Source organism: Poecilia reticulata, chromosome 20 (assembly GCF_904066995.2).
Source record: "Poecilia reticulata chromosome 20, P_reticulata-male-v2, whole genome shotgun sequence".
NCBI lineage: Eukaryota > Metazoa > Chordata > Actinopteri > Cyprinodontiformes > Poeciliidae > Poecilia > Poecilia reticulata.
In genome coordinates, this window is record NC_088849.1 from 22,472,345 (window position 1) to 22,615,184 (window position 142,840).

At 37.7% G+C, this 142,840-nt stretch overlaps 6 protein-coding genes, 6 long non-coding RNA genes and 1 pseudogene across 16 annotated transcripts; 3 read left to right on the top strand and 10 right to left on the bottom strand.

The window, feature by feature from the left end:
• Positions 1-12,933: 12,933 nt before the first annotated feature.
• Positions 12,934-16,046, bottom strand: LOC145549476 (uncharacterized). 2 transcript variants are annotated; one of them, XR_014085469.1, is made up of 5 exons: positions 15,662-16,046; positions 14,726-14,871; positions 13,894-14,014; positions 13,553-13,613; positions 12,934-13,243 (listed from the first exon to the last, which is right to left on the bottom strand). XR_014085469.1 is itself a non-coding variant. In XM_081601995.1 (5 exons), exons 1-5 carry the CDS (start codon positions 15,433-15,435, stop codon positions 13,163-13,165), a joined length of 429 nt encoding a protein of 142 aa, XP_081458121.1. In that variant the 5' UTR covers positions 15,436-15,450; the 3' UTR covers positions 12,934-13,162. The 2 variants fall into 2 exon arrangements, 1 of the variants encoding a protein (XP_081458121.1); XM_081601995.1 differs by lacking the exon at positions 15,662-16,046 and adding an exon at positions 15,416-15,450.
• Positions 16,047-16,956: 910 nt separating this feature from the next.
• LOC103456724 (uncharacterized) lies at positions 16,957-24,737 on the bottom strand. Of its 2 annotated transcripts, XR_532308.2 has the most exons (7): positions 24,357-24,737; positions 22,993-23,107; positions 22,612-22,684; positions 20,269-22,173; positions 18,912-18,974; positions 18,320-18,440; positions 17,911-17,983 (listed from the first exon to the last, which is right to left on the bottom strand). XR_532308.2 is itself a non-coding variant. In XM_081601400.1 (5 exons), the coding sequence occupies exons 1-5, from the start codon at positions 20,315-20,317 to the stop codon at positions 17,473-17,475; spliced, it is 336 nt and encodes a 111-aa protein (XP_081457526.1). In that variant the 5' UTR covers positions 20,318-20,458; the 3' UTR covers positions 16,957-17,472. The 2 variants fall into 2 exon arrangements, 1 of the variants encoding a protein (XP_081457526.1); XM_081601400.1 differs by lacking the exons at positions 22,612-22,684; positions 22,993-23,107; positions 24,357-24,737 and adding an exon at positions 16,957-17,502 and having other exon boundaries at positions 20,269-20,458.
• A 3,556-nt stretch (positions 24,738-28,293) lies between these two features.
• Positions 28,294-32,258, bottom strand: LOC145549333 (uncharacterized). Its single transcript, XR_014085260.1, has 4 exons — positions 30,794-32,258; positions 30,022-30,154; positions 29,327-29,399; positions 28,294-28,713 (listed from the first exon to the last, which is right to left on the bottom strand). It is a non-coding gene; the product is annotated as an uncharacterized LOC145549333 (long non-coding RNA).
• Positions 32,259-32,594: 336 nt separating this feature from the next.
• LOC145549332 (uncharacterized) lies at positions 32,595-36,914 on the bottom strand. Its single transcript, XR_014085259.1, has 4 exons — positions 35,925-36,914; positions 33,827-33,956; positions 33,295-33,364; positions 32,595-32,896 (listed from the first exon to the last, which is right to left on the bottom strand). It is a non-coding gene; the product is annotated as an uncharacterized LOC145549332 (long non-coding RNA).
• Positions 36,915-39,007: 2,093 nt separating this feature from the next.
• Positions 39,008-59,816, top strand: LOC103456726 (uncharacterized). Its single transcript, XR_532309.3, has 5 exons — positions 39,008-39,891; positions 56,892-56,970; positions 57,500-57,623; positions 57,743-57,877; positions 59,619-59,816. It is a non-coding gene; the product is annotated as an uncharacterized LOC103456726 (long non-coding RNA).
• LOC103456725 (E3 ubiquitin/ISG15 ligase TRIM25-like) lies at positions 54,182-56,885 on the bottom strand (annotated as a pseudogene).
• Positions 57,129-97,236, bottom strand: LOC103456932 (NACHT, LRR and PYD domains-containing protein 12-like). Its single transcript, XM_081601401.1, has 15 exons — positions 97,045-97,236; positions 94,269-94,415; positions 93,518-93,631; positions 90,967-91,202; positions 84,457-86,230; positions 79,389-79,571; positions 76,912-77,082; positions 75,201-75,371; positions 67,105-67,257; positions 63,689-66,372; positions 60,565-60,690; positions 59,613-59,693; positions 57,916-58,027; positions 57,479-57,551; positions 57,129-57,278 (listed from the first exon to the last, which is right to left on the bottom strand). Exons 2-10 carry the CDS (start codon positions 94,394-94,396, stop codon positions 66,366-66,368), a joined length of 2,937 nt encoding a protein of 978 aa, XP_081457527.1. The 5' UTR covers positions 94,397-94,415; positions 97,045-97,236; the 3' UTR covers positions 57,129-57,278; positions 57,479-57,551; positions 57,916-58,027; positions 59,613-59,693; positions 60,565-60,690; positions 63,689-66,365.
• A 5,256-nt stretch (positions 97,237-102,492) lies between these two features.
• LOC103456723 (uncharacterized) lies at positions 102,493-111,881 on the top strand. Its single transcript, XR_532307.2, has 3 exons — positions 102,493-103,266; positions 105,923-106,224; positions 111,618-111,881. It is a non-coding gene; the product is annotated as an uncharacterized LOC103456723 (long non-coding RNA).
• Positions 103,526-113,667, bottom strand: LOC145549478 (uncharacterized). Of its 2 annotated transcripts, none has more exons than XM_081601997.1 (4): positions 112,937-113,667; positions 105,265-105,379; positions 105,105-105,177; positions 103,526-103,791 (listed from the first exon to the last, which is right to left on the bottom strand). In XM_081601997.1, the coding sequence occupies exons 1-4, from the start codon at positions 113,010-113,012 to the stop codon at positions 103,750-103,752; spliced, it is 306 nt and encodes a 101-aa protein (XP_081458123.1). In that variant the 5' UTR covers positions 113,013-113,667; the 3' UTR covers positions 103,526-103,749. The 2 variants fall into 2 exon arrangements, with proteins under 2 accessions (XP_081458123.1, XP_081458122.1); XM_081601996.1 differs by lacking the exon at positions 112,937-113,667 and adding an exon at positions 105,917-106,035.
• On the bottom strand, positions 110,524-111,887 carry LOC145549479 (uncharacterized). The gene is made up of 3 exons (XR_014085471.1): positions 111,774-111,887; positions 111,633-111,705; positions 110,524-110,803 (listed from the first exon to the last, which is right to left on the bottom strand). It is a non-coding gene; the product is annotated as an uncharacterized LOC145549479 (long non-coding RNA).
• A 5,345-nt stretch (positions 113,668-119,012) lies between the features above and the next one.
• LOC103456721 (uncharacterized) lies at positions 119,013-124,063 on the bottom strand. The gene is made up of 2 exons (XR_001775994.2): positions 123,975-124,063; positions 119,013-119,211 (listed from the first exon to the last, which is right to left on the bottom strand). It is a non-coding gene; the product is annotated as an uncharacterized LOC103456721 (long non-coding RNA).
• On the top strand, positions 121,109-129,093 carry msl2b (MSL complex subunit 2b). The gene is made up of 3 exons (XM_008396433.3): positions 121,109-122,391; positions 125,226-126,484; positions 127,175-129,093. Exons 1-3 carry the CDS (start codon positions 122,250-122,252, stop codon positions 127,472-127,474), a joined length of 1,701 nt encoding a protein of 566 aa, XP_008394655.1. The 5' UTR covers positions 121,109-122,249; the 3' UTR covers positions 127,475-129,093.
• Positions 129,094-131,073: 1,980 nt separating this feature from the next.
• On the bottom strand, positions 131,074-142,701 carry tnfsf10 (TNF superfamily member 10). 2 transcript variants are annotated; one of them, XM_008396431.3, is made up of 6 exons: positions 142,461-142,701; positions 141,784-141,909; positions 139,424-139,469; positions 138,211-138,327; positions 137,077-137,318; positions 131,074-133,701 (listed from the first exon to the last, which is right to left on the bottom strand). In XM_008396431.3, the coding sequence occupies exons 1-6, from the start codon at positions 142,566-142,568 to the stop codon at positions 133,492-133,494; spliced, it is 849 nt and encodes a 282-aa protein (XP_008394653.1). In that variant the 5' UTR covers positions 142,569-142,701; the 3' UTR covers positions 131,074-133,491. The 2 variants fall into 2 exon arrangements, with proteins under 2 accessions (XP_008394653.1, XP_008394654.1); XM_008396432.3 differs by having other exon boundaries at positions 137,077-137,312; positions 142,461-142,700.
• Positions 142,702-142,840: the final 139 nt, after the last annotated feature.

Here is a 142,840-nt window from a genome sequence, read left to right on the forward strand (position 1 = left end):
TTCAACTTTTCACAATCGTCAAGCTGGAAACAGACAGAGTTGAGCATTTCTAGTATTTAGTGAAATGTTCATATCATTAAAACAACCTGATCATTTTTTATGATTAATCATTAATGACTGAGACAAAATGTTGAATATTTAACATAAAACGTTTGATTCCCAGACACTAAAACACAGTTTGTTCTAATTTCTGATCCGTCTTACAGAGTAAAATTATGTTCCTTCATCAGAGTCCATCTTTTTGCAGGCTTTAAAACGTAAAACACTTTATATTTCTTCACTATGCAAACATATATTTATCCTCAACATTGCAGTATTTAAATTCAGCTCATTTTTAATGCATCGATTCACAACAAGTGTCTGAATGCAGTTTACAAAACAGACACATTCAGTTTATATGCAGAATTTTTTTTAATTCAAAGTCAGTTACATGGTTTTAAAGTTCAGTTTATTATTGCAGTTGACAAAAAGTTTATGTAAAAAGCATAAAAATTGGGGTGAGCTGCTTTTCATCTGCTCAAACGTTGATTTCTTTTAAAACAAAACTTTAAATTTCAGGAGTATTTCCCTGGACGTGTCAGTTTAGATAATATTAGAACCTGATCTGCTGCGTTTGGGAAAAAACAGAAGACCGGAAAGAAAAACAAAAGCAGAAGCAGAAGAAACAAGCTGTCGGCTTTCTTGTTAAGTTTTCTAAGTTTCTGTCTGGAGAACTTAACTTTAAAAAGTGTTTTTTAATGGAAAAGAACAGATTGAGGATTTAAAGACAGTTGGATTCAATGCAAAGCGAAGCAGACAGAAAACCTAAGATCAAACTCAACTCTAGCTTCAAGTTGATCTGCACTGGATTAAAATAACTGGAGCTTCCTGTCTGACTTTCTCGTTGACCATTTTTTATTCTCGGTCGCAACACGAGATGTTTCTCCCAGCTATAAACGCAGAATGGACTTTTTATCTGGAGAATTTCCCTTTTTAAAACTGAATATTTTGGAAATTAGCATTTGAGTAGGCACAAAATACTTTCTCAAACCTAAAAAAACCCATAAAACTGCTTGTTAATCTGCTTGTATTAAACATCAATGCAGGTTTTAGAGCTTTTGTTTAAATACGACACTTTCACTGGATGTTTGTTTTGAACTATTGGCTGTTATTCTGCTCCAGGAAGCATTTCTGAACAGAATATCCAGCTGCAGGATTCCAAACAGGGACGATTCACTCAAACTCTGACAAACTGTGATTTAAATGAACCTTCTTCTCTCCAGTGAGGCCCTGCAAGAAATAATAACAAGTTTTCAGGAAACTACATACAAGTAAATAATGTGAGAAATTCATGAAAACTTCAAGAAAGAGAAAAATGAATTTTCTGCCTTGCACCAAACATTTTAAGCCTCCTCGTTTAGATCAGCTCAGTTCTTTCAAGCATTTTAACACTTTGACCTGCAAACCAAGACTCTAAAGTTTTTACCGTAAAATAGAAAAAAGAAAACTAAATTTACTGCTTCTGTTTGAATGTGCAAACGGGAAACATGAGAAAGTTCATGCTGCTAAAGGCCTGTAACCATAGCGATGGGAATCAGCTAAAAACTGACATGACACCTCACTCATTTCTGACACTCCAACATTCATTTTGCAACACTGTGCATGAAACCTTCCTTATCTGAATTCATTCTTCTTAGAATAATAAAAAAAAGATTATTTTTCAGATGTACGTGTCGCACACAGGCGAGACGTTTTCCTTTTCCTGTCGCATAGTTCACTTCTGTCGCTTGTGGTTGACTACACATGCAAAGAGCTGATGCAACAGAAATGCCAAGCTTGGTTAACTGAAGGACTGTGCTGAACGAGGGTCAATTATGAATGCAATAAACCTGAAGTTGTGCGAATCTGAAAGAGTTTTTGTCTCAGCTAAAAGTTTCTGTTTTTTCTCAGTGGACGATCCAACCTGCATCTTGAGCCCAAAGATCTTCAAATACTTGTTTGCTGTAATGATCATAATTTGGTGACTTCAGGTTTGGTTTTGCATGTTTCAGCCGAGCTCGGCGTTTCATTGATGCAGACATTGATGTGAGATGTGGGAACCATAAATCAGAGGAACTGCCTGTGGTAACTGCTGCTCTCTTTCAGTTTCAAAGTGAATACTAGAATTAAGAATGTAATAATACAAATTTTAATCCAAAACCTTTAATAAATCACTTTATTTATTCCTTCTTTTGGATTATATTGCTAAATATTAACTTTTTGCAAGCTTAATAGGTCTAGAAGTTATAAAAAAACATTCTGGTTTAGTATGAAACGACTAGAATGGATTGTTTGCGTCATAATTGCAAAACACTCCCAGTGAGAGGACAGACGGGCAAACGGGAAAACTGGTGCTTCTGGAAATGATGTCATGCTTTTAAAAGTGTTTGGAAATGAAACTGTTTAAAAATGAAAATAAAAACAGTTTGGAGTGAAGAAGAACTCATCAATCTGCTGTGTGAGGTTAGAACCGGCTGAAGGGCCGACGCTACATCCAACCTGCATGCAGCCATCATCACGTTTAGGCTGCAAGATTCAGTTACAATAGGAATATTCCAAAGAGCACCAGGATGTTTCTACCTGAGAGTGGCCTAGTCAAATCACACTACCACCAGTGAGGCTGCTGAGCCTTAAGAGCAGGTGGTTGTGGTGCCTCTGCACACAGAGATAAAGAAAAACATCAGTGATAGTCAGATATTCTGCAGGAAACACAGATGGATAAAAACCTCACCTTATTTTTTATCTAGTCTCCAGTGCAGATATCTTGAGCAGCTGCATTAGGGGAAGCAAAAGAGTAAAAACTCCCCGTGTCTTTTAACGGATTCAGAAGCAGACCACACACATTCTGGACACAAACTGTTCAGACTTTTACCTTCCTGTCGGCGCTGCAGACAGTCAGCTAATCGACTCTAAGACCTAAAAACATGTTTGAACTTTTCTAACGTCACATTAAAAACACGTTTCCACTTAAACAGACGAACACGTCGCTCTTTCACTTTTATTTCCTCTAAAGTTTACATATTTATGCTGGACTGTCGAAACCCATTTTTATTCTGTTTCAGTTTGAGAATCTTTTATTATGAAAGTTTATAGAGTTTATTAGTATTTTGTTTTTACCTTACATTTAAGTGTCTATTTCTTGTTCTTATTGTTTTATTATTATCTTATTATGTATTATTTCATTTATTATTATTATTATTATTGTTGTTGTTGTTGTTGTTGTTGTTGTTGTTGTTGTTGTTGTTGTTGTTGTTGTTGTTGTTGTTGTTGTTGTTGTTGTTATTATTATTATTATTATTATTATTATTATTATTATTATCTTATTATGTTTTATTATTATCTTTTTATCTTTTTCTTGCTTCACTTTATTGAATTGTACGACAGTTTGTTCAACATCTGTGGTTTTTATGACATATAAATAAATTGACCTGCTTAATGTTTGAATTTGTGCAGCAAGCAAATAAAACTGATTCAGATTCTGAACTGCAGTGACATAAAATCATTTGTTTTGGTTTCTCTTTTAAAATAAATGAATGCAGACCCAAATCTTGAGTTAAAAGGTGAATATGAACTGTTTTCAAATTTACAAAAAGACAAAAATGTCTTAAAAACTGACGCTAAGCATAGGAAATGAGTCGTGCAGTGAGCAACAGACAGTAGCGTTACATCGAACCAATACCAAGAATACCCACAGACATGAACAGAAACCGTAACCAAGACAAAAACGTCACTCCCATCACACAACTACAACCTTTCTTGTGGTGTCAAAGGTGAAAGCAGCAGCGCTGTGTGACTATTTGACCTCGTTTGTCTGAAATGTCTCAGATCATCAACTACTTTTAATGTCAGATAAAACTTTAATGAAGTAATTCCCCAGTAAACATAACAGTTTGTGATGCCATTGGCTACAACTGAAATAAACTGTTTTACATCTTATGAATTAAGTATGAAATGCGGCTTTATTTCAGTAAAGCCATGTAATGTGGAGATAATTAAGTCTATTTCATGTTGTCAAACAGGGGATCTATTATGTAAAATTCACTTTGTGCACATTTTGATAATTCAGTTTGGGTCTCAACTGCGTCTAAAAGGCGCTTAAAACCATCCAGATGTTTTTTGGTGTCTGGAAAATGAGCCTTTTCAAAAACCTCCCAATGGTTGAGTCACACGTCAGTGTTACCTAGCAACTACAGCCCGTTACCTAGCAACTTAAGCTAAGCTGCAGGGCAGTGGGTCAGCTGCAATGGCTGCTGGAAAAGATAAGCAGTAACTGATGAATGATTTCTACAAAAACTTTAAACCAAAAAATGTTAAATTCATCATTTAACAAAGGTAACACTTACAGTTATTTTTCTTTACTTTAATATATAAAACAGTTTTTTTGTACTTGCATGGGTTGTTCTGGTTTAACAGTAAACTTCTTTAATGAGCTAAACTTTGTTCTGTCTTCTGAAAAGTGCTTTTCTCCACCAACTGAATTTTATGTTTTGCTTTAACTCTAACTGCAGTGAGTCTTCCGATATTTTTGAGTAGCTCTTTTTGACGGTGGAAAATTGGTGTCATGCATTCATGTAACAGGAAAGACGACATTTCCTTGAAACCCCTCAATGACTTCCTTCACACACTTTATGTGTTGTGACTTTAACTTAAATCTGCTGAGAAAGAGGAAGAAGCTTCAGTGAGTTTTAGCTTCGGACGGATCAAACGGTCATGTGCCAATTAATCATCAACTGTTGGCGTCTTTCAGCTGAACTGACTTCATTACTCAAAGGAAGCGCCGCCACTCCCATCATGCCTCAGTTTGTGATCAATTTAAATGAGTCAGATCAGTTAATACATATTCAGCAGTAATGAGAAATAAAGTCTGTAAGTTTAACTTGAATATTTGCTTCTGCATGTTTTCTGTGGAGGAACTGCGCTGAATAAATTAGCACCTTTTGCATTATGACCGTATTTCTGCTTAAATACATTACTGAAAAAACTACTGCTAAATGTAAGCATTAAAAAACCATTAGTTTGGACAAGATGTCAAAATAAATATCTTAAAAGTGGCACAAATGCGTAAAAAGCCAAACATCGGTGGCATCTTTTACCCATGAACTGAAATGTAAAGAGTATGACACAAGTTTCATAACAGCATCATATTTGCATTGTGTTAAAGAAAGAAAAAATTTATTATAAAAATAGACACCAGGAAATGAAAAAGTAACTAATACATGTAAGTGTGTAAAAAGAATTGGTTGCACAACCACAGGCTGAGTGCCAGTCTTTAATACCGTGAGACTCACGCTGATGTGAGCTCAGATAGCACTCACTTTATTTTGCAACACGTCTTTATCTACAATCAAACTTCAGTTTTATTATCTACTGTGCGGCTTTAGGTAAGGCAAGGTAATTATATTTATAGAGCACATTTTCAGCAACAAGGCAATTCAAAGTACTTCACATGATTTAAAAAGAAATACAAACAAAATAACAAACCAAAGGAAAGAAAAAAAAGAGGAAAGAAAACTAATCTAATGTTCTAAAGTATGAAAACTAGGTACTCCTGTTCAAGGTTGCTAAGTATCTACTACCATTTCTAAATAGTGAGAACTCTACAGTTTCTGATAAAATAAGCTAAAGAGTGACTGATCTAATTCCTTTTCTGGGTTAAAGTGAGAACTCCACAATTCTAACTGGTGGTTAGGTGGATTTTAAAGATCGCTAATCCTGCAGCAATTATACCAACGCTTAAAATGAAAAAAAAAAATTACAGTGAGAAAAGTATGAATATATGTAAAAAAAACTAAAAAAAACTGTTCTGCACAGAGAGCGATTTATTCAACTAATCAAACTGTCACATGTTTTTATAACTTAAGTTAGCAAAGCTTACAGAGAATCTATATAATGTAACTAAGTCAAGTGTCATTTTAATAGAATCATCTGTGAACTCAAGAGTCTTAAAATATGATCATCGCATTTAGACGTACCAGCAGAAATACATCTAAATATATTTATTCTTATTAAAACTGATGCAACATTCAGACTCTTCACATGAGGCCTTAGATCAGCGTTTGTCAAGCTTTTACAGGCCAAGGCTCATTTACCCGTTTAACAAACCCTCACCGTCCAAATAACTTAAAACTGCACCACAATAACAACATCCTAATATATACAACCTGAAATTAAAATATTAGGCTCTTAACTCATTTGTCTTTGTTCCGCCTAATGTGAAAGGTGGCGCTGTTTTGTAAACGTGACTGGCCACAATAAAACCTTGAGTTATTTACAGATTCTGAAAGTATGGATTCTAAGCTTTAGTACAAGTTTTGTGTGAACAAATAACATTTTAGGGCTTTGTAATTTAGACGCATAATAAAAGAAAAAAATAAAGACAAACATTTTCTTTCAGTCAGTTGATAGCCCAACGTAAATAGTTGTATTCTAGGTGTTAAGATGCAGTTAGTCAGCGTGGGGCACAGCGCCTAGTTACGAACACATCGCACTCAAAAACTAAAGCTCTAAATCTCTTCCTGAGAAACTTTCTCTGGTATCTTCAGATTTTCTTTTTAGTAACTTGGTCTTAAGCCATTTATCCTTTATTATTTTAAACACAATCCTTTGGTAAGTTAGCTGTAGCGTTGCACTTTGAGCCGAGGTCACGACCGATAAACAGCTGTTTAAATGCAGTACCTTGCAGACCACTAGGGGGCACCAACAGTCCACAGATTGATAAAAACTGCCTTAGACTGAGAGGACGAGGCAGAGTCAGGTCAGCCAATGACTATCAACAAATTAATTTATTATTTAGGTGATAGTTTTCTACAAAATATCCTGAAAGCATCATAATCCAAACAGGCGAACATGTTGATTGCCTCCGTCTCTGGGTTTGCAGGTTTGTCCGTCCCAACGTGTGTGTATGGAAAGTCTGTAGGTTGGGAGGAAACAGCGTAGATGTGATGAGCGAGGTGGTGTTACTGTGACCGGATAGTGATGAAAACAGTAGGGAAAACCCTCAAAGCTGACGCCAACAGTGTAGTAAATGTTCATGCTACCACTCACCTAGCAACAACCTGGAAAATAAAACACATTTAGAAAAAACTGATAAAAAAAAAGCCAAAATAAAACAAAACAAAAACAAAGGTATGTATAGATGGAGGTTTTGCAGATTCACCAAATAACTTCAATCCTTCCTTCTGTCTCAAATCTGTTTGGTTTTCTAGTCATCCAGAAAGTGGATATTTTCACACCACATTGTCATGAGACCAGTCATTCATCAAGGAGCAGGTCGGTCTGCGTCTGCATATTTTACAGAGCCGTCGTGCAAAAAATGTGGTTGTAGTCAGGAAGTGGAGAATTTATAGGTCAGGGCTGAGTACAACATGTTGGCATAAAGTTACCTTTTAACCCAGAGTTATGTAAAAACTCATAAGTACTTGAAAAATTGTATGTATTGATAATATGGATTAATTCATTAGCAGTTACACACGAGATATCAGCTAAAATATTAACTAGAGCTAACGCCGTTAGCTGGAGCTAACATGACAGTAAAACAAGCTAATGAATGTATGTTTAAAGTAATGACAATGCAACAAACCGCAACAAACCGTATATATTTGAGATATTTTCACCCTCATGCTTACCGTAAACAGAGTTAGAAAGTCAAGCTCTTTGCAGGTAAGCCACCTAACCAGGGGCGGAGCTATAGGGAGGGCTGGGGGGGCGGCTGCCCCCCGAACCGGGCCGGATGGGGGCCCGGGTCTGGAGGTAAAAATCAAAAGACAAACGCGGCACAAAATTAGTGCTCGGCTGGACGGAGTTAGCAAATGGAAACTGGCATTCATGTGCCCATAATGCATTGCAACGTAAACAATATGGCGACCTCCATGTGACAATATTTTATATACAGTAAATGTATAAAAACTAAACAACCTACAGTAAACTATACTGCATTGTTTTTACAACTGAAAGAAATGTTTATTATTACAACTAATCGTGTATCTCTTGAAAACTTGGGCCTTTTACTGCTGATGAACAGCCAGTAATGTTAAAAACTGACATACTTTTGTCTTGACCTGTTTTATTAGCTTTCTAATCATTTCTGTGACCCTCCTTTCCAGAGGGACTGAGAAATGTTTCATTAGTTCTTGAATTTATTTAGATTGTGGCATGATGTGATGTGTGCTACAGATGCATTAAAAAAAAAAACAAACAAACTCAAAAACATCTTATTCCCAAAAGCAATTAACACCCTGAGCGCTCACATGCACTAATTATATGGAGGTTATCTGTGTATGAATATTTAAATATAACTGATTAATATTGTAAATAATGTTAAAATCACCATATTTATGGTTATATTGTATAATTTTCCAACATTGTTTGCACTGTTGGAGCTGACTTTTAATTTCATATGTGTGCAGTGACAAACAATAAATTGAATTGAATTGAATGTGCTACATTGTGAGATTCTTTAGCCGACTTCCTGTTGTCAGAAACATTTTAAGTGGTTAATTGGTTTTACAGTACTAGCCGCTGTCAATTTAGTCTTTAAAATGTGATTAATTTCAAATAATTTATGATTTTCCAAGTGGGTGACTCTGTTTTTAATCTGGGGGAGTAAAGTTTTTAGTGTTTGCAGAGAACAGAAGCAGGCGCAACTTGTGTTCTTTAACATCAATGCCTCAGTTTGCAGCAAAAGGTAAGAACGATAGTGAAACCACTTTAACCACAAGTTTTCTTGGTGTTGGTGCTGATGTTTATCTGATAGTTCTGTGGGATTTCTGTGTAAAATGTCGAAACTGATTTACTCATTAGACTAAATTAATCACAGGCCTGTTAGAAGTAGTGTGCCCTAATGTTGTCCTTAGCTAGAAAAATCATGCTTATTTATAAAAGTAGCTAAAAGATGGTGTGCATTTCATGAAAATGTATTCTTAGATTACCAGCTCCAACCAGATGTTTACATATCTGCACTGCATAAAAACATTTAGCTTCTGGGAGGAATAACAGAAATATTTCTAGTACCAAATAAAATAAAATATATTTTTCCAGCTATTTTCTTGAACTTTTTCTACATGAAGGAGTAAAATCATTGGAAATTGTACAACTTTTACAACCGTTTGAATGCTTCGAAGAAGTTAGCAATTGAAACTGACACCAGATTCTGTTTCATTTGTACGTACGTTATAGATAAAATCTCTCCTGAGAGTAGTGTTATGAAATTCAGATGGAAGAAAAACAGCTTCTGAATCTTTCTATGATTATAAAAGCAAACCTAATGTGGCTGGTTATACGGAGCAGGCAGAGTAGAAAGTCGTTTATTTAAAAAAGCTGAACTGCGGTCTCTTTTGAAGCATACATTTTGCTACCACAACAGTTAAATTTTAGCTATTCTCAATTTTAGTATATTTGTTCTAATAGAGAAACCTGTTAAATATACTTTTAGTTCTTGTCATTTTTAACCTGGTATCTCCGAGATCATCATGACTCTTTGTCTCCCCCTGAAGGTGAAGACCGGATTGCTTTTAAGTTGATCAAATGTCCTGATTTTTATTTGTATTTAATATCATGTAATAAAAACTGAGACGCTCTGGTGATAAAAACCTGAAGCGACAGCATCACCAGTCCTCAGAAACCCTGCAGTCATGGATGAGCCTCAGTTTATCGATATCAAGTGGAGAAAATATACTCTGAGAAACATGCCAAAACAAAAAAACAGTACCATTTAAATCAACTAAAATACATAAAATGTTAAAGTTGATATCTTCTTTTAGTGAAACAAAAATGACAAAATTGTTTTTCCTTAAACATTTCTCATTAATCTGGTTGGGAAGATTTGTCCTGACAGATTAATCTAAACAATATATTTAGCTGTGACCTATGATTATTCCTTGAACAGGTTAGGATAGATCTATGAGCTACACAAAACATGTTAATTACATTTATTTTGCTCTTAATTATTCTTAGAAAATGAGATTTTAGTTAGAATCCGCTCTTTTAGGGCCTCTGTCATTTTAAATCCAAATAAGCTGCTGCCGGCCACGCCCGCCGAGAAAATGGCTGCAGAAAGGTGCACAATTATACAAGTGTACATCTTTGAAAAGCAGAAGTGGAGCCTCCTGCCCAACTAACAAGAATGCAGCAAGTGGTTTCTGGATGGCACGCCAACAACTAAACACTTGTCTTTTCCAGCAGCCATTGTACAGCACATGCAGCGGTAAAACCAGCGCTGACCAAACGCGCTGGAGCTCTGCTGGCGTTGCTAGGTAACAGGCTGGGTTCCGTTGGGGTTGCTAGGTGATTTGTGATGTTACATATGGAGTTGTTTTTTGAAACAGCTCATTTTCTAGACACCAAAAGACATGAACGTATTGCCGTAAAGCAGTTGGGGTTTGTTTTTAAGCACTTGGGTTGTTTTTAGAAGCAGTAGAGACTCAAATGGAAGTACAAAAATATGCAAAATGTGAATTTTGCATAATAGGTCTCCTTTGAGTCTAAATCTCCTGGAAGTATGAGCAGAGCATTTCTGGGCTTGGATGTCTGATAGTTATAGTTAAAAGAAAATCATCACAAATGAACTATTCACAGTTCACTTGTAGTTGATCAGTCACCCCGGATAAAAGTGAAACGAGGTCGAAGTACTTTTAAAAAAAAAAAGTTTAATCTTTAAAGACAGGAAAAGAGAATGAGTAAAAACAGGAAGAATCTGATGAAAATCTGCTTTCTAAGAAGATTCATCTCAAACCAACATCACATCATTGACATCATCATCTGGTCGGCAGAATCGTCCAATCTGCTGCGGTTATGAGCCGAGTCAGTTCACATGATGGAGGAGGCAGCGTTGATCACAAGAGTTAAAAAGTTTTCCTCGACTCCTTTGGATATCTGGCTTCTAAATATATAAAAGCCCTAAAAAAATAAAACAAACTTCTTTAATGATTTTAGTGACTTTCTATCTGTTGTTATGACTTCATGTTGACAGAGGAGCAAAAGTTTTTAAAGTGTTGCTTTGACTCAAACAGCCAACGCTCATCGGGGACAGACTCTCATCAGTAATGGTGTGAATATTTCCTGATGTCGCCTGTCTGTTCATTTTCTGTTATCTTTGGAAACGTCATCGTTTCTGCTGACCCACACAGCCAAAGAGACGCTTTCTCAGGGGACGGCTCAGCTGAAAACTTTAATCAGATGAGCTCTTCAGTCACTCCGTTAATAAACTGTTGGTAACCTTTCAGATTTTATTTCCTTTAAAGTGAAGGCCGTCTCTTGCACGACATGCAGTTTGCTAACTTCTCTAATTATAGGCCTGATCTGTACATCAATATTAAGTCCTGTAGGAACTGCAAAAAACTAAAAACATGAAATCTTATCAAGTATTTCAGGTCTAATTTCTACTGCAAATATCTTAGTACACGTGAAATAAGACAAAACCAACTCAAAAGTAACTTTTGAACAAGAGAAATAAGGTTACTTTTAGAAAATAATTCTTGAATATACATTAAAAAGTAAAGTAGTTCCATTGGGACATTGACAATGTCTTGCTATAGTATTATTAAGAAGTTATTGACTTTACACAAGTTCATATCTGATTAAAAGTTACTTGTAAATTAGTTTTGTCTTATTTAAATTGTTCTAAGATATTAGAACTAGAACCTAGAAGTAATATTTTGTGTTTCTGCAGCGTTTGCAGGATTTTGTTTTCCATTTTAACTCCTGCCTCTGAACCTCAGAGTCTCAGACAGTCAGCAGTGTTTTCACTGCCGTTTCTTCTGTGTCTGCGGTTTTGCTCCTCCTGCCCTGGTAGATGTCAGATTATTCTAATCCTGGTTCTGTTGCATTTCTTCTCGTAAACCCAGGTAATCTCTCCTCAATGCCACCTCTTGCGTGTGTTATAATTTGGTACCAGATAACAACTTATACAAACACACTGTGTGTTTTTGTGTACACAAACACACTTTTGCAGCAACTCACACAGTTTCAAGGCATCATGGTGACCAAGATAACAGATCAGGTTTCTCACTAATAACTGAAATAATTAAAGTCTTTATCAGCGTCTGCTTTATGGCTGGATCAATGGAAAAGACCAGAAAATACTGAGGTTTCTATCATCAGCATAGATCAGATCAGATGTTCAAGTCTCACAATAACTCATGAACACAGAAAACACCACAAAACACAAGATTATACCAAATATTTGTGTCTAGTATTTAGTGCAAATACGTTAATACTTAAATTAAGACAAAACTAACCTACATGTAACTTTTCAGCAACATATAGGAGCCTGTGTCAGGTAAAAAATACCTTAATATATTTTAAAGACATATTATTTCAACTGGCAGATCATTTCACTGATAACAGCAAAATGTTGTTATAAGTGAAATAATCTGCTACTTTTTCATCACTTTTAAGAATTTATTGATATAAAACAAACTCTTATAAAATGGAAAAAATTGAAAAGTTGCTTGTAAGTTGAGTTTGTCTTAATTTAAGTGTATTAAGATGTTTTCTCTAGAAACTAGAACAAAAATACTTGGTAATATTTTGTGTTTTTGCAGTGTATTTGTTATGGATGTAGAATCAAACACAAAATCTAACATAATATTTCATCACACCTTCAGCTGCAGACATTTATTCCCAAATGTATCAAGCAGAAACTGTAGAAATTAATTTTTTTTGTGCTTCAGCATTTGTGTCATAGTGGAAATGTTTCTAAATTCAAATGTTTTTAATAACCTTTAAACTCATTAATGCAAATTTAGATCTAATTCAAGAAATACACGTAATAAAGATTGAGGATAAAAGGTAAAGATCTGATCTTTATGTTCCTTCAGAGACGCAGCAGGTTAAAGATTAAATCTGTTTCTGAGTCAACCCAGGATGCTTCTGCCCAGAACTTTATCACGTTTTTATTAAACTCAAAACAAGCTGCACTGAAGAACAAACTGTTTATTGACACAGGAAGGAGGAAAACATGTCAGTTTTGATACATTTAATAAAGAAGGAAAACAATCAGATTTTGAATCGTTTGGCTTTTTGAGCAGAGCAGGTCGGAGCTGATTGATAACTTTGGAGGAGCAAAGTTATCGATGCATTGATTATTTTTATAAGCAGAGGATTATGAGCTTCAGCTTTTCCTGTAGCAGTCAGTAGAACGGGGAGGTCAGTGCTTCTTTTTTGGCCTTGCTACAACATGTGGTTTCTGCTGATGATGCCCGTCAGCCGGATTGCACGTTAAGTTTTTCTGTAAAGAAAAAGAAAAAAAAACAATGGAAATGTGTAAGTTTCCTGTTTTAAGGTAAAATAATGTAAACAAGTCTCCATTATTGGCAGATTCCTAATTGAGACAAATCAATCAGTTAAACATCTAAAACAAAAGTGTGCTCTGTTGACTCTGCTTATGATTTTTTTTTTATATGAAACTTTTCAGTTTGACCAACAAAAAAAAATCTAATAAATAAAAAATAACAAATCTAATTTTACAGCTCAATAAATAAGCAAAGTTAGATTTAATTAAATTGTTTTTGATGTTTTTTTTATAGTCTAGACTCACCTCTTTTAACCACTGGGAATCTGGATTGATGCAACGTTTTTTACCTCCTTCGACCACAACGCTACAAAGAGGGAAATTCAAAAGTTAGACAATTTCATTATTACTATATGAAGTGCAAAAATAAAGATTTAAAATGACCAAAATATAACTTACATTATATAAACATAGAGTGGCTACTTAATTCAGTCAAATGTTCTTACATATATCATATATTATCTGGTAAATAAAATGCTGAATGTAAAATCAGAAGAGATAAATAAGTGCTGCAATATTTCAGTAATTCTCTTCAGGTGTTACAGCCGATGTGAAATTACACCTCTTGTTTTAGCTGCAGTTCTTACATGAAGAAATGTTTAGCACAGGCAGGTCCTTGTTTTTGTTCAAAACAGTGTAAGATTTCCCCGCTGATCTCGTTTGTCCCTTTATCACAGCATTCTGGCGTCGCATTGTGCTGACCTGAGACTGCAACAGAAACACAACGACAGAAACACAGTGAACAAAAATACAAGGAACATTTTCACAAACTGTTCAAATAATTTCCCTTTCTTTCAATCAGGGATTAATTAAAAAGTAAAACAAATTTAACAGCAAATCTTCATACATTTAGTGACAGAAGGCTTATTAAATTATTGGTTTTGCATATTTTTATTAGAGTTATTGATGTTTCTGGCGGTCAGATAATGTTTCAAAAATGTATTTCAATAATATCCAACATTTCCAGTCTCCTCCTGACTGAAACATGGTGGAGGGGCAGATTGGATGTCAGATTAAAAAAAATACACTTGTGATAAAAGCAATGTGAGTTTTATTAAATGTTACTTCTAAAGTAGTTTTATCTTGAAAGTATCAGTAGTAACTCGTTTTCACTGCAGAGGATGTGAGAACAGATTCGAATAAAACCCGTTTTGTTTTGAATAAAGTCCTAAAATGACCTTTAAGTTGCGATCTCATCTGTTTAAACACGTTAAAATGAATTCAAGTGTTTTTGTGCAATAGATCACTCTGTTGAAATTACTCCTTTTAATCAAAAATAGTCTTTTACACCAAATTATTACATTTTACAAACCAACTCAAACTACGGCGTCCTGCTTGCAGTCAAAAATGTAAAATATTGACTAATTTGATGACTAATATCTAGATAAACAAACGTTAGTCTTTGTAAATGTACATTACCACCGGCCACAGCGAGGCAGATCCAAACGGCCATGATGGGCAGAAACATTTTGCTCCTGGTGCTGAAAGTTGTCTGGCTCTGGATCTCTGGTCTGAAGCGCTTTGTTACCAGCTGAGAAATGCAGCCGCCTCCGACCTTCAGCGCTCTTAAATGAATAATCATGGCAGGAACTGGGCAGAGATATCTGATTGAGAAGCATTCAAAGCCTCTACATCACATGTGTCAAACTCAAGGCCCGCGGGCCACATGTGGCCCGCCATGTCATTTTATGTGGCCCCCCAGCGTTTTATAGGATCATGATTGACTTAAAATAGGTTTTCAGCACGAATTGACTACAAACTACATCTCCCATAATGCATTCCGATTGTTACCAGCCAACATTACGGCTTCTCGCCACTAGAGAGCAGCAGAGTCACCTCAAGCTGCTTATTGATTTTCCCAGCGAATAAAACTGAGACGTCGACAAGCTAACATCAAAATGTCCAAGAAAAGAAACATCGATTTACAAGACTGTGAATGAAGATGTGTGAGTTGGTGTCAGGGCGGCAGCTAGAACTTTTTTTTGTTATCCGTTATCTTGACCGACAACATAAAAAAAAATCGTTCATGTACTATTTTTATCCGTGAAATTACAACCATATTAACATCGGCTATTAAGTCGCATTTTATGCGGTTTAGTTGATATTCACCGTGAATCCAGATCCCACATTTTTCTCCGTAGTGACAAAAACTTCTGACTGAGGCCTCAGTAACTTTTAATAAAATAAATTAAGCGACTTCACTTAGCATCACTTCACCCGCTGGGGTCTGAACGCATTTCCTCCTCTGCAGAAAAATCTGCGCTAATTCATCAGTCAGTTGGATCTGTCTGGTCCAAACAGATCAACTGAACTCTGAGTGTTTTGCCCTGTGCGCGGTCCGGTTTGCGCTTTTACCAGGATTTTTTGTTGTTGTTTTGCGTGTTTTCGCTTCTCCGAAACGGACAGATGTTCCGTCTGCAGCTCCTCCAGAACGCCGCTCTCCTGGGTAATGTGCACCAAGAAGGCTCCATTTGTTAAATCTTCTGGATGAGTTACTTCCAGCGGTTTTTAATTCTTCGCAGCCGCGTCCGCAGTGGTTGAGCAGCGGACTGCGCATGTTACGTCTAACTAACTTCCGCGTCGTCATTTATTTCCTCAAGATAAACTCCCGGCTCCTCAAATGGATTAACACAACGTTGCATTCTCTTTAGTTTTATCTAGTCTGTAATGGAGACTTGAATTTAACGCGCCATTTCAACCAAAGGTTTTGAATGCGCTTCCTAACCAGACGCTCCAAAGCTTATTTAACAATATGAGGTGTTTAATCTATTTTTAACATTGTATTTTCATACATTTATGCTAGGGCTGCCCAAGTCTAGTTTTCCAGAGCTACCATCTGCAACTTTAGATGCGTTCTTTCTCCATCACACCTGGATCATTGACTCATTATAAGCCTCTAGAACTGAGTTGCTGCTGATGAGGGAAGTCAACCTTTTGTCTGGGGTGTTTTAGCAGGGATGCATGTAAAAGTTGCAGTTTGGAGAACTGGACCTGGGCACTCCTGATTTGTACCGTCAATGTGGCCCATTGAGGGAGGCCAATATGCTGAAGTGACCCTCGGTGAAATTGAGTTTGACACCCCTGCTCTACATGAACTAGGTTCTCCATAAAGGGTGTAGAGTCTGATCACACTGAGGCCTCTGGGGTTTTTTAATCATATTAGAACATATGTTGTTACTCTGATACTCATCTATCCTCTTGTATTCCACATGATTCATGTTTTTATGTTTATCAATGTTGCTTTTCATGTGCAGAAATTTTATTTTATTTTTTCACACAGCGCCTTGCTGCAGCATCAGGCTGCAGGTCTTATGTTGTTTGTCTTTTGTTGTTGTTGTGACAGAAACTTTTGATCATTTTAACGTTACCATTTAGGAAAGTTGGAGCTCAGATTGTGAAAGATGTTCTAGTTGCAAAGTAGGAGGAGGAAGTGACCACAAACCAAATCCTTTGTTGCACCTCTCACTTTCAAAAAGGTGTAAATAAAAAAAGAAAAATGTGTTTTTAGTTTTGATATGTTCAATGAACAAGAAAGAATCAGATTTTTGACTATTTGGGTTTTTGATAAAAGCATTTCAGAGCTGATCGAAGGAAAAACCATGATAATGTTATTTATTTATTTTACATTTTATTGAATATTGAAGAATTGAAAAAAACAACGACTTACAACAAGTCTATTAAAATCAGAAAATATAACATTTTTTGAATACTAATAATCTGGGTAACAGAGCATCAAAGTACAAAATGAAAAGAAAACATGGGATAAAATTGACATTAACTTGTAAAATGTTGACATCTTTTGAACAGAGTTCATTTATAAGAGGAAGCATTTAGCAAATCAATATTAATGAATATGATATTTAGTTACAATGAATTCTACTTTTTTTTCTTTGATAAATAAACCAAGCTGAACATTTTGAAGTGAGAATAATTTTATATTTATGGATCTGGTGGACAGAAAGTTGTGGAACAATTTCCATAAATGTTATGCTTCTCTACACTCATAAAACAAATGTTTGTTTCCAACTGAGATCTACAAAAACACTGCTGATGTTTGTTAAGCAGAGGTTTTTAAGCTTCTGTTTGTCCTGTAGCAGTCAGTGACGCAGGGAGGTCAAATGCTTCTTTTTTGTTTTTGCTGTAACATGTCATTTGTGTCCATGATGCTACACAGCAGGACCGCAGTGAAGGTTTTTCTGTGATGAAACAGGAAAAGAGAAAATCAAATACTTACTTTTTAAAATCATTTCTACATTTTTACTGCAGTTATAATTTAAACACAAACAGTGAATGTTTTTTAAAAGTTTTATGTCATAATTATACAACTGTACCCATTTTATTTTGGACTAATTGAGATCAATCAATCAATCAATCAATCAATCAATCAATCAATCAATCAATCAATCAAACAGCTAAAACAAGAGTGTGTTGTTCTGACTCTGTTTGTTTTTATTATGATTTATATAATGAAATAAAACTTTTCATATAGCCTACCAGAAAAAAAGTGAAGCAAATAAATAATATTTTTTACAGCACAACAAAATTAGCAGAATTAAATGTAATTAAATAGTTTGATTGACTCAGTGTTTATAGTTCAGGCTCACCTGTTTTTTCTTGTCATCAAACCATTTGGAATTTGGGTTGATGCAGAAACGTTTACCACCTTTGACCTCAACGCTACAAAGAGTGAAACACAAATTAGACAATATAATTATTACTATATAAACATTTGAAATGATAAAAATGTTTAGATGATGCACCAAACGTGAGTGATCATTTAGTTCATTTCAATGATGTGATCAAGATCATAAATTAGCTGGTAAATAAAATGCTTAATGCTGAAAATGTAATATTTTTGTAATTTTTTTGAATATTAATTTCTCCAGGTGTTACTGCTAATATAAAATTACACCACTAGATGGCGCTCATATTACATTTAAAGGAAAACTGATCAGAGCTCAAAGCTGAAAGAGAAGGAAAGAAGATGAGAGGATGAATCTGTTTTCTACTCACATATAGAAATGTCTAGCACAGGCTGGTCCTGGTTTCTGTTCATAACACTTTACGAATTCCCATTCGACCTCATTTGTCCCTTTATCACAGCAGGTTGGGCAAACCAAACATCTACTTGCAACTGAAAAGCACGACAAAAAAAAAAAAAAGCAAAATATAAAAGGAATATTTTTACAAAGTTTTCAAATAATTTCTTGCTGTTTTAATCAAGCATTAATTAAAAACTCAATTTGACAGTAAATCTTCATATATCTACTGACAGAAGTTAATTTAAATTATTTGCTATGAGACTGAATGAGGCACATTTTCTAACGTGAGTTTTACAAACAGGAACATCTGACAGTCAGCCAAGATTTCAAAAAGATATTCCAGTAATATCCAACATTTTCAGACTCCTGGTGGACCTTAAACGGATGGCTGTGCAGATTGAATATTTAAATTTAATTAAGAATCAAACTCAGGATGATCGCAAACCTAACTGTTAATTCTATTAAATCTTTAGATTTCTTTGTTCATTGTGATGAAAGAAATGTGGCAATTATGTAAAATTTTACCTGTAAAGAAAGTTTTATCTCTAATAACTCGTTCTTACCATGGGCGGAAATCCCGTGGGATCCGATCCTCCCCATATTGGAAAAGTCTCCAATTGTCCCCCCTAAAAAAATCATAAAAGAAATCTTTATATTATTATTATTATTGTATCGTACAATATCAAGATGAAAAGGCTAAAGAAATAAAGAACGAAATAAATCCGCCATTTTAAATAACAATGACTTTTTAGCCCTCTCCCCTCCCCCCGCCATTATTAGAACAATGGTTCAGTCCAACGTGTGGGAGGAGCAACAGCAGCGCTGCGGAACGGCGCAGCTTCCGTTAGAGCCGCAGCACAAACCAATGTAAGTAAATTCTTAAAGCAGAATACATGAAACACTTTGATAAACCTAACGTTTTTTCTGTCGAAGGTAGCAAATATTTCAGTTATATTTGGCTCTAATGTAACTCTTCCGTTAATGAGAAGAGTTTGAAACAGGGAGGGGCTGAGCGTTAGCGCTAGCCTACAGCTGGGTGTGTGAGAACCGAGAGCAGAGGGGCGATTACAGAGCAGCTGACAGTAAAAAATTAAGAAAGTATGACTTTATTTATTTTAAAACCACAAAATAAAATCTTAATATTATTCTGTAGAAACCCTGGTGCTTTGAGCCTTAAGTTGAAGTTATGATACTTCTCTGATATTCATTATTTCTACCTAACTATTTTCTCAGCCATCCAGGACATGGAAAAACAAAAAAGCAGTAAAAAATAACAACATATAATTTAAATAACACATAACTTGTATTAAGAGCCACTACAATAAATCAATACTTATGAGGATTTTTATCAAGTAGTGACTCATTAAAACTTTTTATTTAAGAGCCTTAAATAAAAGAGATTAGATCAGTGACACTGAACCAAACTCAACATTTAAATATTAGTTTGGCTTCTATGGGTCTCAACAGTTTGTTTACTGAGAAAAAGACACATTACATGTACATTACAACTTACTAGTAATTTTTGGACCTTCAGCTAGAAGACATTAAAAACTTTTCAAACCACATTTGCTGTTACATTTCACTGTAACTTTGCAGATTCCCCCAAAATTGTTCTTAAAAAGTCCCCTCTTTATTGAAACCCAGCCCCAATCATGAAATGGGATTTCCTCCCTTGGTTCTCACTGCAGAGGATGTGAGAACAGATCCGAATCAAACCCGTTTGCTTTTCTGAATAATGTCCTAAAATAACCTTTAAGTTGCACTTTTTTGAAAAGTCAACAAATCAAAAATAGTCTTTTAGACCAAATTATTACATTTTTGTAACTATGGCGTCCTGCTTGCAGTCAAAAATGTAAAATATTGACTCATTTCATGACTAATATCTAGATAAACAAACTAGTTTTTGTAAATGTACATTACCGTCGGCCACAGCGAGGCAGATCCAAACGGCCATGATGGGCAGAAACATTTTGCTCCTGGTGCTGAAAGTTGTCCGGCTCTGCTGTGCAGCGGGACCAACTGGATCTCTTGTCTGAAGCGCTTCGTTACCTGTTGAGAAATAGAAATGCAGCCACCTCCAATCTTCAGCGCTCTTAAATGAATAATCATGACAGAAACCAGCAGGAACTGAGCAGAGATATCTGATCAGGAAATGTCTGAGATCGTGACAGAGAACACGATCTGAAAGACGTGAAAACCACTTTCTCATGAAACAGTCTGAACCAGAGTCCCATCTGTTTGTAAAACTTCTGCTAGATTATTCATTGATAGTTTAATGAACCCACAGAAGGTCACCGCATAAAGAAAAGTCTTTCTCACCATAAGAGCAAAACTGCTGCAACCACAATTAACATAAACATCTGAAGTAGATTTAATTTTCAATAAAAGATGTAGAGTCTGATGGCACAGAGGCCTCTGGGTGTTTTTACAACATTTTGTAAAATTTTACCCTGGGATTGATCAGAATAGAAAAGATATAAGACCAGAAATGGAAAGTCTGCATGTGGAAAAAAAAACTCTGCTGAAGCAGGTCAAGGCAAAGCAACTTTATTTGCACATCACCTTTCAACTAAAGGCAACTCAAAGTGCTTGTATTGAAATTAACAACATACATTAAATAAAACACATCAAAAACATTTACATTAAACAGATTTAAACATAAATTAAAAATTAGGTTAATAGGGTCAAAAAAAGGCTTTAACCTCATTTTAAAAGAACTCAGCTGAAGAAAATGATACATCCAACTATTAATCTGTCCTTTGCATTTAGGCATTTATTGAGAATTTGCACAATATTTGTGATACTCTATCTTGTTATTGTGTAATATTTAATGAGTAAAAGCATGTAAGGGGACTGAGGACAGGACCTTGATGAACTCCACAGATAATTTGATTCAGCTTAGTTTTATCGTTGCTTCTTGACACGAAAAGGTTCTACTGGATTTAATTAGGAGCTACAGGTTACAGGAATGCCAAATATGGTCGTGTATAATGTTGAGGTTTTATTTTGGCTCTTTGCATTATTTAGCCTCTTCAGAGCCTTCATATGTTATCAGTCTGTTAAAGATAGTATTACCAATAGCAGTACAATTTTCAGAATGCCTGTCTTGTTTAGTTTTCTTCTTGGAAAAAGTTATTAAAAACAAGTTTTTGTCTAAAACCCCATAAAGAGTCTGTGTACAAAGTTTACTAACGTTGGGCCAAGATTTCGTCAAAATTCTGATATTCTGATGCAACTTGTAACTTACAACAACATACAGTAATATAAATAAATAAATAATAATAATAATATATTTAATAATATACAATGTATATTTGAATTTTTATTGACTACTGCATAGTTTCCCTGTAGTCGTTCAAACTGACCTGCTGGTTCAGATGAACATTTGACAGCAGTCATACAAAATGTCACAATAATTAGCATGCTAATATGCTACCTTTAGCTAGCTTACTCGCATATTTTTGATCATTTTAGCATCACACCAGCTGCAAAGCTGAAAAGTGGAATGATCACAAACCGAAGATTATGCTTCTCAGCTGGAACAATAATCCCAAATGTAAAAAAAACAAACAAAAAAAGATGCGTTTAATTACCAAGAAAAACAATCAGATTTTCTACTGCTTCGCGTTTTGACCAGAGTTGACCAAAACAAATGGATGATTTTGATCAACAAACAAAATATTTCTGCTTTGTTAATGTTTCTTAAGCAGAAGTTTATATGATTGTATTAATAAAGGAAAGTCAATGTTTCTTCCCTTTTGTTTTTGCTCCAACATCTAATTTGTGCCGATGATGCTCGTCAGCTGAGCTGCAGCTTAATCCTTCCTGTGATGAGAAAAAGAAAAAGCAAATATTTACATATTGTTTTGCAAAACAGAAAACTTACACATTTTTAGCCCCCATAGTTGTATATATTGTTTCCAGTAATTGATGCACAGATAGTCATTTGTAAATGTTTGCACCATCAAAAGTTATAATTTAATCAAGAACAGTGGGTGTTTTCTAGAAGCTGCATTGATAGAATAACAGCATATTTTTACATCTTGGCCTCATCTATTACTTCTCTGGACTGATTCAGTTAAAAACCTCCAATCACTTAAATATGGAGTTAACTCAAATGTTATATGTAGAGCAAAATATAATTGGAAATTGGTCTAAACCTTTTTCATCCTGACGTTGTTTATATGTCGAAGCAGTGGAGAAACTAAAATTGAATTTAAGTACTTTTTGACTGACTTAACGGTGTTTTTAGCTGAGACTCACCTGGTCTCTCTTGTTTTTCAGCCATTGAGATTTCGGGTTGATGCAAAATTTTCTATCACCTTTGTCCACAACACTGCAGATAGAAACAAAACAGTTGGACAATTTAATTATTCCTGTATGAAGCGCAAAAATAAACATTTCAAATTAGATGATGCAACAAACAGACTGAGCATTTAGTTCAGTTCTATGTTCTTATGAATTAGCTGGTAAATAAAGGTCCTGGAATATTTTTGTAATTTTATGTTCATTTCTCCAGGTGTTACAGCTGTTATGAAATTACACCACCAGGTGGTGCTCGTGTTAACATCAACAGGAAAACTGATCAGAGCTCAAAGCTGAAGAAGGGATGAATATGGAAGGATGAATCTGTTTTCTGCTCACATATAGAAATGTTTAGCACAGGCTGGTCCTGGTTTCTGTTCATAGCACTTTACGATTTCCCCTTTGACCTTTTCTGTCCCCTTATCACAGCAGGTTGGGCAAACCAAACATCTACCTGCAACAGAAAAGCACAACAACAAACAGTGAAAAAACATGAAGGGAATAATGATAATAAGTTTCAAATAATTTCCTGTCATTCCAATCAAGTCCACTGTAAAAACACAAACTCTTACCAAGAATTCTTAGTCCAGTTTCTAGTGCAAATATCTTATTATAAGACTATCTAATTTTAAAGTAACTTTTCAGCAAGATATAGAGGCTTGTTATGTTTTAAGTAGATAATTCCTTAATATTGATATAAATTTACTTGTTCTATCGGCAGATAAATTAACTTATAACATGAGAACAATGTCTTGTTATAAGTTAAATAATCTGCTACGAAACAGTTCAGGAGCCAGAAAACAGGTTATTTAAATAATCACAAAAAACTAAAAATATTAAGAAAATGTATTACAAATGTTCACAGTTAGCAAAAAGCTTATAACTCAGCTTTGTTATTAACCTCATTAAACTAAGGCGTTGAAAAAGCTGAGTTATAAGCTTTTTGCTAACTGTGAACATTTGTAATAAATTTTCAGATGTTTTTTATTAGTGCATTGTAAATTAAACCAAATTAGCATAAGCAGAACTGTCAGTATTTTTGAAATTCTTTCCTTATTTCTTTATATTTTAAATCCAAACACTCAGACTTTCTATTCATCTTTAAAAGCTGCATTTTGTTCTTTAACTGCCAGAATTTGAGATTTAAATTTAATAAGCTGTCTAAATTTTTCAAATGCAATAAATCCTGAGGCACCAGTAAAATAAATCGGCAAAATATGACAAAACTATCACGATATAATTATGAATCTATGTGAACTTTGTTATATTTTCACTTTAAAAGTAATTTTATCTGTAAAAGTAATTAACTTACTGGAAACGATCTGAACAGATCTGAATCAAACCTCTTTGCTTTCCTGTCAATTTGAGGTTTTTGTTGTGATCTCACCAGTAAAACTCATTAAAATGAATTAAAATGTTTTTGTGTACAAAGCGTAATGTGCCATAGATCCTGTTTCTTCAAATACCAGTTATTGAAATAAATTTTGTGGAATTGAACAAATATCTTCGTTCCTAAAGAACATTATGCTGCTATAATTTCAGAAAATAAACTATAATCTCCTCACAGTGAACTGTCAGTTTGACCCCAATTAGATACCAACTCCATCTGCAGCATGTTTCCACTCAAAAACGCCAGAAGTTGACTCATCAAGTATTTTTGAGTAAAACGTTAAATCACCCCAAAGCTTTAAAATCTACTTTACCCGCAGCAAGAGAGAGGAAGATCCAGACGGCCATGATGGTCAGCAACATTTTGCTCCTGATGGTGAAACTCGTCGACATGTCTGACAGATCTGAATGAAGCCGTTTATTATATACGAAATGCAGCCGCCCCCACTAACCTACATTATTAAAGATAGTGAGCAGAAAGGAGCTAACAGGAACTGATGTGTGCAGAAATATCTGAAGGGAAAACGTTTGAGATAATGACCTAGAACATGACCTGCAAGACTTGAAAACCACATTCTGACGCAGCCTGAACCACTTCTTACTACTAGTTTCCCATCTGCTGGTGAAATTTCTCGGTTAGATTCTTCATTGATAGATTTAATGAACACACAGGTGGCTGAACACTCCTCTAGCATGGGAGCGAAACTGGAAAGGTTGCAGATAACATGACCTGAGTAGCTGCAATTTACATAACGCAAACGGCTGAAATAGATTGTAAGAGTCAAGTCATAACTTTAGAAGATCAGCGATCAGTTTGACTTCAGAATCAGCCGCTTCGCCATCCGCTGCACAACCAGGTCAGCTGCAAAGGCTTCAGGGAATCCTGTGATGCAGTCAGGGACTCCTGTGATGCATTCAGGGACTCCTGTGATGCACTCAGGGACTCTTTTTTGCAGTTAAGCAATTATTTTTCCTAAACCAAAGCAAATAGTTGTTCTGCAGTGATGTACATGAAGTGAATCAGTAATCTGTAAAATGGTGACATCATTTTAAAAAACAAACACAACAAAAACACCCAATTAATGTGTTGATGAATAACTCTACCACCAGAGGGAGCTCACTGTCCTGTTTTTATATTCACTGTTCTGACAGGGCCGTCATGCTTTTTGCTGAAAACGCTCCATGAGCTCATTAACCCAACTTGACATTAAATTATTTGTAAAACATGTAATTAAGCTCAAAATGATCAAATCGATGCACCGACTGGTTATTAAAAATAGCTCAGCCTCAGTTCTTGCTTATTGTTACATGATAAGATGTATGCATTAAAATAACAATAGATGAAGGAATTGATCCAGCACTGGAGTGTTTTGAACAGCAAAATACACAAATATAGATAAACAAAGACAACTTCTCACCTCTATGCAAGAGTTAATTAGTTCAAGACTAGTAACAGCTAAATTACTAAATAAAAGATCAGAGAATATTTTTTTCTGGGCTTTGTGAATAAAAGAACATGAGAAGGATCCAAACAGCCAAGATGGACAGAAACATTTTGCTCCTGATGGTTGAAGTCGTCCGTGTTTTTCATCTGTTCTGCAGTGAAACAGTTTGTTACCTGCTGCTGAATGTTGGTGTTTCAAACCTTTATAGGTCTGAAATAAGAGAGTAAAAAAAACAAACAAAGCAGGAAATGATTTCTTGTTTCCGACATAATGACCAATGATGCCGTTTTAGAGAATCAACAAACCCCATGCAGCCTGACCCAGTTCTTAACATGAGTTTTATTTTGGTTTTCCAACAGAGGAACATACGTTTGATTACTCTGAGATAAAGTTGCAGGACAGGCAGGAAGTTAGCATATAAAAAAAAAAATTAAGAATTTTTTTGTCATGAGAATGAAACTTGAGATGCTGCTGATAAGTCGAAACGAGCGACCGCAATGAACCTTTGCACAAATGCAAGAAACGGGTTGCATTGCAATGACAGGCGTTTCAAACGTCAACTAAAGCAAGTCGGAGCTCAGTGAAATCAACCACTTAGTTAGAGATCTGTTAAATGTTTGCTAACAACACACACATCCAAACACACTAAAGTGAACCATCACACTGGTTTTCAACTACGAATTTAACACGGATCAAGTCCAGACTCATTCATGGTGTCAAACTGTGTTACAAGGTTTTATTTTAACAATAATTATTGATGTGAAGTTTGTCAACATTTATTTATTCTTTGAATTTATTTTGTTTAGTCAACAAGTTGTTCCTTCAGACATACATTTTTGGTGTTTTAAGTTCCGTCGCGTGGGATCACAGTATTTATTATATTTTATTTAATGTAGAGGAGCAGAAGCTGCAGGACTGACGTTAATCACCAAATTGATTTCCTCTTTCCTTGTGTCTGTTGTCAGAATCAGAAGAATTTTACTGTCATTGTCAGACAGACAACGAAATTGCAGTTTCAGTACAACCATCCATTGTGGGGATAGTTGGCTGAGGCCGACAGGCGCCGCCTTAAATTATGAAGACAACCTGAGACGAGCACGTGTAAATCAAGTTAGGTCAGTTAGGTTTATTTGTGTAGCTCCTTTCAGCAACAAGGCAGTTCAGTTCTAAGTGCTTTACATGGAAAAAAAGTCATTAAAACATCATACAGTCGCCAATTAATAAACTAGTGAGTGTCATCATCAAAATAATCAAATCTGCTGGTCAATGTTCCTGTGATAATGAGTCAAAGGGCAATTCTAGACAGCTTTAGGTTGAAGGAACTCTGTTTCGACTGTTTTTCAGTTTTTAAATGAGTGTTTAGTGAAAGTTCAGACTGTAAAAACCATGTGCAATGGCTTTACACAGACAAAACAAAAACTCCAATGTGGATAAAAGCTGATTGTGGCTCCATCAATACAGAAGAAGATTCAAAACCTGCTACATTCACAGACGTGGTTCTGACAAATGAGACCTGAATCATTTCAATGCAGCACCACTAAAACCAGGCTGGTCTGTAAATGAGTTAATAAAATATTGTGGTCTTGAATATTCATCCATCCATTCTCTTCCGCTTATCCGGGGTCGGGTCGCGACATTAATGTCATTACACTGTAAAACATTTGAGCTGCATTTAGTTGTGTCTACTGTCTTCTACTCTTTAAGTCAAATAAATTTAGCGAGTTTTAGATTTTGAACCTCAATGTGTGAGTATGTGAAAGATAAACTTACTAAATTAAAAAACAAATTTTGCCAATAAACTTTAGGTTTTAGACACTTAGAAAAACTGAAAGAAGAAAAAGACAGGAGTGGAAAACTGAACAATATATGATGGTAAAGGTTAGAAAACCCTCTTTCTGCGTTGTAGAGCAGCTTCCTCTCCGTATGAAGACGCCACAATCTGGGTGAATGATGACTCAGAACTGTACTTAGTTTAAGTGGGTGTCGACATGGTGGTTTGTCTTTGGTGTCTTTATGTTGGTGTGATGATGATGATGACCTCTTCAGGCTTACCCTTCCTTTTGCCCATTGACAGCTGGAAATCCCCCATTCCAGCAGTCAGCGTTAGGTCACACTGTAAAAAATCCCGTCTAACTTACGGTAACATACCAGCAGCTGGGGTTGCCAGAATCTTAACGTGTGAATACGGTAAAACTCTGGCAACCGCAGCTTGAGGTGAACCAGATAATTTAGTCCTTTGGTTCAGGCGTCGAGAACCGAAGTTTAAATTAAAGCTTTTGGATTGTCATCGTTTCTCTTTTCTGAATCTTTTCAATCAATCAATCAAATTTTATTTGTATAGCACATTTCAGCAGCAAGGCATTTCAAAGTGCTTTACATGATTAAAATAAAAACAGCATATGACATTGAATAAACAGTGAGAAAGAGAAAGAGATTTAAAGATAAAAACATTAAAACCCGCACCCCTTTTAGGACTTCAGTCAAACGTCGTTTAACTGGGCTAAAACCTCAGAGTTTTAGTTAAAACGCTGTTTAACAAGGGTAACTTTAGTTAAACGACTTTTAACTGGGACGTTTTCCAGGGGGCTTTACATCATTAAAACGTAGAAAAGAAATAAAAAGAAATTAAAAACATTACATTGAATAAACGGTGAGAAAGAGATAAAGAGATTTGTTTCAGGGACAAAAACAACCAAAATGGTGGAAGGTGAAATATCCAGACAATATACAAAACAAAGGTAAAAAAAGAATACGGTTAATCGTATTTATATGTAAACAGTTAAAAAAGCAGAAAAAACAAGAGTAAGATTATTTATACTCATTTATTTTGCTCAAAGGTTAAATGTTTTTGCTGATTTCAGACTTTATTTGTGTGAACTTTTAATAAAGTGATTAAATGAAACAAACATCAATTATAAAGGGAAGAAAATGTTGCAGGTTCTTTAACAAAGGCTGTAGGCTGGAAATGACTTCACTTTTAATACATTTAATATCCAGGATAATTATGTATTTTTCAGTATTTGGCGTTAAAATCACCATTCAGAGCAGATCTAAGGAAAGCAGAGAGTTTCTGTCATTGAGTAGCGAAACATTAAAAAGCTCTTCTTTATATTGTTGCAGCTGAAAAAGCAGGGATGTTTATTCTATCTTTTGTTGTTGCAGCAGCGCCTCGGCCTCGTAATCATTTTCCTCAGTACTTGTAGGTCGGAGGACACTTCAAGTATTCCTGAAATGAGAAAAAAACGTTTACAGGATATTTTATGAGAACCTGAAGTGAAAAATATTGTATAAAAATATTTATATTTGTGGTGGTAACTGGACAGAAAACCGTTTCTGACCATTTACACCATAAACTGTAAGAGAAGTGTGCGGTTTAAGAGAAATATTTACAGAATAATTTCTTTGGATGTGATTTTTTTTTTTTTTTTGAGACGAGTCACAAACATTCCCAATTATGTCAATTTCTATTTACTATAACAACAGAACAGTTGATTAAACCAACATGTAAAATACTTGCAATCTGGTACATTTTGTATTTATTTGTTTAGATTTATTAACCAAATTAAAGCAATAGAACAGCAGTAAAAGAAAGTAGCTTCTCCTGTTTGTACCTTGATGCCATGTCTGATATTTGCTTTGTGAATTAGATACTGAAACTGAGAAACTTAAATCTCAGACAATGAGGACTACCACATCTAACATATTTCACCCAAATCTTCAGCAGTTACGGAAGGAGGTAATACATATTACACAAATATGCATTATTTTACACAAACCGTTATTGACACAGAGATGATTGGCTGAATTAAGCGGATCTGCTTTCCACTGTTGACGCTCACCTGGTGGATTTTGTGTTGGAGCCATGTGGAGTCAGGTCTGACGCAGAGCGGTGGTTTTCCTTCAGTTTCAACTCTACAACGAGACAAACGTCACAGTTGGACAATTTCATTTTTGGACAATTTCATTTCTGTGCCTCTGGTAAGGCGCACAGCCACCAGAGGATGAGAAAGTTCGGCAAAGCTCTCAGCTATTTTGGAAAAACCAAAACCACTCGAAGCAAAACAAAATGGAAATTGAGGAAATTGTTTTGAATTTTGCCAAAATGGCTGCAGCTACTTTTATTTACTGTTCATTGTTGATTTTACTCGGATTTCTCAGTTTTGTTCAAAGTATCATTTAATTCCCGTTTATTCAAATTTGTCTTAAATCAGAGGCTGTTGATTTATTTGTAACATAATTTTTTGCATGATTGCAAAGTCTTAAAATGGTCCTACCATGTAAACATTTGTTTTGAAATAAAACCAAATGAAACACAAAAGTGTGGTGTTGTGTCATAATGAAATGCATCAATAATCTTCTAAATTTGTTCACAATGAACCAGAAAAATATAATAATTCTAAATGTAGATTTAAAACTGCGCCACTAGAGGGAGCTCAAATCTCCTGGGTTTCATAAAAGAGAATCGGTGATGTCTTTTGAGAGGAAGTTGGATGTTGGTGGAAGGATGAACGTATTTCATGTTTTCTGTGCTTACAAGTAGAAATGTCTCCTGCAGAGCGGTGTCCTTCTTTGTTCGAAACACCCGATGATCTTCCCTTCAACCTTCTCCATCCCATTAAAACAGCAGGGCAGGCTTATTTGACCCTGGGCCATAGCAGACGGACACCCTAGAAAAACAGAGTAAAAGTTTATTTTTAGACATTTTGATCTCTTAAATCTACACTCTCATGTCCATATGGTCAAATAAATTAAATAAAAAACTGAATTTCAATGAAAATACCCTGTTAAAGGTAGTTTTAGCTCAATTTAAATTTATTTATGTTCTAAGATACTAAAGAGGAGGTCATGGATTTTGGCTTTTGTTTTCGTCTTTGTCTTTTTTTTTTAATACCTTTTACTTTAATCTGTGTTACACAATTAATGCACCATGTTGGTTTTCCTCTTGGTTGAGATGCTGATTGGTAAAATGAATATTTGAGAACCGAATTAAAACCCTACACTTCATCTTCAAGAACCTTATGCCGCGAATGTTTAGACAGAAAAATAGACGTTCATACACACTGCTTAATTAGTTTTAAACTTCATTTTTTAGTAAAAAATGTCATACTCGCAGCATTTATTATTTAAAAACAATCAATCTTTGCTTGTTTGAACTGTTTTCAGTTTGAATTGAAAAAGATCAAATTTTGACTCATTAAATCTCAAATATCTGAACTCTGCGGATAAAAGATGAGATCAGACTAAGATAAGATAGTACTTAATTTATTCCATGGGCAATTCAAACAAATCCCAAGTACATTACCGACCGACAGATATGGTGAGGAGGATTGAAACGGCCAAGATGGACAGAAACATTTTGCTCCTGATGGTTGGAGTCGTCCAGACGTTTGGTCTCTGCTCTGCAGCGAAGGCGACTGGATCGGCTGTGAAACGGTTTGCTGCTAAATGCAGCTCCGTCAACCTTTAAAGCTCTTAAATAGGTGAAAGAGACAACAGGAAATGCTGTTTTATGCAATGATACTTCAGAGGAACGTTTCTGAGGTAACCGCTATGCAAGAGAGAAGGGGTCGCAGCCAAAAAACAGGAAAACCACATTTTCTCACACCAGCCTGAACCAATTCTTTATTCTTAATCTGTCTGTAAAATCAAAAGAGATCATCAGATAACAAAATGAATGTCTTGTTCCAGTGTGAAAACAAAACTTAGGGGGCCACATTGAATATGTTCACCGCTACATGAAATGGGTCATGGTTCCACTGACATACTTTCCAAACTGTAATCAAACCAACCGGCATAAATTTACAAAGAGTCCAGTTAAAGTCTTTATTTAAACGAATGCCAGAGCAACACATTTTCATCAGCTCCCTCTGCGACACAGACCAAGTCAACCCAACAACTGTACCACCTTGGACAGCAAGTCTACAGTCGTTGAGTGATGGGTGAGTTTTCTTTGGTTCCCTCTTCGTCCCTGAACACACATCTCCAATATTCTTCCCCTGATGTTTATTCTACTTTCATCCTACAGTCCTCCTTGCAGTTTCTACATACTCCTCAATAACTCTCTGTATTGTCCTGTTTATATTGTCAGTCACATGCTCTGTCATTGCACTGAGGTCATTTCCATGTGGCTGGCAAAGAGCACCCCAATCAGTGGCCTCAAAAACTCCCAGCAGGGTTTGTTCAGCTTCCTGTGACCAATTTCCCACACTTTTCTTTACAGGTTGTCTCTGAATGTCATACACTTACGACCCACGCTTCAGTTTTACTGTAATTGTTACGTTCCCGCTGCTCATTTACGAGACACCAGTGACTGGAGTCTCTCTCACCGGCACTTTTAGAAAGGAAAAAAAAAGATGTATATACAAAAATTGAGACCAGTGAGAAATGATCAATTTCTCTGATTTTACTTTTGAGTAAAATGAACATTGTTCTTTTTATTTTATGAGCTACTGACAACATGTCTACAAAACTCCATGTTGTATTTATTTGCACTTGCAGAAAATGAGAAATGGACAAAATAACCAAAAAGATGCAGAGCTTTCAGACCTCAAATAATGCAAAGAAAACAAGTTCATATTCAATTAGAATAGAAACAACAATAGTAATGTTTTAACTCATTACTAACTCATTAAGTGTTCAGAAATCAATATTTGGTGGAATAACGACAGTCTTCAAAGGGGTTCAGTGCAGTGGGCTCTTCACTTATTCCATTGTGTGTATATATATGTGTATGTATGTATGTATACACACACACAAATATATATAAATACACACACACACACACATATATATATATATATATATATATATATATATATATATACACTGCTCAAAAAAATAAAGGGAACACTTAAGTATTCACTTAAGTGTTTAAGTGTTCCCTTTATTTTTTTGAGCAGTATATATATATATATATATATATATATATATATATATATATATATATATATATATATATACTAAGTAAATGACAGTTTATGTGTGTAAACTTAGTTTTATTAAAGTGATTAAATGATAACACTTTCATCACATAGAGAAAAAAAGTTCTTCATGTTTCTGATGGGGGTTAAAGTTTGAAATTTGACAAAAAATATGTTGAGAAAACTATTTACAATCCAATAAAATATGACCTTTCATCTTTAATGTATTTAATTTCCAGAAAAAATATATTTTTCAGTATTTGACCAAAAGGTCACTTAAAGTTGACCTAAGAAAAACAGAGGGCTTCTATCATTAACTGATTAGTAAACCACAAACTTTTATAAACCACTTTCTTCTTCTGTTGTTTTATATTGTTGCAGATAGAAAAGCATTATTTTTTGTTTTTTTCTTTGCAGCAACATCTCAATCCTGGAATATTGGAGTCAGGTTCCTCGATGCATCTTGGGCAGAGGACACTTCAGGTTTCCCTGTGATGAGAAAATTAAAAGAGAAAAGAGAGTAGAAAAATGTTTACTGAATGTTTATTTTAGTATTGATTTTTTCCCAGTGCATTCCCCCGCCCCACCGGTGGGTTTGTTCGCCCAGGGCGCCAAACAAGCTAGGACCACCTCTGAGTGTCGTACAAATGATCAAAGTAGAATTAATTAAAGCAACATAATAATTTCACAATCAGGTAAATTCTTTGGGACTAATTGAGTTCAAGCAATAAATGTATTTATATTTCACCCACATGTGAGAAAACAAAGCTTCTTTTTTAGACACAGACATATTAAACCTTACAGGTTCTTTATATTCAGATCATTCTCCGTTTTAACTGGACCTGCTTTGTGTAGCTCCTCTCACTGTAAACTCTGATATTTCTCACCTTCTTCATCTTCTGTTGGAGCCATTTTGAAACTGGGTTGATGCAATATATTCCTTTCTCAGTAACGACCCTATAAAGACAGAAACATCACAGATTATCACTGCGTTTTACCTTTTAAGTTAAGGTGGATACTGTTTTGAATCTTCACCATTACACTATGTAAGATGCAGTAAAATGGCTGATTTTAAGATATTTGGAGAACTTCTTGAATCACTAACCAGACTCATAAACTGATATAATTTTTCCCTTTAACACCTCCAAATGCTCTTAGGGTCTTACAATGATGGTCGATCTCACAGGGCCAAAGTCAATATCTGTGATTTAAACAGGGCAGACCTCATTTTGTAATGATAAATAAAGATGTTTTTTTAAAAGAAACAAATGAAGCACTAGAACAGCAGACATAAAATTCTACCACTAGGGGGAGCCCACAAACTTCCAGCATTATGTCAAGAAGAAAAAGAAACATATCACAGCTGGAAATGAAAGAGGGATGTAAAGGGAAGGATTGTTCTATATTTGCTGTTCTTACACATAGAAGTGTTTCAGACAGTCTCCTTTCAGTTGTTTTTGTTCGAAACACTCAGTGATGTTCCCTGGAACCTTATTTGATCCCTCATGACAGCAGGGCAGGACAATCACACCTGCAGCAGACGAACGGCCTAGAAACAAATAAAACATAAAGAGAAAAGTTTTAGCAAAGTTATTTCCTGTTTTCCTCTTCTTTCAATAAGGTATTGATTTAAAATCAACATGGTTACCACACAAAATGTTTCAAAAATAGATGAACACCATCTACATCTTAACATATTCAACTACTGAATACATGATTATGACTGAAGTTCGTTATATATTTATATGCTGAGCTGTATAAAAATAAACAGAAGCTACATTAAAAACTGTCAGTTCCGGGTATTTTACTGTTAATTATATTTTTTTATTATAAAAATTGAAGCTTATTAAATTTTTTTTAACCAATTTAAGTAAAACCAACTCTAAAATTTTACTGAATGTATTCCGTTAAATACTAAACAGGAGAAATTAAATGTTAGAGAGAAATACAAAAATTGCCATTTTTTTCTTATTTTTTTATACACATTTACTCCATTTGCTGTGACTTTACTGTCCCATAAAAGATATTTTGTTTTCTTTATCTTGAAGCAGAATCAACTATTTTTGTTTTTTCTTTAAGCCTCAGGCTTTAAATCTTTAACGGTACAATGTAATGTTTCTATTAAACTAAACTCAGATTCCAAGTTGCCCTGCAAGGATGAACATGGATGTGGTGGTGCTGGTTTTGAGTGGAAAAATGTATTTTTGGCTCCATATTTGTACATTTACCTGCTGCAACATTATGTAAATTTGAGCCTTTCTTGAGGATTTTTAAATAAATGTTGATGCTTTATAAAAAATAAAAAAATTAAGATGATGGACAACCCTGACCATCTTCTTCATGAGACTGTCTTGGGAAAATAGTATTTAGTCAGAGGCTTCTTCGAATTCACTGTAATACAGACCGCTACAAAAGATCTTCCAACCCCAACAATAACTCTGAAGAATTTGAATCAACAGAAGTTAAAACACTTAATTTCCCTTTGGGATCAATAAAAAATATTTTGGAATTTGAAAGATATTGGTACAAAGACGTTGCCGCCCCTTATTTGACATTTAAATGTCTAAAATATTTCCAGATATCTGTGTAATTTCTTGTTTTTAGCTTTAGTTTAACATCTTCCAGCTCTATTTTGTTGCTTATTGTAGCTGCAGGCTGAGCCAAATGCAGATCTGGGATGTGTAGCTGATGAGCAGGGTCATTTCTTACATTCACACTCTGACATCTGTTTGTTCAGTGAGATTAACCCTCTGCGGTCTGAGCGCAGCAGATGTCACGGTCAGACAGCCGTGAAACTAAGGCGTTGTCCTGTCAGACCGTCAGTTCCAGAAACCACACAAAAATCTTTTGTAAAAAGCGACCCTGTCGGGTAAAAATCTAGTCCCATTAACCCTGTCTCTTAAGAATGAAGGAGGGTTGAAGAAAATTGCAAATTTCACTTAAAATTTTCCATTTAAAGTTAAATGGAAACTCACAAAGTAACTGCAGTATTTCTGTTAAAGATCCTAAAGAGGAATTAGATCTTTGCTTTTGTTTTTTTCTCTTTTAAAGATGACCTGTGCTGTGATCAGCACATTGAAATGAATTAATTTTAATACATCAGACATTATGTTGGTTTTCCTCTTGAAAATTGATATTTGAGGAGCAAATCAAAGCCGCTAAAGAACCTCATGCTGCAAAGAATAGACAGAAAATATGTCTTCATGAAGGCTGGTTAATGTGGTTTAAACTTATTTTTTAGTTTAGTACAGTTTTTATGAATGTAGTGTAATAAAAAAAATAAACAAAGTTATATACAAAGAAAATACATTTGAAACAGAAGCAAAAAGTACATTTACACATTCAGATATTTATTTTGTTATTATATTTATGACTTACAAAGCAATGATCAATCATTGTTTGTTGAACTGTTTTCTGTTTGAATTGTAAAATACCAAAATTTGAAAAGAATCGTATTAAACTTATATTTTCAAGGTCATTTCAAGCAAAACCCAAAATTGTCTGAAAGTTACGTTACCAGCAGAAACGGTGAGGAGGATCCAAACGGCCACGATGGACAGAAACATTTTGCCCCCGATGGTTGAAGTCGTCCACGTCTGGTCTCTGCTCTGCAGCGAAGCCGTCTGGAACGGTTTGCTACCTGCTGCTAAATGCAGCTCCGTCAGCCTTTAAAGCTCTTAAATAGATGAGCATGATGGGCATAACAGGAAATTATGTTTTAACCAATATTTCAGAGGTAATGGCTGCAGGCGTACATAAAAGACCACAAGCAAAAGAAAACATGAAACCATATTCTTCTACACCGCAGCCTGAGGCAGCTTGAACCGGTTCTTGCTATTAAACTCTCTAATGGTTAGATGATTATTAGATAATGTTGCACAGTGCAAAAGATCAGCAGATAGCAAAGTAGAGCTACTTTTAATGTGAAAATGAAACTTCAGCCAGCCACAGTGAGCATGTTCACAGATACATGAAACCAGTTGCATTTGCAAAAACCAACTTTTAAAGCTCTAAACAAACCAACTGTTATAACTTTACAAGTTAAAATTATAACTACATAATATTCCTATAAACAAAAGTCAATCACATCCACCCTGACCAGTTAAAGTCCCTGTTATTTAAACAAAACACAGATCAAGTCTAGCTGTATATGTAAATAGGCATTTAGGAGTGGCCTAGTCAAAGTCTGAACTTAAATTCTACTGAGAATGCAGATGAGTAATCTTCATCAGTCCAAGTACGCTCAGAAACGCTCTGGTGTTGCTGAATTAAAGCAATTCTGTAAAGAAAAGGCGACTAAAGTTCCTCCACAGCGACGAAAAAAACTAATCGTTGATCCAAAAGCTTGACGGACGTTGAGTGAAATAAAACCGTTTTTAAACTGTAACCACTGACTAGAAAACTGACTGGTTCAAAAATGTATTAGCCTATATTAACACCAAATACTTCAAGTAGTAAAACAGTCATATTTAATAACTGAGAAATGAAAATTAATTTCTTTAACTCACTTTACAGAGTTTTATTACACACACATTTTCAAATCTGTATTTCAATTAATTGTGATCATCTTCCATTTATAGCTAATCAAAATTCAACATTCACACTACAAAAAAGTAAAATATTTTTAAAACGTGTTTTAATCTGACAATAGACCCTCATTGGATCTCAAATCCTAATTTACTGAATGTCTGACCATCATCTATTTAAATTGAAGTACTTTTCCCAGCTTGTTTCTGATGACTGACAGTAACATCAATGTTCTGCTCAGATTTTGTGGAAGAGGTTAAAGATTAGGGTGATGGCATGGAGACTCGGATCTTATCAGGAAAAAATAAATCATCAAAACATCGAAAACATTCAAAAGCTGCTCAGCAGTTAAAAATTGACAAATATTTTCCTTTGGTATTATAGTGAATGTGTTTATTAATGTATTTACTGTTTGAACTGTTAAAATAGGCAGCTATAGTCGTTTTTACAGGGAGTTTCAGATATTTGAGGATTTTATGTGTGTGGGCAGTTTAGTTCCTAACTCCCCATCAACTCTCAGTCTTCATGGGAGATGAGGCTGAGAAGTTGCTGAGTAGATCAACTTGTTGCTTTTTTTTTTTTTTAGATCATTGGGGCTTCCCTAGCTGAGGTCGGGGTACTTCCTGTTCATTCCTTGTTGCTCATTTTAAGACAGAAGAAAAACACTGCACTTCACGAACTCTCTGGTTTTTAGTCTCCACTCTGCAGACCAGACCCACAAAAGTATCCAGTTAGAGATCTGTAATCTGGTTCAGAACCAGAGGCTTCACAGTCTGGGACCGCAGGAAGAGGATTTATGGTAATAAACTAACTAAATAAGCCCAAATCAGCTGTTCCTCTGACTCCCTGCTTCTTAGACCAGATTTCAGTCAGCATTAAAATGTCATTAATAGATTTACCAAAACAAACTGTTTAACATAACCAAATGATCTAAATTTCCCATACCCTCAGATAGGCACCAGCAACCCTCCCGACCCCATTAAGGGACAAGGGTGCAAAGAGAATTAATGGATGGATGGATTTTCCCCTGAAGGTGAACGTTGTTCACTTTTTAAATCTGCTGTTTCCAGCTGCTAAATGTGATTCAGATTCTGCCAAACCTTTAAGGCTCTTAAGCTACTCAGAAAGAACAAAACAGGAAATAGTGTTTTAAGTAACAATATCTCAAAGGAAAATTTCTGAGGTTAAACTGCTAATAGATGGGAATCAGAAAAACTTTGCACACATAAAACCACAATCTCAAACACCACGGTGTGATGCAACCAGTTCTGATTGCTGGTTTAAGATAAATGTTTGCTATATTTATAAATGTTCCACTGCTTAGATTGTTCTGAGATAGTGTTGCAGAGAAAAAAAGCTAAATATTACCAAATATTTTGGCCTAGTGTATCATCCAAATATCTTCGTACACTGCAAATAAGGCAAAAGTAACATGCAAGTAGTAACTTTTCAGAAAGATATAGAATCCTGTCCTATTTTAAGTAAATAATTTCTCAATATTGATGGGAAAGTATTTGTTCCAATGGCAGATTATTTCATTTGTAACATGGAAAATGTCTTTTTATAAGTGGAATAATCTGCCAGTGGACCTAGTACCCATCAAAAGATGAGGCGGTTTTATGCTTCATAGACTCTGTTCACAATCAGCCATGATTTAAATGAGAGTTCATGTTTTCATGGAGTTTGATCCAGAGCTGAAACTCTCTGATGAGCTCTCTGATGACCTCCATCTGGCCTCGGGGCAGCAGTACTTTATCCAGACTCCATAAAAGTTTACCATTATTAAAGGGGATTCAAAAAACATGTTAAAGATAGTTTATAAATAATACGTGCCTGTGTAACGGGTGCAATCAATGAGTCTCCAGAAGTAATTCGACCAGGTTTCAATTAAATCTGTTATTCTGGGGGAGAAGAGTAAAAAACAAATCAACCTCCTCTTCAACGCTCTCCCCGCACTGCAGCCTAAATGTGAGGATAAAAACAATGTTCAATCGAACTCTTCTGGATTAGCACCGGTTGTTCGCGCCAAAAATAAAAAATTAAATTATAATGAAACTGGTTATAAAAATCCACAATGATTGTTAAAACTGCAAATTAACACATTAACAAACAACAATAAACATCATATGGTAAAACTTCAACATAAACAACATCCATACAGAAAACAAACAAAGCCCAGGAGACACAAACGAGGCAGAGTGCAGAAAGGCGACCCCCGCAGGCAAAAACAACAAATAAAAATAACTGAATAAGATAAAATTCACAAATTGTCAATATAAAATGAATTAGAAATGATATATGTTTAAAATATATACACATCTCTGTTACATCTGTAATATATTTACGCCAAAGCTGAATTACAGAAGTGACTCCCGTATAATGGTGTGCGTGTGATTGATCCAGGCATCACGTCTCTTGTGGTCATGAGTTAAAATCTCGAAGAAACAACTGACTAATATTTCGCTATTTTATACAACTTATTACTCTGCCTAACGTACTGTGGGCCGGCGAGCGCGCGTTGTTTGTTCACCGGAAATACGTAATCGCGACTTTGTTAATTTTCTACTTACAATACTGAACTAAATTATGACAATTATGATAACATTGTCTAAAAACGATGCCCTCCTACAGCAAGTAGTATTAATTAAAATAATTAATTATTTTTTATGTATATTGTAAGAATAAACCGGAAATATTCCTCAGCGCATGCGCATTCGAGCTGCTTATATGTTTCGTACTTCCGGTTTACACGTGGCACGGGTAGCATCTTGTCGGAATCTCACGCAGATGACCACTTCCAGGAGAAGAGAAGCAACCAAAACTTACAAAAACATTAAAGAAGAAGGAGAAGGAGCAGTCATCCATCTGAGATTCAAAGCCAAGAGACGCAGTTTCACCGAGCTTGACCGAACGTTGCCGATGCTACTCGAACGAAGCTCCACTGCTAGCCACTAACGGTAAACAAGCCACCCATCACAGGACCTAAAGCACCAGGCAGTTTATCATAGTTAATCGTTCCACGTTGGCGTATAAAATCAAACTAATAGCTTAACAGCTACAGACTGCCTACAGGTGTTTACTCACTGTTCCCGACAACCGGCAGTTCACTTCGTCCTCTAGCGCAGTGTTTTTCAACCACTGTTCCGCGATCGTCAGGTGTGCCGTGGAAATTATTCAATTTCACCTACAGTACCGTATTTTCCGGACTATAAGCTGCTACTTTTTTTCTAAGTTTTGAACCATGCGGATTGTAGCCCAATGTGGCTTTGCTGTGTATTTTTCTTCAACCACCAGGGGGCTCTCTAGCAGAAAGTGAATCATTAGAAGTCCAAATTGTAAATCAAAAGAAGAACGTGCTAATTTTCAACCACATGCTAGCAGCAGGCACGACAGTGAAATGTTTTCAAACTCATATCATGCAGCTTTTAAGTTGAGGGCTGTCGATCTGGCACTACAGGAGGGTTTCGTATGAACGAAACCATGGTTCGGCTTTGGAGACGGAGTGCAGCGTCCTTAATATATTAAGATTGTAGCTTCCAGTTTTTTATTTAATTTTATTTTATTTTAAAAATGAAGGTGCTAGTATGGTGCGCTCTATAGTCCGAAAAATACGGAAATTGATTTTAAAAGATTTTTTGAAAATGAATTATCTGCAAATAATGCCATCTTAGAGTGTCTGCTGTAGCAGTGACTAGCGGCGTAATCATGTAATGTTCTTACCACTAGATGGCAGTAGGTACACAGCATTTTACATTACAACAAGAGAATTAGTGATGCATGAATGTAACAGCATCGTACGTGAGAGCATCGTATCTAGCAAGACTGTGATGACAGTGATGGAAAAGACAGAAGCTCAACAGTAGTTGGGTTGGAAAGAACATGGGTCCATTTCCCACAACATATCTGTGTGAAATCGAGCTTCTCTAGTCTGGCTACTATAAAAACTAAAACCAGAGAGAGACTGAGATGTTGAGGAAGAGCTTTGTCTTTCTTCAATTTCTGCCAGGAAATCATCTGTTTTCATCCAAACATGCACAGGTTTCACACTAGGTGGGTAAAATATACAGATATTGACATGTTGTACATGCAGCTCTTCATATTGTAACAGTGAATAGGAAGTGAAATGTTTCCCAAATATTATTGCTTCTTTCAGAATAATAATTATTTTCTGTATTCTGGCTAAAAGAATGCTGGTGGATTAGTTTGTAAAACAGTTTGAAGTTTTCTACAACTTCTTTAAATTTAACACCACAGTGTTGTTCAGGGGTATTTTTTAAGTGGACATGTTGAGTGTAATTTGAAATAAGAAATGTAAAATGTGATAAAAATGCATTTTTGTGTTTATTTGATTCCTATTCAAGAGACTTTGATAAGAATGATTCGATGGCGAGCACAAAGAGGGCAGGACTAACTGGATCTCCCCGTCTGTTGCCTCTATACAGCCAGAATGAATCAGAGGTGATCCCATTGGTGACAACTCTAGCTAGAGGAGATCTATAAAGAGATTGTATCAAATTGACAAAGACAACACCAAGCCCAAATTTCCTTTAGAAATTGGGGCCTTAAGAAATGTTGCCTAACAACCATATCGAAAGCCTTTTTGGCATCAAATGATGCAGCTATACTTGGTATCTTTGTTTGTCAGCAATATGTGTCATGTTAAACAATCGTCTCAAATTATTAGAGGAAAATGTATTTAGAATAAACCCAGTTTGATCGGGGTTGATCAGTAAGGGTAGATACCTTTCCAATTCTTTTGCTATCATTTTTGTAACTAATCTATAATCGGTATTGAGGAGTGAGATTGGTCTATAAGAAGAACATTTTAGAGGATCGTTCCCCTTGTTATAGATGACTGTTATAGCAGCTTGAGCAAAGGAGTCTGGAAAACCCCCTTCTCTTCTACCTTGCTCGAGAACATCCATCAAAAGTGCTAGAAGGTCTAGGAATTCTTTGTAAAACTCGGATGGAAAACTATCCTCACCAGGGGATTTATTTCCTGGGAGTGACTTAATAACATGGAGTAATTCTGCCCTAAAGGTTTTGTCTAAGTTATCCTGCCCTCCTCTGATAAGCAAGGCAAACCAACGCAGGATAAAAAGGACTTGATTTCATATAAATCCCCCTGAGATTGTGATGTATAAAGATCTGAATAGTACTTTTTAAAGGCCTCATTGATTCCTCCGGGATTAAACGTAACTTTTTGGGGGTTTTCAGTAGCGTTAATTGTTTGGTTTCCTCAGTTTTAAGTTGCCATGCCAATACTTTCTGCCTTTTCTCCAGGTTCATAAAATTGTTGTTTGGACCTGATTATTGCTCTCCCTGCTTGATATGTATTCATAGTGTTGTGTTTTATTTTCAGATTCACCAGTTCTCTGTTCATGTCCTTAGTTGGGGCAATTTGGTTTGTTTTCTCCAGGTCAGAAATTTGTCTTTCTAAAGTATTAAGCTCAAAGTTATACTTATTCTTTATTCTGTTAGTATATGATATAATTTGGTCCCTCAGAAATGCTTTTAATGTTTCCTAAGAAATAAAAATATTTGGAGTGGATGGTCTATTTGTTAAAATGAGAAAATGAATTTGTTCCCTAATAAGTACAGAATTCAGTTTGTATTAAGAGGGTAAGATTGAGCCTCCACCTATACTTTTCTTCTACCCTGTCAGGGACGGACAAAACTGAGTTATTTAAAAAGTTTTAAATTACCCAGGAAAATAAGTATCTCTAGGTGTTTTGACTAAAGACCTGGGATTAATTATTCATTTCTGTAGAAGAAGAATTGATCTATTTTTCCTGATGTGAGGTGCGTATCTGGATCTATAACAGAGATAATTGCACATGTAGCACGACAACTATTATAAACCTTTAGTTCATTTATTAAACTGCTTATTTAAAACTAGAGGACAAAATAACTCAGTATTTTACCAAACACATTATAAAATATGTAAAATACAAAGCTTTAATGAAGTACTTGGCTAAAGGTTGTCAATAAATGTAGCCTGATAAAAGAAAAAGGGATGCAGTGCTTTGCTACTCTGACAACTAGATGAACAGGTCAGGAAAAAAGTTAATTCAGAAAAATATCAAGGGAAAGGAAAACAGTTCAGTTATGCTTTGACAACCTTAACATGTAGATATGGTGAGAAATTCTGTGTTTCAGTTCCGTCAGAAAATAAAAAAGGCGACTTAAACACCAACTCTGACTGATCATCAGCTGAGCAGGTGTGTGATTATCTAATAGCAGCGGTAGCTAAGCTACCACAGCGATCACTTATTAATAATCGCAAAATAAACATCAAGCCATGAAAACGGGAAACTTTAACATACTGAATATTCTGTTTTCTGTGTAGGAAAATTATTATTAAACAATCACAACAATAATATTAAATTATAATAAATGTATGTTATATTACAACTATTGTTATCAATAGTAATAATTATAATTATCAACATAAATAATCCATCCATCCATTTTCTAACACCAGGAGGGGTGCTGGTGCCCATCTCCAGCAAACGTTTATTAATTAATTATTATTGTTAATAATTAGTGTGATTAATTATAATCATTTTAGTATTATAAAATGATCATAATTTTATAATACTATAAAATATTATAATACTACAGTATTATAGTATTATGCTATAGTATAATACTGTACTATAGTATTATTTACTATATTATCACAATATATTATATATTATATTGTGACTATATATATAGTATATTATATTTGTATTAATATAATATACTAATTATATTAGTAAATTATTACTAATATAATTATATAATTATTAATAATTATATAATTATATTAGTAAATTATTACTAATATAATTATATAATTATTAATAATTATATTACTATAATTAACATAGTAATATAATTACTATATCACTAAGTATCATATTAGTGTATAATTCATTGTGTATTGATTAATATGCTAATATATTATTATTATTTTTATTGCTATTATTGCAAATTCCATCCATTCCATTTTCTTCCGCTTATCCGGGGTCGGAAGAAAATGGATGGATGGAATTTGTAATAATAATAGCAATAATAATAATAATGAATATTTATATACAAATTATTATGTTAATTATTATGATTTTATAATAATTGTTATATTATTATAAAATTATAACATTTTCTTCCATCATCTATCTATTATCTAATGTGCACAAAATCGTTTTGCACTGTGGGAGGAAGCCGGAGCACCCGGAGAGAACCCACTCATGCTCATGGAGAACATGCAAACCCCATGCTTAAAGAACCCAGGCCGGCCGGGATTCAAACCCAAGACAACAGACTGGACTGGAGACGCAACAGTGAAGCGTCTATAAGAAGGGACAGAGCAGACAGAAGCTAAGATCCTTCAAGGTTTGCAGCAAGATGCTGCAGATCTGTTGTTTAGAGCGCCATCTTTTCTGCTGTCATCTGTTGGGGCAGCAGCATCAGAGCCAGGGACCTAAAAATAGATAGAGAAGGCTGGTTCTGTTCTGGAAACGACTGTGCAACTGCTGGAGATGTTAATGCAAAGAAGGATTCTTCGTAGGATCTAGAAAATTAGGGACAGTCCTGACCATCCTCTTTGACGAGACTGTCTTGGGATGGCTCTTCAATGGCTCTTTGAAGAATCTTGATGAGTGACAGCATGTAATTTCCCTTTGGGATTAACAAAGTATTTTTGAAGTGAATTGAAACAGAAAATGTAATTACCACTGGTAATACATTTTACCAGTGGTAATTACTTCTGCCATTCTAAATATTAGGAGAAAAAAAAAAAATATATATATATATATATATATATATATATATATAATTTATTTGCATTAACATCTGTCTCTTAAAATGGCCAAAAAAAATATTTTCTAGCTTTGGGTCTCTTTTTAGGTTCATGAACTGTTAGCAAGCATCTTGCCTCGTATGTCCAATCTTCTAATTGTGCTTTTGGTAGGTTAATAATTTCGCCTTTAAATTCAGCTGTATTATTTTCACATTCAAATTCATTATCCAGGGTAGAGTGTTCTTGGCGATCATGGCTGTTGTCGTCATGGCTGCTGTCGTCCATTGTCTCTTTTGTCACTGCAGGGGCAAAAAAGTCTTCATCATCTTCATCATACTCAACTCCTGCCCACGTTAGCATTGGCCGAGAACGTTTACCACAAACTTTCCCAGCCGGGGAAGTTTGTTCTTTTAGATCAGAGATCTTGTCCTCTAGGATGGATGTTTCATCATGGGTAAACTGTTCTGATGCCTTGTTTGTCGGGGCAGGAGTTGAGTCTTCATGCCCTTCGTCATTCTTGACTCCTGCCCAAGAGAACATTGGGGGAGAACGTTTTCTGCAAACTTCCCCAGCCGGGGAAGTTTGTGCTCCGAGATCAGAGACCTTGTTCTCTTGGACAGATTTATTTTCAGGGGTCCAGTCTTCTGATGTCTTTTCCATCTGAGCAGGAGTTGAGTCTTCATCAGACTCAACTCCTGCCCAAGAGAATATTGGGGGAGAACATTTTCCGCAAACTTCCCCAGCCGGGGAAGTTTGTTCTCTGAAATCAGAGACCTTGTTCTCTTGGAGAGATGTTTCTTCAGGGGTCCAGTCTTCTGATGTCTTTTCCATCTGAGCAGGAGTTGAGTCTTCATCAGACTCAACTCCTGCCCAAGAGAATATTGGGGGAGAACATTTTCCGCAAACTTCCCCAGCCGGGGAAGTTTGTTCTCCGAGATCAGAGATCTTGTTTTCTAGGACAGATGTTTCCTCAGGGGTAAAGTCTTCCGATGCCTTTTTCATCTGAGCAGGAGTTGAGTCTTCATGCTCGTCATGATACTCAACTCCTGCACAAGAGAACATTGGGGGAGAAGAACGTTTACAGCAAACTTCCCCAGCCGGGGAAGTTTGTTCTCTGAGATCAGAGACATCATTCCTTTGGTCAGATCTTTCTTCCTGGCTCCCGTCTTCAGATGTCGCTTTTTCCCCGCTCGAGGATGTTTGTTCTTCGGCAGGGGAACCATTGGATAAATCGTTGTCTGATGCAACTGTCTCTTCAACTGTATTGTCTTCCCCAGCCAGTGATTTTTCCTTCTCAGCTGGGGAAGGCTTGAAGAGATAGGCATCAATCACATCATATTCGCAGTCGGTGTAAACGTCCTGTGAGCAAATTTTTTTCTCAGGGAAAACTTCTTCCCCAGCCGGGGAAGGATTGAAAAGGTATGAATCAAATATATCGTACTCTGTGTCGTCCTGAGAAGTACTTCTTTCAAATTTGATATTGGGAAGCAGTTTGTTAAAGACCTTCCTTACTCCCGTTGTTACCATATATCCAACGCCGAAACTGATGGGAAAAAACATTGTGACTAATGCCTGTTCCATTTTAGAAATCCTGATATAACAGTGGTGAAGTCAAAGAGTTGTTTGTTTGTAACCTGATGTTTTGAGTTGCAAGCATTCATAACCTCCAACATTCTTTGATCTATGACATAGATCTATGTCATAGAAGAGGTCATGAGCTGTAGTTCTAGGGGAATGTCTTGCTTCTGATCGTTGCCATGGAAACGGTCAGATCAGTTCTGCATGACTCAAGCTATTAACCCTTTGCAACTGCGTCACTTAATCCAGTGTTTTTCAGCTACTGTGCCGTGAGTGATCGTCAGGTGTGCCGTGGAAATGATTCAATTTCACCTACAGTACCGTATTTTTCGGACTATAAGCTGCTACTGTTTTTCTAAGCTTTGAACCATGCGGATTGTAGCCCGATGTGGCTTTGCTGTGTATTTTTCTTCAACCACCAGGGGGCTCTCTAGCAGGAAGTGAATCATTAGAAGTCCAAATTGTAAATCAAAAGAAGAACGTGCTAATTTTCAACCACATGCTAGCAGCAGGCACGACAGTGAAATGTTTTCAAACTCATATCATGCAGCTTTTAAGTTGAGGGCTGTCGATCTGGCACTACAGGAGGGAAATAGAGCCGCTGCATGTCAGCTCAGTGTGAACGAAACCATGGTTCGACTTTGAAGACGGAGTGCAGCGTCCTTAATGTATGCAGATCTATTAGGACGCCGCCCTCTGCTTGGTCCTTATGGAAAACCGAGAGCAGCTTCCAGTTTTTTTTTTTAATTAATTTATTTTTTTTAAATTGAAGGTGCTAGTATGGTGCGCTCTATAGTTCGAATATTTTTTGAAAATGAATTATCTGCAAATAATGCCATCTTCGAGTGTCTGCTGTAGCAGTGACTAGCGGCGTAATCATGTAATTTTCTTACCACTAGATGGCAGTAGGTACACAGCATTTTACATTACAACAAGAGAATTAGTGATGCATGAATGTAACAGGTAGCGGTGAGCATAGACATTAATGGGTAGACGCCTCATGGAGCGGGCCAGCACGTTGCTGCGATACGTAATAGCGTGCGCCATATTGAATGTGGAATATGTGCCAGTAAGCTAATACAAGTGAATGGACCGAACTTCACAAAGTGCCGTTTCATGAGAATGAATCCCGTTTGTTCCGTAAAACGGTTAAAACACACAGCACAGGACTTGAGGAGCTCCGATTGCCCTGCTGCCACATAGAAAACGGCGGATGCTTTTACGTACGACCCAGCGCTCCATGAGGCGTCTACATATTGATGTCTATGCTCACCGCCATAGATATTAATACTTCATAGAGCGCTGAGTCGTACGTAAAACCGTCCGCCATCTTCTATGTGGCAGCAGGGCGATCGGAGCTCCTTAAGTCCTGTGCTGTGTGGACTTGTTTCAACTGTTTTACAAAACAAACTGGATTCATTAGGATTACCTTCCCCAGGTAAGGACGAAAGATCAGAATTACTTTACTTTGCAGCCAGAAATTTGCTTCTAAACAACCGGAAAATATTTCCTAAGTAGCTAAATTGGCCCGAAATAACCGCTGATTGTTAGCATAGCAGCTAACGTTTCAAACTGTTTTCTAATGAGAGGGAGCTGATGAGAAATCGCTGTTAGAGGAGAAGTTCATTTAAAACCAGAGGATTTAGTGAGTCAGGATCAGAGCTGGAGCTGCTGTTCTTCAGTCTGTGCTACGAGTCACAGCCCAACATGCTGAAAATGTCTTTTTCTGAATATGAAGGAAACATATACGAAACATAGATCGTATGTATTTTCTATTACACTTTTGGAAAATTTCTCTTTTATTCTTGGCTTTAGCCTGTGAACCGGCACGTCTGAGAAGTCATTGGAGTTCTCCCAGTGTGACCAGCAGACTGAAGCCTGTGACCAGTGTTCCCAGTATAATGAATACATGTTTTATTCTTTCACTTTTTGTGTATTTTTAAATATCTCAATCTGAAGTATTAGTGTAATAATGTAGCTTTTGTAATGAAATAAACATAATTTATTCTGTTAGAATTATTTTCATTCTTTGCTGTCAATAGCAGAGTTGACGTACTGTAATAAATATTTTTACTCTGGAAAAGGTAAGAAAAATATGTAGTTTAATGTTTTATAATGACTGATTTATAAATCAAAAGTCATTTCTCAATAACGTATAAAAATAAATACAGGAAAATTATTTGTTGTCTTGAAATGTTAAATGAACATTAAATTATGTAAATATATTCTTTAATAATGTCAGGGGGGTCGTCCTGCCTCAAGTGGAGGAGTTTAAGTATCTGGGGATCTTGTTCACGAATGAGGGAAGAAGGGAGCGGGAGATCGACAGGCGGATTGGGGCAGCGTCTACTGTGAAGCGGGCGCTGTACCGGTCCGTCGTGGTGAAGAGAGAGCTGAGCCAAAAAGCGAAGCTCTCGATTTACCGGTCGATCTACGTTCCCACCCTCATCTATGGTCATGAGCTTTGGGTCATGACCGAAAGAACGAGATCACGGGTACAAGCGGCCGAAATGGGTTTCCTCCGCAGGGTGGCTGGGCTCTCCCTTAGAGATGGGGTGAGAAGCTCGGTCATCTGGGAGGGACTCAGAGTAGAGCCGCTGCTCCTCCACGTCGAGAGGAGCCTGTTGAGGTGGCTCGGGCATCTGGTCAGGATGCCTCCTGGACGCCTCCCTGGTGAGGTGTTCCGGGCACGTCCCACCGGGAGGAGGCCTCGGGGAAGACCCAGGACACGCTGGAGGGATTACGTCTCTCGGCTGGCCTGGGAACGCCTTGGGATTCCCCCGGAGGAGCTGGAAGAAGTGGCTGGGGAGAGGGAAGTCTGGGCCTCCCTTCTGAAGCTGCTGCCCCCACGACCCGACCCCGGATAAGTGGAAGAAAATGGATGGATGGATGGATGGATGGATGGATGGATGGATATTCTTTAATAAAACACTGTAAAAGTGTCTGTTCATCAATTTCAATATAAAAATTATCAATCATTTCTATCAAGTAAAACATTGTGCTCTTTATTCAGAAATGCCCCAAAACAATTAAATAATCACATCAAAAGAAACTCTGTCTTTACTAATTTCTTTGATTGCCAAATATATTAATGTGTGTGAGAAAATGTGTCAATGGCAGGTATTAACTTAAAATACTTTGTAAAACGGCACTTTGTGAAGTTCGGTCTATTCACTTGTATTAGCTTACTGGCACATATTCCACATTCAATATGGCGGACGCTGTTGCGTATCGCAGCAACGGGCTGGCCTGCTCCATGAGGCGTCTACGTATTAATGTCTATGGCGGTGAGAGCATCGTATCTAGCAAGACTGACGACAGTGATGGAAAAGACAGAGAAGCTCAACAGTAGTTGGGTTGGAAAGAACATGGGTCCATTTCCCACAACATATCTGTGTGAATTGAGCTTCTCTAGTCTGGCTACTATAAAAACTAAAACCAGAGAGAGACTGAGTTGTTGAGGAAGAGCTTTGTCTTTCTTCAATTTCTGCCAGGAAATCAGCTGTTTTAATCCAAACATACACAGGTTTCACACTAGGTGGGTAAAATATACAGATATTGACATTTTGTACATGCAGCTCTTCATATTGTAACAGTGAATATGAAGTGAAATGTTTCCCAAATATTATTGCTTCTTTCAGAATAAGAATTATTTTCTGTATTCTGGCTATAAGAATGCTGGTGGATTAGTTTGTTCTGCCATCTTGTGATTGGCATAATGGTAGATTTTGTTTGTCAGAATAATAAAACATCACTAAAACCCTTATTTCTTCGGAATGAGGGTTTTTGTGTAGGAAATTTGAGGTGTTGCTGTGTGACAAAAAACGGTGTACTGTGTTACATGAACCTATAAGGCCCCGTTTACACGACAACGATTTCGGGGGAAAACGGAAGAGTTTTGTTGCGTTTGTAGTGCGCATTTACACGAAACCACCGAATGTTTTCTCTAACAACGGCACAGATTGAAAACGGGTTCCAGAGTGCGATATTTCTGTGTAAACCTAGAAAACGGATCTTTTCTTCCAGAGAATCCCCAGCTCATGCATAGTATGACGCAAAACATAGCTGCTTCCTACAATCCACAGAAGAAGAAACTACTCACAATGCTGGTGTTACTGTTTCCCCATCAGATACGGTTCTCTCAGCGTCTCTTCACCGCTCCGCACCGCCCAGGTGGCAAAATACACGGCTGCTTTTTCAGCGCTCTTATGTAGAGAACTACGGACCAGGACCAGCCCGGCTCCAGACAAGTTTAACAGGGGGGCATCGACTTATTTTGGGGGCTATGAGTTTACGTAGCTGAACATAGACAACAACACCAGCAGCCTACAGGCTACTTGTTAACAAGCTTAACGTGCTGTATTGATATTAGCTAGTCATCTTTTAGCTATCATCACCTGCATCCAACAGCTTTACTCAACTCAGTCGGTTAGTTCGGGGGAAAAACTGTGCCAAGTTATTTACGTTTTGCTGGGTTGCTGCCATGATTCTAACACACACCTGCGCAGCAGCATCAGGTCTCCTTCGCTGCCTCACAGGTGTAAACCCAGCGCAAGCGTCTCAGCGTTCATGTTGCGTTTGAAGGCGGCTCGGAAAAACGGGTTACTACTTGTTAGCGACAGATAAAACTGTTTTAACTGCTGAAAAAGGTAACAGAGGACACGGATATTGGACGTGCGGGAACTCCTATTTTATCAAATTGATATAGGAATAACAGACTGCTGGCCATTCCAAGGTAAAAACAATAACAGCTTCCAGTCCGGGGCTCGCTACAGACAGCGTGAAAGCTCATACAAGGTGTTTCAGCAAAGTTATCCCACTTTTTCCAACTGCATGCGCCCTAATCAGACGCACACAATGCGTGTTCTCTCACGGAAATCCACATGCCTTCAAGTACAACTTTTTTTTAAACACATGCGCACTTTCAAAGTTTCAGCAAGAGCATTACACGTTTTCGATGTGTACCGTTACTGTGTAAACACAGATCGTAATCAGAACATTATCGTGTAAACGATCCAACAAAAACGGAACAAAAGTTTTTGTTGGATCGTTGTCGTGTAAACGCCCCCTTAGTTAAAACCAATTTACACATTCCATTTTCCTCATAAAATAAACTTTACTCATTAGCTTAGTGAATTGGTTGATTAAAATATTTTAACTGTAAAGTTCATTTCATATTGTTAAGCTCTTGTATATTTGAAATTAGCATTGTTTATTCCTTACACGTTAGCATCCTGTTAAAGAGAATGCCAGACCTGAACAACTGTAGAAGAGTTTGCTTTTAAATCTGAAATCTTTGTAAGCAGAAAGTTTTATTTAAAGTTAAATTTATCCTGTAACCCTTTAAGGGGAAACGGAGGAAGTTTTCCTCAGCAAACCTCAACTTATCAGTGTTTATAATGTGTGTGCTCTGCTGGCGCATACACACACGCGAACACACACACACACACACACACACACATACTCCTGGAGCTGAACCGAGGTGTCACACGGTCGCAGAGTCTTTCCTTAGCCCACCGGCTTCCGTCACTTTTTTATATATATGTGGCTTAATAAAATCAATAGTATTTGACCACAATCCTCTCTGCACTACAAACCTGTATTTTTCATAATCTAAACCATGAAAACAAAATGATCTACTGTAGAACAGTTATCAATAACTAGACTTTGCTGCAAATATTGGACTTTGCTGCATTATGCAGTGTTTAATATAGTCTCCAGAAATCATAATTATAAAATTTATTTTGACTGCTTGTAGTTCATATTTCAGCTTTGAAGAAAAAGTAATTTCAGCAAAATGACCATTTCCTGATTTGTCTCTACAAACACCCCAACTGTGTCGGAAATGGATTTAAAAATTCAAAATAAAAGAATAAAGAATATTTTCTCATTAATTTGAGTAGATATTCTTACATTGTTGTGAGCAGGTCCAGAGTTGAGCTGCAGGAGTTAATGCCCAGCTTTCTTCTTCTTCTGCTCCTCTGGCTCTGCAGGCGTCGCCAGGTTTTCTGCCGATGGTAGTTGGCATGCCAACCGCAGCGGAGGTCCGTCGACGACTGCTACAGGACTGCTGCAGGACTGTGTTTGACCACCAGACCTTTTTCTCTGTCCTGGAATCTCTGCTGAATTTTTTTCATCTCACTTGGAGCTTCTACTTCCTCTTAGTTATTTCTGCTGCAGCTGACAGTTTCTCACAGTAACAGACCAGGCAGACCCAACAGTACTTGCTGGCTTACAGTTTTCCTCCAGATCTTCAGGTCCAGCATAGCAGTGGTCAGCAGGCGCAGCTTGGAGTCCAGTTGTCTTCATCTGCTTCACTAAAGCTGCAAACATGGTGTTTTTCTTCCAAACTGGCATTGGTATGAACGTCCCCCTGCACTGAGGACAGCTGTGGATTCTCCTCTTCATCCCAATGGATTTTTGACAATTATATGCCTTGAACTTTAACTAATCTGAGGGATTTTGAGCTTATTTGGCTTGATCTTTGGTGAATATGCATTTTGGGCCAATTGGCATACACGATACGAAATGCTATACTTTCACATAGACGGACCGATTTGCACCAAACTTGGCATGAGTAATCTGTGTTGAAAGCCCCAGAACAGGAAATAACATTTCTTTTCTTGGAAAGCTCTATCTCCAAACCCCTTGTCCTAATCAAGATTCTCTTGTGTCAGAAGACACTCTCTGCTTTAAAGCACAAAGAGGTTTTACTGGAACACAAAGTCAGCTGTCACGCCCTCGCTCTACGTATGTTTGCAACGTCCAAATTTTCCAGCAGAGCTGCATCTAACTCACCATGATTTAGTCCGGTACACCACAAACAGGAACGCAGTCGAATATTTAGTAGGCGTGGCCTAAATTTCCCACAGTGCCCCCTAAAAGTCTTTTAAAAAATCCAGCCCCAAGCTGTGCTTTGACCAAGAATCATGTAATTCACTAGACATGTCATCTCAGGTCCAATCAAAACGTTTTTTTTAGCCAACAAAAAGTCAGTCATTTTGGATCATTTAGTCTGTTCTACACATGTTGTATCCTACAGCTTTTGACCTAGGACTTCATTATCAAAGTCTTGAAACATTAGAGATCAAAAGTTATCAAAAATGATTTGCTGCATCAAAGCATGTGGGCTTGGCCTCAAAATCTATTTGCCATAAAACATCAGGTTGGCATAACTTCAATAAACAATAATATAGCTGCATGAGACTTTGTGTGTCATAACAAACCAGCAATGATCACATTCACCTGGTGAATTGGTGACATCACCTGGCCACGCCCCCTTTGAATAGGAAGTCACCTGCTGCTGGTTTTTTTTCATTTTACTATTTGCTTTATACAGGTTTAAACCTGTGTTTGATATTGAACAACATAATCATTCTCCTTGAAACTGTACCCACCGGCCCTTGATAATCACATACGGGTTCAAAAGCCTACAGGAAGTACTTGCCAATCATTCACCACAAAGCAGGAAGTGACAATAACTCCTGTTTACAAGGTCAGTTCTCAGCCAAACTTTAAAAACTTACTGCTGGACTCGTATTGAGCTAGACTGAAGGCGAATGGGGAGATTTGCCAAATGCGCCACCTGGTGGACTAGTGTGGGAGTGACGTGAGGACAGACGGGGTTACGTGCCAAACCACCTACAGTTGCAACAAATGTTAAATGGATGGTGAGTTGTGAGAGCCGCCGACGTATGCAGCTATGTAGTTAGTCTGACTTTTAATATCTTTAAAATAAACAACCAATTATCTAAAGATAAAAATCGGCGATTGATTTGATATTTATTTTATTGACAGGTTAACTGATCAGTGCCTGTAATCTCTGCAGCAGTGGTGGAAGCAGAGAGTTCTTGGTACATGAAGGTGAAACCAAACATCTGATTTTCTCCAGCATCACGAGACACTGAAGGAAATTATTCTACATTTTAGGTGGCAAAACTCGCAATTTATTGCAATAATGAAGAGAAAACGTTCCACATTTCTCTGCAATCAAATTGTTTTATTGAAGAATGTCAGAGACGGAACAGAAGACATTAATTTTTCTGAATTAAAACAAAAAAAAATTGGAAAGAAAGTACATAAATTTTGAGTTGTTTGTTCTAGCCTCTTCTTTGGATTCCAATAAAGAAACTGAATCAATTCAGTTCACATCAAAATAATCAGCTCTGCAGAACATTGGAAGAGAAACCAGAATATCTAAATACATCAATACAAATAATGTAACACTACTAGAGTTCATAGTAATTCAGATTTTTATGTGGAGAAATATTTCTGTCATATAAAAATGAAAGAAAACATCAGCAGTGATTTCCTTTATGGCTCCCGAACACAAAAAACTACATTTTAAAAATAAAATATAAAGAACAGTAGATCAATGAACCCTGATCAACAATCAGAGAAAATCTATTTAAGTTTACGAACTCTGCAGATCCTATTCCAACCCAAACTCCAGCCAGCAGCGGCTGAGTAAATGTGGTCTGTACTCTGTGGATCAGAGTCATGGTTTCTGAGACGCTGTAGGACAGAAGACCTGCTCTGTGGTCCAGATACACCCCCAGTCTGGAGGAAACTGGACCTGAGATGGAGGTCCTGGTTCTGTTGTGGACAAATTGAAAATCTGTTTGGAAACGCACTAAAGCCCAAGATCTGTCATTATATCCAAATCTACATTCATTCCCATCTCCCACTCTGCTGATATCCTTGTATGTGACTGCTGTAGAAACACAGAACCCTCTCCACTTCACCTCCCAGTAACATCGTCCAGTCAGAGTCTCTCTGCCAGAACCTGAAGCGTTTTAGTGAATCTGTCTGGGTGACTAGAAAAAGACTGAGGTTGATTCATCGCTGTCACCTTCCTGTTCCCTTCTGAGAGAACCAGCTGTGTGTGAGCTGTGTTTGGATCCAGAGTGATTTCACATGAATACTTTAAGAATCCAGCTCTGCTCTTTGGTTCTGGTTCTGACAGTAGAACATCCACCTGAGTGACCATCAGTGAGATGTTTGTCCACAAGTCCCTCTTGATGTCTTGTAGTTTGTCTCTGAGCTCTAACACAGCTGCTGTCACGTCCTCAAAGTGTCTCAGAGGACGGATGTTGATGCTGGATGAGTGTTTAGACTCCCTGAGTGCTGGCAGTGAGGGGAAGTTGAGGAGAAACTGGTTGTGATCCTCTGTGTGTGAGAGCTGCCCCAGCTCAGCGTCTTTCCTCTTCAGCTCACTGATCTCCTGCTCCAGCTTCTCCTGAACATCTTTGACTCGACTCACTTCAGTTTCCTGCTGGGATCTGATCTGCTGCTTCTCCTCAGAGCTTCTTTTCTGGAGGAGACGGATCATGTCAGTGAAGATCTTCTCACTGTCCTCCACTGTTTTATCAGCAGAGCGATTGATGGCCTCCACTTCCTGTTGAAGCAGCTTCACATCTTCCTCTCTGTCCTGGATTCTCTGCTGGATGTTTCCTCGTCTCTCCTCCAGCTCTCTCTGCCTCTCAGTCCTTCCTGCTTCAGCGGAGACTGTCTCATGGCCTTTATGTTCATCCAAGGTGCAGAGATAACAGATACACTTCTAATCAGTGCAGCAGAAGATCTCCAACAACTTATCATGCTTAGAGCAGATGTTCTCCTGGAGGTTGTTGGACGGCTCCACCAGCTTGTGTTTCTGAAAAGCAGCTGAATCATAATGAGGCTGAAGGTGTTTCTCACAGAAAGAGGCCAACCAGACCAAGCAGGACTTCCTGGCTTTCAGTTTTCTTCCAGTGCAGGAACCACAAGCCACATCTTCAGGTCCAGCATAGCAGTGGTCAGCAGGAGCAGCAGTCCAGTCTTTTTCATCTGCTGCACTAAAGCTGCTAACAGGGTGTTTTTCTTCAAACCAGGCCTCGGTATGAATGTCTCCCTGCACTGAGGGCAGCTGTGGATCCTCCTCTGATCCTCTTCATCCCAGTGGGTTTTGATACAGGTCATGCAGTAGCTGTGTCCACAGGGAATGGTCACCGGATCCTTCAGTAGATCCAGACAGATCGGACAGGAGACTGTTTCTCGGTCCAGCTGATTCTGCTCCATTCCTGCTCTCAGTCACACTGACTGTGTGAGTTTTACTTCCTGAACATAGAAACCAGTTTGAGCTTTGATCTATACATCAGTGCAGCCAATCAGCTTTTAGCTTCCCTGCATGTCTGTGCAGGAAAATATAGAAAATCAAGTTTTGGTTCCAGCGAGAGAACAGCTTTGAAGGTAAATGTTCAACCGTCATCCCAACAGTTTCCTTGTGCAAATATTTTAGTTCACTTTAAATAAGAAACTAACGATTAAATTTTCTGTAAGATAAGTTATAATGACTCCTTAATATAAAAAATAATACTAGTTCCACCTGCAGATTTTTTCACTTATTACAAGATATTTTTTCAGTAGTTTAAGTGAAATAATCTGCCAGTGGAGCTTCAATTTTTCAACAGTATTAATGAAATATCGGCTTAAGATAAGCTCATATATCTTGCAGAAGAGTCACTTCTAAGTTAGTTTTCGTCTTATTTCAAGTGTAATAAAATATTTGCTCTAGAAAGTAAATAAAAAAATTCTTAAGATTTTGTGTTTTTGCAGTGTTTTCTTTGTGGCCACAGCTCAGATCTGACAGATCCAGCAGAAAACAGAGACTGAAGGAGAGATGAGTCTGACTCAGGTGAGCTGATTTTAAATCAATAAGCATGAAAACGTATCTGTATAAACATTTTTATTATTTATTGATCAAATGTAACATGTCAAGCATAAGCAAAATGATCTTTGGTTGCTGCAGACTAAAAGGCGTTTCAGTTGTGATGCATTTAATGAACCAGAAGAAAATCACATTCTGGTTCTTTTTTTCTTTTCTTTTTTTGCTTTGCAGCAGTTAGAAAAGCAGGAAAGTTGCAGCTTTTGTCGTTTTTGTCTTTGCAGTCTCAGTCTTTTGTGTCCTTAATGGCCGTCAACTGGAGGACAGTTTAAGTTTTCCTGTAATAATGAAAGTAAACAAACAGAAGAGAAGTTATTGTCAAACATTATTTACCCAGATCTGCTGTAGTTATTGAAAGTAAACAAACAATCAGCTTTAAACAAAGCTTCTTGTTTTATATGAAGGCATATAAAACACATTTAGTTCAGATTTGACCTCAGAGATATTTTAATCAGCAGAATGTTTTATTAATTCTCACCTTCTCTCTCTTGCTTTTCAGCCAATGGGAATCCGGATTGATGCAAAATCTTCTACCACCTTTGACCTCAACGCTGCAAAGTGAGAAACAGCAGCTCAGTAATTTTATTGTCACCGTTTGATTCCATTTTAACAAGAAAATCAATGTAAGAAACATTAAAATGACCTAAATATTATTTAGAAAATCCTGAAAACTATAAATACAGTCACCATTTGCTTCAGTGTTATGGCCTCTTAACAGATAATTATTTATATTCACAAACAGGTTTATGAAAAACCTCAGTGAAGATTAAAGATATTCTCCAGGAGCTGCTGATGCTAAAGTCGACCACTAGATGGAGCTCCTTGTTTTACATCGAGGAGAAAGTCAGACCTGCACTGAGAGCTGAAAGAAGAAGCTGTAAGGATGAGCTTTTAGTTTATTTCTGCTGTTCTTACATGTAGAAGTGCTTCACACAGGAAACTCCTGGCTTCTGTTCAAAACACTGTAAGATTTCCCCGCTGACGTTTTCTGAGCCTCTGTCACAGCAAAGGCACTGAGGACATCCGGCTGCAAACACGGCAGGAGAGACCAAAACATGAAGGAAACGAGGCTCACAAACATACAAAATGTTACCATTCAAACCTCAAATATGTTTTATAGCAATTCTTCATATATTTACTGACAAATTTAACTGTTTGATACCCAGAAGATGGACACATTTTCAGACAAACATTTTAAAGGGTTGGTTCTGCAACGACTGGAGACGGAATGAGTCGAGTGATGATTAACAAAATGTTTCTGAAAAATAAGACCGGCTATGTTCTCAAAAAGACGTTTCTAAATTTCACAATTCATGTAGGAAAACTGTTGAATTTAAGGAAATGTTTAACAAAATAATTGGAAATGTAGTTTTTATTTTCTTATTGCATATTGTTTTAGATTCCAGATTCATTCATAAAAATTAATAAATTAAAGCCAAATTAGAACTGGATCTGCAAAAATAACAATAAACCAAAACGTGCCAGTTAATCCACCAAAGTCCAGGGCCTAGTCAAAGCACAGGCCTTGGTCTCATGCACATGTAGTGATTTCACCATAAACGTTTTCTTGAAGTTTTCGTTTTCAACATACTTTTCTCTTTTAGGGGAGAAACTAAGTCCCAATAATCTTTTAACGTTTTGTTCTTGATCAGGAATTTTATGAGTTGAGTTAAAAAAATCAAACATCTACAGCAGGGATGTCCAAAGTGTGGTTCGGGGACCATCTGTGGCCCCCGAACTGCATCACAGGTGTCTGATCCAGATGGAGACTTTTTATTTTAATCAGGTGAAATTATGACTGACATCATTTTATTATAATAGAAAATGTGAAACACAAACAAGTTTTTATGTTTTTCTAATACATAAAATAAATTTTTTCTAATACATTTTTCTTTAATAAAAATTAAAGCTAAATTTATCCAGAGACTTTTATTGAAAAGTCGACTTTGATGCGCCAACAAAATTAAATCTGGCCAAATACAGGAATTAATTTGAAACAAAACGTATAAATCCTTTCTTTTTACTGGAAATAAATTTATTCAGTTGAGCCCAAAATAATTTTAAAACAAGATTCTTTTAATACAGCAAACATGTCAAATCATTTTACATGGTTCTATAACATGTTTTGTAAAAAACAACAAATCAGGCTTTATTTTTTGTCTTTTACAAAAATAAAGGACAAAAATATTTTTGACTCTGATTTTGACCCTCATGACAAAAAGTTTAAAAACTCCTGGTCACAATCTGATCACTGGAATTTGCAGTTTGAGGCCTAAATCTTAAATACAATATAAAAAATTGGGAGTTTTATCTTAAATTTGACCATCAAACTTTATTTTTACTGAGTTTCTGCAGCACTAAAAATAAATTTTGTCACATTTTCTGAATCTGTTATCAGTTACGCAGAAACACATTGAACTAAATGTAATTAATTTACATTATTCTAACAAAAACAGATATAAAATTATTTATTGCACAAATAAACAGGAAGCAGAAACGCGTCTACCCAGAGAACTTTATGCTGCTTCAAAATTCAAAGAAACGATTATCTCACTAATAATGTGCTTTAAACTCTTCATGTGAAAAAATTAATTATTTACATGTTTTTTTACCTTCAGACGGAGGGATGAAGATCAGAACCGCCATGATGAGCAGAAACATTTTTTCCCCTGAAGGTGAAAGTTTGTTGTGATCTGCAGAAAAAGCTGCTGAATGTTTCTGTTCAACCGTTTAGCAGCAAAATATGTGAGCAGGAAGAAAAGATTGTCGTCTTTGGCAACGATATCGAAGAGGAAATTAAGAAAGATAAAGACAGAGGACAGAAATAAAAATAAACATTCTCATGCGCCGCAGTTTGGTGCAGCTGAACCGGTTCAATCAGAGAAACGTCTGTTTGCTAATTAAAAATAGTGGCTGTTGAGACGACGACGCTCAAAACAAAGAAGGTCTTCAGAAACTGAAAATGTTTTTCCACCAGGGAACCAAACACAGATAACATCCAATGCTGCAGGTCTGATCAACGTTCAACTCAACCCAACCATTTAGAGTGGTCTAGTCAAAGTCTCTGAGAAGTTTCATAAGCATTTTGGCATTTAGCAAATAGAAATAATTTTGTTAATTCTCTAAAATATTAAAGTTTAGTCTGATTTAACTTCAGATGATGAGAAAATGTATTTTTATTATGTCTGTAAATATCTGATTTCAAGTTCAAACATTTTCCAAACTTTACATTTTAATCAAATGTTCAGTTCAATTTTATTACAAAACTATTCAGTTTGAACATCAAACTTCCAAGGACTTGAAAACCCTTCCAAACCTTGAAAACATCAAACTGAAATTCAAGGATTTTAACAAACCTGTGATTAAATATAATTAGCATGAATGTGTTAGCATTTAACTCTTTACTCTGATATTAATTTTAATTTTTAACATTAACTTATTTTGTATTTTCTGTATGTAATTTAATAAATGTAATAACGTAGAACAGTGGATGGATGATGCTCCAGCTGTTGGAGGAGAAAATTAGGTGGAAGGATGAACTTGTTTTGCATTTGCTGTGCTTACAAAAAGAAGTGTTTGCGGCTTTTCCTGCTTTTTGTTCGAAACACTTGAAGTTTTCCACGTTTGCCTTCTCTGAGCCGTCCAGGCAGCAGGGTGGACAAACCAAACATTTCACTCCAGACGACGACCCTGAAGAAACGAGGAACAAAAATAGATTTAGATTATGTCTGATCAGAACGGAAAATAACTGTTTATCATAAAACATGTTGTTGAAACTTGGTTCAACAACTGCATATTGTAGATAAACAGAAAAAATAAAGTTAAAAAATCACATACGAGTTCTGATAAAAAGAAGGAAATTCCTGAGTTTTAAGTTAAAGATTTTCTAGAAGAAAAAAAAAACCTCAGGATTTTTCTAGAAAAATCTTGAAAAAAAAGTCTGAATTTGAAAAGTTGAAAAATTGCTTTGAAAAAAAGGACATTTTCAGATTAATCTCCGAAATATAGAAAAAAAAATCAAGAAAATTTCTGAGTTTGAAAATTTTAAACATTTCTAGAAAAATCTCAGAAATGTTAAGGATTAATCTGAGAAATCTTTAAAAATGTTCTGAGTTTCAAAGGTATAAAGTTATTCTAAATTTTCTGAGAATCTATTTCCTTGGTTTTTCAACTTTTCAAACTCAGAAATGTAGTGTTTTCTAGAAAATTATCTAAATTTGTCTACACTGGCTGCCATAATGTGTCTGATTGTGAGTGAGTCAGGCAGCTTTTGAAATAAATCAGATTTAAAAGCTTACATGCTAACAGATGCTAACAGCTGTTAGTTTCTATGATTTCTGGTATTTTTTAAAGTGTGGCTATCAGTGTAAATGTAGTTTCTGCAAACAGGAGTTCCTGGATGTAAATAGATTTGCTCAGACTGGAACATCAGCGGCTGCTCAGTCAGCTCCTTTGGCTCTGGCAGCATTCAGCTCAGATCTTCCTCCATCTGCTCCGGATCAGGATTATTCAAATCCTTAGAAAGTGACTCAGTTCTGTGTTGGAGATGTTAACACAGAGCTTTGACTGGTGGCTTCATCCTCAGCTGACAGTCAGAGACACTTTGGGAACAAAAATACACAAAGTGAAGAAATATTTCATCAGATTATTGATTGTTTCTCTTCTGGATGTTTTCTCTCCAAGCAGCCAAAGTTTCTGTTAAAGTCTCTTGGTCAAAACGTCTCCAGACTCCTGAAGATCTCCTCCAGGTTCTTCTGTTGCTGCTCATTTTAAACCCTCACTGCTCCTGTTTCATGCTCCAGGCTCTGCTCTGCACATTATCCTGCTGATCAAATCACGTGAAAAAGCATGAAGAATCTCCCAATGCGGGTCAGAACTTCCAGACATCAGCAGACACCAGAACTCTCCAGGTTGGACTTGGACACGTCTCTGGTTCTTCCAGTCATCAGTCGTCTCAGTGATTCAGCCTGGAGCAGCAGGGAAACCCAGACATCTGACACTCTGACGGGATTCCTCTGCTTCTCCTGGACCCGGCAGAAAGTTCTGGGTCTGTCAGTGGAACCTCCACAGGAAAAGGTCCAGAAGGTTCTGATACCAGAGTCTGATGGATCAGGACACCTTGTTGGTTCCTCTGTGATCCACTCTTCTTCTGGTGTCGGCTTCAGGAGAGTTTTTAAGAAAATAACAAGTGATAATAATCAGCAGTTAACCTTTAGCAGCCCCCAGTGGGCATTAATGGAACTGCAGCTGCTCCCCTTCAGCTGGAAATCACTCAGAGCGCCGAGCATTTTAATAAACGGACAGATTAATTGTTTTCTGTTGGGATCTGAAGTGAGACGAAGCGCTGAAGATGATCTGACCTGGAGGTTTTCTGACAGAAGGATCTTCATTCTTTCCTCACTTTGACTCTCACCTGGTTTCTCTGCAGCCTCCTCTTTAAATCTCTGCCTCCAACAATCATTCATCTCAGAAAACAAGAGATTCATCTCCTCATTTCAGACACTCCTGGGTCCAAAACGCTCTGCCAGTGAATCCATGTTGAACCAGTTCAGACTGGTTTGTTCTGCTGGTCCCAGTAGGAACCAGGAGATGTTTGTTGGTTTGAGGATGAAAGTTGGAGGATTTATTCTGAGCGGCGCCGACATGCTGCTGTGTCATCTGACGCCTCAGATCAGACAGAGAACATGAAGCTGCTGAAGATCAATTTAACATCGTTATGCAAGAAGCTGCAGAAAAGTTTTACACTGTAAAAACTAGTTCAGAGTCTGTGATGTTCGGTAGTTTCTGCAAATATAATAAATCAACAAATTTAGTTACAAATTAATATTATAGTTCTTTATCACATATTTTTCTCAGACAACAGAAAACTTTAATGATTTAAATGTAAAGTGATAAATGTGAATGTTATTGTAGATTTTCCAAAATGGGTAAATAATGGATGTTTACTTTGGCAAAACTTTAAAAATCTGACAGTAATAAACATAAATATCTTCATTTGAAAATCAAAAATGCCAAGAAGTTTTAGAGTTTATTGTTGCTTTTCCCCATGTATTAAATTAAATTGTATTAGTTTCCTTCAGGGCTGCACAGTGGCGCAGTTGGTAGAGCTGTTGCCTTGCAGCAAGAAGGTTCTGGGTTCGATTCCTGGCTTAGGGTCAGGGAGTTTGCATGTTTGCATGTTCTCCCTGTGCATGGTGGGTTTTCTCCAGGTACTCCGGTTTCCTCCCACAGTCCAAAAATATGACTGTCAGGTTAGTTGGCCTCTCCAAATTGCCCCTAGGTGTGAGTGTGTGTGTGCATGGTTGTGTGTCCTGTGTGTCTCTGTGTTGCCCTGCGACAGACTGGCGACCTGTCCAGGGTGACCCCGCCTCTCGCCCGAAACGTTGGCTGGAGATGGGCACCAGCACCCCTCCCGACCCCACTGAGGGACAAGGGTGCAAGAAAATGTGCAAGAAAATGGATGGATGGATGGATAGTTTCCTTCAAGACATTTTTTTTTCAACTCTTGAACATCATTTTCTTCAGATCAAAATTTATCAACCTATATCGACTGAAAATTTCCCTTCACGTTTTTGTTCAAAAACTCTTCAAAAATGAACTAAAACAAACTTTTAACGGTTGATAATCTAATGTAATGTTTTAAACAGGTTGTATCAAATTATTATTCTGTAGCGTCTCCAGCTCCCACCTTGTCCAGGCAGCTGACTCTCCGTGGGATAGACGATCTTCCCGCAGCGGGTTCATCCTCCGGACCTCCTCTGGACTCTCCGGCCGATAAAAGTCAGTTTGTTCCGCAGAGAAGGAACGAGAAAAAGCCGCTCCAGCTGGAGTTGAACCGTTTTTAAAGAAACTGAGCCGCTGAGAGAGAAGAGAGAGGAAGTGAGGCCGTTTTCTCTGAGCGGAGCTCCGAGGCTGGATGCTGCTCACATTGAGCTCAGGAGTCAAGCTGGAGACAACCGAGCCGGAAGGAAGCCGGGCCCGGGCCTTTCAAAATAAGAGCGGATTTGAAGGAGAAAAAAAAAACGAATTTACCAATAAATAAGTTGAATTAATACGTTTATTGAAAAAACAAGTGACACACCAAACCAAAAGTAATATTTTTATTGATGTATTTACAATTCATCTATGTCTCTCTGTTTCTCTCTCTCACAGCTGAATCACATGAACTTTGTGTTAATATATTATGAAGCTACATTTGCAGCACAAAATGTCATTTTGTTAGTAACTTAAACTAACCTGGTTTTTGTTTCACAAAATTAGGATCACGAAATCCAGGATCAGAGATAAAACCGGGTTTGACAAAGCTCCATCATTTCATCACATTTTATCCACTTTACAAAGACCAAACCAGCTGAGCAAGTGCAGCAATGTCTATGTAAATTTAATTCAGGTGAATGTGCATCAGCAGATTTCTTGAGCAGATCAATGAGATCAATCATTCATTGATGCTACAGTAGATAAATTGCGTTCACCATCCCTCACACCAAACAAACAACATGTACCTGGAGGATTATGAGGAATTGAAGCCGATCATACTCGATAAAAAAAACTGCTGCTACAATAGCAAACAATAGCGACTCGATTAAATATGTAATTATCCCAAAGCATACATTCTTAAACCAATTTTAAAAATCATAATACATTCTATTTGCTCAAATAAACAACTAATAAACAGTGGAAGTTAATATAACGAGTGAATCTGGCAGCAGATTAATTCACGTTACTCTTTTCTGCTCCACAACTTATTTATACAGAACAAACATGAACAACAGATTATATATAAGAACATTTGCAGTTTCTGGGAAATATGAGGTTAAAATGTTAATATGCACATTTTTTATACAAAAAACATTGAAGATCCTTAATTAATTTTACCTACAGTTAACTTCCTGTTTGAGTTGTGATGCTTTTGTTTTGAAGGAACAATTTCTTGCTTAACTGTCAGTGTAAAAGCAGCTTAATGACAAAAAGACAAAAGATAAATTATAACAGAGCTTCTAAGATTGTAGCCACCTGGATGAAGACAAAACATAATGTAATTTAATAATGTAAATAAGTATTTGTTTTAAATGTTGTGTTTTAATTCTGCATTACGTTGATTATATAACAAAACTAAAGTTAATTTCAAGCTACATTAAAATTCATCAGTAAAGTATGCTATAACTAATTTGGCTCTACTTGATTATAAAACCTGAGTTTCTTTATGACCCATTTCTCTAATCCCCTAAAAACTGCAACGGTCTATTAAAGGCCTTTATGTCAAACTTAGAACAGAGAAACCAAATAGAACTGGAAGATATCCACACTGATGCTTTTAAAATTGATAATGTTATATTCTAACATCATGATGTTACAAAAACATTTAGAATGAAAACCAAAATTAATTATTGCAGCATAATAAAAAAGACAAAAGAAAACAAAACTCATCAGTTTTTCATCGCTGACTGAACAGATGAAGCTCCAGGATTAATCCAGATGTTAGCATGTTAGCCTGGTCTGGAGCAGCTAGCTTCACAGAATGAATCGCCATGGCAACGTACGCGTTTCTTCTGTTGTGAAACTGAATTGAGGTTTAATTAAACCAGAATATCCGGAACATTATGGCTTAATCCACGATCCTGGTTTTGTGAAAAAGTCCTCTGGATATTTATAAGCCTCATTACTGGAACATAAAGTTTCAACCAGAGTTATAATAGTTTTGGGCTTTAAATTTAGTTTATTTTGTTTGTCTAATTCAGTTTTAATTTGTTTCTAGAGTCTTTTTACTAGTTAATAGATTTGTTTGTATTTTTTTATACTTTTGGTAATTTTTTCAGTGCAGAATTCAAAAAGGTCAAATTATTATATTGTGATGATGAAAACATGGATTGGGTAATGAAAGCTCAGCAGAAAATAGCAGGAAATTAAAATATTAGATTTAAAGTCATCAGTAAAAGTTTGATTGCATCATTTTCTCACTGAGTCGTTTCCAGCAGCAGACAGAAAGACCAGAGCTGCACAAACATCAGAAACTGGATCCAAATGAAGCAACATGCAGCCTGGAAACGGCTGAACTGAAACATGTTTCATATTTCAGCTTCCAGGATGAAAATGAATCAGAGAAAAATGATCAACTTTAAAAACTGAATCAAGTTCAGATCAAAACTCCATGAAGCCTCGAAATGGAGCCGAGTTACAATTTCATCTTCATCCATCCAAAGAGAAAAACAACATCAGATACAAAATGACAGACAGGAGGAAATAAACAGGATGGAAACCATTCAGGTCAAAGGTCATCATGATCCAGTCAGAGTCTCTTTAGACTCAAACTGCTGCAGCTTCTGAGGATCAGCAGGAAACAGAGACGATTCTCTACTTTACAGAGATCAGATCCTGCAGAGAGAAGAAAGAATCAGAGATCAGATCAGTGAGTTTCCAGCTTCTCTCCAGCAGCAGCAGTCAGTGACGCAGCACATCCAGTAGAAAGAGCAGCAGGGCCTTCAGTCGTGTTCAGAGCAGCTTCCTCTCAGCTCTCATCTTAACGTGTTGCAGTGAACACACTGAGCTCCAAGCTCACACACCTACACACACTTTCAGCATCCAGTCTGCTTCCTATGCAGGTTCCACTCAAGTCCACAGTGGAAACCAACTGCTGAGAGCCTGAAGGTTCACTGCTGCTCCACCACTGGAGGGATGGATTTGCTGCTGCTGCACTTCAACACAAACTGCTGCTGATGAACAAACATCTGCTGCTGAACATCAGCTGACTGAGCAGCATGGAGGCTGTCCCTGAACACATCTGGATGAGACTGAGGACAGGAGAACACATGTCCACATGTGAGGACTGGACTGGAGCAGGAAGAGCAGCTGCTGACTGAATGAATGATGGTTTGTGAAACCAGAGTTTCCAGTGGTTTCCACTGAGCTCCAACACAAACACAGGAACACAGCAAGCTGCTGCTGCTCTGATTGGCTGATTGCTGTCTCTGTGTCCAATCAGGAAGCCTGAACCATTCTCCTCCCACTGAGAAACTGCAGCTTTACTGGGAACACTGGAGCTTTGATGGGAACTGGTTTAGTTCAACATGCTGACAGCAGCTGGACTCACTGCTAACATTTACTTACTTTACATCCTTTACAAAATGTTTCAGCTGCTGAACGTCTGAATCGCTCAGGTTCTTGTTGTAGCTCAGGTTCAGTTCAGTCAGATGTTGGTTGGACTTCAGAGCTGAGGCCAGAGAAGAACAGCTGATCTCTGACAACCTGCAGTCCATCAATCTGAATAAAGAATAAAAGATGTGAGCTGATCAATAGAATGCAAGTTAAAACTGAAATATGAACAAATTAATGATAAAAATGTAGAAAACATGAAGAACTGATGTTGAATATTTGATCCAGTAAAACTGGTTTATAGAGTCCAAACCAGCAGAATCAGAACATGTTATTATGACGTGTTGTTAGAATATTTCAGTCGGGCCTTCAGTGGTTCTGGTCGGGAATTAAAGCTCTAATATTTCAGTTCAGATTCATTTTAAATGTCAAACTGATTCCTGATGTTTCTACATCTGTTCATCTTTACAGGTTAATAAAGTTTGTGGTTTTATCAATGATGGTTTATTGATCATTTATGATCAGAAGGTCAGAGATGTGGATGATCATCATTATTTAGTGAATTCAGCCTCAGTCTGTCTTGGACTTAAAGACATTTGATCAGATTTTATATCTGATTGATTGTAGATATTAACACATTTAATGATCCTAATGTCAGAGTTTTATCAGCCTTTAGTCTCCAATCTGACCTTTGACCTTCTCTCGGCAGGTGTGGTTGGTGTCTGTGAAATGAACGCTGTGATTGGTTGGATGTGATGGTGGGAGGAGGAACTGCTGGTGCTTTTATAAAACACAGAAACTTTAACTGGACCAAACCATAGAAGAAGAAAGCAGACTTTACCATGAAGATCCTCAGAGAGGATCAGTAGAATATCAGCGTCTGTCTGCAGTTTAGTGGCAACACAACTTTCACATCACAAACATCAGATCCAGAATAAAACATGGTTTCTTACTCTAATCGTTGTATTCTGCATTCAGGATCCTGTAGAAAACCACAGAGCTCCTTCACTCCAGAATCTTCCAGGTTGTTGTAGCTCAGGTCCAGTTCAGTCAGATAAATCAGGTTGGACTGCAGAGCTGAGGCCAGATAATCACAGCTGATCTGAACCTGCAGTTCTTTAATCTGAATAAAGAATAAAACATGTGAGCTGAACCAACAGGAAGGAGGTTCAAACTGAAATATGAACAAATTAATAATAAAAATGTAGAACATTAATTTCACTGAATGTAAAAGAAACATGATGAACTGATGTTTAATATCTGATCCAGTAAAACTGGTTTATAGAGTCCAAACCAGCAGAACCAGAACATGTTATTATGACGTGTTGTTAGAATATTTCAGTCGGGTCTTCAGTGGTTCTGGTCAGAAATTAAAATGGACTTTAAGAACCAAAGTGAGACATTAGAGCTGTTAATGAAGCTGCAGTGATTGAATGAAGCAGCTCATTTCCACAGTGACAATAACCTGCTATTGAGAGGAACTGACTGATTAATCATCTGGAGGATCAACAGCTGCAATAATTACACTTCACTCATTCATAAACACATGAACACATGAGTGGAAACTGAACTGACTGATTTATCTAAGGATCAATAGCCCAGATTGATCATAAATTCCTGCTTCAAACCAAATGTGGACTTTTGTCTGTTTGAATTAAATCAATTAATTGTCATTTTGCTCTATTTCCATTTACTCCATGCTGACTGTATGATTATCTTATTATTTTAATCAGGGCTGTTGTATTGATGTTTATCTCCTATTGATGGTTTATTGGTTGATTATTGGATCATGTGATGCTGCTTCATGTCGTCTTTGGTCCTGTTTAAAGTTGTCTAGAAATAAAGCTGCTCTGCTATCAGCTGTCCCTCCGTCGTCCATCCAGCTCCTTCTGTCAACGTCACAACTTCCTGATACATCTGTCACAAACTCACAGGATTCCTGCTGCTTCACCTCAAACACTGGAGATTAGAAATAACCAAGGAAAGGAGGGAATACTTTGTTTACCTCACATTTATTCACAGTTTGGAAAATATTTACAGATTTTCAGATAATTTACTTAAATTGATGCTGCTGTATTAAAATGTAACTGTTTCTGTTGGACTGAGCTCTAATATTTCAGTTCAGATTCATTTTAAATATCAAACTGATTCCTGATGTTTCTACATCTGTTCATCTTTACAGGTTAATAAAGTTTGTGGTTTTATCAATGATGGTTTATTGATCATTTATGATCAGAAGGTCAGAGATGTGGATGATCATGTCATGATTTCAGCCCTTCAGCTCCACCTTCAGTGTGCTGATTACTCATTACCCTCACCTGCTCTGTGCTGCTCCCTATTTAAACAGCTGCTCGTCACCAGCTCAGTGCGAGATTGTCTGTTGCCACTGTCACAGCTTTCAAGCCTTGTCCATGTTCCAAGTAGTCTACTGGTTTCCTGATCCTGCCTGTTTTTTGACCACTGATTTTGCCTTTTCCCTCTGCTCTGAAGATTGTGCCCTCCTGTTGCTGTACCCTGCCTGGTCCTGACCCTGCCTCCTGGTTGCCGTCTATTGGATTACCTTGCCTGAGAAACCCCTGTGCATGACCCTGGACTGTGTTAACGACTGGCCTCTGGTTTGTGGATTTTGTCCCTGTCATCTAGTTCCTCCCTGAGTCCCCGCGGCCCTCCTCTGCCCTTTCACCCTACTCTCTCCAAGCTGGCTCCCCGACCCCTCTGGTCCACCACTTCCTCACTCACCAGTGTGACCACTCCCTGTGGAACCCACCCCCTTCCCTTTATTTAGTAATAAACTTTTTTGATCTGATCTTGGCTGCGTTTTGGGTTCTGGCTGATTTTGCATACTCGTTACAGTACGATCTCGCCAGAATGAACCCACAGCCTAATCTGGTTTGGTGTTCTAGGTTGGAGAATGCCATTACTGGCCTAGAAAGAAATGTCCAGGAGCTTTTACAGGGACTTTCATCTCTAAAAGATTCCCAAGCTCAAGCTAGGCCCTCCATTACACCGCCGCGTCCTCTAGCTGTCACTCCCTCAGCTAACGCTAACAATGAACCTAAGATCTCCCCCCAGAGCGTTTTGATGGGGATCCCGAACAGTGCCGACCTTTTTTAACTCGGTGTTCTCTGCTTTTTGAACTCCAGCCCTCTGCCTTCCCTTCTGAGCGGGCCAAGGTGGCCTACGCCATCTCTCTACTATCTGGTAAGGCAAAACAGTGGGGAACTTCTGAATGGGAGAATGATGCCGACAGCTGTGACTCATTTTTTGATTCTTCTGAAGAAATGAAGAGGGTTTTTGATCCAGTCCGTCCTGAGAGGGAGGCTGCCAGGAGACTGTTTTCTCTCAAACAGGGCTCTCAACCTGTTACTGACTACATAATCAATTTCCATGCCTTGAAGTCCAGTTGCCTTTGGAATAATGAAGCCCTGTTTGACGTTTTTTACCAGGGCCTGTCAGATGAGATTAAGGATGAGATTGCTGCCCGTGACCCTCCGAGGACCCTTAAGGCCTTAGAAAGGCTTGCCACACGGATTGATCAATGCCTTCATCAACGTAAGAGGGAGAGGTCTTCAGCTAATTATCAAAGAAGGGTTTCAACTGTCCAGGTCAGTTCCTGCAGCATGCCACAGGTCTCCACAACTCCCCCTTTTGGCACTGAGGAGCCCATGCAGTTGGGTAGGACCAGGCTCTCTGCTGAAGAGAGTGAGAGGAGGTTCAGAAATCACCTGTGTTTCTACTGTGGAGAGAGAAACCATCGCGCTCTTAGCTGTCCGTCAAAAGGACAGGCTCAGTAAAGCTCGGGGGGTCTTTGCTGAGCCCTATCCTCAGATCTCAGAACCCTCCACACAACCAGTGCACCATCAGATTTTCTGACTCTCCTGAAGGCAGAGAGGTTCCTGTTTTCATCGATTCTGGGGCTGATGCTGACTTTATTGATGTTAGCCTAGCACATGCGCTCGCCTTGGAGTTGGAACTTCTAGATAAACCACGTGAGATTTTGCTATTGATGGGCATCTGATTGATCAAATAACCCACTGCACTAAGCCTGTGTCTGTACTGATTTCAGGAAATCACCATGACAGGATCATGTTTCTGCTGACCAGATCTCCTGAGATTCCAGTGATTCTGGGACGTCCATGGCTAATCAAACACAGTCCAGTCATCAATTGGCTCACTGGTGAGGTTCAGTCTCGGGGTTCATCTTGCTCTACTTCTTGTTTGAAGGAAGCCCCTATCATGACATCTCCCTGTGAGGTTAACCATGATTATCCAGATTTGTCTAAGGTCCCCAAGGTTTATCATAATCTGCGTGAGGTATTTAACAAATCAAAGGCCACTTCTCTGCCTCCCCACAGAGAGTACGACTGTGCCATTGACCTTCGCCCTGGAACCACCGCACCCAGGGGCAGATTGTATTCCATTTCTGGTCCTGAAAGAGAGGCAATGGAGAAATACCTTTCCGATGCCCTCAAAGCAGGTCTTATAAGAAAGTCTTCCTCTCCAGCAGGTGCAGTATTCTTCTTTGTGGGCAAGAAGGATGGATCTCTTAGTCCCTGCATCGATTATCGAGGTCTTAACGAAATTACTGTCAAGAACAGGTACCCTCTACCTCTCATGACGTCTGCCTTTGAGCTCCTTCAAGGAAGTACTGTGTTTACTAAGCTGGATCTGCGCAATGCCTACCATCTGGTTCGTATAAGGGAGGGAGATGAGTGGAAGACGGCTTTTAACACCCCTTCAGGGCACTATGAATATCTGGTCATGCCCTTTGGGCTCACCAATGCCCCAACCGTTTTCCAGGCATTGGTTAACGTTGTCTTAAGGGATATGTTAAACAGATTTGTTTTTGTATACCTCGATGAACATTTTGATTTTTTCCAAGGATCTCCCCACCCACATCAAGCATGTTCATGAGGTTCTTCTTAGGCTCCTCCAGAATAATCTATTCGTGAAGGTGGAGAAATGTGCTTTTCATCAGCCATCTGTATCCTTCTTGGGTTTTATCATTGCTCCTGGCAGGATTACCATGGATCCATCAAAGGTGGCAGCCGTCTTGGAGTAGCCCAAACCATCCAGTCGGAAGGAACTTCAACGGTTTCTTGGATTTGCCAATTTTTATCGCTGTTTTATCAAGGGTTATAGTTCAGTGGCTGCCCTTCTTCATCAACTCACTTCTACCAAGACTCAGTTCCAGTGGTCTTCAGAGGCGGAACATGTTTTTGGTAAGCTGAAACGTCTTTTCACTTCAGCTCCCATTCTGCGTTTTCCTGATCCGTCTAACCCTTTTGTTGTGGAGGTTGATGCCTCAGATACTGGGGTTGGAGCCGTCCTGTCTCAACGGTTTGCAGATGATGCCAGGCTACATCCTTGTGCCTTTTTTTCTCGCCGGCTCTCTGCCTCCGAGAGAAACTAAGACGTAGGAGACAGAGAGCTGTTAGCTATTAAACTAGCATTGGAGGAATGGAGACACTGGCTGGAGGGGTCAGCACTTCCTTTTACTGTGTGGACAGACCATAAGAACTTGGAATACCTCAAGTCAGCCAGGAGACTGAACCCATGACAGGCTAGATGGGCACTGTTTTTTTAGCAGATTTGACTTCACTCTGGCCTACCGACCTGGCAGCAAGAACCTCAAACCAGATGCCCTTTCAAGACTTCATCTGTCCTCTGTCTGCTCTTCTGATTCTGTTGACCATGACTACATCCTTCCCTCCAAGACCAAGTTAGCTCTAACCAGAATAGAGACCTTGCTCAGGAGGAGTCATCGGAAACAACCACCTCCAGCTCAATGTCCTGAGGGTCTTCTGTTTGTTCCTGAAGAGATGGTACCTAAAGTCCTTCAGTTCTGTCATGGCTCTAAACTTTTCTGTCATCCAGGTATTACAAAGACTCTGGCTGTGGTCCAGTCAGGATTCTGGTGGCCCACTCTGAGAAAGGACACACGAGAGTTTGTTTTAGCATGTGTCACCTGTTCCAGAGTTAAGCCCTCCAGAAGCCCCCCAGCTGGTCTTCTGAGGCCTCTGCCGATTCCTCATCGACCATGGTCCCACATCTCTATGAATTTTGTCACCGGCTTGCCTCCCTCTCAAGGTAACACGGTACTCCTCACTGTGGTTGACAGGTTCTCAAAGATGACCCACCTCATTCCTTTACACAAGCTACCTTCAGCACCTGATCTCGCTAGTGTGATGGCTCGAGAGGTGTTCAGACTTCATGGCATTCCCTGCAACATTGTATCTGACAGAGGACCACAATTCATTTCCCGTTTTTGGAGTGAGTTTTGCACCCTTCTCGGCATTGAGGTCAGTCTTTCTTCAGGTTTTCACCCTCAGACGGATGGCCAGACAGAGAGGATAAATCAGGAAGTTGCGCATCCTTTGCATGGACGCTCCTACTCGCTGGTCCCAGAACTTACCTTGGGTTGAGTATGCCATTAATGGATTACCATCAAGCTCCACAGGTCTGTCACCATTTCATGTCGTTTATGGCTATCAGCCGCCCATTCTCTCTGTTCAGGAGGGAGCCACCCAGGTCCCTGCTGCCCATTTATCAGCACGTCGCTGTCTCAGAGTTTGGAGAAGGGCCAGAGCTACTCTCTGCAAGCCTTCTGCGGTTTATGCCAGGAATGCCAATCGCCACAGATCCCAAGCCCCGAGATACCTGGTCGGTCAGAGGGTGTGGTTATCAACAAAGGATCTGCCCATCAAGGTAGAGAGAGTTGGCACCCCGTTTTGTGGGCCCATTTCCTGTTACTAAGATTGTTAACCCAGTAGCTGTACGTCTCAAACTACCGCCTTCATTACGGGTACACACCACCTTCCATGTCTCCAAGATCAAACCACTGATGTCATCCAGGTTGTGCCCTCCAGCCAGACCCCCCCACCCCCCGACTCATTGATGGGGCCCCTGCCTTTACTGTGAGGCGGTTACTGCGTTCCCGACATTGGGGCCGTGGCATCCAATATCTTGTAGACTGGAAGGGTTATGGTCCTGGGTTCCTTCTCGCCTGGTCCTGGACAAGGACCTTGTCCGCAAATTCCACCTCCAGCATCCGGACCAGCCCAGAGGGGCGTCGAGAGCCGCCCCTTGAGGGGGAGGTGATGTCATGATTTCAGGCCTTCAGCTCCACCTTCAGTGTGCTGATTACTCATTACCCTCACCTGCTCTGTGCTGCTCCCTATTTAAACAGCTGCTCGTCACCAGCTCAGTGTGAGATTGTCTGTTGCCACTGTCACAGCTTTCAAGCCTTGTCCATGTTCCAAGTAGTCTACTGGTTTCCTGATCCTGCCTGTTTTTTGACCACTGATTTTGCCTTTTCCCTCTGCTCTGAAGATTGTGCCCTCCTGTTGCTGAACCCTGCCTGGTCCTGACCCTGCCTCCTGGTTGCCGTCTATTGGATTACCTTGCCTGAGAAACCCCTGTGAATGACCCTGGACTGTGTTAACGACTAGCCTCTGGTTTGTGGATTTTGTCCCCGTCATCTAGTTCCTCCCTGAGTCCCCGCGGCCTCCCTCTGCCCTTTCACCCTACTCTCTCCAAGCTGGCTCCCCGACCCCTCTGGTCCACCACTTCCTCACTCACCAGTGTGACCACTCCCCGTGGAACCCACCCCCTTCCCTTTATTTAGTAATAAACTTTTTTGATCTGATCTCTGGTCTTGGCTGCGTTTTGGGTTCTGGCTGATTTTGCATACTCGTTACAGATCATCATTATTTAGTGAATTCAGCCTCAGTCTGTCTTGGACATAAAGACATGTGATCAGATTTTATATCTGATTGTTTGTAGATATTAAGACATTTAATGATCCTAATATCAGAGTTTTATCAGCCTTTAGTCTCCAATCTGACCTTTGACCTTCTCTCTGCAGGTGTGCCTGGTGTCTGTGAAATGAACGCTGTGATTGGTTGAAGGCGACGGTGGGAGGAGGAACTGCTGGTGCTTTTATAAAACACAGAAACTTTAACTGGACCAAACCATAGAAGAAGAAAGCAGACTTTACCATGAAGATCCTCAGAGAGGATCAGTAGAATATCAGCATCTGTCTGCAGTTTAGTGGCAACACAACTTTCACATCACAAACATCAGATCCAGAATAAAACATGGTTTCTTACCTTAACGTTTGTAATCTGCATTCAGGATCCTGTAGAAAACCACAGAGCTCCTTCACTCCAGAATCTTTCAGGATGTTGTTGCTCAGGTCCAGTTCAGTCAGATGTTGGTTGGACTTCAGAGCTGAGGCCAGAGAAGAACAGCTGATCTCTGACAAACTGCAGTTCTTCAATCTGAATAAAGAATAAAAGATGTGAGCTGAAGCAACAGGATGCAGGTTAAAACTGAAATATGAACAAATAAATAATAAAAATGTAGAACATTAATTTCACTGAATGTAAAAGAAACATGATGAACTGATGTTTAATATCTGATCCAGTAAAACTGGTTTATAGAGTCCAAACCAGCAGAACCAGAACATGTTATTATGACGTGTTGTTAGAATATTTCAGTCGGGCCTTCAGTGGTTCTGGTCAGGAATTAAAATGGACTTTAAGAACCAAAGTGAGACATTAGAGCTGTTAATGAAGCTGCAGTGATTTAATGAAGCAGCTCATTTCCACAGTGACAGTAACCTGCTATTGAGAGGAACTGACTGATTCATCATCTGGAGGATCAACAGCTGCAATAATTACACTTCACTCATTCATAAACACATGAACACATGAGTGGAAACTGAACTGACTGATTTATCTAAGGATCAATAGCCCAGATTGATCATAAATTCCTGCTTAAAACCAAATGTTGACTTTTGTCTGTTTGAATTAAATCAATTTATTGTTATTTTGCTCTATTTCCATTTACTTCATTCTGACTGTATGATTATCTTATTATTTTAATCAGGGCTGTTGTATTGATGTTTATCTCCTATTGATGGTTTATTGGTTGATTATTGGATCATGTGATGCTGCTTCATGTCGTCTTTGGTCCTGTTTAAAGTTGTCTAGAAATAAAGCTGCTCTGCTATCAGCTGTCCCTCCGTCGTCCATCCAGCTCCTTCTGTCAACGTCACAACTTCCTGCTACATCTGTCACAAACTCACAAGATTCCTGCAGCTTCACCTCAAACACTGGAGATTAGAAATAACCAAGGAAAGGAGGGAATACTTTGTTTACCTCACATTTATTCACAGTTTGGAAAATATTTACAGATTTTCAGATAATTGACTTAAATTGATGCTGCTGTATTAAATGTAACTGTTTCTGTTGGACTGAGCTCTAATATTTCAGTTCAGATTCATTTTAAATATCAAACTGATTCCTGATGTTTCTACATCTGTTCACCTTTACAGATTAATAAAGTTTGTGGTTTTATCAATGATGGTTTATTGATCATTTATTATCAGAACATCAGAGATGTGGATGATCATCATTATTTAGTGAGTTCAGCCTCAGTCTGTCTTGGACATAAAGACATTATATCAGATTTTATATCTGATTGTTTGTAGATATTAAGACATTTAATGATCCTAATATCAGAGTTTTATCAGCCTTTAGTCTCCAATCTGACCTTTGACCTTCTCTCTGCAGGTGTGGTTGGTGTCTGTGAAATGAACGCTGTGATTGGTTGGATGTGATGGTGGGAGGAGGAACTGCTGGTGCTTTTATAAAACACAGAAACTTTAACTGGACCAAACCATAGAAGAAGAAAGCAGACTTTACCATGAAGATCCTCAGAGAGGATCAGTAGAATATCAGCGTCTGTCTGCAGTTTAGTGGCAACACAACTTTCACATCACAAACATCAGATCCAGAATAAAACATGGTTTCTTACTCTAATCGTGGTAATCTGCATTCAGGATCCGGTAGAAAGTCACAGAGCTCCTTCACTCCAGAATCTTTCAGGTTGTTTCCTCTCAGGTCCAGTTCAGTCAGATGTTGGTTGGACTTCAGAGCTGAGGCCAGAGAAGAACAGCTGATCTCTGACAAACTGCAGCCGATCAACCTTAATAAAGAATAAAAGATGTGAGCTGAAGCAATAGGATGCTGGTTAAAACTGAAATATGAACAAATTAATAATAAAAATCAGTGACGTTCGGTGAAGTTCATAGCTGGTGAGGCACCGACTTAATTATCACCAGATTTACAAATCGAGACCACCTGCACGTTTTTGTTTACATAAGAAAATTTTGCGCATGCATACAATTCTGGAGGGCAAAAAGGCTATTCCTTTACATGCCATCCATAGCCGCGCCGCCGCTGCAGAATAATTCCGTTATCTAAATCAAACTTACACATGTAGATATTATTAATTTCGTGCTGTGCTTAACAGCAAAGGGAGAAACAGTTAAAGACCGTTAAAAACCACGTCTTTCTCGCTTTCTGTATCAGCACAGCTACTGTATCTTACTCTGCAGTTGTGGAGTCACAATGTCTGGGTTCATGAGCGCCCCCAGTGATGAGGCACGAGAACTGCCTGCCTCACCTCGAATCTGTTCTCTGCCTTTCTGATCGCTCCTCAGCACACGAAACACGTTACACACACAGTGATGGCAATAAAAAGTTCATACATTAAAGGTTTTTAACCATTTTATTGCCGGCGTACAGACAGGACGAACATGCTCTCATAAAATGGCAACCGTTGCAGTTAGCGAGAGGTTGCGCAATCCCAGGTGAGGCTCAGCTCACTGCTGCCTCACCGGCTTCGCTTCCAAGCATTTGAATGGGAAAATGCAAAAATTCAGCGATTTTGAAGAAAAAAATAATAAGATTTGGTTAAACTAAATGAAAAAAAGGTACTTTATAGTACAAACTACAGAGCGAAAATATATTTCTAAATTATTTTCTTATTATATATTATTTTTCTATGATGACAGGTGACCTGACCGCACGTCACTGATAAAAATGTAGAAAATTAATTTCACTGAATGTAAAAGAAACAAGATGAACTGATGTTTAATATCTGATCCAGTAAAACTGGTTTATTGAGTCCAAACCAGCAGAACCAGAACATGTTATTATGACGTGTTGTTAGAATATTTCAGTCGGGCCTTCAGTGGTTCTGGTCGGGAATTAAAACTGACTTTAAATTTTAAAATAGTTTCATATCAAAATCAAAGTGAAGATTGGTTTATCTCAGGTATCTGGTAGAAACCCATGACTCTGTTGATCCACCAGGTGGCGCTGCTCTCCTGGTGATCAGGTTCTCAGTTCTTTGATCTAAAGTCAAAGTATTTACTGAACTATGGGGACAGTAAATATTTGGAGAACTTATTCTGGTTCGGTCCAGACCAGGGATCTTCACCTCCAGGCCTCGATGGCCGGCGTCCTGCAACCTTCAACCCCTGAGTCCCATCACGAGGTCAAAGTTCAACTGGACTCTGGAGAACCTGACTGCGTCCCGAGGGACAGTTCATCACTTCATTCAGGTGTTGAAGCAGAAACATCTAAAGGCTGCAGGACACCGAACCTGGAGGCCTGGATTTGAAGAGTCCTGGTCTAGAAGTTGCTATGCTGCCTTCTGGCTACCTGCATGTTGCCATGACAACAGCTCAGCCAATCAGCAACAAGCAGACGTTGTGGTCCATCTACCTGGTGACATCCCAGCAGAGGATGGACAGCAGAGACAGAGGACAACTGGAGATGAAGACCAGATGTTTGCTGCAGTGAGACACAGGCCTCCTGTACCACTGATCACATCTGATCATTATTGATCATTAGAAAGACTATGGATTAACTCTGAATCAGCTCTAAAGTTTCTGATCAGTGACCTGATGAAGCGTCTCTGAGGCTCCAACCGACTGACAGACTGAAGAGACGGTTCTTCTCTGACCCGGTCCAGCAGAACCACAGCTTCAGGACAAAGCTGAGCTGGAGGAACCAGCTGCTGCTGACAGTTTTTATTCATGTTATAGTTTCTGGTTATAAAACATAACTGGTTCTGGTTCTGGTTCTGATTTACTCTCGAGGAACTTTTCATTATTAATGTGAAGAAGAAAAGAGAAATAAATCAGGCTGATCATCTGAATCTTTTCAGAACAAACTGAAACATCTCCATCATTAATTATCACAATTTGACTTATTTAACTTATTTTTGTTCATCAGTCCAAAACATTTTAAAGTGAAAAATAAAGATCAATATTCACAAAGCCTGAAAAAGAAAATAATTCATTTACAAAGCAAAAATATTTTATAAATTATATTCTGACCTTTGTGCGCAGATTATTTTTAAAGAAAACAGGATAAATGTGAATATAAATAAATATTAAAGTATCAATAAAATATTTTATAGGATAAATAGAGAAAACAAACCTCAGATTCTTCACTTTACTGACTGAACTCTTCAGGATCTCAAACACAGGATTCAGTTCAGAGTCTGTAATGTTTCCATCTATGTAGATCTGACTTATTTCCAGTTCAGTCAGATGTTGGTTGGACTTCAGAGCTGAAGCCACAACTTCACATTCAGCCTCTCTGAGTTTACAGCCACCAAGTCTGTGATTAGAGAAGAAATAAAGTCAGTTCTAATTAAACCAGTTAATCTATATAAACACGTATGATAACATTGATATCATCTGATGAACATCTGGTCTTCACATCAATTTACTGAGTTTGATCATTTCATAACTAACATCCTGGCTCTGGTTCTGTTCAAAGATCCATTTAATAGAGAAGTTGAGCAACAGCTTCAAATAGTTCAGGCTTCGTGTTCTCAGAACAACTGAAGGTTTTAGCGGTGGCCATCTTGGCTGCCTGTTAGCAAACCTCCCTGTTTCTTCATGCTGAGCTCTGACTGCTGCAGCAACAATCTGGATCAGAAGCTCTTCATCACATGACTTTAAAACAGGATTTTCATTGGAAGATGAAGGAACGGATGAAACCAGTGGAGCTGATAGACCCAACATGGTGGAGCGGATGGTGATGATCAGAAAATAGTTTCTATTCATCCATTTTCTAGACAAACTTCAGCTTCTAGGATCATGGCTCCTCTCTGTCTCCAGCAGCCAATGGCTGAGAGGCAGGAGAAACTCTGGACAGGAGGACAATTTATCTGAGCAACCAATGATTTATTAAATATTATACCATCCGCAGTAAAACAGCAGAACTCAGTAAATATCTTCAGGCCTCCATGTTAGGATCTGACTGTCTGCTGGATGTAAATGTGATCAAAGCTTCTTCATCTGATCCAACATCTGGATGAATTCCTGACACTAAACAGTCACCAAGCTCTCCTTCCTGAGGAAACCAGGAGCTTCAGCTGCAGAGATGAAGATCGTCCATCAGTCTGTGAAGGAAAGTCCAGTTTCCTTCACAGATTGCCCCCCACCACCTACTATAGATATGAAATATAGATCATGATGGAAAGAACCAGATGGTGATGAATGAATCCAGCAGCTCTGCTAAAAGCAGCCTGATGCTTCCAGCTTTTCATTGTCCTCCTCTCTCCCCATCAGATGATCCACTGTGGCTCCATGAAGCAGCATCTTTCATGGTAACCAGTTCTCCCAGTAACTAGAAGAGGCTGGAATGTCTAAAGCAGGTGATCAATATATCGATTGTGGGAAGGTTTTGAGTGGCAGCAGGTGACAAACTGAACCAACCAGGAGGCTGAAACCAGCAAGTCCTCTTCTGACGCACTTATCAAAATATTCAATAAGATCCAAAACATTTGTAATTTTATGAAAGAATTTTTTTTTTAAATCAACAAAGCATGTTCAAATTAATGACTCAGCAAAATAATAATTTCAGTAATTATTGTTTCAAAAAAGTGTTGCACAATTCAGTGTTTTGGTTCTAACAAAAAAAGGGACTCAAAGACCGACTGACTATCAGAGCAGGAGTTTTAATCAGCCAATTAACCAGTGCTGTGTTCAGGCGAGAATTATTAATAAGCACAACATAAATATAAACACTGAAAACCTAATATTGTAACGGACTGAATGTTTTGTTTTTAACGTAATCTCTGCTCGACTTGTGCAGCTCAGGCGGTTGCCACGGCAAAGAGTGTGCTTAAACGACAAAGAGAGTAAAAATGTGTGATTGGTTTTGAGTTGATCACCTGTTCAGGTTATTTTACTTTTGTTTACCTTTGCTATGGCTCATTACAGCTGCTGTAGTTTCTGAACGTTCAATAAACAACAGAAATGGACGAATTACCTCGTTCATTTGTGAGTATATGTCATTCACAACAGACACCAAATAGGACAAATATATTTCATTAAGTCTTGAACAAACAAATGGCTCCTACTGCAATAATTATGTGGAATTAAATTAATTGTCTAATATAAAAATATTATTTTGGGAAGTGAAGTGAAGTGAAGTGAATTGAAGTGAAGAGAAAGGAAGGGAATTTTATTTATATAGTGCATTTTCAGCAACAAGGCAATTCAAAGTGCTTTACACGAGTTAAAAGGAAATACAAACAAAATAACAAACCAAAGGAAAGAAAAAAGAGGAAAGAAAACTAATCTAATGTTGTTCTAAAGTATGTAAACTAAGTGCGCCTGTTCAGGTTTGCTAAGTATCTAATACCATTTCTAAATAGTGAGAACTCTACAGTTTCTGATAAAATAAGCTAAAGAATGACTGATCTAATTCCTTTTCTGAATTAAAGTGAGTACTCCACAATTCTAAGTTTGTTCTAAATCCTTTTGTGGGTTAAAAGTAATATAAATAGTGATTGTTCCCATTTAACTCAACTCTTTTGTTCCTCCTATCAGTCTGCAACTTCTCATTTTGAGGTCAAAGTTCAAATCTGCCATAACTGATTGATACCTGCTGGTTTACAACCAGCATCTGACTGAGAAACCAGTAACCTCCTCCCAGTGTCAGAATCTCAAATCTGCATCAGGTTTTCTATCACTTCCATATGTCTGCTATAACTGATGTATATTTGCATATAGAGTTTAATTTACAGTTTTTGTGGGTGAGTGGTAGATCTCAGCCGGCTGGTGAGAGAAAAAGTAGATCCTGGTCTTCAACAGTTTGGTCAGCTGCTCTAGAGTGATGAAGCTCATGTCTCTCCGGGTCTTTATGGACATTAACAGCTTCATAAAGGTTGCAAATGAAGAGTTGATGAGGAAAAGGGTTCCAGCTCTGGAAGCAGATTCTCACAGCTTTGGGAGGATCTGACAGAAACCAGGACTCCTCCAGAAATGACTTTTTATGACAGCAGACAACAATCACTAATTTATTTATTTAACCTTCATTTCACCAGGAAAATCTCAGAGATTGAAAATCTCTTTTGCAAGAAAATCCTGACCAAGACTGGCAGCACACAGAGGCTACAGAACAATCCATTCACGTAGCTCATTTATAAACTCAGAGGAAACTAGTGGGCAGAAGAAAAGTTGGTTCACAAAGTTTCCAACTGGATTAAAAGGCAACAACTTCAATGCAGGAGTTTATTTTAATGGTCCAAGTTTCCATCAAATGTAAACTGAGATTTTATTTTAAAAAAAAGAGCCAAAGATCCAAAGATGTGAATTATGGGGAAGCGGCCCAATGAGTGAAAGTTAAAAATGTGTCTGATTGATTGGATCTGTCAGAAAAAACAGTTTTATAGAATTTTATACATGAAGACTGATAAAAAGTGGAATATTTTTAAAAACCTCTAAACATTAAAAGCTGCAGCAATGCTGTCCTGGAGCAGCTGAATGTTTAGATCAGGGGTCCCCAAACTTTTTCCTGTGAGGGCCACATAACTTTTCCCTTCTCTGGTTGGGGGCCGGAGTCAGTTTGTAACAGAAAAAGTGTTACACGTTTATCACCTGCTGCCAGAAATTGTTGAGGGGGAGAGAAAGGGGGGGTGGGGGGGGTTTGCCCAGAAAGCACATGGGCAAAAACCGTTAGTGAAACGGTCACTGGGACTGACTAGTATATATTCCATTGAGGGAAAGTAACTTTAACATATGAATTCCTCATATGTTAACATAAAGGCTCGTTTTGAAGTATAAGTTACTTACAGGCATTGCTTCGAAGAATTCGACCTGGAATGCGGCGTTCATAACAAACACGTGTGTTCATCTGCTCTACCGCTAGCAAACAACAGTACTGATTAAATAACATAAAAGTCAAGCAGTTCCCTAAAAGTTCAACAGATGGCAGCAATGTACCATGCAAAACAAAACACCCACAGTTTACAGGACACACTTCCTGCTAAAGAGCCCCCTGGTGGTTGACAAAAAATCCACATATAAACCGGAAAATACAATATTTGAAAAAAAAAATCTGAATGTTCTCTGGTATTGTTCAGGGGGCCGGACCAAATGTGGAGGCGGGCCGTAGTTTGGGGACCACTGGTTTAGATGATTGAAATAATCCAAAGAATGAGTAATCAGACTAAAGTTACTTCTAAGTGTTTTGGGGAGCGACGGCCATTTCTATGAGACAGTATCAGCAACGACAGAAATGCAAACAATGGAGGGAGATGCACATTTTGTTACTGGAAAATCAGGATCTATAGAGTTTTTGTCGCCAAGCCTGATTATTATAAGTGACTATAGGCTTGTTTTTTCTAAAGTCGCTCGCAAATTTAATGAGTCGCTGGTTGCGGTTTTTTGGGTTTGTTTCTGAACGTGAAGTTCTTCATTTGGGTTCAGAAATAAGCAGAGACACATAATAAACCCCAGAATTTGTCTGACCTTCAGTTAGTTTTAGTCAGACTATCCCTGTCCATCATTTCCCAGATGATCCATCCTGCTGTGTCTTTGTTAATGTCAAGTTAATATATTTGCTGTGAATGACGATGAGCTTCACATTGCGCTCCAGAAAACTGCAAATATCGAGACTAATATGAACAGCAATGAACGTGAAAATAGCCATGAATGAACGAGTCTGTAAAGTTGTGCAACTAAACACCATTATAATCATTAATATTAAGATAAGTGTCACAAATCTGTGCAGAAGGTGATCTGAGTTGTGGAGCAGCAGGAGAAGCTCTGTGCGCTGCGCTATGACAGCAAACACAGGGCCGTAACACAGAACCTGGAGGCTGGGGCAGGGAGGGGCTAAAATACTATTTAGAGTTTACAGACAATAGAGGAAAACACAAAGATTACTACAGTTTTTTGTGTTGTTGTAACCATTAAACAATCTGCCCTTCAGTTCAACCTTATAAGTGGAAACACATTGTTGATGTTGCTATTATAAAATAACTTGCAATGAAGTTTTGGCAAAGCTTAATATAATTTTCACAGGTGGTGGAGCGTTGTTGATAGCAGCTGCTGAAAGTAACTAAAAAGTTACTTTTAATGTAACTTAGTTACTTTGCAAATCAGGTAATCAGTAATCTAACTAAGTTACTGTTTCAAGGAGTAATCGATAATCTGATTAATGTTATTTTTTCAAAGTAACTATGCTATCAGTGATCTGGACTCACCGAGCCTTTCTGCAGTTCCTCACAGCTGGAACCAGTCTCAGTCGTCCCGATTCTGATGTGTTGTACTTCTCCAGGTCCAACTCATTCAGAACCTCTGACATTTGTAGCATGAAGGCCAGAGCTGAACACTGGATCTCTGACAGTTTATTCCCTGATTCCAGGAACTGTTGGATCTCCTGAAAAACTGAGAGGTCGTTCATCTCCACCAGACAGTGGAAGATGTTGATGCTTCTGTCAGGAGAGATTCTATCAGAGTTCATCTCCTTCAGATTGTTGATGATTCTCTGGATGGTTTCTGGACTGATCTCTGTCTGACCCAGCAGGCCTCCTAACAGACTCTGGTTGGACTCCAGAGTGAGGCCATGAAGGAAGCGAACAAACAGGTCCAGGTGGCCATTTTTACTGCTGAAGGATTTAGACATAACTCTGTTCATGAAATCTTCCAGAGGTGTTTCATTGTATTTTTCTCCCAAGAACTTCTCAATCACCTTTGTATACCTGGTGGTGAAACAGTTGAACATGAAAACTGCAGCCAGAAACTCCTGGATGCTCAGGTGAACAAAGCAGTAGACTGGTTTCTGGAAGATCACACTCTCTCTTTTGAAGATCTCTGTACAAACTCCTGAGTACACCGAGGCCTCTGTGACATCCAGACCACACTGCTCCAGATCTTCTTGGTAGAACATGATGTTTCCTTTCTCCAGATGTTCAAACGCCAGCCTCCCCAGCTTCAGAAGAACTTCCCTGTCAGCCTTCATCAGCTCCTGTGGACTTGTCTCATGTCCTCCATGGTACTTGTTCTTCTTCCTTTTTGTCTGGACCAGCAGGAAGTATGAGTACATGTCAGTCATGGTCTTGGGCAGCTCTCCTCTCTGCTCTGAGGTCAACATGTTCTCCAGAACCGTAGCAGTGATCCAGCAGAAGACTGGGATTCCACACATAATGTGGAGGCTCCTGGAGGTCTGGATGTGGGAGATGATTCTGCTGGACAGCTCTTCATCACTGAACCTCCTCCTGAAGTACTCCTCCTTCTGGGCGTCGGTGAAGCCTCGTACTTCTGTTACCCTGGAAACACATGAAGGAGGGATCTCATTGGCTGCTGCAGGTCTGGTAGTTATCCAGATGAGAGCCGAGGGAAGCAGGTTCCCCTTGATGAGGTTTATCAGCAGAACATTGACTGATGACTTCTGTGTGATGTCAGAAACCAGCTGCCTGTTGTTGAAGTCCAGTGAAAGTTTGCTTTCATCCAAGCCATCAAAGATGAAGAGCAGTTTGCAGACAGCCAGCTGCTCTGCTGGGAGCTTCTGGAGTGTTGGATGGAAAACATGGAGCAGTGAGAGAAGACTGTGCTGCTCATCTCTGATCAGGTTCAGCTCCCTGAACGACAGCAGAACCACCACACTGACATCCTGGTTCTCCAAGCCCTCGGCCCAGTCCAGAGTGAACTTCTGCACTGAGAAGGTTTTTCCAACACCAGCGACGCCGTTGGTCAGAACCACTCTGATGGCTCCATGTTTGTCAGAGAAGGATTTAAAGATGTCATGGCACCTGATTGGAGAGCCATGGAGCTTCTGGATCTTGGAAGCTCTCTCCAGCTGCTTCACCTCATGTTGGGTATTAACCTCTTCACTCTGACCCTCTATGATGTAGAGATCAGTGTAAATCCTGTTGAGGAGGTTTCTACTTCCCGTTTCATCACTTCCTTCAGTCACACATTCACATCTCCTCCTCAGACTGATCTTATGTTCCTTTAGAACCTCCTGCAGACCAACATCTGTGGAAACAAAGAAGAAAAAACACAAGTAAACTAAAAACCACCATCTGAAGCAGAATTTGATCCATCATCATACAGAAAATTGTCCAATTATCAAACATCACATTTCTGCCTTTGTTTTGTGACCAAATCTGTTTAATGTCAGTATTAAATTTACACATCAGATCAGATGAGTAAATTCTGACAGAAACACAACCATTAAATGATTTAAGCAACATGAACTCTTCTGTATCATGTCACCATGTCTTTATTTCATTTCTATCTGACTTTCTCCCACAAACAGCAGCTTCAGAAGAAAGAGAGGAAGAAAGATGTTTCCTACCAGCATTTTCCAGCATAAATAAAGAACATCTAGAGAAAAACATTTAATCTGGCAGAGAAACAGCTCATTGTATCTGGCAGTGTTCACATTTAAAATGGCATTTCTCTGTCAGAGACGGGATTGGATGGTTTTAAAGAACAATTGTAGTTTGAAAATGACATGGGACAACAGATTATTAGAATTATTACAGGGTTTCCCCCAGTGTATTATAGGCCTGGTGGGCCGCCAGGCTATATATACATGCCACCCTGCCAGGTTAAGCCTTGTGTGTTTTTGTTTTAATAGAAAGAAAAAGAAAAAGCTTTTTTTTTTTTTTTATAAGCTGGAATGCAAGCATCTCTTCTGCGTTGAGCATTTCACTGGCAGGGCAGAATTATTCCTGAAAGAAAGATGAGCTTATAGTTTTTATAGTTGATGCATTGAACAGGAATCTCGGACCAATCACACTGCTGGTGCCTCTCCATGTTTGCTGCTTCGTGCGTGCTGTCACAGCTTCATCTCTGTAGTTTACCTCGGCGCGAATTGTCCATTGTCTAGAAAAGTCAAGATCATCCCACTTCCCCATGCTGGAGATTTTAGTTTAATAGTGACAATAAATAAAGTTATCTTTGAAATTAATTACACAGGTGACATCAAACCCAACAGTAGAATCAGACGGTACTACAATTAATCTGGTTGTGTGTGTTGTTATTGTGTCTTGCATACTTTGCTTTAATTCTTCTTTTTTCTATCTGATCATAAAAAAATCATAGTCAGATAGAGAGTTTCGTGAAACAGGAAGGGCAGGTTTCCTGAAGAAAGAGGAAGTAAGCTTCCATCCTGTAAAAGTATAAAAATAGTTTAGACTTTTCCTTAAGGTTTAAAGAATGAAATCTAAACTTTTTGAGTAATATAAGAGTAGTGTTAATTAGAAGTCAAGGTAGTTAAATATAGAAAGTCTTAATCATATATGCCAATTTATTTGACATGTGATCTGATTTCATCTGACATGTATTTCAGGTATTTTGATTTTGTGTGACACATGTTATGGGTCTAAGTAATCATGCAGTGTCGATATTTCAGTGGAAAAATTTTTAGTAATCAAATGTTAATTTTGGGGTTTTGGAAAAATAAATCAGATTGGAGTATTGGATTACAAAAAGAGGCTTTTTGGGGGAGACAGGCTGACTGTTGAGAAGCAGAGTAAGAATGTTAAAAAGAGGAATTATGAACAGATGTTTGCGGAGGAGCGGAAAAAGACAGGAGAAGTGAAAGTGGTAGGTGTTTTCCAAAGGCTAAGAGGTCACGTAGGAACCACCCATGTGGACAGTTGAGTTAGCACGTATACTATCCACATACACACACAGGTAAACGAAAGAGATATAAACTCTAAGAAGGGGAAGTAAAGGGTTCTTTGTTCCTGGTGTCGGAGTGTAGCTAACAAGACGCAGAAGGATCAAAAGCAGAGGACGGCGCCCTGGAAACCACGGACAGGCTAAAGGCTCCGCACCACCTGAAAGGGACAAGACCCGTGTACAGTTCCAGGATTCATGATTCGACCGCTGCCCTGCTCTCTGCCCAAAGACCCCAACTCTGCTGCAATGGACTTGGTGAATCGACAAAGGTCACTAATTGACTGGGATCTAAGAGTCTGAAGGATAACGGACTGGATCTGCTTTGTTCCATTTTAAGGGGATTTTCGTCTCTCGCCAAGACAAGATTCTGACCAAGAACGTCGAAATTTCTGTTGCCAAGGGACATTACATGTGCTGAGTATGAGTACGACTGCTCCCCAAAGCCTCTTAGAAAATCTAGTAATAGGATAAGGAAGGGATAGATAATGGGGTTGTAATCCGATCTCTAAAAATTGTTAATTGTAATTGATATATCTTTTGAAATAACCTGCTGTCACTTAACCCTGCTAACGCTACTAATAAAAAAAATATAAAAAATGTTGTTGATAATTGTCGACATTGAAATTAATTCTGAGTCCGGAATTACTACTGTTGCTTCTGATCATTGTAAAGTCTATGCATATGGTTCTAGAAAAATGGTGGCTCCATAGGTTTCTTTGGCGATGAGCAAATAATCACCCGGGGGTTCAAGCCGAGCCACTAAAATTGATCTAGTCTACAAGTGCTTGTTATTATAAGGGAGAGAGCTGCCATTAACAAAAGTGATTATTGGGGTTACCATGAGAGCTACTGGGTTAATTGTCTTAATAACTGAAAAGGGTGATAACTTTTGGATTGTAGGCAGTCAGAGACTAGACGAATCCTCCTGCCGCCAGCTTAAATAGAATGTTTCTAGATAATCCATGGAGTAAAAGCTCTAGGAACTAGAGACTTTCCCGACCAATTAACTGGAGAGCTGGTCAATAGTCTGTCCGTGAGATTTGAGAGGGTTATGGTGGGGCTGGTTATTGCGCAATAACAGACACCATATAGGCTTATTTATGTGGACATTTGTATCAATCCCCGGTGAGGATCCATGTTTCTTTGTAGAATTCATCAAGGTAGGAGTCAAGTTTAAATCCACTGTGTTTGCTCTGCTTGGGCAGCTCAGTGTGAACTGCAAATGTCCTCATTGAGCTGCACTCAGTGTTCACAGGTAAACATTTAGAGGTGAGCAAGCAGTGAGAATATTTCTTTATGAACAAAGTATTATGTGCGACGTGTGTGTTTACGTCTCAACATGCTGACTCTGTATGCATGGATAAAGTTTGAGATCCCGGTTAACCGGGGCGTTAATGGACGGATGGTTCAGCCAGAGGAAGAGCTTCCCACTCACTTAGTGACTAGCGAAGCACGCTGGTTCATTTTTATTTTATTTTTTGTGGTGACACAAAGCATATCAAATTCTTTGCCTACTTAAAGTCAGGTAGAGTTGATGCGCGGAGACCAGAACAACTCGTCCTATACAGCTAAGGCAACCAAAACAGTTTCTGTGGCACTTATTAAAAACTCAACAGACATGAAATAAAAGAGCTACTAAAGCCACATAAATTAAATCTCCTGTTCATTTGTCCCTCTACATTCAGCAGCAGAGATGAGTTGTGCAGCGGGTCGAGCTCATCATGCAGGGCCGGTCCAATGCTTTGAGGCTTTGAGCAGAATTTGATTTAGGGCCCCCTCTTTCTGCAAACATCAGCACCACTAACAGCATTTCACCATAGATTTAGTGAAATCTGGGAGAGGGGGATAGTTTAAGTGACTGAGCAGTGAAATGTAATTGTAGTTTACTAAGATGCATAATGAACAGCTAAAACTCAAAGATTAAACTGAGAGCATCGGATTGTATCTGTAGCAACAAAGTAACTATGAAGATTGTTCTTTGAACTTTTACAAAGTAAACTTGCCAGCTCCTTAAAATCTTAAATTTAAATGTGAAACCATTTGTAATCTTATAATTTATTTATGCTGAAACTATTAAGTCAAACTTGGCAGCATCAATATTCTCTTAGTTCTTTTATGCCTTGGGCCAGTTCTAAATGTGATCAGCATTACATCATATTTTTAGATCCACTGACAGATGACTAAATTTGGATTTAACAGAAGTGCAAATAAATTATATTTATTTTAATAGTTTTTTTTTGTAAAGTTCTATAGTTGTGGGTTTAAGTATTGTCAACAATGTCTTCCAGAAACATAATTACCCAGTAATATTTTACATTTCTTGTCAACATCTTTTAATACAAAACCCCTGTGGACTGCCTTGGTGATATGACCACCATGGTGAGCAAGTTTTCTGGGGGAAACCCTGAATTACATGTTACATGTAAAAACATATAAACTGTGATCTGTGCTATATTATCAGAGTAAATCAAAGTTTCTGTCTCAGACTTTCCTTCCCTCTTTCTGTAATAGCAGCAGGTTGCTCTTTCCACCTTCTTGCCTCCATGAACTGCAGGAGCCAAATATGTGATATATTTCCTCTTTGCTCACTAGGTGGCGCTGTAGGCTCAATAATCTGAGTCAGGGGGCAACAGGTAGCAGGCAGGTGTTGAACTCAGAAGAGCAGCAAGTTTTTTGAGCGCTGTGTGAATCACTGTTGTTGTTTCCTTTTGGAGTTTTTGATTCTGTGCTCTTCATCTAGTCAGAGTTTAATAATGTGGTGAATTTCTATAAAGATCCTGGGACTGATTTTCACACACCATAATAGGAGCAACATTAGCTGTATAGCATGTCACTAGTGCAGAACTAGGCTGCCTAGTTCATGCATCAAAATGACCATTAGATTTAATAAGATGTTCAATTTTGATACAATTAGCACAAAAAGCTGAAAACACAGTCACTTTAAAGCAAGACTATTTACACCAGCTGGAAATACACATATTTAGTTGACAGGAAGATTTATAAAACCTTAAATGGTTTTAGACGTTGAATTGGTCCAACAGACGACAGAAGAAGCTCTGATTGGACGTTTTCAGTCTCACCTGGAGCACAGCTGCTCTGATTGGCTGTCAGCAGTCCAGCTCCTGTTCTAGGTCTTTCTCCACACTGGGGGCAGGAGGAGGGTCCAGATGGAGTAGACTGGTCCCAGTAGAACCTGATGCATTGTCTGCAGAACCAGTGTCCACAGCTGGTAGAGACCGGATCCACCAGAACCTCCTGACACAAAGCACAGCAGGACGGCTGTTCCTCCTCACCAACGTTGCTCCTCTTCCTCCCTCTGTGAAGACATTTCATCACTGAAATAGTTCACTAACAACAGGCTGGAGCCGTCCTGGTACCAGAAGCTGAGTCAGAACAGAACCTCAGAACATTGATGATCTCTGGTTTGAAGTGTTTCATTATATCTGGTGTTATGATGGATCTTTCTCTGGTTGTATTTGTCCGTCTGAAATCTTTATTCTGTCAGAGTAGAAAACTGTTTCCTTCAGAGGCTCAGAGACCAAAATCTGATTCTGATCTGGATTCCAGTGTAGAAACATGGATCATTATTTAATGGTGGAGCACCAGTAAACAGGATTCAGGTCCAGTTTGCATTTAGGAACTTTATAAAGAGCCTTGAACTGTGACAGAGCATTATTTGGACATGTTAGCAGAACAACAACAAGTTATTTAAATTTGTCTGGTTTTTTGATAAATCTGACTTCATGATGATTCTTTGGACTTTTGTTCTGTTTTCACTTTGCGGTTTTATTGTCCTAATTAATTGATTATAGTTGTAGTTTAAGATTATTTTTAAAAAAACTCAGGAATTCAAAACTGAAAGTCTTCTTGTGCCGACCCCACATCACTCTGAGTGAAACTCCTTTGTTTTCTGTTGGTGAGGAAAGGCCTTTTAAAATCCAAAAGTAGATTAAAGGATTTCTCAAAAATGTATGAAATAATAAAAGTAAAAATTCAGAAATGTTTTTAATGAGGGAATAAAATAACAGTTTGTCTGGAATATAATGACATTTTCTGGGATTTAATATTTGAGCCGTTTTGGAGATTGTTTAACTTACAGTATTAGCAAAATATCAGAGTTTTATTAAACTTTATTCTCTCCCATCTTAACTGTTATTGTTCCCACAGACACCAGGGGCCTCATGTTTAAAGCGAATGCACAAAAAAATGTGAGGCGCCATATTTTACACACAAGTCGGCATGTAGAAAAATAAACATGAATGAAAATTTATGTAAATATACACAAACATTTGACTGAAAATGTGCAGCAGCCACACAAACTTTTTCTGTGAACAATATCAAACTATTAAGAGTTAAAACTCACTAAATACTGAAATCTGACGACATTCAGTTATTTAGACCAAGAATCATCAAACCCGATGAGTTTTCATGATTTTAATATTTTATTGTTTAAAGGATGAAACCGAACTGCATTTATCCTCAGACAATAACCTAACAGACACACAAAATAAAAATAAAAAAATGTGAAAACCTCACTAGAACGTAAATAATATTTTTCCTCAGTTTTTGTCTCATAAAGATGTAACGCATTTGTCTAAATGCATCTATTTAGTAATTTCATTCTCATCCCACTCAAAGGACTCTGACTTTGTAAGGATTTGGTTCTTTCTGTGTTTATTTAGGTTTCTGTTTTCTGTGGAGTCTCTGTGTTTCCCCCCTTGATTAGTTGCACCTGTTTCTTTTTTCCCCTGATTGTCTCCCTGTACTTTAACCCCCTGTGTTCATGGTTCCTTGTCTAATCTGTCTGGTCAAACCGTCTTGTTATCTTCAGTTGTTTGCATTTCCAGTTGCTACTAGTTGTGAGCATTAGCCTTCTGCTCATCTGTGCTGCCTGGATTATTGTGTTTTTGGATCCTTAAATCATCACTTCTTCATTCCAACCTCAGCGTTTTCCTCACCACCTCTTCACTGCATATCATGACCGACTGTCGTTAAATTAAACGCTCTGCTGTTCAAACAGCTACTGGCACTTAGATCTCTTTATTTTATTTTACTTTATAATTTCTTCTTTAAAAATGTTTATTTTTTGTGAAGTGACCTTATGTACCCTGAAAGCACATTTTAAATAAAAATATATAATTATAATAAATACTTATACTGATAAAAACAAAGACGTTGCCATGGTTACTACATGTGGTGGCAGACGTCTGGGTATTTATACTAAATTTACATTAATATGTATTTATGGAGCTGCTTTATTTCCTATAAATTGTGATTTATAAAGTAAAGGTGAGCAGGTTTATACGTTCGGTTTTATACAGCCACATTATATTGAGCGCTGCACTTTTCTAAATGTGTCCATGTTGGAGTGAAAACTGCTCTTTTATACATGAGGCTCCAGACCTCAGTGGAACATGGAAGCTGCTAGAGATTCATTAAGACACAAAGGAAACTATTTAGTTTTTCCTCCAGTTTGTTCTGTTCTCTCAAAGATCACAACTGAAACAAGAACTAAAATGATTTAAAATAATGTTTTGGTCTCCATGAATCAGTTTCTAAGCTGAAATCAAAGTTTAAATCCTGGTTGGTCTCTGCAGAGTCACATGAATCAGTTAGAAACTGATTTCTTACTCTGATGGTTCTGGTTCAGTACTGAAGTATGGATTGTGATCCTTGGACCGGTCACTCCTCATAGAGGGACAGACGGATCCTGCAGGTTCTGCTCTGAGTCTGAGGTTCTGATCTCTGAAACACAAAATGTTATTCAAATCAATTACTGAGAAACTCTGAGATAAAAACACTGAAGAAGATCTGAAGACAATCTGCTGCAGAGAAGCAGAAGGTTTAAAGTTCTGGATCATCAACCTGGATCACATGGGCCCAGTGTTCCCAGTAAAGACGTTTCCCTCTTTCGGTGGGTTTAGAGAAGCGCTTCTCAATTCCAGTCCCCAGACCCCCTGCTCTGCATGTTTTTGATCTGTCTCTATTCCAGAACTGCTGATTCAAATGATTGCATGATCATCAAGTACTGCAGAAGCCCGTTAATCACCCAGAGATACAATTCAGGTGTGGCAGAAGGAAAATACCTAAAACATGCAGGACAGGGGGGCGGTGAGGACCGGAACTGAGAAACGCTGGTATAGAGACAATCTCTAAATTTAAAGTTCTGGTTGTTTTTGTTTCCATGGATCTTTTCCATCCATCTCTGACTCACTGAAGCCTCATTAAAACTCCTCTGATTGGCTGACATTCCTCATGTCTACTCAGCTTTAAGTTGGCAGAAAAATTACGTTTTTTTGTATTTATATGCTGAACATAAACAAGTTAATATTAAATAAATCTGTATGGAGTCACATGGATCAGTTAGAAACTGATTTCTTACTTCCTGTCTGAGGGTCCAGGTTCAGTACTGAAGTATGGATTGTGATCTTTGGACCGGTCACTCCTCATAGAGGGACAGACGGATCCTGGAGGTTCTGCTCTGTCTTCCTTTAGGTCCAAATCTTCCATCTTCTGGATTTCAGTGAGTCTGAAAGAGAAACCAGAACCAGTCAGTTCCAAGTGATCCAGTCAGCAAAAAGTTGATCCCATCATGTGTTCAGAGGATCAGAGGAACCTGATCCAGCAGGAACCATCTGGGTTTGAATTGTTCTGTCCTTCACTTCTTCATGACCTTCTGATGTCTGCCGGCTGATCCAGAACCTTCTGGAGAACTTCTGACTTTATAAACAACCTTTAAAATCTGAAACTTGAACTGGAATCATGTTCCAGGTCTGCAGAAACATCCAGAGCGAGGTCAGATGTAGTGAATGAAGGAGTGAACATTTCCTATGAAGTGGTGATGTGTTGGTCCTGAACAGATGGGCTCAGTTAAAGCAGCTGTTCTGAAACCTTTGGGGTCCAGACCTCCTTTAGACGGGCTGCCAGTCCTCCTGCTGAGAGTCGGTTCAGTCAGAGAGGCAGGAATATGTGGAAGGAATATTTTCCAGATGGACCAACAATCAGAGAGATTCAGGATCAGGTGATCCATGGAGATCATGATGATCTGATGACTCTCAGCTTCCAGCAGATCTGTTCAGGTTTCCAGCAGCGCTTAGAGACAAAGAGTTTCTCACTGCTGCCAGGAGAAACAAGACGTCCAACTGGAAAAGAAACAACTCAGAGAGGAGGAAGAGAGAGAAATCTGTTGAGTTTAAATCTGGTTTGACTCCACAGATCAGAGAAACATCAGTTTCTGATGAACCCCAGACTGCAGAGGAAGTAGAGATGTGTCACATTTTAGGATTTAAATACTCAGGTAAACCAGTTTAACAGGATGGAGTATTATGGACACACTATGTAAATAAAACATAATACGAGAATATAGTCAGAATATTACAACTTTATAACTTCATTCTCGTAAAATTATGAATTTCTTCCAAAAAATAACATTTTATTTTTAACTTATTATGGTTTTAATACTCTGTGGTTGTTTAAAGTGTTTTTGTTCTGGTTTTTCCTACCAAGATAAAAACCAGTTCTGCTCTTTAAAAGACTCATTAAGTTCTTATTTAGTTTATATTCATGATCATTATTGCACACAAACAGATCACCTCCAGGTGTTAGTGCTGCCTAAAGGTGGGATCATGTGGGATCCTGCAGATCTCTCAGTCCCAGTAACTAAGTTGTGGCACTTTGTTAAATATTTCGCTCATTAAATATAAATGTGTTTCCTCATGTAACAACAATTTATAATCGGCAACAATTCACAATGAAGTCTTCATTTCAATTAATTTAATTTAATTTCCTTGATCAGCCCTTAAATTAAAATAAATCCAGTAAAGCTCGAGTCCTACATGGACCCATGACAGACGGTCTTCTATCCATCCCACCGAGAGGCGAAGCGCAGATCGATGATCTACGGTTACAATCCAGGTGGAGCTGGTGGAGTGTGTAGGGAGACAACACCAGATTCCTGGGCATCCAGGTCACCTCGGACCTGACCTGGTCACTGAACACCTCTGTTCTGATGAGGAAGGCCCAACAAAGACTCTTCTTCCTCAGGAAGTTGCAAAGTGCTGGACTTCCTGCTCAGCGGCACCAGAACGTCTACAGAGCCGTGATGAAGAGCATCCTCTGTCTCAGCAGGACTGGGTGAGACGACAAGAACCCAGGACAAAAAGGACTTGGCCCAGGTAGTGAAAACGGTCCAGTGGATCGTGGGATCAGTTACCGAACCTGGACCTGATATCTACTGGCCGACTGCAGAGGAAGGCCAGTTGTGTTGCTGCTGATGATCCACCCACCCAGGACACAAACTGTTGGTACCGTCTGGAAACGCTGCAGGTACAGAAAGTGAACAACCACTTTATGGATAAAGATCTGTTTTTTCCCCAACAGCTGAGAATCAATCTGTCCACCTTCCATTCTCTCTGCCCCCTGCAGACACACCCACAGCCTCACGCTGCCCCCTAAGGGCTGATTAAGACTTTATTTATTCATCTATTGATCACTGAGGCACCACTCCAGTTTCATTATGTTCTAGAAACATAATAATAAAAACCTTATGTCTTAAAACCACAAGTTATTTCTGTCCTCCGTCTCAAAATGGAGCCTGATCTGAAGAACAAAGTTAGTTTCAGTTTCTATTTCACTCAGTAACATGACCTGTGAGTTTTCATCACTAACAGAAGCGTCTAAAATCCTAATTTGATTTGTGAAATAAATATTTACAGTTAGTAGTTCAGATAGATTTTAACAATAAAGTTTAAAAACTTTCAGTATTTCTATATTAAAAGGTTCTGTAGCCAGAGGAGTTCAACCACATTTCCCATGATCCTCTAGTTGTTCAACAAACCTGTTAATGATCAACATTGAGATCATAACGTCCAACAGGCCGCTCCCTGTCTAACAGGCGTCAAAACTTAAATACGTTTATTTCCAGAGGAAAAGTGACAAACTTTCTATTCAGAGCATTAAATGACAGCAGAGCAATAATAAATGTGACATTAAACCACTTTTACACAAACAGAGATTATATTTAAACAACAGAAGTTGCTGGTCTGATTAGTTCAAACTGTGACTGAAAGGTTCGGTCTGTTCTCGCTTCTCTGACCCGGAAGCAGAGAAAAGCCTGAAAACGGGTCAGAACCAGTTTTATATAAAGTGTGTGTACTCACTGGACCTGCTGCTGAGACGTCTGGGTCACAAAACGGAGACCAAAACTGATAGAAAACTTTCTGTTTCTCTATCAGCTCCCTGTGTTCATGCGCAGGTGATCTGCTTGATACAGGTGAGGAGGAGGAGCTCACCTGCTGATGTACACTGTAAAAAAGGATCTGTACATGTTAAAGTAATTTTTTTATTCCAACAGTTACAGACTGTAACAAAACATTATAATAAAGTAGAAAATACATGGAATTACCAAAACTCAAGACATATGAATTTCATATAATTTTTTTCAGTCATTAAAAATAGAAAACACAGAAATTTATTGTGAAAATATTAGAAGTTGTAAAACTAATTGGAAAAATGTTGTAATATTATCAGCAGTTAATTATTCTAAAATTAACGGTGTTAATTGGACAAAAATACTAATTTTGCTGATTTATATCTCTGACGTAAAACCATAAATTAGACTGAAAAAATAATTTTAGAGAAAAGATAGCTGGTATGACATTTTGGTTTATTTATAATGTCGTTTATATATCAAATTTAAATCTCAAAGGATGCATCCACACGTCGGTCCTTCTGACCAACACCGGCAGGAAGGAGGTGAAGTGTCTTACTGACCCAAACGACGAGGGCGGGTCGACCAGAACCGACCTGATGATCCACCGATTCTCAGGCGAACTCCCACCGCCGACGCCACCGTCGTTTGTAACGTGTTGTAGAAACCAAGAGGCAGCAGGACAACGAGGCGTCAGACAGTTTTCATGACGTCATTGTGTTGAACGGCAGGTTTAATGCAGTTTCTGTTCTCTGCCGTTTCTGATCCTCAGCACACGAAACACGTTACACACAGTTGGTGGTGGTAATAAAAAACTGTACATTTTATACATGAGCTAAATTATGGAAAATCAGTTCATATGTTAAATGTTTTTTATCCATTTTATTGGTGACGTACAGACAGGAGGAGCTGCTCCCATATAATGGTAACCAGTGAAGTTAGAGGTTCATCAATCCAGGTGAGGCTCGACTCGCTGCTGCCTCACCGGCTTCACTTCAGCATTTGAATGGAAAAATGAGAAAATTCGACGACTTTGAAGAAAAAAATATCAAAATTGGTTAAGCTGAATAAAAAATAAAAACTTTGCAGTACAAACCACAGGGTGAAAATAGCAATATAACTTATTTTATCATTATATTTTTCTGTTACGACAGACTGTCTGTCACAGCTTCATCTCCTTCCACTCGACGTCCGATGTGAGATTTTGCTTCATAATATTTTAAAGTTGTCTGAGTACGACGACCAAAATCAATCAAATCATAATGTGACATAAAGGTCATCCAAGTTATGGAAATGGGTAATATAATTGGTGTAAAAGGCTCAGAAACAGCAGCCATCTTGAAATTAAAGAGGTTAGTGGAAATTGTGAGGTATTTCATGTAAATGTTTATGGGTATCCACATGTGAAATTTTTTAGGTGATATGCTGCAGTAAAGGTTTCAGGATGGCAGATCGTGAGGTTTGGTTTGGACATGTTTGAAACAAGACTGAGAATTATGTTTGCTGCACATAAAATATCTCAGCAATTATCACAAAACTTGTGACTATAGTTTATATTAAAGATTTTTAGGACTATGTTTCTTCATAACAGTGACATCAAAAGTAATTTCCACTCATTTTTCTTAACCTTGAAAGACATAGAAAAATATTTTAAAAAGTTGAATATATATTCATATATTTTTTACAGGTACTTGAGAGATGATGCATTTATATTAAATATAATATAAATAAATTATTTTAGCATTTTGTACAACATGTACTCATGATTATCTAAATCTTGGTTTGAAAAAATGAAGAAAAGTCATGAAATAAATCTGTAATATTTAAACACTGGGTATCACCACTAGAGGGCGCCAACAAACCTCGACTGATTCCTTCAGGACGAACTGAGTAAAGTTTCTGTTTTCAATCAGTTTGTCTGATGCAGTAGATAAAATACATCAGCATCACAAAACTAAAACTATTTAACAGTTATTATAGCTTATATTACAGACTTCTACATGTGTACATAACAGTGATGTCAAAAGTAATTTTCACAAATTTTTCTCAATCTTGAAAGACTTGGACATAGAAAAACATGAAAGAAAAGTGCGATGCTTTTTTGTTTCACAAATGGTGTGAAATTAGATTTTAATATTAAATCTTAAAAATGTTGATTAAAAAGTGTTGCTTAAAAATCACACATGGATAATCTATAAACCTGGGCATAAAAGACAAAGGAAAAGTCAGCTTTTATATTTTTATTTGAAATAAAGGTGGATTATTACATTGGATATAACCACTAGAGGGCGCCAACAAACCTCCAGTGGTTCCTTCAGGACGAACTGAGTCTAAAGTTTCTGTTTTCAATCAATTTGATCAAATAATAATAAAAGCTCCACTAATTTAACAGTAAATCGTTGCTGCAGAGAGAAATTATAATTTTTATGTAATTTGTTCCAGATTCAGGTGAAGGAAATGTAAATAATTCAATATATATTATTATTATTATTATTATTATTATTATTATTATTATTATTATTATTATTATTATTATTATTATTATTATTATTATTGTTGTTGTTGTTGTTGTTGTTGTTGTTGTTGTTGTTATAAACACGCTAGCCAGTACAATTGCAGGTAAATGTGTCTCATGGTGTTCCACAAGGTTCTATTCCTGGTTCTCTTCTGTATAATTTATACATAATTCCTGATTATTATAACATGAACCATCTGTATTAATCTGTTTATGCTGTCAACATAAATCCTGTAAATAATCTCCTTCAATGTCTGACTGGATGTTTTTATGTTTATCTTTAAATTCCCATCCTGGCTCATTGGATTAAATCTGATTTATAGATAAATTTGACCTGATTCTGGTACCAAATTCAGCAGGTCTTAGTTTTAAAGACGACCTTCAACCTGCAGTAAGTTCCTCTTGACTGGCCTGGCGCCTCATTGGTGGAAACCAAACTGCAGCACCAGTTTAGCTCTGAAACCAGTTTGGTGGAAACCCAGAGAGGCGGAACATGATGCGACGTCCCAAAAAAACATTGACCCGTCACTGTCGACAAATTAAACCGAACTTTAACTATCAGTGGCCAAAATGGTTACAATAATGGAATGTAAGAATAAACATATCTCACACTTTTTAACCTTTACAGAAAAGAAAAGCGTTAATAAACGAAAGCTTCCTTTACTCTGAGGCCATTAGATTGCAAAGGTTTTCACACCTTTTAAGCATTTCCTCTGTCTGTCACGTTAAAACCTCAAACCTCAATGTGATTGTGAAGCAGAAGGAACGCTTAGTTTTACAAAAAGAAGATAAATATCTGAAAAGTGTGCTGCATTTGTATTTGGCTTCCCTGAGTAAATGGTTTTAAAACCTTCCTCTGCTGTTTCAACTTCCCCAGCTGCATTTTAGATTTTAAAAAATCTGTGAATAGTCAAAAGTTTCACTACACCTGGTTCTGTGTAGAACTGAAATGGACCCATTTGCTGCTTAAAATTTATTTAGTTATTTAAAGTAGACCCACTATGTAAAATTTACATTTTGTGCATTTTTACATTTTTATTTTGGGTTTCCATCGCTTCTAAAAGCAGCTCAAACACTTTTTAAAAATCTCCTAGCCATTTTTTGACAATAATCAGTTTGTTTTTGGTGTCTTTAAAATAAGCTACGGGCACTGTGGTGTTGCCTAGCAACCCCAGCCAAGCCCTGCCTTGTTGCCTGGCAACCCCGGCAGAGTTCTGGCACGTTTGGTCAGCTAGTTTTACCGTTGTATGGCTGCTGGAAAAGACAAGTGCTTTGCTGTTGATTTGCCGTCCAGAAACCACTTGCTGCTTTTTAGTTGATTGCGCAGAAGGTTCCACTTCTGCTTTTCAAAGACTGTATAATAGTGCATCTCTTTGCAGCCATTTCCACGTAGTAAACGTTGTGTTGGGGGTCGTGGCCAGCAGCAGCTTATTTGGATTTAAAGACACAGGAGGGCCTAAAGCATTTTATTCTGAAAGGAACTGAAAATAAACTAGAATCTCATTATCTAAGAAATGTAACAAACCTGCTTTGTAGAGGCCATAGGCCCATCCTAACCTCTTCAAAGAAGCATAATAGGTCACTTAGGTCAAAGAAATTTAACTTAATGACCGCTGAACTGTTTTAAAACTTTATTTCCAATAAGAAAAAAAAACGATATTTCATCCTGGTACTAGAATCCAGCTTGATCTGTTTGAACAGTTTTCAGTTTGGATTTATAATCAACTCTTTAGATCTCAATGATTTGCCATCTGTGGGTGAAAAGACACCAAAAAGTAAAACAAACCCAAACTTTTAATCAATAACCAACGAGTGGCAGAGTGAGGAGGCCCAAAAATAAAAGAAATGTTTCAGTGAAAGATGTTTCACTCTCCAGTAAACCCAGTTAATCTCTGCTGATAATCTGCTAAGTGCAGCTTCTGCCAAAGTTTACGTTTCTTTAATTAGTGAGCATGAAGCAAAAAACAGGAACTGTAGTGTTGGGCAATGATAGCTGAACAAGAAAAGATGCTAAAAGTAATGAGTGTGTTTGCAGAGAAATGGGTTGGCAGATAACAAGCCACACAGTCACACCGCAGCGCTGAAATACCTTCACCAAAACTGCTGCGTCACTAAGAGGCATTTAAATAGTGTCGCAAATAACAAGTTATCAGATTGAAAACTTTTTTTTCCATGGAAATGAGACATGAGGAGGTACAGAACAGAAAAATCTAAATAAAGCAGCGATAACTAACACGTACCTCCACTCAAACACAAGATGATGAAGCTTTACTTCAACTGAAGCAAAACACAACTGGACAAGTTAAACAGCCAAGTTTACAGCAGACAGTGCTTCAGTTTATAAAGCTCAGTTTAAGCTTTTTATTTAAAGACATTTTTTTGTGATTTCTTTTTCGGAAGGACCAATAAATAGGAAATGAAGAGGTGTGAGGGGATTTCTTTTCTGAGTATGTTTGGTTAGAGTGTGCAGTTTAATTGTGTATTTCCATTTTTAATGAGACATCCAGCTTGAAAAAGGCACAAATAAAACTTGTACGTATTTTTGCCTAGGCAAATGTCTTACTGCACTTAAAACTAGATGAAGCTGGCTTAAAAATGACTTTTCAGCAAGATAATTCAGCTTTTAAATCAATAATTCTTGAATATAAATGTAAGAAAAGCACTAGGTCCTTTGGCATATTTTGTTTTTAGTGAATAATTCTGAACTAGTACTGTTTGATCTATATTCAAGAATTATTGACAAGCTTATAATCTTGCTGAAAAGTTACATTTAGGTTATTTTTCTCTTAATTCAAGTGTATTAAAACATTCACACTAAAAATTAGGCAACATTTTTCAGTGTAAAACATGGGCTAAATGTGAAAAGCAGGATGTCTCCAATCTAAAAATCCAAAATGGCTGCCACTGTCACATTCAGGAACTGATGGACGCAGGGACTGAACAGCGAATACAAAAACAGGTGTTTATTTAGGAGATAAACTATTTCTTGTTCAGACAGGCCGGGGTCAGAACCAGGGAATCCAAATCAGGGTCAGGCAATTCCAGATCTCGGGGTCAGACAGACAGGGGGCTCAGAGCCAGCAGGTCCAAATCCAGGTCAAAACAGGTTCCAGATCTCAGGGTCAGACAGACAGGGGGTCGAAGCCGGGAGGTCCAAAACCAGAGGTGGGGGTCAGGATCAGGGACAGGAGAGGCAACTAGACAGAAGGAAGAGACAGACAGGTTAGTTACTGGGCAGTTAGCTCAAGTTACTACAGCAGGCCTGAAAGTGTTACAGCTCAAGTTACTACAGCAGGCCTGAAAGTGTTACAGCTCAAGTTACTACAGCAGGCCTGAAAGTGTTACAGCTCAGGGTTTCACAACAATCTAACGCCTGCAGGGGGAAGATCCGTCCTTATATGGCAGCAGCTGGGGATCCGGGTGATGACGATCAGGTGTGAGTGGTTACAGCTCAGCAGCAGCTTTGACAGCCACTTTCTCAAAATGTAGCAATAAGCTGTTTATTCACTTCTGTTTGTTAATTAAATGTTTAAAACCGCTGATGGTGAACATGTTTCAATGCTGCTAGCTTGTTATGCTAACAGTAGCTGGCTTCCCACTGAGCACAATAACTATATGCTATAGCATATCCCTCCTCGTCTTTACATCTGGAACATGGTGAGTCGGGTTTGATGTAGCAACCAGAACTTGTTTTTGTTTTTTGGTTTATGTTGGATTCTTTTATGGTTTTCTGTTTTGTGTAAATAGTTTTTTTTTGTCTGTTTGTTTTGCCTGAACTCACACAGCAGTTTCTCTTTTCAAGCTCAGTTTAAAAAACATTATTTTTGTGAAAGTCTGCACTGAAAAACCACATTTCATGTCCCAACTGATTTTATTATCTTTGTATCTTTATCAGTGAAGGAAATACAACATTGGGTTAAAAATAATCCAGTTTTATTTAAGGTTACAAAAATAACGGATGCACAATTCTTTTAGCTTATTACAAATTTAGACAAAAATAAAATAAATTGTCATATTTTTTATTTAAATAAATCCAAAATAAGCCACATTTAAGTTTTAAATACACTCATGAAAATATTGACCAGAAGTATTTGAGTGGAAAAGGCTCAGAGCTTTTCAAACTTCTTCAGATCCCAGGACTCATAAAGGATCAGAGATGTCAGGAGGACAGTTCAGGTGTCCCTGAAAGGAGAAAAACAACAAGAAGAAATGCTTGAGAAGTCATTACAGCATTAAAAAAAATCATTAAACAAGCATTAAACAATCTGCCATTAAAATTAGATTTTTCTCTTGCTTCTTGGCTCTAACTAAAACGCTTTTGAAGATATTTTATTTTGTTGCTGATGCAGCCAACACCCAAAACCCGACACTTCCCTCCGTTAGTCATGCTAACACGGTCAACGTTGCTCAACTGTGGGTCGGTTTTCTACAGCAGAGCTTTCTACATGATCTAACACAAGAAAGGGAGAAAACGCAAAGTCACCGGTTGCCATGGTGATTTCTGCGTCGCCAAGGGGAAGGAGGAAGAAGCATCTCGGGTTCAAACAAACCGGTTCTGTGTAAAAACTATCAGCTGAATTTAAAACAACTGTGAACATTTAGAAGCGTCTGGTGGACGTGTGTGTGAAGCTTTATGAGCGATAAATGTTTAAAACAAGTTAAAGAGAAACTTTATTCCTGCTTCAAGAGAAAAACTGAGCTGAAATATAATGGAGTGAATCAAAATGTCCACCCTCGGCGCTCCGGGTGATTTAACAGAAAAATATAAGTGCTACAAATATGAGTGACATATTTGAGGTGAAAGTTGTAAATGTGGAGATGCAGGTGTGAGCATTAAATGAGATTAAATGTAAAAAGTTTCAGAATATTTCTGAGGTTTAGAAGCTACATTGTGATATCATTGAATATTCTCCAGCTAAGATTTAAAAAAAAAAAAAAAACAGTTTAAAATTTTAAACAATCACGTAAAAATGGTAAAACTTGTTAAAATATTATTTCAGTCAGGTGAAGTCCAACGTTTCCTGATCAATTTGAGATTTGATTGATGATTTTATGGTCGACAGAGTTGAACCTTTACACTCCTTCTTCAAATGTAAATATATTTATATTCTTTTGTGCACATTTAAAAAAATTGCACATTGTCACAACCAAACTCATGGCACTGGAAGTTAATATTTAGTGTTCATATGAACACTGTGGGTCGTTTTAATCCAAACCTCCTACATATCTCACAGAAAGTGTTTAAAAAAGGCAAAAACTGAAGAAAATTAAACTTTAGTCTTAAATGTCATATATAGATTATTTGAGTAAATGTTAAATATTTAGTTCCTTTTCACTGAATTATGTTAATGTCACATCTTTAGCTACAAATCTTTAAATAAAACATTATGATTTCTAATATCAGTCAGAATTTTTATGTTTTAACATAAATTCTTAATGTTCTTTATCATGTAAGTTCATCATGAGATAATGAAGCTTGAAAACCCCAAACTTACATCTGCAATCATCTTTTTGATCCAGTGTGTGTGTCCTTTAATGCAAATCGTTTTGCCGTTCTCGGTTGTAACCCTAAAAACAGAAAAAAGACATTTAAAACAGTCGTTTTTAATAATGGGTCTAATATCAGAACCAGAACTAAAATCCCGTCCTGCTTACACATAGCCGTGCGTCGCGCAGTCTGTTCGTGGTCTCTGTTCGAAGCAGGTCTGGATGTTTTGTTTCTTAGGGAAGATGCAGGCCTCCCAGCAGGGCAGAGCCTGGAACCAGCCTCCTGCAGCATCCGACAGAGAGAGAGAGAGAGAAAGAGAGAGAGAGAGAGAGAAAGAGAGAGAGAGAGAGAGAGAGAGAGAGAGAAACAGAAAGAAAGAAAGAAAGTCACATTAATCATCACAATCACTTTTCTTAATTAAAACACTGTAAAAATGAAACATCTGAACTGGAGCCGTTTCCCTGAGTAAAGTATTCGCCAGATTTTTCTTTTTTCTTAAATAACAAGATATGATATAATTCATTTTAAATTTACAATCCTGCATTTTCTTTATATATGTGTCTAAGCTGATTTTTAATCCGCAAGTTAAAAATGTTATTTAATTTAAAACTAAATTAAATTGACAGAAATGGGAAAGAATTATGAAACAAAAATTAAATATAGAACAAAAAGAAGAAATTATCTAAAAACTTTTTTAAAAAAACAGTTTCTTTTTTAAAAAATTACCTGAATTTCATCCAGATCAAATTCTTAATTCATAAATTAAAGAAAAATTCACACAGAAGAGAAAACTGAATGAATATTTTGGGTATTTTTTACCTTCAGACGCCGAGATGAGCATCAGAGCAGCCAGACTGAGCAGGAAGATCCAGCGACTGGAAGAAAGAGGCGACATGATGCTGCAAACCTGGAGGAGAGGAAGACTGAACGTCTGAAACTCTGAACGTCTGGAAGACTGAACGTCTGAAACTCTGAACGTCTGAAACTCTGAACGTCTGAAACTCTGAACGTCTGAAAGCTGCTTCGCTTCTGGAGCTGCGATGAAGGAACCAGAGGATGACGATCTTTTATAGCAGAAAAATAGGAAGCTGTGTTGTCATGGGACACGTCTGCAGTGGAAACAATAAGTAAGAGCAGCAATGAGCAGACACACACACACACACACACACACCAAAAAGACCCCTCACCCTCCATGCTATGTCCATATATGATTTGGTTTGATGCAGCAGAGCTGATTGGCTACCTGTGGTTCTCTGATGTATTCAAACCACCAGAATAAAAACAGTTTGTGACATCATGACTGGTTCAGGCTGCGGCTCCATTAACAAAAGGAAATGGATATTTAAATTTGTTGTGGTTCTGAGTAAAGCAAATGTCACAGCTGTTAGGTTTTACTTTTATTTGAAAGTTTGATCTAAAAAGCCTTTGATGGAGTTTAATCAACACAAACCTGGAACTGAACATAAACAGAGCAGAGGATGGTTGTAAAATGTTTTCTGTCCATTTCTTTTAACATTTTAAGGTTCAGATTTGCTAAATATATGAAGAGAAATTACTCAGTTAAAACAAGTAATGATGGAAGATATATTGAATATTATGCTTTTACAGTTATAAAAATTGACATTCCTGGTCTTCAGATTACTGGGGTCAGTTAATTATCTTTCTGAGAAACTTTTCTTTTAATATTTTTTAGCACTTTTTCCACTGATATTTTTAGTGATACGCTCCAAAAAACCAAAATCTTACCACATCTATTTAGTCTAGTTTTTACTGTAAATGTCTTAAAATAAGACAAAACTAATTTACAACATGAGACATAAGTAAACAATTCATTAATATTGATGAAAAAGTACTATTGACAGAATAAACAAAATGTTTTTCCCATGTTGAAAGTGAAATAATATAGAAACTACACTGTAAAAACATAAACTCTTACCTAGTATTATGGTCTAGCTTCTAGCGTAAATATCTTAGTACACTTAATAAGACAAAACTAACTTAAAAATCACTTTTCACCAAGAAGTAAGAGCTTTTGTAAGTAAATGATTCACCAATATTGATTCAGAAAAGTTCTAAGTACTAAAAGACTTTTTCCCACTTTATAAGTTAAAACTAGACCAACATAGTTGGTTATATATTTTATCTTTTTGCTAAATCAATGCTGAAGTTTCAGTCACTCTAGTGTTTAATTCTTGATTGTTTAAACTTTTCCAAATTAGTTTTAAATATTTTCTGCTCAACCAGAACAAATTTCATCAGTTTTCATATCAATATTGTGTTTTTATGGTTTCTTAGCTTGTCTGAAGGAAGAATATTTGTACGTCAGGGATTTAAAAGTGTCTTAAGCTTAGCTGGTTTCATCACTCAGGAAAAATTCAGATTATTTCTGAGCCACATATTTGCATAATGTTCTCAAGTATTTCCCCTCAGTCACACATCTAAAACCGTCTCTAAGTGAGTTTATTAGCAGCGGAGGCTAAAAATAAATGGCATGTTTTATTTCTGGAGCGTTTTTTCTTCTGAGTGGGAGGAAGTAAGTCAGAAATGTTGGTGATTCCCTTCCCGTTTCCTAGATGACCACCACAAACACTGAGCTGCTGTTTGGTCATGTTATCTGAAATAGTTTGGCAGATGTGAATCAGCTCATTACGGCACCATGACCTCCTAATTATCAGCGTAACTGAGGGGAAAACATTCAAAACACGTCAACAAGTGATTTTGATGGCTCACTACAAACACAGGAGAGGTTGGTCCAGTCAAAGTATGGATTTAAATGTGACTAAAATATGACCATAAAACAGATTCATCACTAAAATCTTGTAAAGTTTTTAGCAACCTGACTAAACACACACAGTCAGCTCATCTGGGTGTTTTATCAGGAGAGTAGAGCCGCCTGCTCCGGCTCTCCTCAGTCGGGACAGAGGCTTGGATCCCTGAAGTCCTGTCCTGATTCCCATCGGGGCCCCAGCAGGCCGGGACGGGGACGGGGACGGGGACGGGGACGGGCCTGGGCCCGGGCCTGGGGCCGGGACCATGCCGCCCTCCCAGGCCCCGTGTCGCTGTGGTGCATTAGCTGCCGCTCTGTCAGACTTGGTGTTTACGTTTCTTAATTTTAAACTGAAGTGAAAAACACTGAACCATAACATCACATCTACATGTTCTGGTTTCCGCTCCTTCCCTAAACCTCGTAATTTTATTTTCTTAATTAAAACTTTTTCCTGACCTTATTATCTAGTTCTTGTAGTGTTAACATTTACCGTATTTTTCGGACTAGAAGCAGCTACTTTTTCCTTCGCTTTGTGGGTTATAGCCCGGTGCGGTTTTTCTGCGGTTTTTTCTTCACCGCAGGGGGCTTTAGCGGAGTGAATCATTGGAAGTCAATTGGAATCAAGAAGAAAGTGCTCTTTTCTTACTGTCCCTTACTTTTTAAATCTACATGGATGAACTATCAAGCGCCTGAATTGTTGTAAAGGCTGTATAGTTGGTGCGCATAATCATCATAATGTATGCAGATGATTTGGTATCTTAAGTCATATGTGCTGGCTTCAACTTTAGGGTCTGTTCCCAATGGTTGTGACTTTGAATCTATAATGCTAAAGCAATGTTATGATTGTTAGAGTGGCAGTAAGCTCTGTAACCCTGATTTCTTTATTGGCATTGTCCTCAACGATGCAATGAATTAATTTTGGGACATTACATAACTGATGACCTGTCTGATGTTGTGACTTCGTAGGCAGTATTGTTGATGTATGCACAGCTATCTTTGGTCAGAAGTTTGTATGTGTTCATCCTCAGTGAAGATAGCTCTTTTTAGCTTTTTGCATTCACTTTACACGGCCATCTGTGGCGAGTACAACAGTAGCCTGCAGAACTTTATGTGGCTACATGACGGATGGGCCTACTCAGAGTGCTGATGGAGCAGTGCTAGCCTTGTTTGTACATAATGATGTTCACATGCGCAGCTGTGCTCAGGATTCATGTAGTGTATGTGTAGATTTTCTGTGTCATGCATAATATTTGCATTTTAGTAATCTTTTTAGTACAGTGAGTTTTCTCAGATTGTGGAAACTTGGTGTCATCATTTATTTGTGACTCGTGTATGTTGTTTTTTATTTTTTTTTTTTTATTTTTATTTTATTATTTTTCTCTTATTTCCTTTTTTTATGGACCTTTTTGGTCTGGAATAAAGATTGATTGATTGATTTACATGCTAGCAGCAGGCACGACGGAGAAATTTCTTCAAACTCATATGATGCAACTTTTAAGTTGAGGGCGACCGATCTGGCAGTACAAGAGGGAAATAACTCGGCATGAACAACTATGGTTCGGCGTTGGAGACGGAGGGCCGCGTCCTAATAGGGCTGCATTTATCAGGACACAGCTCTCTACTGCCCTCTGCTGCTTCCTTATGGAAAACCGAGAGCGGCGGAGATTCCAGCGGCTTATATATGTACGTTTCCAGTTTTTATTTATTTATATGTTTTGTTTGGTTTTCAAATAATTTGTAGTTATACATTCATTCATTTAGGAAGGTGAGGAACAGTTATTAGAGTAAGACGTAGATATGTCAAGCTGGATGAAGTACAAGGAGGAGTTTATATAAAGTACAAAAGCATTAATTAAAAATATTAGTGGAGAGTGGAAGGATTATGATGAGATTAAGAGCAGGTCATACTTATTTAAACGACATTTTATGTCTATTGGGAGGAAAAATAATGATAAATGTGAAAGAAAATGTAGATCAATTATTGATGAATCATAAAACCTGAAAGACCCTGAAAGAAAAGAAGAAGGACTGGAGTTTTACTGGGAACTGAAGGAAACATGGTGGATGTTTATAGGTTTTAGCAAAGCAGCAGAATACTAAATTAAAAATAAAAATGAATGGATGTAACGTTGTGTTGCTGCACACTCATGAACAGTAGGTGGCGGTATGCACCTGAAAGTTGCTTTTGATCCACATCACAATGACTAAACTTTAATCCAGAGTATCAACTAGCACATGATTAAAGCAGAATTACTAATAAAGGACAGAACCAAAGTAAACGAACATGGCTGATACAGAGAGAACAGATAAAAAAACCGACTCAAGTCCCAGATGGAACTTCAAAGATTACTCAGTTTTAATTTAAGATGATTNNTGTCTCCTTGTTTCTGTCATCTGGATCAAAATGACTTATAATGTGAGAATGTGAGAATTAACGGTTTGTAATTTGAATTCTCGCTATTTAATCTTTTTATTTTTCTAAATCGTCTTCCTCTGGGGAACAGAGTTGATTGATAAAATGAAAATCCTTAAGAATGAAAGTGTATTTATTAAAGCTAACCCTGGTTGGTCAGCCTCTTGTGATGTTATCAGATTATACACTGAAACTCAAAGTGTTTTTTTTTTTGGCTGTGTGCTTTAAAAACTTACCCAGTTGTGTTTTTATAACATTTATTGGTGAAAAGAACAAAAACACAAAATAGTACTTTTAACATGTATTTCTCACTTTGAAGTTTATAAAAATAACAGCTCTTCCATTTCTGAAACTTACAAAAAAAAATATCACATTTTAAGAAAAAATGAATATCAAATAAATAAATAAAATAAATTACATTTTAAAAACATTCACTGATGTTGAGAGAAGCTTCTCCACTGGTTTGTTCTGCAAATCTCAGGATTTATTCTGGACTGGAGATGTCAGGAGGGCAGGTTATCTGTCCCTGAAATGAAAACATTTAGTTAGAAACATTCAGACATTCAGCTCAATGTTGCACTTTCCTGTTTGATTGATTAGTTTTTGTAAAGATTACTTCTGATCAACCCTTCAGCTGTGAGTTATATTAACTTTTGAAGGAAATTAGTGAGTATTTGTTTTTAAAATATTAATTTTTATTCCTTAAAAGCCAAATTTGTTAAACAACTGAAATGTTACAAACCAGATATGATTTTCCTTCCTTTTCACAGTTAAGATCGACTTTGTCTTGTTCTTTCATGTTAAATCTTTTAAAATTACCTTAAAGTTTCTGGTTGAAACGTCCCAAAATGTAAAAATGTTAATGGATATTTTTGCAGGATGGTTAAAATTGTTCCCATGTTGTAAGTGAAATAATCTTCAAGTATCTTCTAATATTAATGATTTATTTTATTTAAAACAGAGACAATGTGATGGACTGCAGTCACTGATCAGCTGGTAAAATATTTTAAAAGAAAAATACATAAAAACATCTGGATGCTATTCAACATATATAAAAACACCATCAAATTTACAAATTTATATTAATGAGTTATTGATCAATCTCTGAGATATTTTCAATCCAAACTAGCACTAAAATACTTTGTATTTTTGCAGTGTAGCAATTCATGAAATTTAAATTTCTTATTTTCAGATTGTTTCGTTTGCTAAATTAATTTACTTATTGGGTTTTCTATCAATCATGAACTTTAAAAGTTTCCATTGATAAATGATACTTTTTCTTGTTTTACAAAGAATAATGTGGTAATTTATGTGATTTTGTCGTTTTTCTTTGACGTCAGTTTTCAGATTCTCACCTTTGCCAGTTTTTGTCGGAGTTCCTCAGAGTTTGGGTCGATGCACCTCCACGTTCCCCTCTGGCTCTTGATTCTAGACGGAGCAGAAGCAGTGAGAGCAGCACCAGACACACGGAGGCCCGTTTCGTCCGCCTGTCCTACCTGAAGGCGTGCGTCTGGCAGTCCAGCCGGTTCTGTTCGTAGCACTCTCTGGTTCTGGGGAAGGTTCTGTTGGTGAGCTTCTCGCAGCAGTTCAGCTTTATGATGGGGGAGAAGATCACTTGAACAGCACGCAGAGGAACAAGCAGTCAGGCTCAATGACTGTCGCCATGGCAACGGCTCCCACAACTCCCTGCTGCCGCCGCCCTCTTCTTACGACGACATTAAATAAACTTTTTGGGTTTTTCTCTTAATTATTTTAACATTTTAAGGTTCAGATTTCCTAATTAATTTGTTAATTTACTCTGTTAAAATAAATCATGGTAGAAAATAAATTTAACGTCATTATTTTTATACAGTTTTGGCTCTTTATAAACTAACTAATTTGACTTTCCTGCATCTCCAGATTACTGAGATCGGTTGATTTTCTGCAAAGCTTTTCTTTTAAAATGTTAAGTACTTTTTTCATCCAAAATCTGACATTTTTACTGCAAAACTAAACCTTATACTGAGTTGATCTTTGTTTTTACTGCGAATATGTTAATATGGTGGAAATAAGACAAAACTGAATTACAGGTAACTTTTCAGTAAGATGTAAGAGCTTGTTTTGAGTCAAAAAATGTCTTAATTTTAATTTAAAAAGTGTTAGTTTCACTGGCAGATTATTTCACTTAAAACATGGGAAAATATCTTACTATAACTGAAATAATCTGCGTGTTTAATAAGTAGTTTTTTATCAATATTAAGGCATTATTTACTTTAAGTAAGCTGCTATATCTTGCTGAAAAGTTACTTGTAAGTTAGTTTTGTCTTATTTCAAGTGAACTAAGATATTTAAAACTAAAACTGGACCAAAAAATCAGCAAGATTTTGTGTTTTGCAGTGCAGAGAGTGATTTTATTATTTTACTCTGATCAGAAAATGTTTCAAAGCCTCTGCAGGAATTTTGTTGAAGATCTTGTATAAATACTCCAAACTTTTACTTTTCCATCAAAATTGCAATTGGAAGAAAACTAAAATAAAGTAAGGAGAATTTAATTTTAAAAAAAATAAACATTAGAAAGCATAAAATGAAAGAAAAAGAAAATAAGCTAAGTAAATAAATATATTGGATAAGAAGATTCTCATATTTATTTCAGTTAGAACAGAAAACATCCAGTTTTTACCTTCAGACGCTGAGATGAGCATCAGAGCAGCCAGGATGAGCAGAAAGATCCAACGGCTGCAAGAAAGAGTCGACATGATGCTGCAAACCTGGAGGAGAGGAAGACTGGAGGACTGAAAGACTGCAAGTCTGCAAACTGCAATGAAGGAACCGGAGGACGACGATCTTTTATAGCTGACAAATAGGAAGTTGGATGGTCATGAGACACATGTTCGGTGGAAATTACTGCTAACTGCAGCTGTACGCGGGCACACGCCCTGGGAATCATCCACAGTGTGTCTGGATGTTCGGTTTGATGCAGAGCAATGTGGACATGTGCAGAGACCTCTGGGTCTCCGCACCAACTCATTAGACAAATACGACAGGAAAACGTTTTTTTTCCTGGTTTTCTTTAGGCAAGTTTAAAGTTAAACACTGCAAAAACACAAAATCTCAACAAGTGTTTCTGGTCCAGTTTCGAGAGCAAATATCCTTTTGCACTTGAAATAAAACAAAATTAATAACTTTTCAGCAAAAAAAAAAAGGAGCTTGTTTTAAGTCAACAATTCATTAGTATTGATAAAAATGTCATAGCTCCATTTTTAGATAATTTTATTTATAGAAAGACATTTTCCCATGTTATGAGTGAAATAATCTGTCATTGGAACCAGAACTTTTATTTTATAAATATTATAGAGCAAACAATTGTTTTTAATATTGATAAAAATAATAATAATCATAGATCAATTATTACTTCACTTATTACAAGTACAAGTAATTTTTATCAATATTAAGGAATTACTGTCTTAATCTCTCATATCTTGCTTAAAAGTAACTTCTAAGTTATTTTTGTCTTATTTCAAGTTAACTAAGACATATGCATTTAAAACTAGACCAAAAATACTTGGCAAGATTTTGAGTTTTTGCAGTGTATTGACCCCATTCACCCCATTCAATTAATAATTCAATAATCGATTATTCACGATTGATGCAGTTAATCCTTTCAGTTCATTCCAGCTTTTTAGTAACGTGAATATTGTTGACGATGAAGGAATTTTTCACACTGAGCATGAAAGTAGTGGCAACGGAAAGGAAAACTCCTTTTTTGGTCATTATGTCCTTATGTCCTGTTAGCTCAGGCTAACCGCAGCGCTAACTAGCTCTATCATACTCTGCAGGCAGCTGCTTGTCTCCCTCATGGAGTAAAATGTGTTACAGGAGGAAGCTGGAAACAAACAGGCCTTCATCTAATCAGGTCAGAGTTTAGGGGAAGTCGGCGCAGCTAAGAAAACTCCAGTGAGTCAAAGCTTTTGAAGGCCGTCAATCATTTATTTTCCACTGCAAAATGATGCACTACCGTCTGTTGGTCTTTAATAAAACCCTAATATAACACTCCAAAAACAAGAAATCTTTTGTTTTCTGGTGAAAGATTCTAACATGTTTGGAAAAGACAAACACTAGCTTAAAGGATTTTTTATAATAAGTAAAAAATATATTTTTTTAAAGTGCAACTGCTCAGGGCCAAAACTGGACTGTTTCACTTGTGTCCGTAAGAAGCCAATCTAACTTTTCAAAGTGCTACACTGCAAAAACCCAACATCTTACCAATTACGTTTAGTTTAGTTTCTGCTTCAAATATCTTTGCATTTAAAATAAAACAAAACTAACATACAAGTAAGTTTTCAACAAGAAATGGGAGTTTTATAAAGTCAATAATTCCTTATTATTGATGAAAAAGTGTTGGTTCCAATGGCACATTATTTCACTTGTCACATGGGAAAATGTCTTATAAGTTAAATAATCTGCAAGTAAAAAACACAAAACCTATTTTTTTTAATCAATATTAAGGAATTATTGACTGAAAACAAGCTTCTATATGTTTCTGAAAAGTTATTTGTAAGTTAGTTTTGTCTTATCTCAAAGTTTTTAAAATATTAACTGTAGAAATGAGACCAATAGTACTTGGCAAGATTTTGAATTTTTGCAAAGAACACAGCAAAGTGCAGATTTAATGTAAAAAATTAGAAAGAGCTTAAGGAATTTAAATACTTTTGCAAAGATACGTGTTTTTTATAGGATTACTGACTGAAGGGATCCCTAACGTACCTTTATGTCATAAACTCACTGAACAGGGACATATTCCACGTAATTCCCTCAGCGTCACACCGTCTTAGTTTAATGTAACAACAGAGGCTGAAAATACTCGTCTGGTTTTATTCTTAGGGACTGGAAATATGATTGTTTCATAGACGACTTAGAAAGAATCAACTGTTAGTTCATCATGTCATCTGGAAAAGTTCGTCAGTATGATGATACCTGCGGTAGAAAACGGTTCACTGAATACGACGTAAGGAAAAACTTCACAGTTAAAGTCAGTCACAATATTTAAAAACACAAAACTTTTTTTTCTATCATCCTTGAATCAGACAAAACTTTTCCATTTTCAGGTCAGTTAAGATTTTTAAATGATTTCTCTTAAAGACAAATGTAAGAACTGAACATTTAGATATTTTATACTCTCTTAATATTCAGAAGTTAAAATGCATTAGGATATTTGATGAATCACCTGTTTGGGTTTCCATCACACAACAAAACAAAACATCTGTCTAGTTCCTGGTAGAACATCTTAGTTCACTTGAAATAAGACAAAACTGATTTACAATGAAAGTTTCTGCAGATATAGGAGATTTTTAAAATCAATAATTCCTTATTATTGATGACTTTTTTTATTTCCATTGGCAGATTATTTTATTTATAACAAGGCATTTTTCCCATGTTATATATAATGAATTATCTGCTAGTAGAAGTTGGAACTTTTCATCAATATTAAGGAATTATTTACTTAAAAAACTCAGATATGTCACTGTAAAATTATAGTGAGTTAGTTTTGCCTCATTTTAAGTGTTAAGATATTTGCTCCAGAAACTGGACCAAAGTACTTGGTAAGATTTATATGTTTGCAGTGATCAATATTTCTAGAGACTTCCTTTATTTTTAATATCTGCATGTAATTTCCATGTTACAGAAAACGTAATCCTTTGTATTCCTGATCTGGTGCCTTTAAGGCTGGAGTTCTGTCTGACAGAATGTGACAGTGAGACAGAAATTATTAGTCATGTTGCAGTTGTTGCTCTTCTTGCCGACCAAAAGCAGAAATTATGCCCCCAAAAAAAAAAAAAAAAAGGAAATGCAAATTATTAAACACTTATTCCTCACCCAATGATCATAAAAAATAGATCCTCTATTGATGTGTCATACAAACATAGTCAGAGAACAAGATAAAATACTTAGAACAGAAACGTCTAGCTGCTGTTTTTCTTTTAAATCTAAAGTTGCTTTGCATCTCAATATTAAAACACTAACAACACTTTGATGTTAATGATGCTGCGTGGCAAGTGTAACGTTTCATTGTTAATGACTTTGTATTTTGTGCTTTGTTGAAATGTGCTATACAAATAAACTCGATAAAAAGCTCAATACCACAAGAAAGTAGCGTATTCACTACAAGGCATCGTAGTTTAAGGTTTGTCTGAGAAGAAGAAGTAGGAGGGTGGTGAGACAGCAGTGAGGTGTGCTGCAGGAGTCATGGAGGTCGGGATACTTCAGAAATGTTGTTTACAGTAATTCATTCATAAACTGCTGATAATCCTGCCTGCTGGGTGAAAACGTTTGCAGATGATGTTGTAACTGCAACGAGAGAATGGAGCATGTGCAGAAAGACAGACTGGAATCAAACTTCCTGTCAACATGGAAAAATAGGCTCAAAGAATGAGCAGTGGAGTATTTTAGTCCTTTTGTAATAGACTGAAGAACAGTCACTGCTGTTTGACACACTGACTGTTATTTAAAGGAGAATTATTCACGTGTGTGGAATGTAAGTCAGCATCTGCATTAGAATAACCTGGAAACCTTTTTCATGGTTTTCTCATAAATTAAAGGTGAATGCTTCATGTTGTAATTTTTAACTGACTTCAAAGGCATTTTATTGTATTGTTGATTTATTGAATGACATTGTAATTCACTTTATCCTGATAAAACTACACCAGCGAGAAACATCGCAGATAACAGAAGTTTTGATGCTAATTGTATCCCCAAAACACTTAATTAATGCGTTATATCTGCCTGAATTTCTCTTTGTTTGGAACAAGAGTGGACATTTATGTGTTTAATTAGATGATGAAAGAGAACATTCCACATACAGTAGATCTTATCAGCATGTTTGCATCATGAATATGATACATTTCTGCAACGTGTCTCACTGTTTCTTTGAGATGAGTCATACTCTCAAACTTTCCACCATTCAGATCACATTTAATCAGTGATCAACTGCAAAGTTTGACAACTTTGATACCAATTTAAAAAAAATACAAATTACATATGAATTTAGCTTTATTTAATATCCAGACAGCTTTCACTAGTTAGGAACATTAAAGTTATCTCAAAGTTTTTAAAATATTAACTGTAGAAATGAGACCAATAGTACTTGGCAAGATTTTGAATTTTTGCAAAGAACACAGCAAAGTGCAGATTTAATGTAAAAAATTAGAAAGAGCTTAAGGAATTTAAATACTTTTGCAAAGATACGTGTTTTTTATAGGATTACTGACTGAAGGGAATCCCTAACGTACCTTTATGTCATATAAACTCACTGAACAGGGACATATTCCACGTAATTCCCCTCAGCGTCACACAACCGTCTTAGTTTATTAATGTAACAACAGAGGCTGAAAATACTCGTCTGGTTTTATTCTTAGGGACTGGAAATATGATTGTTTCATAGACGACTTAGAAAGAATCAACTGTTAGTTCATCATGTCATCTGGAAAAGTTCGTCAGTATGATGATACCTGCGGTAGAAAACAGTTCACTGAATACGACGTAAGGAAAAACTTCACAGTTAAAGTCAGTCACAATATTTAAAAACACAAAACTTTTTTTTCTATCATCACCTTGAATCAGACAAAACTTTTCCATTTTCAGGTCAGTTAAGATTTTTTAAATGATTTCTCTTAAAGACACAATGATAAGAAACTGAACATTTTAGATATTTTTATACTCTCTTAATATTCAGAAGTTAAAATGCATTAGGATTATTTGATAGAATCACCTGTTTGGGTTTCCATCACACAACAAAAACAAAACATCTGTCTAGTTCCTGGTAGAAACATCTTAGTTCACTTGAAATAAGACAAAACTGATTTACAATGAAAGTTTCTGCAAGATATAGGAGATTTTTAAAATCAATAATTCCTTATTATTGATGACATTTTTTTATTTCCATTGGCAGATTATTTTATTTATAACAAGGCATTTTTCCCATGTTATATATAATGAAATTATCTGCTAGTAGAAGTTGGAACTTTTCATCAATATTAAGGAATTATTTACTTAAAACAAACTCAGATATGTCACTGTAAAATTATAGTGAGTTAGTTTTGCCTCATTTTAAGTGTATTAAGATATTTGCTCCAGAAACTGGACCAAAAGTACTTGGTAAGATTTAATATGTTTGCAGTGATCAATATTTCTAGAGACTTCCTTTATTTTTAATATCTGCATGTAATTTTCCATGTTACAGAATAAAACGTAATCCTTTGTATTCCTGATCTGGTGCCTTTAAGGCTGGAGTTCTGTCTGACAGAAATGTGACAGTGAGACAGAAATTATTAGTCATGTTGCAGTTGTTGCTCTTCTCTGCCGACCAAAAGCAGAAATTATGCCCCCAAAAAAAAAAAAAAAAAAAAGGAAATGCAAAATTATTAAACACTTATTCCTCACCCAATGATCATAAAAAATAGATCCTCTATTGATGTGTCATACAAACATAGTCAGAGGATAACAAGATAAAAAATAAATCACCTTTTTGTGAATAATTTAGAAAAATAATAATCAGAAAACGTCTAGCTGCTGTTTCTTCTTTTAAATCTAAAGTTGCTTTTGCATCTCAATAATTAAAACACTAACCAACACTTTGATGTTTAATGATGCTGCGTGGCAAAGTGTAACGTTTCAATTGTTAATGACTTTGTATTTTTGTGCTTTGTTGAAATGTGCTATACAAATAAACTCGATAAAAAAGCTCAATAACCACAAGAAAGTAGCGTATTCACTACAAGGCATCGTAGTTTAAGGTTTGTCTGAGAAGAAGAAGTAGGAGGTGTGGTGAGACAGCAGTGAGGTGTGCTGCAGGAGTCATGGAGGTCGGGATACTTCAGAAATGTTGTTTACAGTAATTCATTCATAAACTGCTGATAATCCTGCCTGCTGGGTGAAAACGTTTGCAGATGATGTTGTAACCTGCAACGAGAGAATGGAGCATGTGCAGAAAGACAGACGTGGAATCAAACTTCCTGTCACACATGGAAAAAATAGGCTCAAAGAATGAGCAGTGGAGTATTTTAGTCCTTTTGTAATAGACTGAAGAACAGTCACTGCTGTTTGACACACTGACTGTTATTTAAAGGAGAATTATTCACGTGTGTGGAATGTAAGTCAGCATCTGCATTAGAAATAACCTGGAAACCTTATTTTCATGGTTTTTCTCATAAATTAAAGGTGAATGCTTCATGTTGTAATATTTTAACTGACTTCAAAAGGCATTTTATTGTATTGTTTGATTTATTGAATGACATTGTAATTCACTTTATCCTGATAAAACTCAACACCAGCGAGAAACATCGCAGATAACAGAAAGTTTTGATGCTAATTGTATCCCCAAAACACTTAATTAATGCGTTATATCTGCCTGAATTTCTCTTTGTTTGGAAACAAGAGTGGACATTTATGTGTTTAATTAGAAGATGATGAGAAAGAGAAACATTCCCACATACAGTAGATCTTATCAGCATGTTTGCATCATGAATATGATACATTTCTGCAACGTGTCTCACTGTTTCTTTGAGATGAGTCAATACTCTCAAACTTTCCACCATTCAGATCAACATTTAATCAGTGATCAACTGCAAAGTTTGACAACTTTGATACCAAATTTAAAAAAAATACAAAATTACATATGAATATTAGCTTAATTTAATATCCCAGACAGCTTTCACTAGTTAGGAAACATTAAAGACAAAAGAGGAAGAGTCCTTTTACTTATGAAATATTTAACTGTGAGTATTCTATGACCTTTAGCTAAATTAGGAAATAAAAGTTCATTAGATCACGAGCACCAGGGAGTCACTGAATGTTTCACAACCTTTGTCTATTGCTAAAGAGTTTGAGAAAACCTACGTGGGACTGTGACCTAAAGTATTGCACCAACAGCAATGTACAGTATGTGAAGAGAAACTGTTTCAATTGGTGTTAACAAATTTCTAATGACTATGCAGATGTGTAATATACTCTTCAGGAAGTTTAGAAATAGACAATGCGTTCAAACAATTAGCTGGAATTTTAACATGGGAAGGCAAATATTTTTTACCAATCGCAGCTTAAAAATTCAATATGGCTGCCAAATGGCTATAAAACAAAAACATGTTTATTTTCAGTTCATACAGACTGCATGACATCATATGTGCTCCCTTAAAAGCAAGAAAAGTCATTGTCATCAGCTCAGTCAGAAACCACATTTAATAAAACCAACTGGGAACGCAGTTAGACCTAATGGTTTATTTCTTATAAACTTCATTTAATATCAGGGAGTGATTCGAAGCACAATTTAATGGTGTTAACTCTAAACTCACTGCCTGTGAAAACAGTGGGAAATGCTAACTGTTGTGCTAACTACTGTTAGCAACACAAGCAGATGATATTGCATTTCTCTACATTTCATACAAGAATATTCATCTTTTTCTTGTATGTCACATTGTGTTTGCCATTTTTGTTTTACCTCTACCTTAATTATGCTATTAATCTAATCTTTGCCGTGTTTAATATTCGTATCTATATTTCTTCTTTTTGCACCCTATACAAACTTATGAGACAGTTCATTTCCATTTATAAATGTATTTCTAAATAAAATATCTCGTTTAAAATCTGAAAACCAAATACTTTTTCCTCTACATCAGGAATGTAGAGGAAAATGTAGGAAACATATTTCTATATAATTTTATTATTTTTTTTTTCTTTTCCCTATGTTCCGTATTTTTTAAATAAGAAACATATTTTCCCTCCCATCAACTTGATCTACAGAAATGTTTTAAAAATGAAATGTTTATTACTATATTAGTAAAATGTACCACCTCACGTGTATTCTCGCGAGATGTGGTCAACAGCGCCCCCTTGTTTGCGTGTGAAGAAGCAGCACAGCGGCTAATGATAGCAACGAACACCAACGGGGAAAATAATTTAATATTGTGTTCTCTGACACTCTTACGGTCCAGTAAAAGTTACGAGAGGAGTTAATTTTTTCTGTTCTTTGTTACATTTTCACTGAGACTGAAGGAATCTTTTTAATCCCGTGAACGGGGACGCGGCCTGCTTATGTAGCCGGCTTCCCGGTGCAGCTCAGGCGGCTTGCGCTGTCAGGAAAACCCGGTGCTTCCGCTCGCTTGTTTTTCTCTGCCGCGACAGAACCGGCGAAGCTTTTTAATTATTTTTACTGCTGTTGTTTTCATACCAGGAATCTATTGTTTCACCGCCCCCTCTCGCTGAGCCGTGGGTGCCGGTACTTCTCACCTAAAAAGGACCATTTAAACCCCGGAGCGGCCTGTTTTGTTTTCGAGCCGCCATGAATCTCTGCGAACAATAACACAACCATAAATAACTAGCCTGCTGCCGCCGGGGCTGCACCGCAACTGGAGGGTTTAATTAATGCATCATGCGCTACAAGCTGTGGACAACACGGGAGGAAAATGCATGTGGATAATGGATTCACATGTCGGAGCACATCGCAAACCGGAGCACTTTATCATGTGAATTTCGGAGCTGCTGCGAGTTAACCGGGCGAAAGCGGCGTCAAAAGGTGGAGGAAACGGGCTCCAGTCCAGATTTAGCTCTCTTATTTTTCATGTCGTTTGGAAACAACCGGAGCTGATGAGGATAAACCGACATTATGTGCATGGTAGGCCCTTTTAGGAGCTGCTCCTTCTCCCCCGGACCGGGACATCACGCCAAGGATGTGACTGGGAATGTGTGACCGGGATTTCTCTGCGCCCAGACTGTTATATATGTGGGATTTACCGACGGAGAACTGACCGAGGTTCCTGCCTCCATCTATGCTCTCTCCAAAGCCGCCGGACTCCCTCGACAAATATTTTTACCTCACAGAAAGCGGGAGTTGATCGGGGGTTAATTTATCTGTGTGTGGCTTCCTTCCTCTTTCTTTTTTCCTTTCTTTTTCATGTGTTTTTAACGTACTGATCCACTTAAACGGACCGAGCCAGCCAGCTGAGATGAACCCGGTGAATGCGACCGCTCTCTACGTGTCGGCGAGCCGCTCGGTGCTGCAGTGCGACCCCGGAGATCCCCGGGAGCTGGCGGAGCTCTGCAAGGTTTTGCCGTTTTTCCGCCAGTCCCTGTCCTGCCTGGTCTGTGGTGAGTCCCTCGCCTCGTTTTCGACATCTTTAATGTCTTATTTTTGGAATAAAATAGGTTTTTTACCCCTCCTCCTCTCTTCAGCTAATGTGACAGAGGGGGCGAGCTTTTAAATTTATGCTGCATTCAGGTACCGTTGGAAATATGAGCGCGTGTCTTATTGGTTGGAGCTTTGCTATTTGTTCCAGCCAGAAATATATTTTTGATCAATTTAACGGAGCTAACACGTTAAGCTGTTGGCTAAAATAACATTCCGTCTTTTTTTTTTTTTTAAATGTAGCTAATCAATTATGCTTATTTATATAGTTTGGTTAAAAAAATTAAGCCTCAAACTGAATGTTTTCCAGGAATTGTTATTCCACGTCTTTCACTGAAGTTGTAGTTTGAAAAAAATGAACGAGAAACAAATAATCTAGTGTCCGAGTTGCGAAGCTCCGAATTCCTAGGTGCAGTGAATGCACCATGACACACCCCCGTCTGTGTGGCGTTTTGGCAGCTGCTGCGGATGTTTACATTCAGTAGAGCAGCCCGTCTGCTGCTCCGCTCCTCAAGTCGTATCAAATAATAAAACTAAACATTTGTTTACATAAATTAACGGAACACTGTTTCCTCTACTTAACTATTACAAATAGATGAACAAATAAAGACAATTATTGCCTAAATTATAAGAAAAATAAAAAGAATTTAAATACAGATACGTTTTCTGTGCAAATAAATTTGTTTTTGGTTTGTCTAATTGATATTAAACATAATTTGTGCTTCTTTATAAATGTTCTATGTAAAAACCAACCAAATACTTATAAAAAATATTATTAGAATAATAAATAATGCTAATTATTATACATTTCACAGTTATTACACTAATAATAAAATCTTATATTACTATTGTCATAATTATCATGCTACTACTAATAATCATACTACAATAATAATAATAGTTATTATTTAATAATGATTATTATTATAGTATATAATGTAATATAATAATTTAGTATATAATATTAGTCTTATTATTACTATATCTGAGAGTAGTAATAGTAATATGATTATTGTTGAATATTAATAATAAATGGTAATAATTGTTGTTATCAATATTAAAATGCATTTTTGTGGTTTTGATCACTTTTTAGTAAAAAATATGTTTTTGTTACAAATCAAAAAACCGGTTGATTTTTTTTTTTTTTTTTAGCTGATTGTCAAAGATCTATAAGAAACTTCTGCTGATCTTTGCGGTGTTTATTACCACTTTATTCTTTTTAAAGCAGTTTTTTTTTTCATTACTTGTAAATCACTTTAATCTGCTGGAGATCTTGTTTCAGTTGAACATTTCTTTATCTGTCCTTTACTTCTGTATCTTTTTGAAAACCCGGACAGAACCTGATCAATCATCAAACCACTTCCAGTCATTAAAATAAACTGGAGGAGAATCTAAATAACAGAACTGAAATATTTCCACCATATTGATCCAGTGCTTACAGATAACCTGCGTCTGTAAATAATGCATCGGTGTGAAAGCCGGCTGAGCTGTGTGTTAAATATAGACGCTGTCGTCGGGAGGCGGCGTCGGCGGAGTGTGTGCTCACTTGTTTCTTATGAATGGACCTTCTTCCTTTCTCCCGTCTGCAGCTGTGTGCTTTAAAAGCCGGCGTTGCTAAGGAAGCTCCTCTCAAAGAGCAGCTGTCGCTCCGTCCGGCAGCGCGCCAAGCAACGCTCAGGAGGTTAAATGAGGATTTAGATTCTCCTGCTGCTGTTTCTCCAGCCTGTGAAAGTGTGAATCTCCTCAGGATGAGCTGCCCTCCTGACTTACGCAAAACATTCACACACAAATAAATACAGATTCTCTGACCTCATCTGTGGATCTGGAAAAGATTGAAAAATTACCTTAAAGGGAGCTAGTATGCACAATTCACATGTTGTATGTTTTTATACTGATAGAAAAAGCTAAAGCACTAAACCAAATCCATCCAGGTGGTTTTTGGCAATAAATTACTGTTTTTTGGTGCCGTTTAAAAAACTTCCTGATAGTAGAGTCTCATTCAATGGGCACTGTGCTGTTACCTAGCAACCCCAGGGAATTCCACTCATTACCTAGCAACCCAAACTGAGTTCCAGCACGTTTGTAAGCTGGTTTCACCGCTATGTGCTCTACAATGGCTGCTGGAAAAGAAAAGTGTTTAGTTGTTTGCTCACTCAGAAACCACTTGCTGGATTCTTGTTGATTGTGCAGGAGGCTCCAATTTTGCTTGTTAAATATTTACGGTTGTATAATTCCGAAAACAGCTCAAAATGGACAAAGCTGATAAAATTAGAATCTTATTAGTAATTTTGTGTAAAAAATTTAATTAATGTGTTTTGTATAGACCACAGATCGATACTAACCTGTTCAAGGAAGCATAATAGTTCACCTTTAATTACTTTTTCAAGTATGTGGTTATTTTTTCAGTTTGTATTAACGATTAATCGAATACTTAATCAGTTGACGATTATTTCAGTAATAGATTAGTTACGATTAATGCGATCGATCAATTCAGCCCTACAATTTTTAGATTTTTATGTTAAGAAATATTTTTTTAAAACTAGTTTTCCTCCCACTTCACAGTTATGCAATAATGTGTCAATCTGTCACAAAAATCTGAATTATTTGTTTGCTTAACATTTAAAATTGTTATAAATACAATAAATAAAAGTCGTTTATGAAAATAAAAATAAATTATGTTTAGGTGGGAATGGAATGTGTAAAATATGCATCAGCCGGCATTGGTGGTAAAGCTAACGCCGGTTAGCAGCCGGTTAGCAGCTCTCTGCTTTAACAGTTTACCTGTCGTCGTTCCCAGGTAACCTGCTGCAGGACCCCATCGCTCCCACCAACTCGTCCTGCCAGCACTACGTCTGCCGCGGCTGTAAAGGTCAGCGGATGCAGCTGAAGCCGTCCTGCAGCTGGTGCAAGGACTACGCCCGCTTCGAGGAGAACCGCCAGCTCTCGCTGCTCGTCCGCTGCTACAGGAAGCTCTGCCTCTACATCACGCAGTCTCCGCTGGCGCCGCACCTCGCCAGCGCCGCCGGCGACTCTCCGGACCTGCAGGCTATCCTGGAGGAGGGGCTGGCGCTGGCCGAGAGCGAGCCGGAGATCGTCTCCGGGTCGCCGTCGTCACCGCCGCCTAGGACTGCGCCAGACGAGGCTCAGCCCCCGACGGAGGTCAAAGACGAGGAGCGGGGCACTACAGTGAACGGGCTCCACGACTGCAACGGCCTAGTGGGCTCGGACTCGCTGCAGCCCGTCGCTGTGGAAACGGGCGGGGGCGTGGTCAAGCAGGAGGGCTTCTCGGAGGAGCTGCCAGTGTGTGTGAGCGTGTCGGCCGGCGGGGGGGCGGGGCTCTGCGACATCGGCCATTTTGGGGAGGAGCTGAAGCACAGCGGGGGGGCTCTGCTGCTCAGCGTTGAGGAAGTGCTCAGGACTCTGGAGACGGACCCCGCCGAGCCCGACTACCCCGCCCTGAACGGGCCGCACCGCCTCGACCCCGCCTGCCTCATCCTGGACAGCGGCCCCCGCTTTCCCCACCCCCACCTGTTGCCCCAGCCCTCCGCCGTCGCCCCCCACGTCCCGCCACGCTGCCACCGCAAGCGCTCCCGCTCGGAAAGCGACAGCGAGAAGGTGCAGCCCCTCAACATCACCAGCCTCCTGCGGGGGCCCGCACTCCCCGCCCCGCAGCACCATGCCGCCACCGCCAAACATGAGCCCAGGTTCCCCACAGCCGCGCCCCACTCCCACCTGGCGCCAGTCCCCAACGGCGGCCACCCAAAGGTCGGCAAGACGGTTCTGGTCCACAACAAGGCCCTGAAGAAGACCATGGAGCACCACGGGCCAAACAAGAAGCCCTACACCAAACCCCGGCAGGGGGCCCCCAAACCGCGCACCCAGCCCCGCGACAGGGCGCCACCCCACCAACACCCCCTCTCTCACCCGCCGAGCCCCTCCAAGCCGCTCTACAAGAAACCTGTGGAGAAGAAAGGCTGCAAGTGCGGCAGAGCAACGCAGAACCCATCAGTGTTGACCTGCAGGGGGCAGCGTTGTCCCTGCTACTCCAACCGCAAGGTGAGTCACAAACTGAGCTCCGAATATTATATTATATTATATTATATTATATTATATTATATTATATTATATTATATTATATTATATTATATTATATTATGTTATGTTATGTTATATTATATTATATTATATTATATTATATTATATTATATTATACTAGTTTTCTTATGGTCAGAATTACTCTTTAATTTGGTTTTTGTGTGACAAATTAAATTCATTTTATAATTAATTATTAATAATTACTCTGTAAATGTTTTATAATAATATATTAATAATATAAAATGTATGTAATTATGTATTTTTAATAAAACAATATTAATAAAGCTAATAATAATTAATAATGACATTTATAGTTATTTAAATTATTTGCTCTTGTCAAAGAAGAATGGTAATATTTATACTATTACATAATTTTATTATTTTGACTTTTATTTATTGCTATCACTTTTATTAAGATTAATCATTAGTATAATTTTAATTAATTTAAAATCTATTTTATTAATCATAATAAAAATTTGACAATTCAAATAAATAAATTTATCACTAGTGAATTATTTGTAATTTTATTAGAGGCATTAATTTAATCATTAAAATGAATTATAATTTTATTTTAATGAATAAAAAAACATTATTAATATAATAATTATAATCAGTTTTTAACTTGTTATTGAACTGAATTGATTGTCTCAGGCGTGTCTGGACTGCATCTGCCGCGGCTGCCAGAACTCCTACATGGCCAACGGCGAGAAGAAGCTGGAGGCCTTCGCCGTGCCGGAGAAGGCTCTGGAGCAGACCCGCCTCACGCTGGGCATCAACCTCACCAGCATCACGGCGGCCGCCCTGCGGAGCCCCGCCGCCGGCTCCCCGGGCGGCGCCCTCCTCAATGTCACCACGGCGACCGGCGCACCCGTCTCCGCCGCCTTCCTGTCGGGCGCCGGCCACGACAACCGGGCCTTTGAGGAGTCGCTGGAGATGCGGTTTGACTGTTGAGGACGCGACATTTCTTCCTACATTCCCGGGTCGACCTGCAGCGGAGCCGGAACCAGAACCAGAACCAGAACCAGGCAGCTACACGACGGGCGGTGCATGTGGAGGAACACTGCAAAAAAAATAAAATTTTACCAAGTATTTCTGGTCTCGTTCTACTGCAAATATGTTAGCGCACTTAAAATAATAAAAAACAACTTTAGGTAACTTTTCTGCAACATGTAGTAGATAAATTTAATAAAATAATTTATTAGTTTAAAACTTGTACTTTTTAAGAACTACTAAATTATTTTACTTAAAACAAGCTCAAATATCATGCAGAAAAATTACTTGTGAGTTGGTTTTGCTTTATTTATTTGCACTTGAAACTAGACAAACATACTTGGTAAACTTTGTTTTTGCAGAGATGTAGCGTTACTGTATGTGCAGAGGTTTCATTTCACTTTTCTTTACTTCGTCTGCACTGCAAAAACTGAATCCTACCAAGGATTTTTGTTTTTTTTCTAGTGCAAATATCTTGATACACTTAAAACAAACAAAGCTAACTTTAAAGTAGCTTTTCAGCAAGATGTAGAAGCTGTTTTTAAATCAATAACTCCATAAAAATGGGGAAAAAGATTCCTATAGCTGAAATAATTCAACTTTTTAATCAATACTAAAGAATAATGAGTTAGTTTTGTTTTATTTTAAGTGTAATAAGATACTTGTAGTAGAAAATAACCAAAAATAGGATTTAGTGTTTTTGCAGTGTATCGTGTTGAGCATGACGTCAGGATGTGTGTGTGTGTGTGTGTGTGTGTGTGTGTGTGTGTGTGTGTGTGTGAGAGAGAGAGTGAGGGCCCTGGTTTGGAGACAGAAACTTCATCATCAGACTGGTGTAATTTATATAAAGACTTTTTTTCTACATCAACGTTTTCTAACCAATCAGGAGCAGATCTGCATTCAACCAGAAAGTTTTCACACCCTGCAGGCAGACGGAGGAGCCAAAACTTTCTGACCCGCTTAGCTGTAGAGCCAGGATGTGACTTTAACCACCAGCCAAGGTTTAATATGCCTGTTGAATGTTTATACTCTGTGAGCCACTTAAGCTACTAAATATTACTCTGAGATGTTGTAAACTTACACAAACATGTATTTAAGTAGTAAAATTGTGAATTTTAAGTCTGGAGGAAAAACGGAAAGAAAAAAAAAATCCCTGGTTTTGCTGTTTTTTAAATGTCGTCATTTTGTGTGTTTGTGAACATGAAGCACTTTCTCACACTGGTCACACACAGCTTAAAAACAGAAACACACACACACACAGCGTGTGTCTGCTCTGATGTGTTTAAAACCTCTGGTTGATTGCAGACGACGCTGTGCGCCGTTTCCCCACGAGCTTCTGGTCGCTGCTGCTAAAAACCCAACAGGACGGAGAGAGGACTCTTCTGTTGCATCGCAGTATTTATTCTCCCTCCGTCGCCCGTTCTGCCCCACGACCTTTGCCCTTTCTGTCTCGGTTCAGTTGCAGTCGCCTTCTATTGTGTCTCCGAACTGTTTTTGTTTGTTTTCTCCCTCTGGGCATTTAAATAACTGTAATATAACTGTAACATATTTCCATAAAAAAGAAAGGAAAATCAGAAAAAGTGTTTTGTTTTTTTTAACACATTGATCAGCTGATTTGTAGCGCAGAATATAAACACTAGGGGGCAGCAGAGGGCTGGAACGTCCTTAATTACGAGACAGTTATGCTACTTTTCACATGTATTTTTATGCTTTTTAGACTAAAAAAATATCACGCACATTTTATTGAATTGCATGATTGGACATGTGAAATAATTATTCCAGTTTACAAAATAATCTATTAATTTCTGGTTGCAACGAAAGATTATTTTAGTAATCAGATAAAATATAAGTTGGTACATTCTAATTTTTCATTTAACTTCAATTTTTTTCTTCTTTTTTTTTTTAGAAAAATACACCAAAAGTTGCAAATTAACATTTCTTCATTCATCCATCCATTTTCTTTCACCCTTGTCCCTCAGTGGGGTCGGGAGGGTTGCTGGTTCCCATCTCCAGCTAACGTTCCGGGCGAGAGGCGGGGTCACCCTGGACAGGTCGCCAGTCAGTCGCAGGGCAACACAGAGACACACAGGACACACAACCATGCACACACACACACACACTCACACCTAGGGGCAATTTAGACAGACCAATTAACCTGACAGTCATGTTTTTGGATTGTGGGAGGAAACCGGAGAACCTGGAGGAAACCCACCATGCACAGGGAGAACATGCAAACTCCATGCAGAAAGACCCCAGGCCGATTAACATTTCTTAATTTGTCTAAATTAACAGTTGATTAAATGCAAAAAGTAAATACAGGTTTTGCTTTATTGCTGCTCTGAATATGTTGTTTTGTAAACAAAATGGCATTTTTTGAGTCTGCATGCTCCAGTTAATTAATCCATGACTACATGTGTTGACAATTATTTCAACAATTGGTTCGTTTTGTTTAATCCAATTAGTGGTGACTCTTTTTTTTTTTTTTTTGGTATTTTTCATGTGATTATCATCTTATTTAGCTCATAAATATACAACCAAAAAATTTGATAGAAACTTCCTGGATGGAAAGTCAACAATAAAACATTTGTTTTTCCCAGCAGCCTTTGAACAGCGCCAGACGTGCTGGAACTCTGCTCGGGTTGCTAGGTAACGGGGCTTTGCAGGGGTTGCTAGGTAACGGGGCTGTGCAGGTAGAATGTGACTCGGCATTCAGGAGTTTTTTGAGAAGTCTCGCTTTCCAAACAACAATATTACGTTATTGTCAAAAAGTGCTTGTTGTTTTTTAGAGGCAGTAGAGACCCAAATGGTAGAATAAGAAGTTGCAAAAAATGAATTTTGCAAAATAGTTCCCTTTAAAACATGAATATTGTCCCTGTAAATCAGGTACGCATTTAAAAGAACAAAACCTTTTTATTCGAGTCTCATTTAAGTGTTTTCCTCCTTTTCTGCTTTTACATATGAAACACTTTTTGATTTTTTTCTGTGAGTAGTGATGTTTCAAGAAAATGTTTATGGATCATCCAGAACTTCATGCCGAGAGATTCAAGTGACTCACTGGATAAAGGTCCCAACATCGGCACCTTTATCCTCTAAAACCATCAATTACAGACTGAAATTCTGCAAAAAATAAAAAAAATAAAAATGTCTGGGACATTTAGAAGGGAAAATCTCCATCCTGTTTTCATCCATCTGCGGGTTGTTTCTCCTCCAGGTTTCGTCCCAGTTTTGCCCCAAAGCAAAGCAACGAATAAAGAGAGGGATCAAAACCATAAAAAGCAAATTTTTCTAACAATCTGGTGACGATGTGGTTGTTTGACCGTCATGGAAGTGATTTTAGAGAGGAATCCGCGACTAAAACGATAAAATGTTGGACCTAAACTCCCACCCAGATCGGAACCGTTTAGCGGAAATCTGTTGGTTCTCAACCAGCATCATCCATTCATCACACGGTTTGTCTTTAAATAAAAAACATTACATTATTTATTAGAAATCTGACATGTTCCTGCCTTCCAGGCGATAAAACATTATTTTGGAAAAACGTAAAACAAAAACGCAGCTACTTCCTTTTAAAAATGTGTATTTATTTAAAATATTTACACTCTGACAAACACATATATTTACATTCACATTCATGTGTTTTCTATCAGGCACACAGTTGCATAAATACTTTAGGAGCTCCATTAGCGTTCAGCTGCTTGTTCAGCTCCGGCGGATTAATGAAAACTACATTTTTGTGCGACCCTGACAACCTCGGTGTGTTTAGCTGGTTTAAATATTCACATCAAATAATAACAACCAGCAGGCCTGCTCCCTTTTCTGAATCAACAAAACACATCAGGCTGTAATTAACAAACGGGAAAGTGAAAGTTTACGCTCTTTAATGACTGACGCGTTCACGTAACGTTGGAAAAAATTGTGTTTCTTTACATCTCTGTCGTATTTAGTTTATTAGAGTTGATTGCAGCCTGCAGTTTGTTTTCCTCAAATGTAAACACATAAAAAGAGGTAAAACATCTGATAGTCATGTTTGTTTCCTCCAGGGAGCATCTGGTGCTGCTCGCTGCAGCAGTTCACGACGCCATGATCGTTATTTCATCCCTGCAGGTCGAGCAGCTTAACACAAATACCAACCGTAAGAGCTTTTAAAGCGACAGCAACGCGATGTAACAATCAGAAATGGAGGCAGTAGAAAGTCTTTTTGTTTCAGTGGCTTTTAATTTTCCATTTAGGGTCATCCTTCCGCCTTCGTGTTGGAAAAATTGGAAAAATGTTTATAAAAATAAAATGCACTAAGTATAGATCAGTATGTACATCCTTTAAGAAAAACAAATCCAGGAAATCAGCACACGTTTTTGAGTGGACTTCGAAATTCACAAGTTTTTGCAAAGCATCAATCTGTAGCGTAAACTGCTGTTGCTCTTGTTGTCCACTAGAGGGCAGAAAACGAGACAGCAGCAGTGAAAAATGAAGAAGTCCCGTCTTGTCCTCATACGTCAACTTAAAGGGACAGATTTTAATTCAACACACCGTAAAAAAAACAAAATCTTACCCACTGCTCTTAGTCCATCTTCCAGTGCAAATAATACACTTAAAATAAAACTAAACTAACTTACAAGTAACTTTTCAGCAAGATGTGGCAGCTGGTTTTAAGTCAATAATTATATTCTCACTTAACAAAACATTATTCCCATCTTACAAGTGAAATAATCTGCCAGTGGAACTAGCACATTTTATATGAATATTAAGGAATTATTGACTCAAAGAAGCTGCTACATTCTGCTGAACAGTTGCTTGTAAGTTAGTTTTATTTTAAGTGTATTATTTGCACTAGAAACTAAACAAAAATACAGGTAAAACTTTGCGTTTTTACAGTGCACATTTTCATCGTCCTCAGATGGTACATAAAGTTTGTTTAAATGAAACAAAAATGAGAAAAAACAAAACAGACCTGAAAGTAAAAACATCATAAAAATGACTTAGATATTTTGGTGTAGGCAATCTAAACTTTTTAAATTGTTATATTTTGTGCACGTGTGCCCTGCTTTTTATTTGCCATATTTTTGAGTGAAAGTGTTACTAAGCATTGAGAGTCATGAAGATATTTTTGGAAACGTCAGATAGATGCATTAGACAAATAAAAGTTAAGTAGCTTTCAGTTTAAATTGATTTTTATTTTGACTGTTAAATTTAGATCCTCTTTCTGCAAAGGATGAGCTTTTATAAGTGATAAGTTCCTAAATATAATTCTTCTTCTTTTGTTTGTTGTAATATGTAATGTTTTGAAGTCATATTTAAACGACAGTGGCACATTATTTTCTTTAGTGGCCAAAAATCAGGACTAAACAGCACCACCTGGTGGTCAAATGTGAAATTGCTTCCTAATTGTTTGCATTTTAATGAAGAACTTTACCGCCATCTGGTGGTTGGAGTTAGATATCCAATAATAACTACATTATCTTTCATATTAAAAATTCTACTTTATGTCAGTTGTAAGTGCTATTTTCAAATGAACCATCCTTACACAATTCTTCAGACGGCACAAAGACATTTTTAAATTTAAAAATTATATTTATATAATTTAAAATAAACCCAGGCTCAGATGTCTAAAGTATTTACCGGGTAAAAATATAAATATTTACTGTAATAAAATTGTGAAAAAGCAGTTTTTTAAAAAAGGTATTTGAAGCAGAAGTCATTCAGTTTCTGTGTAAATCAGTTCTGGACCTGATCAGACCAGAAAAGTTCTTCAGATTTTGTCTTTGCAGAGCAGAAACGGCTGAGTCCGGTCTCAGTTTGCCCTCCAAACTATCGTTTTGGTCTCTTCTGCCAACCAGTGTTATCAAAGTTTTGTTCAGTTTTTGATCCCGTAAGACAAAAGAGGAATTTTCTCAGGAGAGTCTGACGCTTGCAGCAGTTTGATCGATTTTAACAAAACCTCGATTGGCTCCAATCGGCTTTGATCGGCATCAATCGGCCCTCTAACTGATGAGAAACGCTCCGAAGAAGCTGCTCTTCTCGTCCATGTCCACAGCAGAGGCGTTGGTCACCGTCACAAACAGGCGGTCACCAGTGGTGAGCGGGAACAGCCCCCCCTGGTGGGCGGAGTGCAGAGAGAAGTCGGAGCCGCGGGACCAGCAGGAGGTCCGGCTGGTCTTCATCAGCAGGATGGGAACCGGGTAGGAGTTCACCTGGAGCAGAGCCACAGAAAACCAGACAAAAGTACTTTAATGTTGTATGAAACACTGAAATACAGCAGATCAAAGATTTTATCAGCTTATGGTGAACAATTATGAAGCAACGCAACTCTAACTAAAAACAGGTTTTCAGAAACAAGACTGTGGTTCAAACCCAGTTAGCTGATTAGCATATGGCTAAGAAACAACAGCTGCTTTGTTTCTATCACCATGTATTAAATATATCTGAACTGGACTAAAGTGTTTTGATCAATCAGGGATTAAAATTTGCTTTGAAGAAAACATTTTGCTAACACTCCTAACATGCTAAGTGCCGTGCTAAATAGCCTAGCATGCTAACATGCTAAGTACCATAAATATTAAGACCAAAACAAATATTTTGTTTTGGTCTTAAAAGTTTAAAGTATGGATCCAGGTAAGATACAGGCAACATTTAAAGGCTTTTTTTTTTTGCATTTATTTATGTGTATTCTGTTTAATATACATAAATAAATGCTTTTATTTAGAGTAGAATATACTTTATTGATCCCCCGGGGGAAACTGATTATTAGTTGACAAGCTACTCCATCCAAATATTACTAGTAGAATTAAAACGATAAGAGACAAAATTTATAATATATATGCCTAAGAGTGATGCAAGTAATGCAAGTAATCCAATATAACTGAACATAAATAAATAAAAAAATTAAATAAATAAATAAATAAGCAGGCACATGCAAATGTGTTAATCTATAAATAACTGCAGAGAAAATTAGATTTAAGTTACTCAGACATTGTAAAGCCTTAAAGTTTTATGCATGTAAAAATAAAAATATATATATTAAGATAAAAATGCCTTTATTTGTAAATATGTTTTACCTAATTCAGATTCACTAAAGGATCGCTGCTATTGCATTTTACGCAATAAAATGTTCATTTTCTTATTTAAAAAAGGAATTAAATTTGTTTATTTGATTTAAAATATTTCTAATATTTTTAACAAAAGCTTAAGAGTAAAAGTGAATGAAAAATGTGTAGATTGTTCCAATTTAATCAATTAATCAATAAAATAACTGCCTATTGAAATAGCTGTGTACTGCATACTGTTTAATAATCTGTGGCAGACTGAACTCAGATTACAGACATGTTTCTGACCTCGCTGTCAGAAACATGTCTGTAATCTGATGGGGTGCTGATGTGAGCCGTCATCATAGAACCAGTTTCCTTCACAAAGTAAAACAATCTTTTTGAATATTTTCTCCTTCTTGAATCTTGCAGCCCAGAAAATCGATTTCTTTTGGGCCTCAACATCTGGGAAAAAAAGCAACACAAACCAGAACCAACACATGTGGGGCGTCATGGATGGATGTGAGAAACTCTGTGGAATGACGCTGAATGTCTTGAGACTTTTTTATTTGTGTTAGGAAACAGTTCCCACCAGAGCTGTTGATTAGAAAATTACTTTCTCCAGGTTTGACTTTTAGTTTTACAAGTAAATAATGAGAAACATTTCTCTGTTCAGGTTGTTGTCTGAAGGAATGTAATTTTTCTCCAGCCTGTAATGAACTGCAGGCCTCTGGATGTCATGAAGCAGCACATGCTCACTGTCTGGCTCCACATTAGTCAGCAGTTTTGACTGATCGAAGTCAGGGGACGCAGCGCTTTGGCTCCTTCTGATGTGAATCATCACAAACTGAAGACATGAAATGTTCAGGACAAGCCAGCTTTTTATATGACATGCAGGCGGTGTGGACCAATTATCACCAACATCAGCGTTTAATTTAAGACTTGAATGTTTATTCAGATCCATCTCAGCAGGGGTGATGAGTCACCAAAAACTAGATTACAGGTCCCCTACGATGCTAGGATTGATTAAAGCTCCTTTCTGCTTATTTTAAGCTCAATAAGGAATGAGCTGTACAATTAGGTTATGCAAATGAGCTGCTGCAAGCCACACCCCCTAACTCAGTGTTTACATTATTATCCATCCATTTTCTTTACACCCTTGTCCCTTAGTGGGGTCAGGAGGATTGCTGGTGCCTCTCCAGACTGGTGACCTGGACAGGTCGCCAGTCTGTCACAGGGCATCACAGAGACACACAGGACACACACTCACACCTAGGGACAATTTGGAGAGGCCAATTAACCTGACAGTCATGTTTCTGGACTGTGGGAGGAAACCGGAGTACCCGGAGAAAACCCATGCATGCACAGGGAGAACATGCAAACTCCATGCAGAAAGACCCGGGCCGGGAATCGAACCCAGAACCTTCTTGCTGCAAGGCAACAGCTCTACCAACTGCTCCACTGTGCAGCCCGTTTACATTATTAGATACATGAAAATGGGTCCACAGAAACACAGAGAAGTGGAGCCTCCTGACCAGCCATCAAACCTTTAACCCCTGAAGGATGAAACGAATCTGACACACATTTATATCATTATTAATTAAACTCTGACGATTCTGCTTCACTTCAGCAAAGCAGCTGAAATCAACACAATAATTCAGCAAAAAGACTTTAAATAAGTGTTTGACAGGTTAGAGAAGAAACACTTCTCTCAAAACGCAAAAATAAACTTCCATTTTGCGCAGGTATTGTGAGTAGTGTAACATCACAGGGTTTCTGTGTATTATAAGCCTGGCGGGCCACCAGCCCCCACCAGACTAAAACGCTGGTGAGGGCTGTTTATATAATTTAGATTTTTTTTATGTAAGAATTTATAGTTGGTGTTTAAGATTTGTTAAAAATGTCTTCCAATAACACGCAAAAATCCAGTGATATTTTTTAATTTCCCGTCAACTTTAAGCATTTTTAAAGTGATTTTCCTGGGAGAAAACCTCCATCAGACACAGGGTTAGCAGAGGCTAGCATTCAGCTTTAACTTATGCTGACAAATCATGTCAATGCCAAACAGCAACAGAAAACACATCAGCATGTACTAACATCACCATCTTTTGCAGATTAGACACAAACACGAGAACCTAAACCTTCCTTTAGTCCAAGTCTTTTGGTGAATCCTGCCATGTACTGCTGGTAGTTTTCAGAAGAAATCTTCCTAAACTGATCGGCGTAAACTACAAACTACTGCAATGTTTCTTTGGCAACATTGCAAGGACATTGCAAGTAGAAATAAACTGAAGCCACTTAGCTCTGTTCTCCATGTCTGGAAGAAAATGCATGAACACAAGCTGTGTACTGCAGCTGATAAGAAAATATCTTCCTTTTCCAGCAGCCATTGTACAGCAGGAGCTTGTAATGAAGAGGGTGGAGCTCCAAATTGGAAGTAGAGGACCATGAAAAAGTGAATTTTGTATGCTACTGGACCTTTAAGACGCAGCTGATGCGTGAAATGCAGTGATATTGCTGCCAAATTAAAAAAGAGGAGTTCACCTTTTTGTAGACGTACTGCAGCAGGGGTTTCCCCCGGTCCTCCGCCTCCTCGCTGTTCTCCTCCAGGGAGTGGGTGTGCCTGAAATACGTCTGGGCGTAGACGTAGTAGAGGCCAGGATGCGACACCACCAGCTCCCCGTCCAGCAGCTGGACGTCCTGCAGGAACGCCAGGCCCTTCTGACCCTCCCACCACGAAATCTTCTGGCCCTGAACGCGTCGCCCTGCAGGAACTGCAGCTGAAACTAGAAAAAAAAATCAAATTTCTTTTTAAACATGGGGTTGAGAAAATAAATCTGAAATACACTGACTCTGCAAAAATGTGAAATAAACATTAGCATAGCAGGTTTTGTGGTGGCTAAAACTTTTAGCAACTCAACGTTCATTTTATTAAAAGAAAGCAAAAAAACATTTTATAACCATTGCAACAATGACAGAAATGTAAAATGTAAAAAATGAAATCCACACCTGTGCTTCCTGTTACATAGAAACTAGCATTAGCATTGCAGTCCAGCTAGTTTCTACAGGAATTTAGAAAAACACCACTTTACAATTTGCTGTATTTGTAATTACTTGAGATGTTAGCAAGAGCGTGCCATAAAGGAGGACAAAATAAAAACAAGAGCTGATTTCAAATCTAAGCATACCGTTCCTATTTACATAGAAGTTAGAATTATCATTGCAGCACAGCAAGCCAATACAGAAAGTTAGAAAAGTAGAATTTGAAAATTACCATAAACTATTGCTTTTTTTAAACAATTTCAATTCTTACCTAGGGAACAGATTTCAAAAGGAGGGAAAATTTTTAAAAGACAAGAAACAGGGACTTTTTTGTCAGGTGAATTTAGAAGCTAGCATGAGCGATAGAGCATTGCTAGCTGCTTTTGGAAGCTACACTTACTTGTATTTATACTGTTACATATCATTTATGCCGTTATTATTATCACATAATGTAGGCCTGATATAATCAATGTATTTCTTCATTAACACTGATGTATTTGTTATTACAAGCTTTGTTTATGTTGGATCCTTTACCTTTAGCATTTAGCTTTGTTTGTAAAACTGATTCAGCTCCAATAAAAATACGTTTAAAACAGGATTCTTTCTACCAAATGTAGTCAGTAAAGGTTCTCTCACCTCCTCCGTCTCGCTCCAGTTTGGACACAAAACTCCCCGTGACATGAGCGGCAACTTTGGGGCGAGGTGAAGCCCTGTCCTCCATCACTAGTGAGGGCAACACACGGGACACTTCATCTATTATGAAGAGAAAAGATAAGGACAGAAATTTCTTTAAGTGTTAAATTTCCAACATGTTAAGAATCTTAAGGACTCCACTGAGGCTTGAAATAAAGTAAATAAAACAATGTTTTGTTCATTCCACTACCACGCATTGATTCATTTATTTGCTAGCACATTAGCTAGCGGTTTTGTTGCTATTTTTGTGATGATTGTCCTTTTGATGATCCAATTTTGTCAAATATTCATCTGAAATGTTTTTACATTTTACTCTGAAATACTTCAAACAGAGCTGACTGCACACTTCCTCTGGACTGTCCCTGATCATCAGTTAGTTAAGGTAATATTTGTTCTCTTTCTTAGAGAGAAGACGCTTTATTCTGAAAAACCTCTCCAAACAGGCCTTCACAGTCTAACATGATCTTGTGTTTTATTCCTGAAATGATTGACAGTTATTGATTATAGTTGATTAGCAGAAACAATACTTTCTCTAAGGTCATTGCTGATATCTGTCCACCCTGGCTTCATGTTAGTAAGGACATGATGCCAGGATTATTTTAATTATTAATTATTTGGACAATTAATCGATTAATCCAATTTTTAAAAATGACACATTCTGCAGGTTTTCATTTAACTACTTAAGTAATATTAGAAATACATAAAAATGCAAATAAACAAATAATTCAATTCAGTTTAATAAGAAAGTAAAATTTTTATAGCCTGAAATGCAATAATTTAGGATTATTTCAGTAGATCTGAAGCAGGTGAAGCTAAACTAGATTCAAAATGCAAAATATATGTATTTTTGTTCAGATTTTTCTTTTTGACTCTATACTCTAATTAACAATTAATTCATTGCTAAATTACTTGACGATTATTTAAATAATTGATTAATCATGATTAATCGTTTCAGCCCGGCTGTTATATATTTCATCTGCAGCACCTGACACTATTTTCACTCAGTTTGTAATTTAGTTTTGTGTGTAGTGTAGTTTTTTATTCATGTTTTGCTCTTGGGATTATTTAATCTCTTTTAAAACCTCCTAACGACCAGATTATGTTTCTATCATGACATCAGAGGAGCGTTTTTTCTTGATTTTTTCCTTTTCCTCACCTCTGACTGCTGATGAAATCCGCCTCTGGTAGCGCTGAGACAGAGACTACAGGAAGAACACATGCAAACAATTATTTGGAGTCACACAGATGTGTGTTCGGTGCTTTGCTGGTTACTTCTGTACCTTCACAAACTCAACAGCATTTTTCTCTGACAAGGTCTCACTTTAACAAACCCTGAGGCATCACATCATGTTACTCAGCGCAGAACAACAACATGAGCTGCAGTTTTACGCCTTATCTGCAGCGAAGCAGTGGGCTCTGCCCGACATGCAGCTGTTTGACCCTGGAAATGTGCTGACACCACGACCAGGAAGTTTCTTTCGCTGAATAACAAGCAGCATTGGTGTTCCTGTAACCCGATCGCTCGCTGCTTCCTCGTCTTATACGTTCCTTTGCTCAGTTTATCAGCAGCTGCAACCAAACTAATGAAAAACGAAACTGAATTTAGAAAAAAATGCAGGTTTGAATTTAATATTTGAGCTTTTTCATTCCTGTTTCTTTTATTACATTTTAACTTACTGAAATGTTGATATGCATGACTTTATTTGGAGGTGCCAATGTAATTTGAGGCTTTAAATTAATAAATATAGCAATTCATTCTGTAAAAGCATGTTTACGTAGAAACACGGATAGTTTTAAGCCTTGGAGCACCATCCTTGTATTAGAGTTTTAATTGTGAGTTTTTAGCATTTTTGCATGATTTCTCGTGAGGAATTGTAATTTTAAAGGATTCTCCATGCTTGCAGGTCAAAGTGTCTCAGTACGATGACAGTAGTTTATTCAAACTGCAGCTGATAAAACAACCAACTAAAGAAAGCAGCAAAGTCTGAGAAGGAGGAAAATGTACAAGTATGAACAGTGAAATGAAGAAACTCAGAGTGTGTGTGTGTGTGTGTGTGTACGTGTGTGTGTGTCGGAGCAGAGCAGGTGAATGCATTCCTGCGCTGATTAGACCACAGAGGATCACATCACATCTATGAAGGAGCTCATTGTGCGACTGACAGAGATTTGGATCATTTCTGCATTTTTCCTGCCGCCTCTGTTCACAGGAAGCCACTGATAATCATATTAATAAGGATAACTACCTGCCCTCCGCTCTGTTAAAGGAGCTCTCATTGTTCCCAGCTTATCCAAAACCTAAAGAATGAACCACATTATTGCAACAGTTGGAGTTTTTTTTTTTCATATCAAAAGGCTGACATGAAAGAAGAAACAGCAATGGCGGATAAAAGTAGCTTCTCGGAATCGTAATTTTCAGGGCAGTTTTGAGTTTTGAGTGTGTGGGAAGTTTTGATGCAGAGCAGGGGAGGAAAAACTAACTTGTTGAACCTCCGCAGTTTGCCAAAAAGTGACAGCATATTAAACTAATCAACAGAGGAGGGTTGGAGCTGCATTTACTCAAACAACGTTTTGGAAAAAGCTGTTTAGGGAGTAGTTTTACTACACCGTATTTTCTAAAATTTACTTGAGGAATACTTTAACTAGGCCTGTCACGATTGTTTAACAATAAATTGTCCCAGAAGTTACGGCGATAAACGATAATATTGTTTGGAGACCAGTTTCAAGCAATGTAATGGTAATAAAGGAATAATAATGTAAGAATATATTCTCAATAAACTTCTGATAAACTTTTAAACACTGGAACTGGAAGGTATTTTAAATATCCAAAATAAAGAAACAAAACAATAGAAATAGCAAATAAAATGAATTTTAAAAATCTCTGTGAACAAAACTGTCCTGCAAAAAAAGACTAGATGATAAAAATCCAAACTGAAGAATTTCATCATCCAGTTTTTTGTAAAAAAAAAATATATATATATAAAAACTATAAATCATGCAAATAGAAATTATTGAACTCACCTTAATTTATCATTTAAATTGCTTATTTGTTTTGGATATTATGCCATTATCATTAAATTACTTGAAAATATTCTCAAAACAACAATATTATCATTTATAGCAATAACTTTTATCGTCCAGAAAAATTCATGGTGACAAACATTCATACATGACATATTTTAATATATGCATCTATTAGTTTAATAAATGTTATGCTGGGAAATTTAATTTGAAAAATGTTTCTTCTGCTCAGATTTGTTGCTCTGTTATTGTGTTTTTGGTTTATTTTTTCACTTTTATCTCTAAAGTCCAAAAATCTGTCCATTTTTCCGTCTACCTAACATCGTAAAATGTTATTAGTTACTCAGAAGTAGAGAAGTGTTTCTAAGGAGCACGTTTTCACTTTTACTTCAGTGAAAACATGTTGAAGTAATACTACTCTCACTTGAGAACAATCTGTGGGTAATCTGCTGACCAACAAGCGTTGCTGTGTTGCCAGATAAGAACCAGGTGTGATACCTTTTCGATGAGCAGGTGGAGCTGCTGGGTCACCTGCCAGCATGGATCTCCTCGTACAGCCGTGACGCTCTGCAGGTCGGAGCCTGTCAGACAGGAAACGCTGCTCCTGGCGAACGTCTCTTTCATCTGTGCAGACAAAATTAAAAAAGTTTCAAAGCAATTTTCTTGATAATCCACCTCAATCATAGCTTAAAAAGGAGGCAATCTCTGTTTTCCTAAAAGGCTGAGTCAACATAAAAGTTTCCTGGCAGGTGTCCCGTTCTTTGCTTCTTATCTGTTTATGTTTCATTTCCCACTTATTGCTGCTCCGCTTTATGTGAGTTAATGATTGATTGCTGTAAACAGACCAGGAGTCTCTCTGGAATAAACCCAGTTTAGCAGAAGAAGCACGCATGCTCTGCAGAAACTCATAAAAACGGCTGAAGTCTACCTCCAAACTTTCCTGTCACCTCTGCGCATGTGTTTGCACAGATTTAACGTGAACATGCATGGTTTAAAACGTCAACTTTCCAAAAACAGAAAGGTTTGTAGAAAAAAACAATATATTTTTTAACAGATATCATGCAAGAGTTTGCAGAAAACGCAGAATCTGTTGCACCAGCATCAGTTTGACGCACAACGCGCGCCGTGCGCAAACAAAAACCATCAGCCCGCATCTTTCCCCCCCGTTTCCTCACCGAGTTCAGAGCCGAGGTGAAGTGCAGCACCGTGATGGTGACGACCACCGTCTGCAGCAGAACCGCCACAAGCAGCAGGACGCCCAGCTTCGGACCGGAGCCCGTCATAACGACAGACCGCCGTCCGGTACCAGCAGCGCAGCAGCTGCGTCCCGACCCGTCTCCAGAACTCCAGAACTAGAACAATGGCTCAGAGGTGGACTCTTTTTAACTTCTTGCCCTCCCCATTTCTGCACACAGGAGGAAGAGGAAGAAGAGGAGGAGGAGGAGGAGGAGGAGAAGGAGGAGGAGGCGGGTCCGGAGAGTAAAAAGCTGCTCCCTGTTTGAGTTTCTCCTGCAAGGAGAGATTATTGTTTCATTTCTGCGCTGAGAAAACACAG

What these genes read in the sequence shown, in the direction of transcription:
- LOC103456932 (XM_081601401.1), bottom strand. Translation starts at nt 94,396, where the DNA reads ATGGAAGATTTGGACCTAAAGGAAGACAGAGCAGAACCTCCAGGATCC. An exon ending in AGGAACTGCAGAAAGGCTCG is followed by an intron (nt 79,572 to 84,456) that starts GTGAGTCCAGAT and finishes CTCTAATCACAG; the next exon opens with ACTTGGTGGCTGTAAACTCA. An exon ending in AGTAAAGTGAAGAATCTGAG is followed by an intron (nt 77,083 to 79,388) that starts GTTTGTTTTCTC and finishes TTCTTTATTAAG; the next exon opens with GTTGATCGGCTGCAGTTTGT.
- LOC103456724 (XM_081601400.1), bottom strand. Translation starts at nt 20,317, where the DNA reads ATGTTTCTGCCCATCATGGCCGTTTGGATCTGCCTCGCTGTGGCCGAC. An exon ending in CCACGGGATTTCCGCCCATG is followed by an intron (nt 18,441 to 18,911) that starts GTAAGAACGAGT and finishes CGTGCTTTTCAG; the next exon opens with TTGCAAGTAGATGTTTGGTT. An exon ending in TGTGCTAGACATTTCTATAT is followed by an intron (nt 17,984 to 18,319) that starts GTGAGTAGAAAA and finishes CACTCTTTGTAG; the next exon opens with CGTTGAGGTCAAAGGTGGTA.
- LOC145549478 (XM_081601997.1), bottom strand. Translation starts at nt 113,012, where the DNA reads ATGTCGACTCTTTCTTGCAGCCGTTGGATCTTTCTGCTCATCCTGGCT. An exon ending in GCTCATCTCAGCGTCTGAAG is followed by an intron (nt 105,380 to 112,936) that starts GTAAAAACTGGA and finishes CGGATGCTGCAG; the next exon opens with GAGGCTGGTTCCAGGCTCTG. An exon ending in TGCGCGACGCACGGCTATGT is followed by an intron (nt 105,178 to 105,264) that starts GTAAGCAGGACG and finishes TTCTGTTTTTAG; the next exon opens with GGTTACAACCGAGAACGGCA.
- LOC145549476 (XM_081601995.1), bottom strand. Translation starts at nt 15,435, where the DNA reads ATGTGGGATCTGGATTCACG. An exon ending in CTGCCTCGCTGTGGCCGGTG is followed by an intron (nt 14,015 to 14,725) that starts GTAATGTACATT and finishes TTTCTGTTGCAG; the next exon opens with TCTCAGGTCAGCACAATGCG. An exon ending in TGTGCTAAACATTTCTTCAT is followed by an intron (nt 13,614 to 13,893) that starts GTAAGAACTGCA and finishes CCCTCTTTGTAG; the next exon opens with CGTTGTGGTCGAAGGAGGTA.
- tnfsf10 (XM_008396431.3), bottom strand. Translation starts at nt 142,568, where the DNA reads ATGACGGGCTCCGGTCCGAAGCTGGGCGTCCTGCTGCTTGTGGCGGTT. An exon ending in TCACCTCGGCTCTGAACTCG is followed by an intron (nt 141,910 to 142,460) that starts GTGAGGAAACGG and finishes TTGTCTGCACAG; the next exon opens with ATGAAAGAGACGTTCGCCAG. An exon ending in ACTGGAGCGAGACGGAGGAG is followed by an intron (nt 137,319 to 138,210) that starts GTGAGAGAACCT and finishes TTTTTTTTCTAG; the next exon opens with TTTCAGCTGCAGTTCCTGCA.
- msl2b (XM_008396433.3), top strand. Translation starts at nt 122,250, where the DNA reads ATGAACCCGGTGAATGCGACCGCTCTCTACGTGTCGGCGAGCCGCTCG. An exon ending in CCTGTCCTGCCTGGTCTGTG is followed by an intron (nt 122,392 to 125,225) that starts GTGAGTCCCTCG and finishes CGTCGTTCCCAG; the next exon opens with GTAACCTGCTGCAGGACCCC. An exon ending in CCTGCTACTCCAACCGCAAG is followed by an intron (nt 126,485 to 127,174) that starts GTGAGTCACAAA and finishes TGATTGTCTCAG; the next exon opens with GCGTGTCTGGACTGCATCTG.